Below are 144179 nucleotides of genomic sequence, written 5' to 3'. Positions count from 1 at the left end.
CAAGACTGATCAGTAGCAGAATCAACCAGCCTCACTTTTTGCTGTCTTTTTCTTCTCATCAGAGAGAGGGCCCTTTCCTGAATTTTGCCATTGATCAATTGTGTTGTGTTGTTAAGTAAGCCACATATGTTTAGATATTAATGTGCTCTCAATGGCCTTCTCATCTTTAACTTGTAAGTTTAAACCATGTCCCTTTGTTGTCCTACCTTATCTTTGGTTTTATTTTATTTTTGACATTATATATTATTATTGCATTAGCACCCTCTTCTCTCCTTTTTGCCCCCATGTCCTTATCTTCTGTTATGTGGAGCTGGATAATTTAGTTTACCTTTGTCTTTTATAGTGAAGTGGGAGGTAGATACCCTATTTCATTCTTCTACTGCTATGCAGTACCAACTAAAATGACTTAATCAGCAAAGTGGAGGGTAAGGATGATAGATGCTAGCTTGGGTGGGTTGGGGTAGGGAGGTAGGATACATGTCATGGCACATGGACTGCCTCAACAAGGGCTTCCGGAGGCAAAACACAACATTCCACCATGGGTATGTGTCACCTGCATCTGGAGTTTGGGAGGGCATAGTGAGAAATGAGCTGAGACCCACTCACCAGTCCTTGGGGGCCTTGTATGCCCATTTATGAGTGTAGACTTGATCTTGAAGACACTTGGAGCTCAACCGTCAGCATCTTTCTGAAATGGAGTTCGTTGAAGGTGGTTTTGTGGGCATTATATTTGCCTTGGGATTTGTCATGGATACAGCATTTAGACCCAGTGATGTATACAAGCAGTGAGGTGGACACGTGCCTATAATTTCTTTTCTTTTCTTTCTCTTTTTTTTGAGACAGGGTCTCGCTCTATTGCCCAGGCTGGAGTACAGTGGCATGATCATGGCTCACTAAGGCCTTGACCCCCCTAGGCACAAGTGATCCTCCCACCTCAGCCTCCCAAGTAGCTGGGACTACAGTCATGCCACCACCATGACTGGCTGATTTTTGTATTTTTTGTAGAGATGGGTTTTCCCCATGTTGCCTAGGCTGGTCTTGAACTTCTGAACTCAAGCGATCTCCCTGGTTTGGCCTTCCAAATTGCTGGAATTACAGGCATGAGCCACCACACCTGGCCCATGGCTATAAATTTGATTTAAATGTGATGTTTCTCAAAACACAACAGATGACTGCTCCCACAGGGAGACTGATCAAAGGGAGAAGGAGCCTCCCATTCACAGATAACTATAACCAAAAGTCTCAGCCAGACCTACTCAATGCAGACAAATACCCCCCAGAAACATTTACGGCATCGCCTTTTTATCATATTTATTTTAATTTAACAAATCCTTTTTTTTTTTTTAAGAGATGGGATGTCGCTCTGTTGCCCAGGCTGGTGTGCGGTGGTGTGATCATAGCTCTCTGCAGTCTTGACCTCCTGGGCTCAAGTGATCCTCCTGTCTCAGCCTCCAGGGTAACTGGGAATACAGGTGTGTGCCATCATGCCCAGCCAGTTTTTCATTTTTTTGGTAGAGATGAGATCTTGCTATGTTGCCCAGGCTGGTCTTCATCTCCTAGACTCAGGCTGTCTTCCAGTCTTGACCTCCCAAAGTGCTGGGACTACAGGCGAGAGCCACTACACCTGGCCATGCTTCCAAAATCATGTAATGTATTAATTAAAAAATTGATTTAATTTTTTTCTTGTAAGAAGTTTCTGTATTTTTACTATATGATATGGGCTTCTAGGAATGGAATCTCCACTTACAACATTACACTCAGAGGAAACAAATAATTGATTTATAATTACTTGATTTGCTACCTTTGTCCAATAATTGATTAGGTTAGAAGTTGGCAGACTTCTCCTGAAACGGGCTGGAGAGTAAGTATTTTCAGCTCTGTGGGCCATATAGTTTCTGTCACAACTACACAACTGTGCCACTGCAGCGTGAAAGCAGGCATAGACACCTCATAAACAAATGAGTGTGGCTGTGTTCCAATCAAACTTTATTTTTGGAGAGTAAAATTTGAATTTTATGTAATTTTCATGTGTCGCAAAATATCATTCTTCTTTGAATGTTTTTCAATTCTTTACAAATGCAAAACCATTCTTAACTTGAGGGCATTTCAAAAGCAAGGCAGTGGGCCAGATTTGGACCACAGTTTGCCAGTGTCTTCCCCAGGTCACAATTTAGGGTTGTAGAGCTGTAGACTTAGCAAATTCTATGTGCTGGGTACTGGGCTGCATGCTTTTCATATATAGGCTCATATAATCTTCACAAAAACTCTTAGTTATAGATTTATTTGTTTATCTATGGGTAGGAAAACTGTGACTCCTTGAAGTTAACTCACTTGCCCAAGGTTATATTTTAGTTGTGTAATAGTGGTGGAATGACACTTTATTTTTTATTTTATTTTTTTGAAACCGAGTTTCACTGTGTCACCAGACTGGACTGCAGTGTGAGCATGGCTCACTGTATTGGTGTGATCATGGCTCACTGAAGTCTCCAACTCCCAGGTTCAAGTGATTCTCCCACCTCAGCCTCCCAAGTAGCTGGGACTGCAGGTGCACATCACCATGCCTGGCTAATTTTTCTATTTTTTTTGTAGAGTCAGGCTTTTGCCATGTTGCCTGTATTAGTCCATTTTCATTTCTTGCTGCTGATAAAGACACACCCAAGACTGGGAAGAAAAAGAGGTTTAATTGGACTTACAGTTACACATAGCTGTAGAGGCCTCAGAGGCGAAAGGCACTTCTTTACATGGCGGTGGCAAGAGAAAATGAGGAAGAAGCTAAAGTGGAAACTCCTGATCAACCCATTAGATCTTGTGATATTTATTTATTTAGGGACAGAGTTTTGATCTGTCACCCAGGCTGGAGCACAATGGTGCAATCTCAGCTCACTGCAACCTCCACCTCCTGAGTTCAAGCAATTCTGCCTCAGCCGCCTGAGTAGCTGCCCCCCTTATTGATTACATTCTTCTGGTAACCAGCCCATTCCTACCATAGTATTACTGAACCAAATTGCTCAGCAAACTCTCATCTCTCTATACATCTGTTTAAACTTTTAACTGCTTATGTCAGTCCAGCAATTTGGATCCTCTCGGTGGAAGAACAGTTATTACTCTTTCCTTCTTAATAGTTCTTTCTTTGATACCAAATGTTACCTTGATCTGTGATGGTATTGCTTCTTATTTTTCACAGAAAAGTAGCCCTTCCCATGAGTGCCCTTGGTTTATCTCTTGGAATTGGCATTTAAACTCAGTTGCTGTTGGAAGTAATTCCAGAAGTGAAATTTGTCAGTGAAAGGTGTGCACTTTGAATAACTCCTTCAGGCGCTGGACGCACTGAGGTCCTTCTGTTGCAGGTGCTGCTAAATGACAGCTTTGCTGGACAAAGAGTACCTTGAAGTCGCTCTGCTTTTATTTCTGAGGGTTTGTGTATATCACTGAAGTCTCAGATGAGAGTTCTGAGAAAAGGCTTGTTTATTGTGTTTCTTTAAAGGTGATCTAGTATCTCTTTTTCCTTGCATTAAGAAGGCATTTCCCAAGAGAGGGATTGATATCTTACTCTTTGACAGTTCTGGAAGAATGTCATGAGCCCCTTTCATCTCCAAACTGGATTTTAAAACAATCTGGAAAAACTACTTCCTCCCAGGGCACATTTTTCTGTTACGTATTGATTTGGCTTATTTTTTATTTTATTTTATTTTTTTATTTTTTGAGATGGAGTCTTACTCTTGTTGCCCAGGCTGGAGTGCAATGGTACAATCTTGGCTCACTGCAACCTCCACTTCCCGGGTTCAAGTGATTCTCCTGCCTCAGCTTCCTGCGTAGTTGGGATTACAGGTGCCTGCCACCACGCCTGGCTAATATTTGTATTTTTAGTAGAGACGGGGTTTCACAATGTTGGCCAGGCTGGCCTCGAACTCCAGACCTCAGGTGATCCACCCGCCTCAGCCTCCCAAAGTGCTGGGATTACAGGCATGAGCCACTGCACCAAGCCTCTTGATTCAGCTTTTGCAGACACCCTTCAACATGAAGATTAGGTTCCTCGTTGCATACACCATTTGCTCCCTTGCATTCATTGAGTTCTACTTGATTCTCTGTAATATGTTTCATTGATGTGATGTTTTACAGAACCAGTTCTTTTTTGGACTGCATTTCTGGGATATTCTTAATTGTCTTATTTTATCCTAAGCTTCTTTTAAACCCCAGTGTAACCTAGATTGATTTTGAAATGCCACCTTTCATCTTTTCGGGAGTGAGTGCCAAGTGTTCTCTGCATAATGTTGTTTGAATCTTGTAGTTGTTCCATGTTGGTTACCAGAGTCCAGTTCTGGATTCATTTCCCTTGCTGGCTCCTAGGGCTTAAGAGCTCCTGCTACATGATGAATTTTCATTGATCCTTTTTTTTCCCACCTTGTTGTTTTTTTTCTGTTTATTGATATTCTTAGTGAAGGAGCCTGTTTTATCATCTTTAATTTTTAGACAACATTATTATTATGTTTTGAAATGGTCTTATATTTCATATTTTTTCCTGATGTAACTGTTACTCTAAAAAAATGAAGACAATTTACTGAATTTATTTTTATCTTTATTGTATTGTGACAATAAAATTAAAAATTCTATCTTAAAGTAGAGAGGATTGTAAATGTACCCCCACAAACCCCATCTATCACCTGGTTTTACTAATGATCAGTTTTTCAATCTTGTTTCGCTCCCACTCCACAGACACCCTTGTTCATCCTGGAGTATTTTAAAGCAAATCCCAGATACTGTGTCATGTCACCTATAAATGTCAGATATTATGTTCTGGGGCTTTGCTGATGCTTCCTCATGGAATTTAACTTGCTTCTGTAGACCTCTGTATTTGCTGTAAACTGCTGGTTAGAACAAGGGCAGGATTCTCAAACATTTTGGCCTCAGGAACCCTTCACAATCTTACAATTTATTGAAGACCCCCAAAATGCTTTTACTGACATAGATCATACCTATTGATACTTTGCATATTGGAAATTTAAATAGAAAAATTTAACACACAAGGAGACATAAGCACATCCTCCCTTGGCCATTAGACAGGTGATGTCAGGCTGAGGTGGGAGGATTGCTTGAGCCTAGGAGTTTAAGACTAGTCTAGGCAATATCATGAGACCTCGTCTCCACAAAAAATTAAAAAAAAAAAAAAATGCCGAGATGGTGGTGCACACCTGTAGTCCTAGCTACTTAGGAGGCTGAGGTGGCAGGATTACTTGAGCCTGGGAATTGGAGATTGCAGTGAGCCAAGATTGCACCACTGCACTCCAGCATGGGCAACAGAGCAAGACCCTGTCACAAACAAACACCAAAACAAAAAGAGAGAGAGAGAGAGATGTTGTCATCATATATCATGCAGCTTCTGGAAAACTCTGCTGTACACTTTGTAGAGAATGAGAGTGAAAAGGGCAAATAAGTCCTTGTATTATTAAGAAAGTAGTTTTGATTTTGTGGACTTTGTGAAGTAGCTCTGGGAGAATGCCAGAATCCTCAGACCACACTTTGAGAACCACTGATCTGGTGACTCAGATACATTCAACTTCATCTTTGCTTTTGGAGGGGAGAGGGCAAGAATACCTCCTAGGTGGTAATGTGTGCTTCTTACTGCCTCACATCAGGAGGCGTAGGATATGTGGCTGTCCCCCTGTTAGTGATGCTGAGACCACTGATCCATGGGTACAGGGAATGCCATAGAATTGGGGCCAACTTTTGGGATCTCATGTACTTTTGAAAAACATCTCTATTGTTTCTCGTGTTATATGCTTATAGTCATCCTACTTAGGTGCTTTATTTAAATTAAATATTTTGATTTTTCACTTGATTATCATATTATGATAGAGTGTTATAATATGACACTTTCTGCAAACTTTTTTTCTGGAATTTATGACATTTTTACTATATGTATGTATATAAATACACAGACACATGCACGCATATATATGCATAATGTACATATATGTATGTATATGTATGTATATATGTATGTATATATATGTACATATATGTACATTATGCATATAACACATATACACATACATACACACATACAAGTACACACAGTTATACATATCTACACACGTATACACAGACACACAAATACACACATATACATACATATATACGGACACACAAATACACACACATATATATGCAGACACACAAACATATATACACACAGACACACAAATACACACACATATCCACACACGTATACACACAGACACACAAATGCACTTATATACACACAGACACACAAATACACATATATACACACACATATATGCACACACACGTGTTTTTATTACTATAATAGTTATATAACTACTTTATGTCTGGGAGTACAACTTTAATACCTTAGTCATTTATTTTCTCCTTTATTGTTATGTAATTTGTGTGTGTGTGTGTGTGTGTTGATTTTCCATTTAAAAAAATTTTTTAATTTGTTTTTAGTTTTATTTTGTTTGAGACAGGGTCTTGCCCTGTCGCCCAGCCTGCAGTGCAGTGGTGTGATCTTGGCTCACTGCAGCTTCAACCTTCTTGGCTCCAGTGATCCTCCCACTTCAGACTCCTGAGTAGCTGGGACTACGGGCGTATGCCACCACGCACAGCTAATTTTTTTGTAATTTTTTTTTCTTTGTAGACATAGATTTTGCCATGTGGCCCAGGCTTAACTCCTAAACGATCCACCCACCTTGGCCTCCCAAAGTGCTAGGATTACAGGCATGAGTCATTGTGCCTGGTGCTGCTTTTTTTTTTTTTTAACTTTGTATTTTTGGCTTCAATTTTCATTTGTGGGTATATTGTTGCACTTGCATCTGATTAACCCAATTTTGTGTCATTCTTGAAAAAAATTCAATAATAGGGAAATAGAGTAAAGCAACAGCCCATCTCCAGGCTTTCCAGCTCCATGCTAATTTTCACTGTGGATAATGTATCATGCACCTTTCAAAATATTTTTCTGCACATTTATCTACATATATTGGCACACACAGAAATAAAATAAATGTTTGAGTTTTATGGCTTTTCAAAATGGCAGGCCAGATGGGAGACAGTGACATCCAGTTGCAGGAAAACAAGCTCAGGGGTCCCACTGATTCTGCATAATGTTGAGTAAGTAACAATATAAGTAACAATAATAGAAATAAAGTGCACAATAAATGTAATGCTCTTGAATAATCTTGAAACCACCCCTCCCCTCTAGTCCATGGACAAATTGTCTTCTTTGAAACTGGTCCCTGGTGCCAGAAAGGTTGGGCACTGCTGTGGTGACAATAACTCATGTTTATTGACCAGGTACTATGTGACAGTCACCTCACATGTCCCATCTCACATAATATTTGCAGCAACTCTATTAGGTAAACACTATCTTTGCTTCCATTTTACAAATGAGGGAACTGAGGCATAGAGAGGTTAAATAACTTGAGGGTCATTTTTCTGAGGGAGTGGAGTCGGATTCAAACCCAAACAATCTCTGCTGTCTACTGCACTGTTATTAAGAGTGATGAAGCGCCCAAGAGCCAACCTCATTCTAGGTTTTACTAATATGTGTATCTCTTTCTCTTTTTTGATTTACTTTCTTAGAATCTTTGGTTCTAGTAGATTTTTAAAATTAAATCTTTTTTCCTCTGCCATCTCTATTATCTCTTTCCGGAATGCTTCTGTGTCAGGTGCTAGATCTCAGTTGACCCCTTGTTTTTTCTTATTTCTCTCACTTTTTTTGGGGGGGCTTTTCATTTAATTTTCTGAAAAATTTATTCAACTTGATCTTCCAACTCTTTTGGAGTTTTAAATTTTTTGTTATATTTAATTTCCAAGAGCCTTTCTTATTCCCTAACTTTTCCTTTTTCTAAGTATCCTGTTCTTGTTTCATGAGTATGGTATCTTTCCGTTGACTCTCTGAGGATGATAAGTGGGTTTCCCTTGTGTTCTGCAAGGGGTCTACCTGCTTCTTGCTCCCAGTGTATTTTACCTATTTGTTGGCTTTTATGTCTGTCCTCATGATTTTTATTTTCCTCAAATGCCTGAAGATGCTTTGTTCTTTTGTATTTAGGAGGAAGGAACTAAGATGTTTGGTAGCTTTCTGTGCATTGTGGTGGTAAGGGGAAGCCAAAGGTTCTCACTGGTAGGTGCTCTGGCAGGTGGATGACTGTTTTGCTGGGTGTATGAAATGAATTATGTCCCTCCGAAATTCATTTCTTGAGTCCTGTTATCCTAAGTTCTCTGAAAAGCAATTTGGAGGAAAGAGACTTCATTCAGTGAATAGTTTGCAAACAAGGGAGCCACGTCTTTGGTGTAAAACAAAGGTGAGTTCCAGAGAACAAATACGTTCAGGGTTTATAGCAAAACTCCCTGCTGAGGTTCCCAATCAAGCCAATTTATGCAAATGAAGGCTTCAGACTTGCTTAGTTCGGGTTGGTTATGCAGCTGAATCATGACTGGTTGATGTGGTTGAACCCTGACTGGATGGAGCAGGTGAGTTCTGATTGGTTGGTTTCCAAGCCCCAAACCAGAAGTCTCTATTAGACCTTTCAAAAGGCCAGTTGGGAGGTGGGGGACTTCTTGCTTCACTTTATCTGGGCACCAACAAGAGAAACTGGTTTGACTTGATTGTAGAAACGGATGTCCTGTGATACTTTAATAACATCTTTCTGAGAACACAATGTATGTAACTTTTATAACATCTTTCTGAGAACACAGTGTATGTGACTGAACCTTCACCCAGCCATGACCACCTGGTTCTGCTCTAACTCACCCTAATAAGCCATGGGGGCTAGACCATTTTATCTGTCAGCAGAGGCATACTTTTATGGTCCTAACCCCAAGTATCTCAGAATGTGTCTGTACTTGGAGATAGGGCTTTAAAAGAGAAAACGGGAGTTAAACGATGTCACTGGGGTGGCCTTTAATCCAATATGCCTGGTATCCTTATAAGAAAAGGAGATTAGGACACAGACACACAGGGGGAAGACCATGTGAAGACACTTGGAAAATACAGCCATCTACAAGCCCAGGACAGACGTCTCAGAATGAAACCAACCTTGCTGACAGCTTGGACTTTCAGCCTCCAGAACTGTGAAAAAATAAATTTCTGGTGTTCAAGACACCCCGCTCTGTATTAGTTTGTAATGGCAAACTAATATATGGAGTGAAGCCCAAATACCCATATCTATAGATCTTTCTTCTAGGGCTATTCAGTTTTCCTAGAGAAGAAACTTCTAGTCTTCTGCTGGGAGTCTAGACCTGCTGTGTGCATGCTGGGGGCTGAGCCTCATGAAGGAGCTCAGGGCTCTCCATCCGGGATCTAGACTTTCATGGAACTTTCCTTTGCTCCTGTTACCCCTTGCCCTTTTGTGTGCCTAGGACCCCAGCCCCGGAGTCCCTAGTGGGAGGTACTCAGCTATCTGAGTGGAATTGGCACAGGGGTGGACTATGGAGGACTAAGGGGAGAGCAGCACCTCTATTCATGTTCCCACAAAAGACAGGATCTCCTTTTTTTATGGCTGCATAGTATTTCATGGTGTATATGTACCACATTTTCTTTATCCAATCTGCCATTGATGGGCATTTAGGCTGATTCCATGTAACCTTATACAGAATTACAGCCATGCTTTATTTTATTTTTCCAATCCTGCAACTTACTCCTCACCTTCTGGAGCCTCCCCTCTAAGGTCCTGGGCATGAATTAACATCTCCCTCTGTACCCAATTGGTATTCCACTCGGCTGACTTCTCCTTCGTTTCTTCTTTCAAACTTTCGTTCATGTTGCCTGTCCTCGTAAATCCATAGATTATCCCTGCTACGGACCATAAGGGACTAATTGATAGTCCAGTGGTCAGGCTGATGTCAGCATCTCCTGCAATGGAGGAATCTGACCCAGAAACTCATCTCTTTGCATGTCTCCACGCTGCTGCCTTTGACATAAGATTCATTTTTAACTTTGTATTTTGAAATAATTTTAGACTTGCAGGATAGTTGCAAAGATAGTACAGAGAGTTCCCTAATGGTAACATCTTACATAACCGTGGTATGATGGTCAAAGCTTGTAAATTAGCACTAGTACAATACTGTCAAGTAAACTACAGACACTTTTTTTTTTTTTAAGATGGAGTCTCGCTTTGTCGCCCAGGCTGGATGGAGTGCAGTGGCATGATCTCAGGTCACTGCAAGCTCCGCCTCCCGGGTTCACGCCATTCTCCTGCCTCAGCCTCCTGAGTAGCTGGGACTACAGGCACCTGCCACCATGCCTGGCTAATATTTTGTATTTTTTTTTATTAGAGACGGGGTTTCACCGTGTTAGCCAGGATGGTCTCGATCTCCTGACCTCGTGATTGACCTGTCTTGGCCTCCCAAAGTGCTGGGATTACAGGTGTGAACCACCGCGCCCAGCTAGATTTTTTTTTTTTTTTTTTTTTAAGACAAAGTCTCACTTTGTTTCCTTGGCTGGAATGTGGTGGTATGATCTCAGCTCACTGCAACCTCCACTTCCTGGGTTCAAGCGACTCTACTGCCTCAGCCTCTAGAATAGCTGGGCTTATGAGTGCTCAGCACCACGCCTGGCTAATTTTGATTTTTTAGTAAAGGTGAGGTTTCACCATGTTGGCCAGGCTGGTCTTGAACTCCTGACTTCATGTAATCCACCCGCCTCAGACTCCCAAGGTGCTGGGATTACAGGTGTGAACCACCATGCCTGGCCCTTATTTAGATTTTGCCAGATTTCCCAGTAACATCCCTTATTTTCTGTCCCCAAATCCAATCCAGGATCCCATATTGTAGTTCATTGTCAGAGTTCCTTAGTTTGTGCTAATCTGAGCCTCACAGTCTTTCCTTGTCTTTCCTGACCTTGATACTTTTTTTTTTCAAGATGGAGTTTCGCTCTGTCGCACAGGCTGAAAGTGGCTCGATCTTGGCTCACTGCAACCTCTTCCTCCAAGGCTCAAATGATTGTCCTGCCTCGGCTTCCCGAGTAGCTGGGATTACAGCTGCCCACACCATGCCAGACTAATTTTTGTATGTTTAGTAGAGACAGGGTTTCTCCATGTTGGCCAGGCTGGTCTTAAACTCCTGACCTCAAGTGATTTGCCTGCCTCAGCCTCCGAAAGTGCTAGGATTGCAGGAATGTAACACCATGCCCAGCACCTGACCTTGATACTTTTGAAGAGGACTAGTCAGGTGTTTTGTGGAATGTTTCTTCATTTGGGTTTGTCTGGCTTTTATTCATGATTTGATTTAGATTTGGGGGAAGGACATCAGAGAGGTGATGCATCCTTCTGAGTGCATAACATGTCTTATTACTGGTGACATTGTTACTGATTCCTAGCTTAAGATGGTTTTTGGCTGGGTGCAGTGGCTCACGCCTATAATCCTAACACTTTGGGAGACCAAGGTGGGAGGATCACTTGAGGTCAGGAATTCAAGGCCAGCCTGGACAACATAGCCAGACTCTGCCTCTACAAAAAAACCCTCCAAAATTAGCTGGTCACGGTGGTATGCACTTGTAGTTCCAGCTACTCTGGAGGCTGATGGGGACCATCACTTGAGCCCAGGAGTTTAAGGCTGCAGTGAGCTATGATCACACCACTGCACTCCAGCCTGGGCAAGAGAGACCCGGTCTTAAAAAAAAAAAAAAATTGTTTTCTTTCAGATTTGTCCCCTGTCAAGTTACAGTGGAGTGTAGAGGTTTCCTTTTTTATAGTTAGTACATACTCAGAGGCTATGCAAATGTCTTAGTTTTTCTTAAACTTTTGCCCACTATTGTTAGCATTCACTGATGGACGTTGCCAGCAGTCTAAGTGGTGCATTTCTAGCTCTCTCATTCCTCCCACATTTATTAATTGAAATTCTTCTGTAAGGGAGAATTGTCCCTTCTATCCCAGTTATTTGTTTTTTCAGTCATGTATTTATATCAGTATGGACTTATGAATATTTATTTTAACCTTTAAGCTATGTCTAATACTATGTTTATTTCTCTTCTTGCTCAAATTGTTCTAGCTTTGACCATTGGGACCTCTTTCAGGTTGCTTTCTGTGCCCTTTTGACATGACCCCATAATCCTGACTTGGTTTTTTTTTTTTGAGCACTTACTTTCTTTTTATTAAAAAAAAAAAAACTTTTAGGATCAGGGATACATGTGAAAGTTTGTTACACAGGTGAAGTCATGTCACGGGGGCTTGTTGTACAGATTATTTCGTCACCCAGGTATTAAGCCCAGTACCCAATAGTTGTCTTTTCTGCTCCTGTCCTTCCTCCCACCCTCCACCCTCCATGCTCAAGCAGGCCCTAGTGTCTGTTCTTCCCCCTTTGTGTTCATGTGTTCTCATCATTTAACCTCCCACTTATTAGTGAGAACATGTGGTATTTGGGTTTCTGTTCCTGCGTTAGTTTGCTAATAATAATGGCCTTCAGTTCCATCCATGTTTCTGCAAAGGACATGATCTCATTCTTTTTATGGCTACATAGTATTCTGTGTTATATATGCACCCCATTTTCTTAATCCAGTTTGTCATTGATGGGCATTTAGGTTTATTCATGTCTCGATTATTTTACTTCTATTTTGATGAGGTTTCAGAAGGAAGCAGAGAAGTAGGTGTTCAATACATTTTTATTTGTATTGTTTTTTTGAGTCAGAGTCTTACTTTGTTGCCCAGGCTGGAGTGCAGTGGTGCGATCTCAGCTCACTGCAACCTCTGCCTCCTGGGAGTGATTCACCTGCCTTAGCCTCCTGAGTAGGGTGGTCTTATGCCACCATGCCTGGCTAATTTTTGTATTTTTAGTAAATGGAGTTTTTCCATGTTAGCCAGGCTGCTGGTCTTGAACCCCTGACCTCAAGTGATCCTCCGCCTGGGCCTCCCAAAGTGTTGGGATTACAGGCATGAGCCACCGCGCCCAACCTCAATACGTTTTTCCTAAACCTTTTTGATCGTGAAGATTTTCTTTGTTTCTTATGATGTTTTCCATTATTTTAATTTAAATTAGCTGTCATCTAAACAAATAATCTCTACAGTGGACATCTGTTTGAGGGAGTGCTTCCAGTTCTCATCCTTCTAAGAACAGTAACCTGAATTTACTTCCCATCCTTACTCATGTGTGCTTGGGGGCCATGATTAATGTTTTTTTGGCAAGAGACCCCTGTTATCCCTCCCACCCCCCCTTGCTTGATGGCTTAATTTCGTTTGCTCTCACCATTTGATTTGATTTGATGGCATATAGCATGAGGTTCCCAAATCATTTCTGCTTGTTAAGCAAGCATATATTTCTGGGATTGATGTTTTAATTTAATGAAACACATTCTAATGAGGGTCAGCTGCAGCCATGAATTTTTTATGAGTGATTTGCTGAAAAGCACATCGCCTGGTAACATTCTGTGTTTGGCTGAGCGAGTCTGAGAGAGAGTCCTGGTTCCAGCTCATGGGTTGAGGAAGAAACACAGGGCAAGATTCTGCCGGCCGTGGCATGCCTGGCTTTCCATGCTAGGTGCTATGTCAGCTTCTCTGCTTCTGTGCTGGTGGCTTATCAGATGCCTTCTTCCCTGGGTATGCATAGGAGTTATCCAGCCCAACAGAGGAGGAGACAGTGGCCTAAGAGGACCCCAGTTTGGTGTTTGCTCCAGGGCTCATCTTCAGGATATAGCAAGGCAGATAATGAGGAGGGACTTGCTTGGTGTGTGTGTGTGTGTGTCTGTGTGTGTATGTGATGTACACGTGTGTGTTGAAGGCCAGGGTGGGTAGGGGGCCACACACAGTCCAGCAGTCTTCAAACAGGCCCTGATGTCCCAGCCAAGCAGGGGCACAGGATGGCTTGACTCTGCTTAAGGCTTCTAACTCAACCCAGTAAACGTTACACCTATGCTAGTGGCTAGCCCTAGTTCCATCTGGGACCTGTGAGAAGTTACAGAATCAACCATCCACCTCCACTCAGCTTAGTTGACCTGGGGTCAACACAGCTGGTATCCTGTCTAGAAGCCATTGTCCTTGAATGTGTTTCCTGTAGCCCCTGTAACAAATTGCCACAAACTTAAGGCCTTCAAACAACAGAAATGTATCCTCCAAGTTAAGAAGATCAGATGTCCAAAATCAGTACCACAGGGCTGAAATCAAGGTGTCAGCAGGGCCACACTCCCTCCAGAGGCTCTAGAAGAGAATCTCTTCCTTGCCTCTTCCTGGTTCCAGTGGCTCCCAACATTCCTTGGCTTGTGGTGGCATTGCCCTATTCCTGGGCCAGCACCTTCCAATCTCCCTCTGCTCTGTCTTCACCTCAACTCTTTACTCCTGCATGTGTCTATTGAACTCCCTCTGCCTCCTTATAAAGACTCGTGGTTGCATTTTGGGCCCACTTGGATAATCCAGGCTAATGTTGCCATCTCAGAAGCCCTAACTTGATCACATTTGCAGAGACCCTGTTTCCAAATAAATTACCATTCACAGGTTCTAGGGATTAGGACTTGCTATCTTTGGGTGGCAGTCCTTAGCTTACAATAACCACTACCACCCTCCCCCCGCTTTTTTTTTCCTCCTCGGTAAAGTGCTGATTTGATCCTACTTGGCCAATACCTATATTTCAGTGTGTTCAATTCCCCTATGCCTGGATCATCCAGGGCTGTGGCTTGGTTCTGACACATGACATGAACGGCATTTTCAACAAGTGGCCACCTGGGATATGCTTCCTTCCCCAACAAAGAGAGTAGTATGCACAAAGAGTCCTCCTGCCTTTTCCTCTTTGCCCTGGGTGCTGCACTGCGAGGGCGTGATTCTTGGAGGTGATATAGCCATTTTATGGTCATGGGTGGATGGCCAAGAGAATCGCGAAGGGTATGGCCCAGCACCAGATGGTGCTGCTGCTGCCTCTGCGTCTTTCCAGCTCAGGCCACTGAGACTTGGGAGTTGCAGCCAGAAGGCTGTCAATGGACCCAGGATTCCCCTGGGAGGCTCCTTTTGCCTTAGCGGACCAGCTGGCATTGGCCTGAGTGGCTTTAGCGGGGAAGGCAGGACCAAGATGGCCCCATCTGGACCCAGACTCATCTTTTGGAGAATTTCTTGGATCTTTCGTCAGCCTCAGTGCATTTGGGCAGCTGCCAGCTGCATGGTTTCATGGTGTTTGTGAGCTTGGCTCTCTGGTAGCTGATGAGTCTGAAGAGTAAGGCCAAAGCAAGGAAATCTACATATAGGAGGCACATTTAGGGACACTCATGATCCATTTCTGTTCTCACAGTGGAGAGGAGTCTCCCAGCTGTCTCCAAACAGCCCCTGATGTCCCAGTCGAGCAGGAGTACAGGATGGCTTGACTCTGCTAAAGGTGCCTAACTCAGACCAGCAAACTTTATGCTAGTGGCCATCCCTAGTCCCATCTGAGACCTGTGAGAAGTCATGGAATCGACCGTCCACCTCCACTCAGCTCTATGTCTGTGACAAGCTGTGCTCCAGGTAGGGTACATTCTCACTTGGGTTACTCCCATGGCTGGAAGGGTAATAATGGAAAAAAGCCCAGAGCAGTAGCCTGTGTCTCTGGACCAAGCCAGAGGCCAGCTGGGCCTGTTTGCTTGGCTCTAGCTGCAGAGCAGATCTCGGGTATTGCCCAGCACAGGCTATGGAGAAAACATGGTGATGAGCATGTGTCAGACAGAGGCTGCAAGGAAGAGTCAAGGGGAATAGGCCCAGTGAGTACAGGAGTGAGAGGACGGAGGGATTTGGCCTGGAGAAGAGAAAGCAGAGAGTGTCTCTGGTATAATTATTGCTGCTTTTGCTCTGTGTGTCTCCCATCCCCCCAGGAGACAGAACGTCCAAATATCAGATAACTGGTTAAAATTAAAGTGGAGTAGTAGTATATCAATTCAGAATACTTTCAGCCTCAAGAAACAGAAAGCCAACTAATAGCACATTGAATAAGGGTTTGTTTTATATACAACCAAGAATATGGGAAGGGGCTGCCATTGCATGGAGTGAGAAGCTGAAGGTCAAGGCCCCCCTCATGGCTGCAAAGAGGCTGCCATAGCTCCAGGCATGCAGTCTACGTTCAAGAAAGAGGGAGGGAAGTTGGTAGCAGCATCAGGAGAACAACAGCTTTCTCTTCTTCTCCATGCACACCCCCTTCCCTGCCACCAGCACACTTTCCCTGTGTCCCTTTGGTCAGAGCTCTGTCACTTGGCCACCCTTAGCTGCAGAGGAGGCCAGCATGGTGAGTGGTTGGGGGCTGGGGATGAGGCCTGGTTAGATAACCGATAGTGTTGGCACAGTGCTGCTTAAGGAGCCTTGGTGTCTGGGCACCTATAGGAAGAGAGCAGACAACCATCTTCACTGGAGCCATGGACCCTGACAGGGAGGTTAGGAGGGCATCCAGTCCCATCCCTGGGTGTGTTTTTGGTTTTTCAGATCCCCTACGTGAGCATGCTGGAGAGTCCACCTTGGTTGTCCAAAGATAAAGCACATGAGACAATGGCTTTCAAAGTGTGTGCCCCAAACCAGCATCATCAGCATCACCTGGGAATGTGTTAGAGTTGTAAACTCTTGAGCCCCACTGGAGACTTATTGAATCAGAAACCCTAGAGTGAGGACCAGCTTTCTGGGTCTGAACAAGCCCTCTAGGTATGAGGCATGAACATGTTTGAGAACCTTAGACTTAGGATTTCTGAAATATGACTATCTCTGGGGAGGGAAGGGAAAGAAAAGGGATAGTAAGAAATTCATGGCCGGACACAGTGGCTCATACCTGTAATCCTAGCACTTTGGGAGACCAAGGCTGGTGGATCACGAGGTCAGGAGATCAAGGGCATCATGGCTAACATGGCGAAACTCTGTCTTTACTAACAATACAAAAAAATTAGCCAGGTGCGGTGGCGGGCGCCTATAGTCCCGGCTACTCAGGAGGCTGAGGCAGCAGAATGGCGTGAACCCAGGAGGCAGATATTGCAGTGAGCCGAGATTGCGCCACTGCACTCCAGCCTGGGTGACAGAGCGAGACTTCATCTCACAAAAAAAAAAAAAAAAAAAAAAAAAAAGAAAGAAATTCATTCACATTTGTAAATTATTCCTCTTTTTCTTAAGGTGATCTAAGCTTCTAATTCACGTTCCCCATTAGTGATAATCAGTGAAATTCATGAGGGAATTTCATCTGTCCATGGTTCACATTGGACTAAAGGACGTCTTTGCTGTTTTTTTCCAGCAGACCCTGGGATGGTGGACTTTAGACTTGAATCTTTTGGGAGTTTGTTTACAATGCAGATTTCTGAGCTGGTCTCTGGGGTTTCCTCCAGAGATTTGGATTTAGGATTTAGATCTAGGATGGGCTCAGGAATCTGCAATATGGCAGGTGATTTGGATTCAGGTAATCTGCAAACTGAACCTAGAGAAGTACAAGTACAGAGCTTGCTGTGGAAGAGAGGGTGGATGGAAAGATGGGTGTTTTAGTCGGCTTGGGTTGCTGTAATGAAATACCATAGACTGGGTGGCTTACACGACAGACATCTTTTTCCCCCATGATTCTGAAGGCTGAAAAGAAAGATCAGGGTGCCAGCATGGTCAGATACTGGTGAGGGCTCTCTTTCTTGCTTTCAGGTGGTCACCTTCTCATTGTGTCCTCACATGACAGATAGAGCAAGGAGAGAAGAAAGGAGAAAGAAAAGAGAAGAGAGAGAGAGAGTACTTTCTAGTCTCTCTTTATAAGGGCACTAATCCCATTATGAGGGCCCACCCTCATGACACCATATAAACCTAATTACCTCCCAAAGGCCCCACCTTCAAATACAGTGACATTGTAGAGATATAGCTTCAGCATGAAATTTAGGGGAGGCACAGGTATTAAGTCCATAACATTGGGGAAGTAGGTTCTGGGTGGCTCATCTCCCTTGGGGTATATGAGGGTAGATAGTACTCCCAGAATTCCCTGAGTTATACTCAGAGTCACCATTTGCTTTAGAGAATTCTAGGATTGCTACATAGGCCAGCGAACATTGGGAGATTCTGGGAGTGTGAGCAAGTATTAAGAAAGAGAGTTTGGGATGTGAGATCATGAGTCATAAAGTTAAAGTGGGTGGATGTCCAGTCTTTCTCTCTGAGATCATCTGCTAAATCCCTGAGGCCTCCATGTTTCTGTCCTTAGACTTCTTGTTCTTTCTTTCTGTAATTACTGCTCACTGCTGCCCCTGCCCCACCATCTCATTTGTGCAAGGGTGAAAGATTGAACACCTCTTGGGAGCCTTGGTGGTCAGGGTCAGTGGGGGTAGTGCAGCCTTGCAGAACATGCTGTACTGCCATTGACCATTCCAGGGTTGCTTGTATTTTAGCCAAGACAGTGGGGAGTAGGGGAATCATAGATACAGGGTACAGGAAAGCAGGAGTCAGGGACTGGGGTGATTTTATAAGTGATTGGAAGTGATGCAGGGCAGGTGAGCCCTAAAGTTGGGGCTTAGCCTGGGAAGGATTTTGGCTTTGCTCAGGAACGAATTCAAGAGTAAGCCAGTGGTAGAAGAAACCAGCTTCATGGAGGCGTTAGTGTTACAGGTCTGTGACTGCTCCTGCAAAGCAGGGCTGCCTCGTAGGCAGTGTGTGGAGAACAGCAGCTCAGGGGCAGTGCTGCAGTCCTATTTATACCCACTTTTAATTACATGCAAATTAAGGGGTGGGTTATTCAGAAATTTCTAGACAAGGGGTGGTAACTTCTGGGTATGGCCATGGCAGTGGTGGGCTGTCATGGTGTTGATGGGCGTATGTTATAGAGAGGTGCTTTTGGTGCCTCTTCCCTAATTTAGGCAGTCTTCAATCTAGTCCAAAGTCCAGTCTCATCTCCTACCTCAGAAGTAGCATGCATTTCCACAGTGAGTTCCAAGTTCACACATATTGTCTCCTTTAAGCCTCTCAACAACCCTGCGAAGAAGGTTTTACTCCCAGCATTACAGAGGAGGAGACTAAGGTCCAGAGAGCTGAAGAAGGGCTTCTTCACCAACCAGGAGGAAAGCCGTTTGAAATATTCCCATGTTCGGCTGCTAACCCTGGCAGCTGTCTGCCCCACACTCCTGTTCCTCCATCTTTCTGACACCTTCCTTTCCAAGTGTGGAGTCTATGAGCCATTGAGCTGACAAGCCTGGGGCAGTGTCAGGGGTAAGAGCCAGTCCCTACCTTGTGGGTTTTATCCCATGTTCACAGGGCTGGGGTGGGTGTTGGAGGGAGAGAGGACTGTGAGGGAGCTGGGCAGCCCCTGGATGAATTCATACTCCATCAGCATCATGTCTTCTGTTTGAAGGCTCCCTAGATAATGCGCCTGTGAGGGACTCATATCAGCTGAAAGTTACCTTTAACAACGTAGGCCTTAGAAGGCCAATGAATTAAATTGAAAAGAGAGAGAGAACTGTCCCAGAGCCTAGCATGTTCTTATTGGCATGATCAGTGCAAAAGTGCTCTGCTGGCCATATGGGAAGCCAGGATGATCAGAAGGTCACTCTGGGAGCCTGGAATCAGGACAAGGGGAGCCGGATGAATCCAGCCTGTGATGGCAGGAGTCTGGGACAGTGGGTGCATCTCTACTGCCTTGTGGTAGGGGTGGCCTTGCCTTTGGGGCTGTCATTCTCTGGTTCTGTGCTGATCCACAGCCCTTGGGAGCACACATGTATTAGTGCATTCTCACACTGCTGTAAAGAACTACCTGAGACTGGGTAATTCATAAAGAAAAGAGGTTTCATTGACTCAGTTCCACAGGCTGTACAGAAAGCATGGCTTCCACCTCAGGAGAATCATGGCAGAAGGCAAAGGGGAAGCAGGCACATCTCACATGGCTGGAGAAGGATGAAGAAGGTGAGGGGGAGGTGCCACACACTTTTAAACAACCAGCCCTCGTGAGAACTCACTATCATGAGAACTCATTATCATGAGAACAGCAAGGTGGAAATCTGCCCCCATGATCCAGTCACCTCCCACCAGGCCCCTCTTCCATACTGGAAATTACAACTTGACATGAGATTTGGGTGGGACACAAATCCAAATCCAAACCATATCAACACACTTCTTGTTTTGGGTGGCTTAGCCCAGCCAACCAGGCTACAATCAGAGAGCTATCTTGTCACTTTTAGGTAGTTTGCATGATCAGTTTCTAAGGTATCTGTAAGGACATTGCATTTAATCTTTTTTATTTAATCTATTTATTTGAGACAGAGTCTCACTCTGTCTCCCAGGCTGGAGTGCAGTGGCACAATCCCAGCTCTGCAACCTCCGCCTCCTGGGTTCAAGCTATTCTCGTGCCTCAGCCTCCCAAGTGGCTGGGATTACAGGTGTCTGCCACCACACCCAGCTAATTTTTTGTATTTTTAGTAGAGACAGGGTTTTGCTATGTTGCCAAGGGTGGTCTCGAACTCCTGAGCTCAGGTGATCTGCCCACCTCGGCCTCCGAAAGTGCTAGGTTTAGAGGTGTGTGCCACTGCTCCCGGCCCATTGCATTTAATCTTGAAGTACAAGCCAAGGAGGAGGGAAGGGGTAGGGTGAATGGAGAAACTAAACTGTACCCCCTACAAACTGAGCTGCCTGTCCTGGAACAGAGCTTGCTTTCATCCATGGTCATAATGAACCATGTTGACATGGAACTTTCTACCAAGATAAACCACAGTGTTGAACCAGGTTGCATTATTTCCACTGTTAAAGCAGGTTTCAGTATTAGGGATGCTGATTTCTGAATTTGGGGACTGGGAAATTTGTTCTGTGTTGCCAGGTGGCCTGGGTGTCTAAGTGCCTTTTTGTACCTCATCTTCTTCTGCATAGTGACTGTTGGGTCTCCTGCCTGTGCAGAGGACACTGGAGGTTTGATTTTGATCTTAAGGAATGTTCAGCTGGGCACAGTGGCTCATACCTGTAATCCTAGCACTTCGAGAGGCTGAGGTGGATGGATTGCCTGATCTCAGAAGTTGGAGACCAGCCTGGGCAACACGGTGAAACCCTGTCCCCACTAAAATAAAAAAAAAATCAACTGGGCATGGTGTCACACACCTGTAGTCCCAGCTCCGCAGGAAGCTGAGGCAGGAGAATCGCTTGAAACTGGGAGGTGGAGGTTGCAGTGAGCTGAGATTGCACCATTGCATTCCAGCCTGGGTGACAGAGCAAGACTCTGTCTCAAAAACAAAACAAAACAAAACAAAACATTGGTCTGTTCATTTTAGGTGTTGCCCGTGGTTGAGAATCAGACCCTCTGCCCAGGCTTTGTGACTTTACTGCACAGAAGGCTGCATCAGCCGCATCCGTCATCTTAATACTGCCACCGAATTTCATTTTGCTGTTTTTGTTTGTGAAGGACCTGAAGTGACTTGGATGGAATTACTGCTGGAATAAATGGTATATGAAATGAGAAATCTTTGTCCAGTGTTGCAAGGGGGAGGGAGAGAAGAAAAGAAAGGCTTTGACGGAACCGCTGTTATACCGAATTAATTTCTATAAGACCAGAAAATACAGAAGAATAAGACAAAGCGTCATCCGGTATTTTTCTCCAGATTTACTGAAAAATCAGGCTTTTATCAATCTCCCAGCACCGCATTCAGGCTCCCAGTGATAGAAAGTAGTGGGTCTTGCACCAAACGAAAACAAACTTCTATTTAGTCTAGTCTGTGGCCTGGGTTCCCAGAGGCCCACTACTGGGAAGCATGAGGAAGGGGGCACCTTTCTCCTCAAGCCCCCTTCCCCTTCAGAGGGACCCTTCCTTCCATCTGGTTCCCAGTGTCCTTGTCTTTGCATCTCTTGTGCCATTTAAAGGTCTGCTCTTGGCTGGGCGCAGTGGCTTATGCCTGTAATCCCAGCACTTTGGGATGCTGAGGCGGGTGGATCACCTGAGGTCAGTAGTTCAAGACCAGGCTGGCCAACATGGTGGAAACCCTGTCTCTATTAAAAATGTAAAAATTAGCAGGGCACGGTGACAGGCAGCTGTAATCCCAGTTACTTGGGAGGGTGAGGCAGGAGAATTGCTTGAAACCAGGAGGTGGAGGTTGCAGTGAGCCGAGATCATGCCACTGCACTTCAGCCTGGGTGACGAAGTAAGACTCTGTCTCAAAAAAATAAAATAAAATAAAATAAAAAATAAAAATCTACTCTCTTAGGAAAAGAGCTGACAAACTCACACTGAGGTGTAAGGAGTGGCTGAGGGCTTCATTGCTACCCTGTCTCAGTTTATGTTAATTTTCAATGGTGTAAAACTGAGCTCCAAAGACCAAACTGAAACTGGCTGCACCAGAAAGCAAATTGTGCTTTGTCAGGGCCACTGGCTGTAGGTTTCAGCAATACCATTGTCCTCATAGCCTCACTGTTGGACGGGCCCAGTCTCCTGCTTAGAGCGTTTTTCTCCAGGGCTCTGCAAACTACACATCCTGGGTGATTGCATAATTGGCTGCCTATAGGGGTGCCTTTTTATCTTTTTATATGAGATGGGGAATGTATCACTCTGCCTTAGACTTTCTGTCATCCATCCCACCTGGGAGGGATGGGCTAGTGTTCCCTCTGCTGCCAAACACTCCTGGATCTCAGGATGCAACCTCCAGGGTGTGTGCTGATGCAACAGAACAATAGCAACAGGAACCAGAAACATGGAATCCAGGCCAGCCCTCGGCAGGAGCACCTGCCCTTGACCTCCCTCGCAGCACTTCTGCCGGCTGTTTACAAAAACTGCACCTGCTCTAATGGCTGATGGTCATGCTGGGAGAAAATAATAATCTAAGCCATTAGAGAGAGAGAAGAAAAGAAAGCCAGGACAGGGAAGGGAATGATCCATCCTCTGCTCTATTTTCGTCTTTGCTCCACACTCACTGAGTGTCCTTGAGGGAATTGCCTGAGTTCTTTGTCTTGGTTTGTTACTGCCCTGGCAAAATCTCATGCGTCACCTGCCAGAATGCCCAGGGAATCTCTTGGCTCCCTGATAATGCACAAACACACTGCCACATTCTTTTTGGGCTTCCGGAGAGTTGGAGGTAGGGTCAAAAACCACAGGAGTGGAACTGAAATGCGCCCATTCTTCCAATCGTAGGTAGATTGTCTCCTTCTTAAAATTGCCTTTGAAAAATATCTCTATTGTCTCTGTATGTAATGTAAGTAGGCGTTCCCCCCGCAAGTTCAGGGGAGTAGCTGACATTTGTTGACTGTTTACTGTATGTGCGAACTTTGTGTGCACCACTTCACTTGATCCCTGTTTTTGAGATGAGATAATTGGGGCTCAGAGGGGTGTAGTCATTTGCCTGGGATGGAGCAGGAAGATGTCTGGAATAAGGGCCATCCCTGGGTAGATGTGATGGCTCATGTTTGTAATCCCAGTGCTTTGGGAGGTCAAGGCAGAAGGATTGCTTGAGACCAGGAGTTTGAGACCAACTTGGGCAACATAGTAAGATCCTGTCTGAAAAAAAAAAAAAAAAAAAAAAAGCAGGGCAATAGTCGTGCACGCCTGTAATCCCAGCTACTCAGGAGCCTGACATGGGAGGATGGGGGGCCTGCTTGAGCCCAGGAGTTTGAGGCTGCTGTGAGCTATAATCAGACCATGGAACTCCAGCATAGGTGACAGAGTGTGACCCTGTCTCAAAAAACAAACAAACAAGTAAACGGAAAACGGCCAGCCCCAGCACAGAGCTTAGGACACAGCCAGGGGCTCAATAAGTAATTAGTGGCTAAATAAGAGTTTGGGAACTTTTTGGGGGTGTTTTTCCATGCACCTGCCTCTTAATGCCTCAGTTTACTCACTTATCGAATAAGAGTGTGGACTAGATCTTTGTGTGTAATGGAGATGAGTTAGGGGTCACCCGTTTCTATCCCTGCTGAGTTTGAAATCACTTGAGAAATAAGCACAATGGAGTGAAATGGAGTGAAAAATATCCACTTTATTTATTGAGAGAAGCTGGACTTAAAGGCGTGGCTTAGATCCATGGTCACAGTGAGTCTCCTACTAATCCACTCCACTATTAAATGTATTCCGCACAGAGCACATTCCATAAGGCAGAGGGCAGAACAGCCACACCCTCTCTCTGAGCAGGCAGAACTGTCAAGAGAGAGCCCAGAGGGACTGAGCCAAGAACAGTTACTTTCTTCTGCAATATTTCAGGCATGGAGGGGACTCTGGTTCCAGCGTGGGAGGCAGGGAAAGTGAGGGGTTGGGAAAGAGGTCTCTCCCAGAAGCCTTTCACATTTCCATCTGGTTGCATTCAGAATTTATTTATTTATTTATTTATTTATTTATTTAGAGAGACATGGTCTCACTCTGTCTCCCAGGCTGGAGTGCAGCGGTGTGACCATAACTCACTGCAGCCTTCAACTTCTGGGCTCAAGTGATCCTCCTGCCTCAGCCTCCTGAGTAGCTGGGAATACAGACATGCTCCACTATGCCCAGCTAATTTTATTTATTTTCTTTTGTAGAGGTGGGGTCTTGCTATGTTGCCCAGGCTGGTCTCAACCTCCTGGGCTCAAATGATCCTCCCACCTCAGCCTCCCAAAGTGTTGGGATTACAGGCATGAGCCATCCCCCAACTGCACCTGGCCTACATTCAATATTTATTATTAAATGCTGGGCTAAATATTGAAAGGTGGGGAAATGCAGGTCTCCCCAGCTCTATGAATGACTGGGATTCTGTGTTTGCTCTGGCTTCCAAATGGGATAATAAAATGATGCCTGTCTGTACAGTTAAAGGCCCATTTATATCACAAGGAGGTTGTGGTCGGCAGCCTGTCTGGTGACTCCTGGGGTCCCTGCCTCCAGCATTCCTACCTTGTTAATCCCCTCCCCTTGAGTGTGGGTGGGACCTATTGACTCATTCTAATAACTGTAATGCAGCAGAGGCTATGTGTGCCACTTCTGAAATTAGGTTATAAGAAGGCTGTGGCTTCTATCTGAGGTGTGCTGTCTCTCCATCTCTCACATTACTCACCTGGGAGAACTCAGCTGCCATGCCACAAGGTCCCCTTGTGGATCAGCCACAGGGCAAGGGCTTGAGATCTGTCAGCAACTGTGTGAGTGAGACTGGAGGAGAATTCTCCCTCATCCCCAGTCAAGCCTACAGATGAGGCTGCAGCCCCAGCTGACAGTTCCATTGCAATCTAATGAGACACCCTTGAGTCAGAGGCACCAAGCAACCCCATGTCCAAATTGCCAACCCATAGAAACTGTGGGATAGTAATATTGTTTGGGCTGTGCACGGTGGCTCATGCCTATAATCCCAATGCTTTGGGAGGCTGAAGTGGCAGAATTACTTAGGGCCAGGAGTTCAAGACCAGCCTTGGGAACATGGTGAGACCCTGTCTCTACAAAAAAAAAAAAATAATAATAAGCTGGGCATGGTGGTACATACCTGTAATCCCAGCTACCTGGGGACTGAGGAAGAAGGATCACTTAAGCCCAGGAATTCAAGGCAGCAGAGAGCTATGATTGTGCTGCTGCACTCCAACCTGGACAACAGAGAGAGACGCTGTCTTGAAAAATAAATAAATAAATGAAATTTTAAAACAATACTATGTTTACGACTCAGTTGGAGTAACTTGTTATGCAGTGAGAGAGATCTAATGCCAGATCCCTTTCCCTTTTCTTCTTAAAGGTTCACGCATGTCAGCAGCACCTAGAAGGGCCAGTGATGCTTTAACTCCAAGGCTTCTGATTTCACGAAGCAGGGCTGCCTCTCTGAAACTGCACAGCCAAGCAGAGCTCAGGATTGTTTTTCATTCCAGGCCCCAAAGTAGGGACATAGACAAGCTGGGACATGGATGAGGCTCTGGAAAACAGGTTTAAAAATAACTTTACTACCTCACACTCTGAAATTGAAGCCATCCATTTAGGAAATGCTGAATGTGGCTAGAAAAATGACGTTTACATTGTTATTCTTCAAGAACAAAGTGATAAGTGTCTTCAGAGTAAGGGGAAGTGGTTGTTTGTCGAGTTTATTAAAAATAAGCTGTCATTTCTGTCCTATATTACATTTGAGTCACTGGAAGTTAAAACTCAGTTTTCTTTCATTTGGGTGTTTTAAGAGACTTTGGACATATTGAAATAAAAGAATGCCTCACAGTTACACAGAAGTGACATTTCCCACATTTTCCTTTTAGAGGATGAAAAATTAAAAGCTTACCTAACTCTTTTGGATCCTTACCTAGTAGCTACTTCACAGCCTGGGGAGAAGACAGAAGTAGACAGAGATGCATGCCTGCCTCAGCCAAGACCAGAGAATTGTCAGTTGTGTTTAGATGAGATACGGTCTCAGATATCAAGTGCATTTTTCTTTGTTTTTAATTTCAGTGTTTATTTTGGATTCAAGGGGTGCATGTGCAGGTTTATTACAAGGGTTTACTATGTGATGCTGAGGTTTGGGCTTCAACTGAACTCATCACCTAGGTAGCAAGCACAGTATCTGGTAGATAGTTTTTCAATCCTTACTTCCCCCCTTATCTTCCTCTGTTTGGAGTCCCTAATGTCTGTTGTTCTCATCTTTAAGTTCATGGGTACCCACTGTTTAGATCCCACTTATAAGTGAGAACACGCAGTATTTGGTTTTCTGTGTCTGCATCAGTTCTCTTAGGATATTGACCTTCAGCTGGATCCAGGGTATTGCAAAGGCCACGGTTTTGTTCTTTTTTATGCCTGCATAGTATTCCATGGTGTATATGTACCACATTTTCTTTATCCAATCCACTGTTGATGGGCACCTAGGTTGATTCCATGTCTTTGATATTGGGAATGGAAGTGCACTTTTTTCTAGCAGCATTTTGGGGATCAGGCAGTTCTGTTGCTCTGGCTCTGAGCTTGCTGTGTTTATGATGATGTTCTCTGTAAGTTCTTTGCAAGTGGCTTGGTTTGCCATCATACTTGGAATATTCTAAAGTTAAAAATTTTCAGGAGACAAATGCCCTTGGATGACTCTATACTTTTCTCACTCTCTCCTTCTTGGTTTGGCCAATCTGGTAAGGGCTCTGATGGTAGAGTTGTTTGGGTAAGTAAGAAATAAACATCAGCTTTTATTGTATCCTTCCCCCTTTGTGATAAAGATTGCTGTTTGTCCACCTCACCTTCCCTAGAGATAGGCTTTTAAGCTCGGCCTGTGGTCACCCAGAGAAGGATGACACTTCCCAGCTTCTCTTGCAGTGTGGTTGCATGGAGGTGAGTAGATCCTTTTCTCTAAGGACATATAAACCAAAGAACAGGGATGTGGACCAAAGTGCCATGTTTCATTTCCAATTTTGTCCTTAAAGGCAAGGAGCATGCTTTACTCTTCCCTTTTCCTCTCAGTCTGTTTGTGTTGCCATAAAGGAATACCTGAGGCTGGGTGCAGGGACTCACGCCTGTAATCCCAGCATTTTGAGAGGCCAAGGCAGGAGGATTGCTTGAAGCCAGGAGTTCCCAACCAGCTTGGACAACACAGGGAGACCCGGTCTTTACAAAAAATTTGAAAAATTAACTAGATGTGGTGATGTGCACCTGTCGTCCTAGCAGCTTGGGAGGCTGAGGCAGGAGGATTGCTTGAGCCCAGGAGTTCCAGGCTGCAGTGAGCCATGATGATGCCCCTCAACCCCTGCCTGGGTGACAGGATGAGACCTTATCTAAAAAAAAAAAAAAAATGAGGCCGGGCACAGTGGCTCACGCTTGTAATCCCAGCACTTTGGGAGGCCAAGGTGGGTGGATCACGAGGTCAGGAGATTGAGACCATCTTGGCTAACACGGTGAAACCCCGTCTCTACTAAAAATACAAAAAAAATTAGCTGGGCGTGGTGGCGGGTGCCTGTAGTCCCAGCTGCTGGGGAGGCTGAGGCAGGAGAATGGCGTGAACCCAGGAGCTGGAGCTTGCAGTGAGCCAAGATCATGCCACTGCACTCCAGCCTGGGTGACGGAGCGAGACTCCATCTCAAAAACAAACAAACAAACAAACAAACAAAAAAAACCCCTGAGGCTTGGTTATTTATAAAGCAAAGAGGTTTATTTGGCCCATGGTTCTGCAGACTGTACAAGAAGCATGGTGCCAGCATCTGCTTGTGGTGAGGACCTCAGGAAACTTCCACTCACGGTGAAGAGGGAGGACAGCCTGCATGTCACATGTTGAGAGGGAGCAAGAGAGAGAGGGTGGTTCCAGGCTCTTTTAAACAACCAGCTTTCATGTGAACTAGTAGAGCAAGAATTTGCTCAATTCAATGAGGAGGGCACCAAGTCATTCATGAGGCATCTGTCTCCAAAACCCAAACACCTCCCACTAGGCCCACCTCTTAGGGACCACATTTCAATATGGAGATTTGCAGGGGATGAACGTCCAAACTGAATCACCTCTTATCTACCACTGGCATTCAGGAAGAGGGCAACATTTAGGGATAGTGGGCAGGAACTTACAGCTTGGGCCCCTGAGGACTTTGCCGTGCAAGACTACCATCTTCCCTGGTAAAGCTGGTGTCATTTTAGGTCTCTGTCACAAACAGCAGAAAGTGTATGCTAACTCACATCCTTTTATGTCTCCCAGGGTGCCCATTACTGGGCCTACTATAGAAGACACTCAATGTTCATTGATCCGTACAGTTTAACAAGTCACCACCTGAGGTAAAAACACAACTACTGCAGGTGAACTTTACCTTTCTGTGGCCTACAACTAGTTAGGCCATTGGAATCTGAGTTGGGAAGAATATTCTAGATAATCTATCTAGTCCACTGATATGGTTTGGCTCTGTGTCCCCACCCAAATCTCACCTTGAATTGTAATCTCCCTAATCCTTACATGTTGAGGGAGGGGCCGGGTGGGAGGTGATTGGATTCTGGGGGTGGTTTCCTCAAGGCTGTTCTTGTGATAGTGATTTCTCACGAGATCTGATGGTTTTACAAGGCAGTTTTCTCTGATCTTTCTTGCCCTCTCTAGCCTGCCACCATGTGAGATGTGCTTCTTCCCCTTCTGTCATGACTAAGTTTCCTGAGGCCTCCCCAGCCCTGTGGAGCTGTGAGTCAATTAAATCTCTCTTCTCTATAAATTACCTCTTTATAATTAAACTTCTTTTCTTTATAAATTACCCAGTCTCAGGTATGTCTTTATAGCAGTGTGAAAATAGACTAACACATCCACCCTTCAATGATTTCAGTGTCTGCTCATCATTCTTGCCCAATATAATTCTTGCCTGCTTTATGATGTATCACATGTTGGGCAACCTTAATTCTACTAAAGGTGTCTTTTCCACAAGCAGAAATATGCAATCCTTTAACTTCCTTTGCTATTGTTTCTCCTTTCTTTTCTTATTGAGATGGGGTCTTGCTAAGTTGCCCAGGCTGGACTCAAACTCCTGAGTTCAAGTGACCCTCCCACCTTGGCCTCCAGAGTAGCTGGGACTACAGATGGGTGCCGCTGCATCCAGCCCTTTAACTTCCTTTGATCTTGTCCTTATTTTCCTCTTTGAGACCTCACAAAACAACACATTTGGGGGCAGATTGTATGGGGAATGAGAAAAAACAACACCCAAACTTGTGCAAGAATGAAAAATGTCTGTTCGTATAAGGACTGAAATGAGTCTATTGAATTTGGCCAAGCCGAGGTCATGATGTCGTTGGCAGGATCAAGGGTTCTTGGAAGCCAGATTGAAGCGGGGTAGGGTGCAAAATGAAAAAATGGGAAAATGGAACTGATGTGGATGACTATGCCAAGAAATTAGATTGAGAACTAGGGAAAGAGAGATGGAGGTGCGGGGTTAGAGGTGGCATTTGCTGTGCCTGTGTTTAGGAAGGGAGTGACTAGAGCAGTTTAGCGGTTAAGAAGAGAGTGTGAATACAGAACTGCTCCAGCATCCACCTGCTGCTACTACATGCCCAGCTGTGCTCCATCCAGATCCTGCCTGGCTGCACAGGCACCCCCCGAACTCTTCTAGTTCAATGCATCCATCTTGGCTCCCACTTGCTCACTCTCTCTGGGTCAGCTGTCATCATGGAGAATGCTTGCCAAGGTCATTCAGGGTTGATTGACACTAAGAAATTTCAGTAATTCCTGGCATTTGGAGTTCTAACACCTAACACTGTAGCGTTTGGTTTCATGGCTCTTTTATTTTCTGGGAGCATTAGTCTACGAGAGAAGAGAGCTTGGTGGTCAGGATCTGAGTCTTTGGAGCCACACAGATCTGAGTTTGAACCTTAACTTGCCCTTTATTAGTTCCGTGATCTTGAGCAAGTCATCTAGCTCCTATATCCCCATCTGTAAATAAAACGATATAATAAAAATGCCAACCTCTTAGGCTTATGGTGAGGAATGAAGAGATACTACATGAGAATTTTGTGGAATGAAGATTTTAGAATGAAGGCAGAGACTGGGATCCCTCCCATTCCCAAGACTTGGATTAAAAGTTGCCCAGGTGCGGTGGCTCATGCTTGCAACCCCACAACTTTGGGAGACTGAGGTGGAAGGATCATTTAAGGCCAGGAGCTGGAGACCAGCCTGGGCAACATAGTGAGACCCTATCTCTACAAAAATAAAAATAAAAATTAACTGGGCATGGTGGTGCACACCTGTAGTTCCAGTTGCTTGGGAGGCCAATGCGGGAGGATCACTTGAACCCAGGGGTTCAAGGCTGCATTGAGCTATCATGGCACCACTGCACTCCAGCCTGGGTTACAGAGTGAGACCCTATGTCCAGAAAAAAAAAAAAATCTGTCTTTTGGGAAGGACCCCTAGGAAGAAATGGATATTTCTCAGGAAAAGCAATTAATCAATGTCACCCAACCCCACTCTAGGACCTTCCAAATGCCTCTTGGTATCGGTGTTCTTTTCTTGGCTCCTGGATAATAAGTGGTTGAAATAATTACATTCTAAGTCTTCGGCACCCACCTGCCCTTGTCCTCCATTCACTCACTTGATGGAACCTTTGTCATTGCCAACAATATGACTGAAGTCTGTGGGCTTTTCTAACCCCACACATGATCTATACCAAGTGGGAAGATTCTTTGTGGGCCATGCTAAGAGAGTGAGCTAAAAAGAGAGACTATTTTAAAAAACCATCCCAATTTTGTGTGTCAGAATGTTGCCATTTTTACTTTGCGCTGCCTGTCGTCCACGGGTATAAAGAAGGGCACAGGTATGGAGTAGTCCATGCTAATGGTGACATTCCAGGTACATTTGTTGTCCTTGGGATGTTTGGAAAGGGGGGAGGCAAGTGGAAGATTGGGCAATGTCTGGCCAAGTCTAGGTGGAAATATAATGCTTTGCTGTGAAAGAGTGGAGACTTGGGAGCAACCCCTGGGTGTATGTGCAACCTCTAGTTCTGCGTCTCTGAAGGTTAACACCCTGTGGACACTGGAGACTGAACTGGTTTAGATTTTTCTGTCTCTTTAATGGGCAAAGGCTAGAGATAATGCAGGTGAGTTCTATGTGTAAATTAGTATTTCAAATTAGCTTCTGGAGGTGGAAAATTCTTTAAAGAGGAGCACAGAGATCACTTAGTAAAAACAGGAGAAATCAATGGGGGAGGAGCAAAGGTGTCTTTGCACTCCTACCCTGTATAGGTGAAAATTTGCCTGGACCCATAGCTGGTGGCCTTGTAAAATCAGAATCACACCTTTGGAAAGCCATTTGGAAGTACATACTCTGAGCTATAAAAATATTTCATACCTCTGAACTAGTAATCTTCCTTCTGGGAATTTAAGCTAGGGAAATCAATCATAAAGGGGAAAAAGTGCCACATGCATGAAAATGCTGATGGCCTCATTGCTTTTTGTTTTTGTTTTGAGACAGAGCCTTCCTCTGTCATCTAGGCTGGAGTGCAATGGCACGATCTCTGCTCACTGCCACCTCCACCTCCTGGACTCAAGCAATTCTCCTGCATCAGCCTCCCAAATAGCTGAGATTACAGGCACCCACCCACCACTCTTGGCTAATTTTTGTATTCTTAGTAGAGATGGAATTTCACCATGTTGGCCAGGCTGGTTTCAAACTCCTGACCTCAAATGATCTGCCTACCTTGGCCTTCCAAAGTGCTGGGATTACAGGTGTGAGCCACTCTGCGTGGCCCCTCACTGCTTTTAATGCTAAGAATTTGGAAGCCACCTAAAACATTAATAGGAATGGAATGGTCATTTAAATTATGATAGATTGGATCAACAGACTACTATATGTTCATTAAGATTATAATTATGAATATATAATTATGAATTATGATATAAATATGAATTCATATAATTATAAATATGAATATGTAGAAGCTTGCATCTACCTGAAATAAGTACTTTTTATGATATAAGCATAATGTAAAAACTTGTCTGTACAACTGACTTTTTTGTGGGGGGGATAGGGGGCAAGGTTTTGCCATGTTGCCCAGGCTGATCTCAAACTCCTGGGCTCAAGTGACCTACTTGCCTCAGTCTCCCAAAGTGCTAAGATTACAGGTGTGAGCCACCATGCCCAGCCTGTTACTTCTTTTCCTCTGCTGGGTTTGGGTTTGGTTTGTTGTTTCTCTAGTTCCTTGAAGTGTGAGCTTAGATTGTCTATGCTCTTTCAGACTTTTTTTTAATGTTTATGTTTTTATTTGTGTTAGTATTTATCTTGAAGAAAAGTGAAAACATAATTAAAGAAGTACTAGATAATGTTTTTAAATAGTACCATCATAGACAAAAATACCAGCCTCGTTGTAGCTTTGGAGATAGATGAGGAAAATACGAGAAAAATTTTTTTGATGGCTACAATTGTCTCTTGAACTATGCAGGGGTTAGAGGTGCTGACCTCCCTAGCAGTTGAAAATCCACATATAACTTTAGTCTCCCAGAAACTTCACTACTAATAGTCTACTTTTTTCTTTTTTTTTCTTTTTTGAGATGGAGTCTTGCTCTGTCTCTCCCGCTGATAGTGCAGTGGTGTGATCTCGGCTCACTGCAACCTCTGCCTCCTGGGTTCAAGCTATTTTCCTGCCTCAGCCTCCCGAGTAGCTGGGATTACAGGCATGTGCCACCATGTCTGGGTAATTTTTGCTTTTTTTTTTTTTTTTTTTTTTTTTTGAGACGGAGTCTTGCTCTGTCGCCCAGGCTGGAGTGTAGTGGCGCAATCTCGGCTCACTGCAAGCTCCGCCTCCAGGGTTCACGCCATTCTCCTGCCTCAGCCTCCCCAGTAGCTGGACTACAGGCGCCCGCCACCAGGCCCGGCTAATTTTTTGTATTTTTAGTAGAGACCGGTTTTCACCGTGTTAGCCAGGATGGTCTCAATCTCCTGACCTCGTGATCCGCCCACCTCGGCCTCCCAAAGTGCTGGGATTACAGGCGTGAGCCACCGTGCCTGGCCAATTTTTGTATTTTTAGTAGAGATGGGGTTTCGCCATGTTGGCCAGGTTGGTCTCAAACTCCTGACCTCAGGTGATCTGCCCATTTTGGCCCTCCAATGTGCTGGGATTACAGGCATGAGCCACTGCACCTGGCCAAATAGTCTACTGTTGACCAGAAGCCTAACTGGTAACATAAAGTCAATTAACACATACTATGTATGTCATATGTATTATATATCATATTCTTTTTTTTTTTTTTTTTTTTTTTTTTGAGACGGAGTCTCGCTCTGTCACCCAGGCTGGAGTGCAGTGGCCGGATCTCAGCTCACTGCAAGCTCCGCCTCCTAGGTTTAGCCATTCTCCTGCCTCAGCCTCCCGAGTAGCTGGCACTACAGGCGCCCGCCACTTTGCCCGGCTAGTTTTTTGTATTTTTTAGTAGAGACGGGGTTTCACCGTGTTAGCCAGGATGGTCTCGATCTCCTGACCTCGTGATCCGCCCATCTCGGCCTCCCAAAGTGCTGGGATTACAGGCTTGAGCCATCGCGCCCGGCCTATATATCATATTCTTACAATAAAGGTGAGCCAGGGAAAAGAAAATGTTTTTAAAGAAAATCATAAGGAAGAGGAAAATCTGTTTACTGTTCATTGAATGGAAGTGGATTGTCATAAAGGTTTTCATCTTCATCACCTTCATGTTGAATAGGCTGAGAAGGAGAAGGAAGAGAGGTTGGTGTATTAGTTCGTTCTCACACTGCTATAAAGAAAGACCCGAGACTGGGTAATTTATAAAGGAAAGAGGTTTAATTGACACAGTTCCACATGTCTGGGGAGGCCTCAGGAAACTTAGGATCATGGTGGAAGGTGAAGGAGAAGCAAGTATCTTCTTCAAAAGGTGGCAGAAAAGACAGAGAGAGAGCACGGGAAACCGCACTTATGAAACCATGAGATCTTGTGAGAACTCACTGTCATGAGAACAGCATGGAGGAAACCCCCATGATCCAGTTGCCTTCCACTAGGTCCCTCCCTGGACACATGGGGATTACAATTTGAGATGAGATTTGGGTGGGGACACAGAGACAAACCATATCAGTTGTTCTTGCCATCTCAGGGGTGGTCAAGGCAGAAGAAAATCCATGTATAAGTGGACCCATGCAATTCAAACCTGTGTTATTTAAGGGTCAACTGTACTGTTGACCCTTAAATAACATAAAATAGAGACAGAAATGTGCAGATAGTACCTGAAAGGAACATAGAGAAAATGAGAACAGTTGATGTGTTCATGTGGTGAAAACAGGAGTGATCCTTTTTCTTGCTTTTTTCAGATCACTTCATTACAATTACAGTGTTCCTATAAGTCACATTCTAGCTTTGTCAGTGAATGGCTTCAGCTGAGTTCAATTCCTGGATATCCTTGTTAACTTTCTGTTTCATTGATCTGTCTAATGTTAACAGTGGGGTGTTAAAGTCTCCCATTATTACTGTGTGGGAGTCTAAGTCTCTTTGTAGGTCTCTAAGGACTTGCTTTATGAACCCGGGTGCTCCTGTACTGGGTGCATATATATTTAGGATAGTTAGCTCTTCTTGTTGAATTGATCTCTTCACCATTATGTAATGGCCTTCTTTGTCTTTTTTGATCTTTGTTGGCTCACAGTCTGTTTTATTAGAGACTAGGATTGCAACCCCTGCCTTTTTTTGTTTTCCATGTGCTTGGTAGATCTTCCTCCATCCCTTTATTTTGAGCCTATGTGTGTCTCTGCATGTGAGATGGGTCTCCTGAATACAGGAAACTGATGGGTCTTGACTCTTTATTCAATTTGACAGTCTGTGTCTTTTAATTGGAACATTTAACCCATTTACATTTAAGGTTAATATTGTTATGTGTGAATTTGATCCTGTCATTGTGATGTTAGCTAGTTATTTTGCTCGTTAGTTGATGCAGTTTCTTCCTAGCATCGATGGTCTTTACAATTTGGCATGTTTTTGCAGTGGCTGGTACCGGTTTTTCCTTTCCATGTTTAGTGCTTCCCTCAGGAGCTCTTGTAGGGCAGGCCTGGTGGTGACAAAATCTCTCAGCATTTGCTTGTCTGTAAAGGATTTTATTTCTCCTTCACTTATGAAGTTTAGTTTGGCTGGATATGAAATTCTGGGTTGAAAATTCTTTTCTTTAAGAATGTTGAATATTGGCCTCCACTCTCTTCTGGCTTGCAGAGTTTCTGCTGAGAGATCTGCTGTTAGTCTGATGGGCTTCCCTTTGTGGGTAACCCGACCTTTCTGTCTGGCTGCCCTTAACATTTTTTCCTTCATTTCAACTTTGGTGAATCTGACAATTACGTGTCTTGGGGTTCCTCTTCTCAAGGAGTATCTTTGTAGTGTTCTCTGTATTTCCTGACTTTCAATGTTGGCCTGCCTTGCTAGGTTGGGGAAGTTCTCCTGGATAATATCCTGCAGAATGCTTTCCAACTTGGTTCCATTCTCCCCATCACTTTCAGGTACACCAATCAGACGTAGATTTGTTTTTTTTCACATAGTCCCATATTTCTTGGAGGCTTTGTTTGTTTCTTTTTACTCTTTTTTCTCTAAACTTCTCTTCTCGCTTCATTTCATTCATTTGATCTTCAGTCACTGATACCCTTTCTTCCACTTGATCGAATTAGCTACTGAAGCTTGTGCATTCATCACGTAGTTCTCATGCCATGGTTTTCAGCTCCATCAGGTCATTTAAGGACTTCTCTACACTGGTTATTCTAGTTAGCCATTTGTCTAATCTTGTTTCAAGGTTTTTTAGCTTCTTTGCGATGGGTTCAAACTTCCTCCTTTAGCTCAAAGAAGTGTGATCATCTGAAGCCGCCTTCTCTCAACTCATCAAAGTCGTTCTCCAGCTTTGTTCCATTGCTGGCGAGGAGCTGTGTTCCTTTGGAGGGGGAGAGGTGCTCTGATTTTTAGAATTTTCAGCTTTTCTGCTCTGTTTTTTCCCCATCTTTGTGGTTTTATCTACCTTTGGTCTTTGATGATGGTGATGTACAGATGGGGTTTTGGTGTGGATGTCCTTTCTGTTTGTTCAGCAATATTTGCTATTCTGCAGCCTCCGCTGCTCATACCCAGGCCAACAGGGTCTGGAGTGGACCTCCAGCAAATTCCAACAGACCTGCAGCTGAGGGTCCTGACTGTTAGAAAGCAAACTAACACCCAGGGACATTTTCATGGGCTCACAGGCTGTGTCTCCATTGCTTCTTACAGGAAGCCTGGAGCTAGGCGTGGGGTGGATTATTTCGACAGTTTTATTCCCGAACCAAACTGAGGGTCAGGGCTGCTTATTCCCTCGGCTGAATAACAAAACACGGATGAAATGGGAAAGAAGAGAGTTTATTTCTGTAACTGGGTACAGGGAGAAGGCCTGGAAAATATCACTAGACCAACTCAAAATCACAAAGTTTTTTAGAACTTGTATACCTTCTAAGCTATATGTCTACATGTAAGCATGCATTCATCTGAAGACGTAAGTGATTAGCTGCTTCTTTTGTTTCTTTTTCTTTCTTTTTTTTTTTTTTTTTTGAGATGGAGTCTCGCTCTGTCACCCAGGCTGGAGTGCGGTGGCACGATCTTGGCTCACTGCAGCCTCTACCTTCAGGGTTCAAGCGATTCTCCTGCCTCAGCCTCCAGGTAGCTGGGACTACAGGAACCTGCCACCGTGCCCAGCTAATTTTTTTTTTTTTTTTTTTGCATTTTTAGTAGAGACAGGGTTTCATTATATTGGCCAGGCTGGTCTTGAACTCCTGACCTTGTGATCCACCTGCCTCGGCTTCCCAAAGTGCTGGGATTACAGGCATGAGCCACTGCACCCAGCTTAGCTTCTTCTAATCTATAACTGAGGTGTGAGCCCTGAAGACCTCCCTCTGGAGCCTCAGCAAATTTACTTAATCTACATGGGTCCCTGTGCTAGGGGTGATTACCCTTATCTTGTCTCCTGCTAAATCATGGAGGGAGTTCCTTTAGACCCCTCAAGAAAACTTGTTTGTGGAGGTCTGGGGAATTTCTTCAGACCTCCACTGAAAACTTGTTTCATCCTAAATGAGTCCTGTTGAGAATTCCTTTGTTATCTTGTCCTGCTTCAAGGCCCAGGAAAGGCCTGGGCAAAACTCTCAGTGGGCTTTTGTTACCTTCCAGCCTTTGTATAAGGACACCGGCTCTTTCAGCTTTTAATATTTAACTTAACCACTCAGTGCTGAAACAGTTGTTACAGAGGTCTGCCTGTTCAGCTGTCAGTAAGACCTGGCCTGCCACAGTTTCATAGATGAAGAAGCTGAGCTGTGGAGAGAGGTGGTGTGAGCAGCGTGACCAGGGTTACAGGTCCCAGGTGGAATGCAGCACTTTTCACTTCCGAAATCCCCTGTGATTTATTAAATGGCCACCTGGACCCATGAAAGGGCAGGACTGAGGACGCCATACCCTGAAGGCTGCTACGTTTCCCATTTCACCAGGGGGAGTTGTCTGCTTCAGCCAAGAGGCTTGACTTAGAACCGGATCCTTGATTGCAGCGTAACCCCATTGCTTGTGGGTGGAGAAGATGGTGCTAGGACTGTACAATCTGGCCTCGTTTCTTTTTAATTTCAAAATCCAGAAGCTGTTAAAAGCAAAGGATCAGAGAAACCAGCCCCAGGAAGACATGCACAGAGTCAGTGGGTGTGTTCTGTGAGCCTCTGACATCGTGTGTCCGAGATGTTTGAACCAGAGAGATTTCCATCTTGAATAGGGGCTGGGTAAAATAAGCCTGAGATCTACTGGGCTGCATTCCCAGGAGTTTAAGGCATTCTTAGTCACAGGATGAGATGGGAGGTCAGTACAAGGTACAGGTCACAAAGACCTTGCTGATAAAAACATGTGGTAAAGAAACTGGCCAAAACCCACCAAAACCAAGATAGCGATGAAAGTGATCTCTGGCCGTCCTCACAGCTCATTATATGCTCATTATAATGCATTAACATGCTAAAAGACAGTCTCACCAGCGCCATGACAGTTTACAAGTGCCATGGCAATGTCAGGAAGTTGCCCTGCATGGTCTAAAAAGGGGAGGAAGTCTCAATTCCGAAAATTGCCCACTCCTTTCCCAGAAAATTTATGAAAAATCCATCCCTGTTTAGTATATGATCAAGAAATAACCATATAATTGGGCAACCAGCAGTCCTGGGTGCTGTTCTGCCTATGGAATCGTCATTCTTTATTCCTTTACTTTCTTAATAAGTTTGCTTTCACTTTACGGACTCGCCCCAAGTTCGTCCTTGCTCAAGGTCCAGGAACCCTCTCTTGGGGTCTGAATCAGGACCACTTTCTGGTAACACACACACGTGTACAGCTGGGGAGAGTGAGCTGAGATGGGACAGCTGCCACGCTACCAGGCACAGGACGGCTGCTGGCCTCTGGTCGAGGGGCCTCCGAGGGACCCTCTGGAGTGCCTTTGACTTGTGGACCACCACACAGTCAATGAGATGATTCCTGCCAACTGCCCACGAGCCTGTCAATAATCACTGTAATCCCCCTGGCAGCCCTCAGAAGTAGATTTACAGCAGCATGGTAAAAATGAGGCTGCTCGATCAATGCATCACTGGACAATCTCCTCCAGGAGACACAAACACATACTGTAACAAAACTTAATTTTCTTCTGAAAACTGCCTACATGATTAATATGGCCTGACGTAGCTCAAGCTGCTCAGCATGAGAAACAGCCTATTTCTTGCTCCCTTTTCAGCTCTGCTCCCCTCTCACTCCATGGCTTCATCTGTTTTCTTTGTTCTGCTCCCTATCCTGTTGTGCTGTATGTTGTGCAATCTCCTACAAGGAGAAGACGCACGCATTAAAGTGCACATACCTCGGCACTCCATTCTACTGTGTTTCTCTTTGCTCTTTCCAATGTGGCTCAGGTGTAAGCATAAAATAAAATTCCTCAGTGCTGCCTGGACAGACTCTTGGTGCACCTGTGACTGAGAAAGGCAGAGCACGTTCCCCGGGTACTAAATCATCTCTTACATCACCTGGAGCCGTAGAGAAGGCCAAAGCTGTGTGCTCTGGAGTCCAGCCTGAATGAGAGGAATTCTTCCCTATAATCTCTGCGCTCAGGCATGTGAGGGCTGCTGGGTATTCTGAGGGAGGGATGTCGGCAGGTTGTCATGTCTCTGGTCTCCGGGGAGATTCTAGGACTGCCCGCAGAATAGCTGGTGTGCCTTACATTGCACACTCCTCCAGGTGTAGGGTACTTTTCCTTTACTATGACTGGCATGGGTGTTTTATTTCCTCTCCTAGAACGTTAGCTCTGTGATAGCAGGAACCTCTAGTATAATATAATATGGAGCACTTAGTGGGTTCAGTAGATGTCTTCATTTGGGTTCCCCCAGAAACAGAACCTGAAACAAAGGTTTGAGTGCAAGTAGTTTATTTTGGAGGTGAAGAGAGCATCACTAGGGGAGTGGGGAGTAAGACTGGGAGGGAAAGGCACCCCCCACTCCAAAGGGTGTGTTATGAAGATTGCTCCTGTGGGTGATGGGGGCATAATCCTGCTACAGGAATTGACATTTCACCTGCTCTAGGGCTGAGGGAGCTGGGGTATTTGTATTAGCTTGGTGCAAAACCCGCAATTAGTTTTGCACCAACCTAACACATCAATTCCTGGTGTTCTTTTTGGTGGAGGGGGAACAGGGTCTCATTATGTTACCCAGGCTGGAGTATAGTGGCATGATCACAGCTCATGGCAAGTGATCCTCCCACCTCAGCCTCCCTAGTAGCTGAGAATACAGCCATGCACCACCGCACCTGGCTAATTTTAAAATTTTTTTGTAGGTACAGGATCTTTCTATGTTGCCCAGGCTGGTCTTAAACTCCTAGCCTCAAGCGATGCTCCCCCATCGGCCTCCCAAATTGCTGAAATCACAGGCGTGAGCCACTGTGCCCACTCCCCAGTGGTCTCTAGTTGAGAGATTTAGGAGGTGGAGTAATTGCTTAGGCATCAGCAAAGAAGGTTTCAGGCAAGGAAATGGTGGGGCTGGAGTCAGAAGTTGTGTGGGTGTGCCCTGAAGCGCAGGGTACAGGTAGGCAGCACAGGTAGATGCAGGTAGACATACGCCTGGTACTGATGCTGAGCCTTTCCTGTAGGGTGGTGAATTTGGGGAAGTGGGGCTGCATCTGTCAATGCTCTCCTTCTTAGGGTTTATTCTCAGTTCTTAGCCAAGGAGAAGCCCAAGGGAACCAGTGATTCACGCCTTGGGGGACTGGATGAGGATTCGGCTGAAATCTTTAGTGTCCAGCTGCAGCGCCTGAGCTTTTATCCTTCCTCTGACTCTGCGTCTCAGCTCTCTCCTTCCCCAGGTGTAAGGAGCTCAAGTACTCCAAGGACCTGCCCCAGATATCCATCATATTCATCTTTGTGAACGAGGCCCTGTCGGTGATCCTGCGGTCAGTGCACAGTTCTGTCAATCACACACCCACACACCTGCTGAAGGAAATCATTCTGGTGGATGACAAGAGCGACAAAGGTACAGGGGTGGCTGAACTGTGCACAGGACATGATGACAGCAAGGGGAAATGCGACTTTCATTCCAACGTGAGCCCAAGCATCTGTGTCTCCTGGTCCCTGGAGCATATCTGGGGAATGGGAGTGGCATGATCTCAGCTCACTGCAACCTCTGCATCCCAGGTTCAAGCGATTCTCCTGCCTCAGCCTCCCAAGTAGCTGGGATTACAGGCACTGGCACCACACCCGGCTAATTTTTGTATTTTTAGTAGAGATGGGGTTTCACTATGTTGGTCAGGCTGGTCTTGAACTCCTGACCTCAGGTGATTTCCCACCTCAGCCTCCCAAAGTGCTGGGATTACAGATGTGAGCCACTGCACCCAGCCCAAGATTTTTTTTAGAGGAAGACATCTAGGCATACCCGGGTCTGTTATTCCTTGAGTCCTCTAAAGCAGGGGTCCCCAACCCCAGGGCCATGGACAGTAGCAGTCTGTGGCCTGTTAGGAACTGGGCTTCACAGCAGGAGGTGAATGGCAGGAGAGCAAGTGAAGCTTCACCTGTATTTACAGTCACTCCCCATTGCTCCAATTACTGCCTGAGCGCCACCTCCTGTCAGATCAGCAGCAGCATTAGCTTCTCATAGGAGCATGAACCCTATCGTGAACTGCACAAGCAAGTGATCTAGGTTGTACCCCTTTTTTTTCAGATCAAGTCTCACTCCGTCACCCAGGCTGAAGTGCAGTGGTGCAATCTCGGCTCACTGCAACCTTCACCTCTCAGGCTCAAGCGATTTTCATGCCTTATCCTCCGGAGTAGCTGGGACTACAGGCAAACACCAACATGCCTGGCTAATTTTTGTATTTTTAGTAGAGACAGGGTTTTGCTGTGTTGGTCAGGCTGGTCTTGAACTCCTGACCTCAGGTGATCTGCCCTCCTCAGCCTCCCAAAGTGCTGGGATTACAGGCATGAGCCACCGTGCCTGGCTACTTGCAAACTTTTGATGAAAATCTAATGTCTGATGATCTGAGGTGGAACAGTTTCATCCTGAAACCATCTCCCCCGACACCCACGTTCCATGCACTCCCTGGTGCCAAAAAGCCTGCGGACCACTGCTCTAGGGCTCGTAAGAATCATTGACTGGCCATGGATCTAGATGGACTTCCCTCTTCGCATTACCTAAAGCAGATGACAGTGAAGGGCTGAATTCCTCCTCCATTCCCCACCCCACACCCCATCTTTGTTGTCCTTCTCCAAAAAGCAAAATAAAGAATTCCATCCTGTGTTAGGAACTGTTTACCTACATTGGAATTCTCCTCTGGGCCACTTAGCCCAAAATGATCTTAAGTAGAAATGAGTGGTGTTTGCTCATCTTCTGGAATTCAGCGCTACTAAGAATGATGGCTCAATAAAAAATGTACAACAAGCAAATATTGCATGTCAAAAACAAAACTCCTGGGAGGACCTTGGAGACATTTAATAGTTGGACAAAGGCGTGGTGTTCAGGGCAATGGGGGTGGGTGCTGTTAATGGTGCCTTTCTGTTGGCTCCCAGCCTGCAAAATTCACTGTGCTCACTGCTGGCAGCAACCCCCAAAAGAAAGCCAGCTAGAGTGAGTGCCTGAAGGCCAAGAAAGCTTGTCTTCTGAGCAACTACAGGATTAGGAGTAGACTAAACCCCTTCCTTTTATCTTGCTGGGTAGGAGAGGGATTACCCTGCAAGCTGCTCCGGTGTCCGCAAGATGGTGAGGAGAAGGCAATGCCATGGGTCCTGTTTAAAACTGGATTATCTTCAGGAGCACAGGAATGAGCCTCTCCTATTTAATCAGTCTGGGAGCTGATGTCCCTGGCCCCTTCTGAACTGGCCGACTCTTCTGAAGGGCTTGGGTGCACCTGGGCCCAGTGGTATTCCTTCTCTGAGACCTCTGGCTTATAGACATGGGTCATTTGGTGGATTTTTCACATCCCCAGTTTTATTTCCTTACATTTGGCCATTAGTTATCTACAGGTTCTTCTAAACCTGAGAATGATTGTCTCCTTGTGAGAAGGAGGCTCTTTCAGTTCCTGGAAGCCTCTAAGTCATGCAGCAAAGTCTCTTTCCTTGACATACCCATGGCTCTCTTCTCTGTGGCCTTTCTCTGCACCTACCACAGACCTCTTGCTCCAGCAGAGCTTCCATGTGCCCCTGCAGGGACTACCTCTATATTTTCCCCAGGCCAGAAATCTCTTCTCTTGAACTCCCTGTTCCTGCGGCCCCCTTCATCATCCTTCTAAGTCCCACCTGTTTCCCAGCTGTCTCCAGCAAAGCACTTCCTCAGAGAAGGCTCCTCTGACCTCTGAGTGGGGAAGTAAGATTGTGAAGGGAAGGCATCCTAAAAAGATGGTACTGTGGGTGACACAGCTTAATCCCACTGTGGAAAATCCAGGAGCCAGTGTAAACCCAGACCTCAGAGTTAACTTGCTCCAAGTGCAAGGGAAGTGGAGTATTTATACACCTTTAGGATAATGAAGCCCTGGTGCTGTGCTATCTCAGCACTTTGCTACCAGCTGTCACACTTATTAGCATGCAATGTGCCTGTGTTCTGCACAATGGACTCTCTGAACTGGGTGGGATGTTGTTTCCCAGGGCATGGCTGGTGGTTGAAACTCAGTAAGTCTCGCTCAACAAGGGAGTGCATGATGAAGCCAGGTAGGGCTAACAAAAGGGCAGGTGTGAGCTAGTGGCTGCACTCCACACACAAGGAGAGAACAAGCCCTTCCAACTGGCCTTGGGCCCATCCCTGTTTCTCCCACACTGCCTCTTTTATCTCATTTTGCTCCCAATAGCCAGCCTTGACTTTTCTGGGCTTATCTGGGCATCAGGGACCCATGTTGTACATTCATTTGCCCCAATTATGTCTCCCTTAGAGCGTCTCCTAGGGCAGCCAGTCTGGAACAGTCACCTAGGAGCCTGGAGCTCCTGCAGTCTGCCACTCACTCCTTCTGCCTGATAACAAATACTATTCCTTTTATCCTTGCAACTTGACCCAGAAGTGGAAATGTGAAACCACTGGGCACAGAGGAACGGGTGGGTCTGAGAGTCTGAAAGTGCTAGAGCATGCTCCTTCCAGATCATTCTCATTGAAAAATTCAGAATGACCTTCCCCCCACAAGTCAAGAAAGAATCAACACTCCCACCTCCCTACCTGCTCACATTCTCATTTCTAAGGAAAAATATAATGTGTTAAGAATCTATACATTATCTCATTTAACTGGCACTCTGCTTTATGAGATACGCCTATCATCACCCACTCTACAGATGAGGAGACTGAGGCTGGGGACTATGAAATAATTTATTTCAATTCACATGGTTTGTGAGCAGTAGAGTCAGGGTCCTAATGTAGATACTAACCAGTGTTATTTGGCATACAAATTTAAATCAGTTACCTATGCTAACTTTAAAACAACATCAGCTTTATAAAGGCAAATTTACATATCATAAAATTCACCCATTGTAAGTGTACAATTCGATGACTTTAGTAAGTTTGCAGAGTTGTGCAACCATTACCACAAGTCAGTTTTAGAACATTTCTACTACCCCAAAATGTTTCCTCATGTCCATTTTTGGTTCATACCCACTCCTACCCCCAGCTCTAGGCAATCGCTGATCTACTTTCTGTTTCTATAAATTTGCTGTTTATAGGTAAATGAAATCATCCTGTATGATCTTTTACTACAAGTTGCATTTGTTTTGGGAAGACTATTCAGCTCAGTTCTCAACATTCAGTTCAGAGGTGTGCACTGGATTAGCACAAGAAGGAAGGTATTGTAACTCCACTCCTGCAAGACGTCTGGAAGGAAAGTATTTTTGTTTTTGAAGGATAATTTGTATTATTTTAATTATTTTTATGTACAGAAAACAGCAGAGAACATTTAACCCAGTTTGGTGGCAAGTTCTTTAGCCTTTGGCTTTTCCAGCTTGGCAATGAGAGCCACAGACTTAGGACCCAGGACACTGTCTACCAAGTGATGATGGAGCTCATTGTATCTGCCGTTCTAACTGGCTCTGATAGCTTCCACCAGCTAAGCCAAAGCTTCTTTGTCATCCGAGTTAGCCCGTGTGAAGGTGACAGTGGCGCAGGTCTTCCTGTGGACTAGACGTCCCAGTCTTACCTTCCCCTCAATAATGCAGTCAGGGACCTTTATTTTACAACACAGAGGTATGCACTATCACCACCCACTTTCCAGATGAGAAGGCTGAGGCTGCGGGCAGGCAGCATACAGCTAGCTCGATGGGATCCACATGATGTCCAGTCACCACTAGCTGAGCCTTCTTGTTCTCCACCAAGGTGGCGATGGTGATAACTCCTGCTCGAAGGACAGGCGGTCTCTTAGTGAGGATGTCCCCTTCGCTGGCAGCTTTCTCCTCAGCCCAGGCCAACAGCCTCTGCTTCTTCTCTTGCTTTGTCTTTGGTCTGTACTGGTGGGCCAGCTTATGTATTATAGCTGAGTGGCTCTTTGGGGGTCCAAGGTCTGGGGAAACTGGTTCATCGCAGGAGGCACTTTCAGCCATGTGTAGAGGATGCTCTTTGCCACTGCAACCTGATAAAGCGCGGCCGTTTGACAAAGCAAGTGAGGTACCTTTTGGGCTGGATGTGCTGTCCAATGCCAAGATTGTTAGGCCTTTTCTACAACACGGGATTCACCACTTTCCTGGCCTCCTGCTTCTTCACAACAGCAGCAGCTGGAGCCACCTTCTTCCCCTTGGCCTTCTTTCCTTTTGGCATCTTGGGTGGTGGGAGGAAGGAGAGAAAACAAAATGTTTTTGTTTGGTAACCATTCCAGACTTCTGAGGATAGAGACTGGGCACCATCAGGCTGAAAGCAGGAAATCAGGGTGGAGGTAATTATGGGGTTGGAGAATCATACATGGTTTTTTTGTTGTTGTTGTTTTTGTTTTACTTCTTAAAAGATTTGAAATAATTGGTTTTAACTCATGGACTTTTAAACTCCAAATCATTTCAAGGATGGTTCCATTTAAAATAAACAAAACAGTGGCTCACACCTGTAATCCCAGCACTTTGGGAGGCTGAGACAGGCGGAGGTCAAGAGTTCACCTGAGGTCAAGAGTTCAAGACCAGCCTGGCCAACAAGGTGAAACCCCATCTCTATTAAAAATACAAAAATTAGCAGAGTACAGTGGTTCACACCTGTAATCCCAGCACTTTGGGAGGCCAAGGCAGGCAGATCACGAGGTCAGGAGATCGAGACCATCCTGGCTAACACGGTGAAACTCCGTCTCAACTAAAAATACAAAAAATTACCTGGGCGTGGTGGCGCATGCCTGTAATCCCAGCTACTCAGGAGGCTGAGGCAGGGGAATCACTTGAATCTGGGAGGTGGAGGTTGTAGTGAGCCGAGATTGAGCCAGTGCACTCCAGCCTGGGCGACAAGAGCAAAACTCCATCTCAAAAAAGCAAAAAACAAAATAACATAACATAACATAACATAAACAAATAAAATAAAATAAAATAAAATACAAGAATAAAATGAAGGCCTAAAAATCTGATTTAAAAATATAATCCAGCTAGTCTGAAGGCAGTGAGTGATCTCAGTTTGTTCAGTTACAGATAGAACACCTTGTTCTACTCTTTCCCTCCTTCTTGCTACTGTACTTATCTTTGAAAATAAAATTAAATATAATTTTAAAAACGAAAACGTCATCAAAAGGGCCTCCCTGAAGTGATTCAGCTCATCTCTATCCAGTCGGGTGGCTCCTCCCTGAAAGGGGAAGTGAGGAAGATGATACTCCTATTCCCTCCTCCAGACGCCCACTCATTCCACTTACAGCCATGCAAGGTTTGGAATATTTGTTTCTACTCCAGCCCTGGGTCCAATGCAGTGACACTGGGGCTCTCACTCTCCTGCCTCTGGACTCTCCATTATGCCTGAAGATGCCTTTCTCTGGGACAGTCAGAAGTTACAACCCCAAACCAGAGAGTTGGTCCCCTTTTTCCCCTCTTTGATCACCATCCCTGTCCTTCTGAGAAAAATCCCTATTCTATCCAGAGAGAAAACAAAAGCCCCTGCTTCATAAGCATGTGTTTTCCATCCCAACCCCTTCATCCCCATTTCTCTTCTTGGCAGGAACAAATTCTTTTCAAAGCTGGAGAGGTAGTGCACAGACTCCTTGAAGAGGCCCCAGGGAAAGGGGATGTTCTCCTTTCCCCACAGATCACTCACAGGGACTGTCTTTTCTGTACTAAGACAGACCTGAAAACAAGCCAGTTTTGATCTTCTTCACAAGTTTCTGTAGGTGCAAAGGCTCAGGCAGAATGACTAGAAGACATATGTCCTCATTAATAATAATAGCAGCTAACATTTACTAACCACATACTATATGCTATACTCTGAATGCTTTATCTGCTTTTTTTCTCATCTAATATTCAGAATAACTCTATATTAGCCTCACTTTACAAAAAAATTAGCATTCTGGTATAGAACAGAAATTGTGCAGAATTATTATTAAATTATTGGTGCCACAGACATTTTACTATATCTGTATTAGTACAGACATTATTAAGGCACAGAAATTATTAATACAAAGGTGATATCAGTATTATTATTGTAATACAGAAATTACTAGTACAGGCTGGGCATGGTGGCTCACAGCTGTAATCCCAAAATTATGGGAGGCCAAGGCAGTGGATCACAAGGTCAAGAGATTGAGACCAGCCTGGCCAACATGGCGAAACCCCGTCTCTACTAAAAATACAAAATTAGTTGGACATGGTGGCACATGCCTATAGTCCCAGCTATCTGAGAGGCAGAGGCAGAATAGCTGGAAGCTGGGAGGTGGAGGTTGCAGCGAGCACCATTGTACTTCAGCCTGGGCGACAGAGTAAGACTCTGTCTCCAAAAAAAGAAACCCCATCTCTACTAACAAAAAATAAAAAAAAAATAGGTGTGGTGACGGGCAACTGTAATCCCAGCTACTCCAGAGGCTGAGGCAGGAGAATAACTTGAACCCGGCAGGTGGAGGTTGCAGTAAGCCAAGGTCATGCCACTGCACTCCAGCCTGGGTAACAAGAGCAAAACTCCATTCAAAAAAAAAAAGAAGAAATTACCAGTACAGAAGAAAGTGTCAGTAATACTACTGGCCCCAATTTGAAGAAAACTGAGGCTTACAGAGGTTAAACTAATTTACCCAAGGTTACACTGTTAGTGAGTACAGCCCGCTGAATTCAGTCCACACAAATAACTTACCTCTTAATCTTAAGTAAAGCTTATCCTCCTCTGTGCCTCCCACACTCACCCCTGGTTTCCTGCATGGGCAGGGATGAGTGAGGAACAGAGGAGGATATGAGCTGTGGACTACAAGAGAAAAAAACAAACAAAAAACCAAAAAAACACAGTGACCGAAGGAGAAGGAACTCCTCTTCCTTCCTGGTGACCCAGAGCCAATAGGGAAATGGGTAACTCAGTAACCAGAGAAAAGTCCCATACCCTGTGTTTGAAAGAAAGAAACATTTTAAAAGTTAGAAAATAAGTATGAACAATGTTGTATTTAAATTGAGCTCAAGCAACAGATGTTTCCTTTCTTTTTCTTCTTTGAGATAGAGTCTTGCTCTGTCATCTAGGCTGGAATGCAGTAGGGTGCTTGGCTCACCATAAACTCTGCCTGCTGGGTTCAAGCGATTCTCCTGCCTAAGCCTCCCTAAGCCTCCCGAGTAGCTGAGATTACAGGTGTGTGCCACCACACCCGGCTAATTTTTGTATTTTTAGTAGAGACGGGGTTTCACCACGTTGGCCGGGCTGGTCTCGAACTCCTAGCCTCAAGTGATCCTTTTGCCTAGGCTTCCCAAAGCGCTGGGATTACAGGGGTGAGCCACCACACCAGGCCCAGATGTTTCTTTAGCATATATTTTACACTAGGCTTTTCATTTGGCTTTTGAACATTATGTTGAAGTATATTAGCTTTTATCATTACTTTATTCTAAGATCTTGCCCTATGAATGAGCCCAAATCTCATACCCACAGATCAGGGAGGGTTAGGGACAATGCACAGAGCACAGGCTGGGATTTGCTTTGGGAACAGTCCTTGGGGCAGACGATGCCTGCTGGAGGGAAGGGCTCTCTCTATGTATAGTTGCTGGGAGCCCAGGGCTGGACTCAGAGAAGCAAGATGAGTATTAATCCATAGCAGAGACATACAGATATATGCATCTTCCAATAGAGACCACTGGGGTTCCCACAAGAAAAGTTGACAAATAGTTCAGCCAGAAACATGAAGAGGGGAAGGAAATTACTCAGAGTATTGATCGGAATGTATACAGTAGCCCTCAAATGCAGCAAACTCAGCACAGCTGTACCCACTTCTCCTTCAGAGCAGGGAAAAGACGAAAGTGTCAGAAACTTTCCATCCTCTCACCCTCATAGGTGTGAAATCATCTCCCTCCACCAGGAGAAAGAAAATACTTTAACCGGCCAGGTGCAGTGGTTCACGCCTGTAATCCCAGCACTTTGGGAGGCCGAGGCAAAAGGATCGCTTGAGGCCAGGAGTTTGAGACTAGCCTGGCCAACATGGTGAAACCCCATCTCTACTAAAAATACAAAAATTAGCCGGGCATGGTGGCAGGCGCCTGTAGTCCTAGCTACTCTGGGGACTGAGGCAGGAGACTCCCTTGAACCCAGGAGGTGGAGGTTGCAGTGAGCCGAGATCATGCCACTGCACTCCAGCCTGGGTGACAGAGTGAGATTCCATTTCAACAACAAAAATACTTTAATCTTTATTTGTCCTAGGTGAATGCCCCAGGGTGGAACCTTCTGCAGCCTTTACCTGAGTGGGCATAAAAAACAAAACAAAACAAAAATAAATAAAAATGGGAAATGAGAGGCTACTGCGGTGAAGAGAAGGGGGGAGAATGGGATAGAGTGAGGTGGGAGGGGCAGAGGGGAGAGGCCACAAGGAGGATTTCGATTCTGGGGGCTGTTGGCCCAGATGTGCACGTGGGTCCAGCTTCTCTGTTCCTCCGAGTGTGGAGACTGTGCTGTAGAGACAGTCCAGCATAGTGGACTGGGGGCTGGGACTCCTAAGATGGGGCAGTCAGGCTGCAAGTTTGGGGTAGTTCAGTGTTTAGGAGTGCACAGAAGGTTCAGGAGTTTTGTCAGGGAGAGAAAAGACTTGCTGTAAAGCAGTTATTCATGAAGGAGAAGTTTTCTTCAGTCAGAATTTATGTTGCTACCCTGCAGGCTGCTTTTTGTATTAATCAAAAGACAGTTCCAAAGAAACAGTGTTACAAGCAGGGTGTGGTGGCTCATGTCTGTAATCCTAACACTTCCGGAGGCTGAGGCTGGCAGATCTCTTGAGCCCAGGAGTTTAAGACTAGCCTAGGCAACATGGTGAAACCCCATCTCTACAAAAAAATACAAAAATTATCCGGGCACAGTGGTATGCATCTGGAGTCCCAGCTATTCGGGAGGGTGAGGTGGGAGAATCGCTTGAGTTCAGGAGGTTGAGGCTGCAGTGAGCTGTGATCGCACCACTGCCCTCCAGCCTGGGCAACCCTGTCTTAAAAATAAATAAACAAATAAAAAATGGTGTTACACTGGGTCCCTCCCTGGACTGTCTCTGCTGCCATCTGTGGTGGGGCGGCCCGAGGGAAACTCTGGGCATCAGGGTAGGAAGGCAGAGTATTGCCTCAGGCCTTTCTGGACTTTCCTCTGTTGACATTAAAATTAGCCTCGAACTGGTTAAGAAAAGTCCTCCCTGAGCCCCTTTTTTCAGGGGGGGAAAAAAATCAAAAATTAAAATCAAACACACGTACCCTGTGTTGTAAACATGCTACCTTAAGTGAAGGTGCAGATCAAGAGAGAGAAACCAGAGTTTTACAGTTTTGTTATACCTGCAGCTCCCTTGGGAGCAACAGCACTCCATGCAAGGCCACTCAGGTGAAGCCTGGGTCAGTCACGTGGCAAAGGGGGCGAGGGGGTGACTGTGGGAATGCCCCTTTCTTGTGGTCTCTGTGGGAGGCAGAGGAACATGGCTTACTACTAGCTAATTTGAATAATTTCACTGAGTTCTGGGACATAGAGACTGTCCCTTGTTGTCCGGCACCTGGCCCAGGGCAGTTAGAGTGGGTGTGTAGGGGCCCAGAGCGTGAGGGCCCAGTCAGGGAGATGGTTGAGGTATGGAGGTAACTGGCTGCTTAACAAAAGGAACTGACCACCTCTAGCCAGGGCCTCAAAACTGGGTTGACAGCATTTCTCACACACACACACCCTATATTACACCCTGTGAACTGAAGAATAGCTAATTTTCTTATTTTAGGGGACATAATCTTGGGAAGATAGAAGTCTCTACACTTAAGCCTAAATTTGCAAACAGAGTTCTAAGCCATTATCTGCTATTCCTTATTGTTGCATGCAAGAGCTCTTGTTTTGGCCAGACACGGTGGTTTATGCCTGTAATTCCAGCACTTTGTGAAGCAGTGGCAGGAGGATGGCTTGAGGCTAGAGTTTGAGACCAGCCTAGGCAGCATAGTGAGAACTCTGTCTCTCAAAAAAAAAAAAAAAAAAAGGCCTCCTGTTTAAGCCATTGATTGGTAAATGGCTGTTTTCATTTCCTCAGCAAACCTATCTGCTTGGGAAGCCACAGCCCACAGCTTCCTCTCAGGTGTTCTTTACCATCCTTGAGAAGGGAGAGATGAAGGTCAGGCTGCTGTGAGCTAGAATGGCAGGTAGAATGGTGGCCCTCCCAAAGATGTCCACATTCTAATTCTTTTTTGTTTTTTGGAGACAGAGTCTCACTCTGTCACCCAGGCTTGTGTGCAGTGGTGTGATCTCAGCTCACTGCAACCTCCGCTTCCCGGGTTCAAGAGATTCTCATGCCTCAGCCTCCTGAGTAGCTGGTGTTACAGGTGTGCACCACCATGCCTGGCTAATGTTTATATTTTTAGTAGAGACAGAGTTTCACCATGTTGGCCAGGCTGGTCTCGAGCTCCTGGCCCCAAGTGATCTCCTCCTTGGCCTCCCAAAGTGCTGGGATTACAGGCGTGAGCCACCACACACGGCCCACATTCTAATTTTTGGAACTAGTGAATATGCTACTGTAGGACAGGAAGGCTTCCCCTCCACTCTCCGAGGGTTTCATAGCTGAGTCCCAACTGACAACAGGCAGACTAACAGGAGAAAAGTTATACAAATGTATTATGTGCACGTGGCATCACAGGAAAGAAAAAGGAATACCCCCAAAACCAGTGGGGTTTAGCAGCCTGTATGCCCTCTTCACAGGTGAGAGGGGAGGAGATATATAGGCAATTTAGGAGACAGTAAGTGATTTTGGAAAATGAATGGGCCTTTGGCTGGCTGTGGTGTTGGCTTCTTGTTTTCTCTCCTGTGATGAGTTAGTTAATCTTCCCTGGCTGATGAAACTCCTGGGGAGGGCACTGGTGACAACTGAGTTTTTTGAGGATCTGTATTTAGACAGATGGAGAGTTAAGAAAAAGCCTCCCCTTGCCTTTGCTGTTTTTCAAGTACCTCCAGCTCTAAGTAATCAATACAACACATTGGCGTATTTGGTGATGGCTGCACTCCTTCATTACCTGACATGGTAAAAGGAAAAAAAAAAATTTTTTTTTTTTCAAGATGGAATCTTGCTCTGTCACCCAGGCTGGAGTGCAGTGGCACGATCGTGGCTCACTGTACCCTCCACCTCCTGGGTTCAAGCAATTTTCCTGCCTCAGCCTCCCAAGTAGCTGGGATTACAGGCATGTGCCACCACACCTGGCTAACTTTTGTATTTTTAGAAGAGATAGGGGTTTCATCATGTTGGCCAGGCTGGTCTTGAACTCCTAACCTTATGACGTGCTTGCCTTGGACTCCTAAAGTGCTAGGATTACAGGCGTGAGCCACTGCACCTGGCAAAAGGAAATTAAGGTTGCTAATCAGCTGATCTTGAGATGGGGACAATCTAATCATGAGTGCTTAAAAATGGAACAGGGAGGCAGAAGAGAGGACTGGAGAGATCCTACGTTGAAAGGACTCAATTCACTGTTGCTGGCTTGAAGATGGCAAAAGGGGCCATGTGCCAAAGTAGGCAGGCAGCCTCTAGAAGCTGGCAGAGGCAAGCAAAGTAAGCTTTTTCTAGAGCCTCTAAAAAGAATGCAGCTCTGTATACATTTTGATTTTAGCCCAGTGAGGCCCATGTTAGACCTCTGACCGGCAGAACTGTAAGATAAGTTTGTGCTGTTTTAAGTCACCACGTTCATGATTTTTTTTAAATGGCAGCAAAAAGAATAGTAAAGAGGCTGAGAGGGGTTAGCTGCTCTTGAGTGATAGAATTCCCCATTCAGAATCATTCTCCTATACCTCTTGCTACTACAGCCATTCAATATCAGTGATTTGTTTTTAAGCAGAAATGAGCTGATTAAGGGATACTCAGTAGTTTACAGAACGTCTGGGAGGATCACAGACTAGGTTCTGGAGCACACGGCCAGGTACAATCCCCAAACATACTGTAGGGCTGCTCTTCTAAAACATTTAAACAAATGTTTATATGCTTACTTTGAAAAGTTTCAAACCACAGAAAAATGGAAAGAGCACTACAATGAACCCTCATATCTCCTGGACTGGGTTGGGTTTCCCTCAAAGGAGATCCTGAGAGAACTTGGGTACAGGACGTTTATTTGGGAGGTGATCCCAGAAAGCACAAGTGAAAAGGTGCAGGACATGGGACAGGAAAGGAAAACACAGTGATACGTGCATTCCTCAGGCAGTCACCACTGTGTGCCACCAGGGCTCCGTCCTGAGGACCTTCTGGGAAACCAAGCACGGTAAGCTCCCCAGTTGTCTCGCCAGAGGATGGGGAGACGGGAGCTTTTATCCACTGGCTCCTCTCCCCATTGGCTAAGAGTCAACCCTGAGAAAGTCAACTGCCTGTTTCCAGGTTGTGCCTAACCAACAGTATTGCACGCTTCCCTGTGCTGGAGAAAGCCCTCTGGCAGAGAAGCGGTGAGATGTGTCATTTGAGGTGTCAAGTCTTCCCGTGGCAGAAACTGTGAACCACAGCTGTCAGTGAACTCAAACAGGAGCTGAGGGGATGTGGGATGGGGCATCAACATCATCTGCTACAATTCCTCCTAAGATTTACTGCTAACAGCTGGCCGTCTCTTTCCCTCTCTATACTTATAGCCCACACATACGGCAAAGACATAGTATTTATCATGTGCCGGGCACTGTGCCTCTAACTCAGCCCTTGAGTCTGCATAATGACCCTACGAAGCAGGTATCCCATACCTGTAATGCTTAGCGGTCACTGGAATCATTCCAAAGGGTGTGGGAACCATTCTATTTTCAAATATCATTATGCTAGAAATTACATTTTGTGCAACTATTTGAACTTATGGTGACAAATTTTAGATGCCAACCTAAAACTATACAGGGAGGTGCATAGCTTTCAAAATTCTTTCTGCAAGTAAGCAGCCAAAGAATTCCCATCCTAGATGTGTGGTGTCATGTCTGCAACTGGTGCTATGCCCAGAATCACTAAAGAGGGTGATGGGGGCTGGGGTAGGGAGAGACATGGGGAAGGAACTAAAGCACTTCTGTGGTTGCCCTAAAATAATCCTGGGGAATACATTTTTTAAAAAAAGATAAGGCCGGGCGTGGTGGCTCATGTCTGTAATCCCAACACTGGGAGGCTAAGGCAGGCGGATCACAAGGTCAGGAGATCAAGACCATCCTGGCTAACACGGTGGAACCCCATCTCTACTAAAAAATACAAAAAATTAGCCGGGCGTGGTGGCAGGTGCCTGTAGTCCCAGCTAGTCAGGAGGCTGAGGCAAGAGAACGGCATGAACCCGGGAGGCAGAACTTGAGGTGAGCCGAGATTGCACCACTGCACTCCAGCCTGGGCAACAGAGCGAGACTCCCATCTCGAATGAATGAATGAATGAATGAATGAAAGAATGATGCTATAGATAGAAAGTGAGTTCAGCTTGCTGGAAGTCCAGATGGATGCGTGCTGAATACCCAGGCTGGGCTCTCCACATTCTGATTGTGTCCCTCTCAGAGCCTGAGGATGCTTAGTGGTCACATGCCATACAAACCTGTCACCTCCCCTATTATAATTACTTGGTTTTCTTAATGTTGCCTCTTCAGCCTCTAACTGTTCAACTTACTTTATGATCAATGTAACTACATATATATATATATTTATTTTTTTAAAAGGTTTTCTAGGCTGGGTGCGGTGGCTCACTCCTGTAATCCCAGCAGTTTGGGAGGCCGCGGTGGACAGATCACTTGAGGTCAGGAGTTCGAGACCAGCCTGGCCAACATGGTGAAACCCCAACTCTACTAAAAACACACAAAAAATCAGCCAGGCGTGATGGCGCATGCCTGTAATCCCAACTACTTGGGAGGCTGAGGCAAGAGAATTGCGTGAACCCGGGAGGTGGAGGTTTCAGTGAGCTGAGATCACGCCATTGCACTCCAGCCTGGGCAACAGAGTGAGATTCCAACTCCAAAATAAATACATAAAAGTTTTTAAATCTAACTTTATCAGGAAAACAGCTGACACTTTTTTCTCTTCTAGCGAACAAATACAGTAGCATTCACTTCACAGTGCAAGCACACTGAGGGCACAATGTGAGCTGTGAGGTAGTTGTGAGGCTGTGATGAGAAATGAGCTATGGGGGCGGAGGCAACAAACAGTGACAACAGAAAAGCTACCTTATGTGGAGAAGAGGTGCTCTGGATGTAATTTATCTAATTGAGTTTTACAACCAATCAAGCTCAGCAGCTATAACCCTGCCACTTCCCGTTTAGAAGACAACATTCTGTAATTTATAGGGGTAAGCTGGTTGGTTCTCTTAAATCCATTCTCCCCAATAGTAGAGTAAGAAAGGTTAGAAAGGGTGTTAGAATCTGGTCTAATCAATAGCTCGATCCAGGTTACAAGGGTGTTTTCCAAGCTTGGTGTAATGTTCAGTTTCGTTCACGTATTCAGTTATTTTTTCCTCCTAGTTTGTTGTTCATGTTACCCAGGCATGGTAGGAGAAACCCTAAAGAGTGACTTTTCTTGCTGTGATTTCCTGTTTCTATCTGGTAACACGGGGAAACAGCTTAGGCTTTGAAGCTAGACAAGCATGTGTTTAAATCCAGGCTCATCACTTACTAGTTGTGAAGATAGATAGGTTATTTAAATTCTCTGAACCCCAGCTTCCTTTCCTGCAGAATGGGGGTGATGTCTCCTCCTCACAGGGCTGCTGTGAGGAATTAGCAAGGGCATGTATGCAGAGAGCCCAGTCCACTGCTATAATAATTAATGATGGCCAGTGTTAATATTGTCACCATTATCCTTCTGATCTGTAATTTGATTTCTGAACAGACTGACTATAGAAAAAAAATGCAGAAGACTGATTCAAATATCTTGGCTGGTTTAATGGTAAGTTGTAGAAATCAGAAATTGCTATTCCGGTTTTAAGTCACTGCAGTTGGTTACTGAAATCAGTTCATTAGTTTGATTATCCATAGGTCTAAGGTAATGTCCTAAACACAGTAGGCATGCCTGTAACAATGATAATAGCAGCAGCAGTAAGGAATAATTTGAATAACCCTTTAATCTATAAAGCAATTACAAAAACCATCTCATTTAACTCTCTCACAAAAACCTATGATTTAACTAAAACGAATCCTGTTATTCTTCTTCTCATTTAGGGAAGTGGAAGGTAAAATACGAGATATTAAATAACTCTCACGTTTGTGCCTTTGCACTCCCTGTTTCCTCCCTAGAAACTTCCCCTAATGTCTCTTCTATGTATGAAATTGCAACACATTCATCAGGGACCATTTTAAGCTTTCCTCTCCTCTTTTCATAGGAAAGAACTCATGCTTTTCTGACCTTCTATAGTACTTGAAGTGTGAACCACATTATTTACTACTTCATTACCCTCTCTTTCATTTCTTCCCAATGGTTTCCTGTTTTTGAAGTCTACTAAAAGAAACAACGGGCCAGGCACAGTGGCCCATGCTTGTAATCCCAGCACTTTGGGAGGCTGAGTTGGGCAGATCACTTGAGGTCAGGAGTTCAAGACCAGCCTGGCCAACATGGTAAAACCCCATCTCTACTAAAAATACAAAAATTAGCCGGGCATGGTGGCAGGAACCTGTAATCCCAGCTACTTGGGAGGCTGAGGCAGAAGAATCGCTTGAGAATCGCTTCTGGGAGCTGGAGTTTGCAGTGAGCCGAGATCATGCCACTGCACTCCAGCCTAGGTGACAGAGCAAGACTCCATCTAAAAAACAAAAAACAAACAAGCAAAGAAACCAAAAAACAACAGCAGCTCTGCCCCTCTAGAGGGTAGGAATCGTGCAGCTGGAATGTATTTTGGGTCTTGCCACCCAGTCCCTTTCCCCTTCACACTCCCTAGCCCAGAGCTGGACTCAGAGCGGGTGCCTCATGAATACTGGATTGATTCACGGAGAATTCACCTGAAATGATGGCCTAGAAAATCCATTGCAGGATAAAAATAGAGAATAACTCTTTAGGGACTGCCATCTAAGAAGCAGGGCAAAAATGTTCCTGCTGGGAAATTAAAATGCAAGCAGCGAACACAAGCAGAAAACACATCTCTTACACGCAGCTTCTAGCACTGATTCTGGTGGTCCCCATTAAACCCTGGTTAAGTTTAAATGACTAGGACATGCCTTTAGTCACGGTGTCCCCAGCTTATGCCACTGTGACCATATGTAGGTGGGGACATCTTTTGTGGGTTCATGACATTGTTCTTCCTGTTGCAGTGATGAGAATTAACTTCACTGTCTAACAAAATTAAACAATTCTTAACTGAGGGAAGCTAAATAGCAACTGATATTTTTGGAGGCTCTTTCAAATTAGGATAGCTGAGTCTAATGGAAAAACAAACACATTTTATACCAAATACCAGTTGCATATTGTTGCATACCAAATATCAGCCTAGAGATAATTGTTCCTTTTGTTTCTTCATTTTTATCACATTTCTTCCCAGTGGTTTATATGATTTATTGTATAATCCCCAATGATTTTAATGACTGGGTTCCTACCCCCAGGATCACTCATCCAGTGAAGAAGCCAAGGAAGGCTCTTGAGAAACATGCTCTGCCAAGTTCTAGTGGGGTCACTTTCTCTAGGCCAGTACTTCTCAGACTTAAATGTGCATACATATCAGCAGGAGGTCTTGTTAACATGCAGATTCTGATTTTGTAGACCTGGGTTGGGACCCTTGAACTCTGCATTCCTAACACAGTAGAGGGGTTTGTGTTCTTGTACGAAAATCACACTTCAACGAGCAATGTTCTAGGTAGAACTGGAGCTCAGTGGAAAGGCAGATCCCTGAGAGCATGACCAAAGACTCTTGTGTGGGAGTAGATGTGGACCCCATCACTGGAGGTCAGAAAGATCCTTAAGTCCATGATGGCCCTGCTTCAAAGGCAGGACAACCTGGGGAAGACCTTAATTTCTGGAGGAAAATGCGCAGCTTCTTAGCATATAGCAGGAAGAGATATACTTCGGGCTGGGAGCTCTCCCTGGTGCTGCTTAAGACTTCCCCCAAGTCTGCTTTCCTCACAGGAGCCTCTCCTGAATTTCTGCTCTTTTGTCGAAAATGTCAGTCTCAATGCTTACTTGTAACTGTGCCCTACTTTGCCGCTGCTGCCTGGCTATACCTTGTATTTATTGCTGGCCTATACTTGGAGTCCTTGGTCCTGCTTGGGAAAGAGTATTGAGGTTTCAAAGCTGTCATCCTTGGGGACAGATTTAACCCTTAAACCTTTATCTGTCTATCTACCTATCTATCTATCATCTATCACTTATTAATATCCACTTTAATTTGAAATTTTTGACCAGGAAAGGAAAAGAAAGTTCAATGTGGCCATAACTTTTAAACAAAGTAAGGCACATAATAGGTATTCATTGTTTTTTTTTTTAAATTGAGGTGAAATCTCACATAACATAAAATTAACCATTTTAAAGTGTTTTTAAGTGGGCCAGGCACAGTGGCTCACATCTGTAATCCCAGCACTTTGGGAAGCCGAGGCAGGAGGATTGTTTGAGCCCAGGAGTTCAAGACTAGCCTGGTCAACATAGTGAGACTCTGTCTCTGCATAAAATAAAAAAAATTAACCAGGCATGGTGACACATGCTTGTAGTACCAGCTTGTAGTACACCTGAGGTTGGGGTATCACTTGAGCCCAGGAGTTCGAGGCTGTAGTGAGCTATAATCAGGCCACTACACCCCAGCCTGGATGACAGAGTGAGACCTTGTCTCTAAAAAACATTAAAAATAAAATAAAGTGTTAAATTCAGTGGTGTTTTTTATGTTCACACCTCTCTCTAGCTTCAAAGCATTTAAAGCATAGTTAAATGAAATCTGCATGAAAGCAAAGTTAAAGATTACTTAGTTGGTTCATAAGAAATTTCTGTCGTTTATTGAATTCACAATTTAACTCTTAAATTGTAAATTTCTTAACTATATGAATTTTTTTTCACTTTGCTTTTTTATTTGCCTATGGAATAATGATAATAATGACAGTAACAGCTGTTATTTATGGAAGGCTTACTACATGTCAGATACTTTGTATATGTATTTTTTTCAATCCTCACAACAACCTAATGAAATAGGTATTATTGTTAACTTTTGATAGAAAAGGACACTGCAGCTCAGAGATTTTAGTTAACTTTTCCCAAGGCCACAGAGTTATCACTCAACTGAGCTGAGATTTAATCCAAGTCAATCTGATTCCAAGACTTCATCTCAAAATCACAACACAATAATGTCTCCTGTGGACACAAACTTATTATATGTGACAGAAAGGAATTATGGAGAAAGTAAACTCTTAGGAAGCAACAAAATGGATACACATAAACTCAAGGTTAAATATTTGGATATAAGGAATAAGAAGCTAACAAATACCAGAAATTTTCATAGAACCATTCACAGTTAAGGAGACTTCATGCTGAAAGTTTTTCATATAATGTAAGAGACTCATATTTAATTACTCACCTGTCAGGATTTTTAAAACATGACTTATAACTATTACCGCCTCTCTCTTACATCACTGATCTCTCTTCCTTTACCGGATCATTCCTATCTAAAAGGAAACCTACACTAACATTTTCTTTTTTTTTTTTTTTTTTGAGACAGAGTCTCGCTCTGTAGCCCAGGATGGAGTGCAGTGGCAAGATCTCCGCTCACTGCAAGCTCCGCCTCCCAGGTTCACGCCATTCTCCTGCCTCAGCCTCCCAAGTAGCTGGGACTACCGGCGCCCACTACCATGCCTGGCTAATTTTTATTTTTGTATTTTTAATAGAGATGGGGTTTCACCTTGTTAGCCAGGATGGTCTCAATCTCCTGACCTCGTGATCTGCCTGCCTCGGCCTTCCAAAGTGCTGGGATTACAGGCGTGAGCCACCGTGCCCGGCCACATTTTTCATTTTTTAAAAACAAAACAACTTCTCTTGACCCCACATCATTTCTTTCTGGCTACCTTCCCATTTGTCTGCTCCTCTTCACTGCAGAACTTCTTGAAAGCATTACCTATGGTCACTACATTCTCATTCATCTCCCATCTTTTCTTTAGCTCACTCCAGTAGAGATTCTGTCGCCACCACTGCACCCAAACTGCCCTCATGGAGGTCACCAGTGACCTTCTTGTTGCCACATTCATCACTCACTTTTTGGGCCATACCTTCTGGAACTTTTCAGCAGCCTCTGACCCAGCTGACCAGTGGGTTCATACCCTCCTTGAAACTCTTCTTTTGGCTTCTGTGTTACCACACTCTCCTGGTTTTCTTTCAACTATGAAGGCTCTTTCTTCTCAGTCTCCTTCCTTGGTTCTTAGTTCTTAATTTCTAGCATCTGGTTCTTCCTTCTCTGGCCCAGGGCTTTGTTCTGAACCCCAGAGATTTCTCCATATGCACATCTTCCCTAGATGATCTCATCCAGTCCCATGGCTTTATGTATCTCCTATATACTAGCGCTAATCAAAGGATACCTTCTGCTCAAATTCTCCCCAAAACTTCAGACTGATAGCTCCAGCTGCCATCTTGATGTTTTTTTCCTAGAAGTTAGTAGGCATAACATATACTCAATAAGTCCAAAACTAAGCCCTTGATATCCACCACTGAACCTGCTCTTCCCCCAGACTTCTCCATTTCACAAATGGCAGCATCATTTACCTATTTGCTTATGTTATAAAAAGAAAAGCCAGACAAAATTCTTGATTTCTCAATGCATCACAAGTTTGCTTCACTCTATCTCTGCATTCTAGCCAAAGTCAGTCCACTGTGTCTATCTCTATTTCCTCTGCAGTCATTGTAATAATTCAAGCTACCGTCATACCTCACTACTACAATAGCCTTAAAACAGGTTTCTCTACTTTCTCTTTCTTTTTTTATGCCCTCGTAATTCATTCTCAAAACCACCACCAGAGTAAATCAGATCAGTTACTCCTCTGCTTAAATCATCCTGTGGCTTATCTCAAATACAACCAAAAACTCTTTACTGCAGCTTTCAAACTTCAACAAACACTGTCCTCTGGTACTCCTTTTTTATTTAATTTTATTTTTAATTTAATTTAATTTAATTTTACAGAGATGGGGTCTTACTATGTTGACCAGGCTGGTCTCAAACTCCTGGTCTCAAGAGATCCTTCTGCCTCGATCTCCCAAAATGTTGGGATAATTCTTCCTTTTAGAGTGTAAGCTCCATGAGGGCACAGACCACACAATGATTACTGTGCACCTGCGCCTAAAATAGTGCTTAATACAGTCTAGGTGCTTGATGGATGACAAAATGGAGGCTCAAACAAATAAAATGACTTACCCCAAATCATCCAGTTGATGATGAAGCCAGAATTTGAATGCAAGTCTTTGACTCTGAATCTTGGAGTCCTTCTTTTTCATTATAATTCATGTAATCTGTGTTCAGCAGGTAATTATTTTAATTATCTGAGTTATAGAAAAAGGTCCCTGACTTTTTGCTATTCATAAATCTTATTTAAAAATTGCTAAAATAGTTTTTTTCTTTTTTGTTGTTTTAAAGTATTACTACTGTTACACAGAAAAATAGTACTTTAAATAAATATTCTGTCTGGAAAATATTTTTGCATTAGTAAAATAGGCTTTGCATTGACTATTCTTTTATTTGCTTATGAGACAGGATATACTGGAGTAGAGTGGCATGATCCTAACTCCCTGCAGCTTCAACCTCCCAGGCTTAAGCCTCCTGCCTCAGCCTCCCAAGTAGCTGGGACTACAGGCCTGCATCACCATGCCTGGCTAATATTTTATTTTGTAGAGATGAGGGTCTTGCTATGCTGCGCAGGCTGGTCTTGAACTCCTGGCCTCAGCCCATCCTCCTGCCTTGGCCTCCTATTGGGATTACAGGCATGAGCCACTGCACCCAGCTGACTATTCTATTTTTAAGGGGTCAAACTGAACTTAAAAATCATCTTCTGATTTTGTTTGGTCAGAAGTTATTAAAATATATTTGGAACAATTTGCTATGCAGTCAATGAGATTATGTTCTTTTGAACAAAATTAGTTTTTAAATTAATGTCTTAAGTCCTCTAAAAAAGGTTTCACAATGCCATTCTAAAATGGAAGAACTGTGGTTTGCTAACCACACTTTTTGAATGTCCCAAAAACAGAAATTATGTCCTGGAAAGAAAGGCAGTAAGACTGTTAAATAAATAACCAGAGGAATTTCAAAATAATAGGTACACATACTTTAAAAATATTCTATAATTTATTTCTCTTAACTCTGGATTTTTCAAAAAATTATTTGCCTCTAAGAAATACATGCACTGGCCAGGCACAATGGCTCACGCCTGTAATCCCAGCACTTTGGGAGACCAAGGTGGGCAGATCACCTGAGGTTGGGAGTTGGAGACCAGCCTGATCAACATGGAGAAACTCCATCTCTACTAAAAATACAAAATTAGCCAGGCATGGTGCACATGCCTGTAATCCCAGCTACTCGGGAGGCTGAGGCAGGAGAATCGCTTGAACCTGGGAGACGAAGGTTGCCGTAAACCGAGATTATGCCACTGCACTCCAGCCTGGGCAACAAGAGCGAAACTCCATTTCAGGAAAAAAAAAAAAAAAAGAAAGAAATACATGTACTTAGTTTATAAAATCAAACATGCTTATACTGATGTTTCTTCATCTTTCACTGTTAAATATTATCTAGTCACTTCCTACTAAGGAAGGTAAGGATTTAGTTCACGCCTCAACATACCTATGTCCCATACACTTCTGCCCTGACCTTCTCAATAGAGTGACATAGCAATCTTGGATTAAACCAACAATCAGTAACAACCAGATATTAACATTATGACTATTGTTCACAGCTGAGCCCAGTATGATTGGACACATTTCTTTTAACTCTTAGCATTAAGCATTGCCTTTTTTGGGGTATTAGCTTTTTATGCACATATCACCAGTTCATCTATAAGCTTTCTGACAGAACTATAATTCCTCTTGCTATGATCACACATATCAGACAATCTGTTTCCATTTCTTTCTCCCATTTGCCCCGGAGTGACTTCCCAATAGTGCTCTACTTCTTGGTTTTATTTCATTTTTTATTTTTGGGGGGCTAAGTCTTGCTCTGATGCCCAGGTTGGAGTACAGTGGTGTGATCTCGGCTCACTGCAACCTCCGCCTCCCAGGTCCAAGCGATTCTCCTGTCTCAGCCTCCCGACTGGCTGGGATTACAGGCACATGCCACCATGCCCAACTAATTTTTTGTATTTTTAGTAGAGATGGGGTTTCACCATGTTAGCCAGGATGGTCTCGGTCTCCTGACATCATGATCCGCCCACCTTGGCTTCCCAAAGTGCTGGGATTACAGGCGTGAGCCACTGTGCCCGGCTTAACTTCTTGTTTTTCAAAATTTTTCTGAGTACAGAGTAGGTATATATATTTATGGGTTACATGAGATATTTTGATACAGGCATGCAATGCATAATAATCACATCAGGGTAAATGGGGTATCAATCATCTCAGGCATTTATTCCTTGTGTTACAAATAATCCAATTATACTTTTTTTTTTTTTTGGAAGAGTCTCGCTCTGTCACCCAGGCTGGAGTGCAGTGGCATGATCTCAGCTCACCGCAGCCTCCGCCTCCTAGGTTCAAGCAATTCTCCTCCCTCAGCCTCCTTAGTCAGGATTAAAGGTGAGTGCCACCAAGTCAGGCTAATTTTTGTATTTTTAGTAGAGACGGCGTTTCTCCATGTTGGCCAGGCTGGTCTCGAACTCCTGACCTCAAGTGATTTGCCTGTCTCAGTCTCCCAAAGTGCTGGGATTACAGGTGTGAGTCACCATGCCTGTCCTCTTTTAGCTATTTTAAAATGTGCAATTAAATTATTATTGTGTTATTGATAGAAGTTACCCTGTTGTGCTATCAAATACTAGATCTTATTTATTCTTTCTCTTTTTTTATACTCATTAACTATCCACTCTGGCCCCCAACCGCCACTCTCCTTCCCAGTGTCTGGTAACTGCCATTCTACCCTCTATCTCCATGAGTTCAATTGTTTTAATTTTTAGCACCCACAAATGAGTGAGAACATGCAAAGTTTGTCTTTCTATGCTGGTTTATTTCACTTAACATAATGACCTCCAGTTCCATCCATGTTGTTGCAAATGACAGGATCTCATTCTTTTTTATGGCTAAATAGTATTCCATTGTGTGTAAGTACCCTATTTTCTTTATCCATTTATCTGTTGACATACACTTAGGTTGCTTCTAAATGTTGGTTATTGCGCTGCGATAAACATAGGAGTGCAGATATCTCTTTGATATACTGATTTCCCTTCTTTTGGGTATATATCTGGTAGTGAAATTGCTGGGTCATATGATAGCTCTATTTTTAGTTTTTTGAAGAACTTCCAAACTGTTCTCCATAGTGGCTGTGCTAATTTACATTTCCACCAACAGTGTATGAGGATTCTCTCTTCTCCACATCTTTGCCAGCATTTGTTATTGCCTATCTTTTAGATAAAAGCCGTTTTAACTGGGGTGAGATGATATCTCATTATAGTTTTGATTTGCATTTCTTTGATGATCAGTGATGTTGAGTACCTTTTCATATACCTGTTTGCCATTTGTATGTCTTGAGAAATGTCTATTGAGATCTTTTGCCCATTTTAAATTGGATTATTAGATATTTTTCCTATAGAATTGGTTGTGTTCCTTATATATTGTGACTATTAATTCCTTGTCAGATGACTGCTCTACTTAATCCAGTCTGCAGTGATTGCTCTCCATCAGATATGCTGGACATCACTCTTGCAGCTTTCTTTTGTCACAGTCCTAAGAATTCTTTATGCTATTATCTTTTTTACTCTGTTTTCTTTTGTTTTGAGACAGAGTTACTATATTGCCCAGACTGGTCTTGAATTCCTGGGCTCAAGTGATCCTCTGGCTTCAGCCTCCCAAGTAGCAGGAATTAGAAGCGCACGCCACCACGCCCAGCTAATTTTTATATTTTTAGTAGAGACGGGGTTTCACCATGTTGGCCAGGCTGATCTTGAACTCCTGAAGTCAAATGATCTGCCTGCCTCTGCCTCCCAAAGTGCTGGGATTACAGGCATGAGCCACCTCTCCCACTCCTGTCTACTCCTTTTTGATCTACTTTTTCATACCTAGAGAATATTTCTCAGTGGATTCCTGAGAAAGGGTGCATATGAGGTACATTGTTGTGAACTAAAATACATGAAAATGTTTAATTCTGCTCTCAGTCTTTTTTTTTTTTTTTTGAGACAGAATCTCACTCTGTCACCCAGGTTGAAGTGCAGTAGCATGATCTTGGCTCACTGCAACGTCTACCTCCCGGGTTCAAGTGATTCCTCTGCCTCAGCCTCCTGAATAGCTGGGACTACAGCTGTGCACCACCATGCCTGGCTAATTTTTGTACTTTTAGTAGAGATGGGCTTTCACCATATTGGCCAGGCTGGTCTCGAACTCCTGACCTTGTGATCCACCCACCTTGGCCTCCCAAAGTGCTGGGATTAAACAGGCATGAGCCACCATACCCAGCCACTGCTCTCAGTATTGACAGATAGTTTAGCTAGGTATAGAATTCTGGAATGCAAAACAGTTTCTCTCAGGATTGTAAAGGTACTGTTCTTCCTTCAACTGCTGATACTGGGAAGACTGATGTTATCTGGACTTGTAATTCTTTGTATATGATGTTTACTGTCTATAAAATTTTGGATTTTGTTTTTATCTTTGTGTTCTGAAATTTCAAAATCAGTTGTCCTGGTATGGATCTTTTTTTCATTTGCCTTGTCAGGTTCCTGGTAGTTCTGTTCAATCTAGATACTCATGTCCTTCCATTATAAGAAATTTTCTTCTAAAATTTGTGCAATTTCAGGGGTTTTACTCTGAGCACCCTTAGTAGTCATCCTGTCCTTCAGTATTGCCTATAAAAAATACCTGTGTTGAAGATTTTTTAAAGTTTTACTTAGAATTGTCCCTCTATAAACTTAATAAAAGGAAAGCTAATATCTCCTGTGGAAATGTTACTACATATACCATTATTACCTCCCCTTAGAAAAAGGGTTGACTCTTTCTTGGAAAAGAGTCAAATTGATTAAAGTTAGTATTAGGTATACTTGGGCTTTAAACTTACAATGAATTAGCAATAACTTCACATATATCACTGAGACTGATTTTGAAAAGACTGTTTTGACTTTTAAGTACTGTAATTAGAAAATTTTGTCCACATGTGTACAATAAAATAGTTGAATCAGTATTAATTAGACTTTCACTTTCTCACTGGATTTAGGATAAAACAAGCCAGGGAAATTTAAGCCCTAATTTCTGATGTTAGTGATGTAGTCAGAAGTCCTAGTTAGGAATAGGTTCACTCCTGATGCTTAGAACAGGGCAGGTAGGTGGAGGAGAGCCTGAGTCCAGGCCAGGTAGTACAATTAGGGAGGTGCCGGTCTTCTTTGTTCTGGAGATGCTTTGAAATTTTACTTTATCACTCATGAATATAAACCAAAAGAAGAAAAAATAAAAATAAACCAAACAGCTGAAAGCAAGGGCCAGATAATCGTCTGGTGGTGGTGATCATGGACTTCTCAGCCATTGCCAGCCACATTTATCCTCAGAGATTTTCACTGGGAGAATGATTTCAACCAGCAGGGGGATGGGGAGAATGGGACAGTGATGCCACTTCCACCCTTCCTGTGGCATCAAATACATGGACCTATTTTCCTTTATTTTTTTTTGAAACAGAGTCTCACTCTGTCGCCCAGGCTGAAGTGCAGTGGTGTGATTTCAGCTCACTGTAACCTCTGCCTCCCAGGTTCAAGCAATTCTCCTGCCTCAACCTCCCAAGTAGCTGGAATTACAGGTGTGTGCCACCACGTCCAGCTATTTTTTTTGCATTTTTAGTAGAGTTGCAGTTTCACCACGTTGGCCAGGATGGTCTCAAACTTCTGACTTCAGGTGATCCACCCACCTCGGCCTCCGACAGTGCTGGGATTACAGGCATGAGCCCTATTCCCCTTTTTAAGGGCTTCATTTGGTACTTATTTGGTTAAGTCATGTCAGGCAGGAAGGATTCAGATAAATTAAGGCAGAAACCATACTGTGACAATGTCACTCATTGCTTTAGAAGAAGAGAGACCTTGGAATTTGTATTAGGCACACCCCAAATTGATGCAGGAGATTAGGAGCTACATGTACATTTGACTATGACATTGAAAACCACATGTAAAGAAAAGAGATGGTTTTGGAGTGTGGCTGGGACCAGAAGGACTCTTAGAATTGTTCCAAGCTAAGCAATAGCAATAATATTGTGTGAAATGAGTTAATCAGACTAATTAACAAATTCTGTCTCACTGTGTAAGACATAATAGTTGAACCAATATTAATTAAATCTTTTCTGACTGGGTCTTGGGAGACAACAGTTAAAAAAAGTGTATGTTAAACATAATACATAATATAAATAATAACTAATATGTTATTCTAAGCTCTTTATATGAATTGGTGCCGTTGATCTCCATTTGAACCCAATGAGGTAGACACTGTATTATCTTCATTTTACAGGTGAGGGCTCTACTTAATCCAGTCTGCAGTGACTGCTCTCCATCAGACCTGCTGGACGTCACTCTTAGGGCTTTCTTTTGTCATAGTCCTAACAGTTCCCTTTGCTATTATTATTATTATTTATTATCTTTTTCTTTAGACAGAGTTTTGCTCTGTCACCCAGGCTGGAGTGCAGTGGCATGATCGCGGCTCACTGCAACCTCCGCCTCCCAGGATCAAGCAATTCTCCTGCCTCAACCTCCCAAGTAGCTGAAACTACAGGGGCATGTCACTGTGCCCAGATAATTGTTTGTATTTTTAGTAGAGATGGGGTTTCACCGTGTTAGCCAGAATGGTCTCGATCTCCTGACCTTGTGATTAACCCACCTAGGCCTCCCAAAGTGCTGGGATTACAGGCGTGAGCCGCTGCACCCAGCCTTTTTTTTTTTTTTTTTTTGAGACGGAGTCTCACTGTCGCCCAGGCTGGAGTGCAGTGGCAGGATCTCAGCTCACTGCAAGCTCTGCCTCCTGGGTTCATGCCATTCTCCCGCCTCAGCCTCCCAAGTAGCTGGGACTACAGGCATCCATCACCATGCCCAACTAATTTCTTTTGTATTTTTAGTAGAGATGGGGTTTCACGGTGTTAGCCAGGATGGTCTTATCTCCTGATCCCGCGATTTGCCCACCTCGGCCTCCCAAAGTGCTGGGATTACAGGCATGAGCCATTGTGCCCGGTCTTTTTTTTTCTTTTCTGGGGGGACAGATTCTTACTATGTTGCTCCAGCTGGTCTCGAATTCCTGGGCTCAAGTCATCCTCTGGCCACAACCTCCCCAGTAGCTGGGATTACAGGCACCCGCCTTTGATACTACCTTGGGGTCCATCTTCCCCAAGGAAAGTCAAAGAGAGCTTAAATAACTTGCCCAAACACATACAGATAGTTTCCAGAACATTTAAAGCATGAATCCCCTTAAGGGAAGAAAGAAAATGTCAATTTTATTATTTGTTTCCCAGGGGGACAAAAAGCTATTTTCCGGAGTCTACAGTGATGGTAACCTACTACATGACTATGTGGGGCTCCAGTGTCTGGTAGAGAATCCTGCAACCCATTCACATTGTCTTGGGAAACCTGAGTGTGGGCATGAAAACAATTTAAGTGTATTCAAATGTGGTAGAGGAAACAAAGACAATTATACCTATTTATCTCTTTAAGGGCAATTGCATAATACTATTTATTATAATAATATTTATTATAATATTTATATTATATATAATATTTATATAGATATATAATATTTATTTTTTATTTTTAATTTTATTTTACTTTAAGTGGAGAATATATATTGTCTATTAATTACAATTTTTAAAAACTGCATCACTCTATTTGCCTTTTCCTGGCAGGCACGTACTCATAAAGCACTTGCTTCAGTTTCATTATTTAAGAAGATGCTCAAATCCCAAAATATGTTTGGCTCTGTATATTTTAAGCTAACAATTCTTTGATTGGATTTATCTGGGTAAGTAAACAAACCTTCACTCCTTTGCTAGTGCACACTTGAAGGTATAAGAAATCAGAGGTAATGTTAAACTTATTTTGCTCCCTCAAAATAATTTTTTATTAGTTACTATTCACAATCTTTAATATGTGCCGTCCTTGGGAAAGACAGGGGAATGAAAACAACATTTATTTACTTCTCACTGTGCCATACACTTTACCTATTGAAGGCATTTTTTCTCTTTAGTGTCATTTGGTTTTTATGCGGTAATTTAGCACCTGGTACAAGGCACAACTCTGACATCAGAGGGGCCCAAGTTCAAATTCTAGCTCTAGAACTCAATAGCTCTGGGACCTTGGACAAGTTATGTAATACCTCTAAGCCTTAGTTTATTCATAAGCTATTGCAAGGAAGAAATAAAATACTGTAAATAAGCATTTAGCACAGGCCCTGACATAAACATTGGCTATGATTGCTCCAGGGCCAGGGCCAAGGGGAGGTGAGTGAGGCAAAATTTAAGGTGCAACATTTAAGGCAAACTCAATGATCAAAATAAATAGTATTTTAATGCAATATTTTAAGAATCAAAATTGGGCCAGGCATGGTGACTCATGCCTGTAATCCCAGCACTTTGGGAGGCCAAGGTGGGCAGACGATGAGGTCAGGAGTTCAAGACCAGCCTGGTGAACAAGGTGAAACCCCGTCTCTACTAAAGATACAAAAATTAGCTGGACGTGGTGGCAGGCACCTGTAATCCCAGCTACTCAGGAGGCTGAGGCAGGAGAATCGCAGGAACCTGGGAGGCGGAGGTTGCAGTGAGCCAAGATCGCACCATTGCACTCCAGCCTGGACAACAAGAGCAAAAGTCTGTCTCAAAAAAAAAAAAAAAAAAAAAATCAAAATTGATGCAAAACATCCATGATTAGCAAAAGATGAAAATTTTCAGTAAGGACAGGCTCAATATTCTTAATTTTCTTTGCCTGGCTTCAATATGACTTGCTATGGCACTATATACCACAACCTCATGTGATGGGTATTGTCATTTCTTTTTTGTTGTTGAACAGAAGTTCAAGTTGTCTTTTAATTCTACCTATGAGAGAGAATAACTGTGTCCAATAATGTACTACTTGGCAAAGAAGCCAAAACAAGAGTGTCAACTTATGTGAGGTTTCATTGTCTAAACTGCGGTATCATGACTGGCTAATATAAGGTAGCCCGTGAATGTTTGCTGAGCTAGATTGAACTGAACCAAAGAGGTATCAAACTTTAGAATACTCTAAAGACTATACATATATATTTTGGCCTATTTCCTCAGAATTGTTGGAAAGAAAAATTTTTTCAAAATCAATATGCAACAGAATTTTCCATAATGCTTTTCTTGCCTCTGAACTGGGTTTTGGATAAATCAGTTTTATTATGAGGCTATTTTAGGATTTCTGGCCACAAACTCTTTGAACAAATACTTTTTTTTTTTTTTTTTTTTTTGAGACAGAGTTTCACTCTTGTTGCCCAGGGTGGAGTACAATGGTTCAATCTTGGCTCACCCCAACCTCTGCCTCCCAAGTTCAAGAGATTTTCCTGCCCCAGCCTGACAAGAAGCTGGGATTACAGGCATGTGCCACCATGCCCAGCTAATTTTTTTAGATTTAGTAGAGACGGGGTTTCTCCATGTTGGTCAGGCTGGTCTCAAACTCCTGACCTCAGGTGATCTGCCCTCCTCAGCCTCCCAAAGTGCTGGGATTATAGGTGTGAGCCACCGCACCCGGCCTACAAAGGCTTCTTTATTTCAGATTTCAGTGTTGTTGAGGGCTCAGTTGTATGCTATATAAATACACCCTGAGGCTGAACTTGCCCTGTTATGTACAACTGCAATTATCTAAGTTAAGACGTAAACATTATTAAAAGGATCTTCCCAATATTTTGTGCTTTCTCTGCTGGTTGTGCCTTAGTTGTAACTACTTTAAAAAAATTATTGGGAGATGGATTAGCCACCAATGAATTCATAAGCAAAACATAGTATTTGAGAGAATGAGCCTATACATGAAGAAAAAGTACTAGCAAAAACAACAAAGCCAATTGTAGTTTATTCAAAACATACAAAAAATCTATAATTTCTAAAAATAAAAGAGGAAAAAAGGAATTTTCTTAATTCTATATTAAATGTATTATCAACAAAGAAAACCAACAAAGAAAAGCCATAAAGAATAACATATTGTGTTAATTGGTTATTAACCCAAGTTTTCAATTGGTTATTCACTGTTAGGGTCACCCCCATCAGGCTGTTCCCCCTTCCCTCTTCCCATGGGTTTTACAATGCAGTCCTTTGTGACCTCCGCACAGCTCTCCCAGGGTTAAATACAAATCCCCCAAACAGGAACTGTTTGTCCAGGCAATTACAGGACGTGGTTAACATGTTTGCTCACCTCACATAACAAAGCTGGCAAAAACATCTCCAGGATGCGGTCAAGATGCCTGCACCCCCAACTCAGCCCTCCTGCACACCCAGCTCGCTTCCCCACCCCGACTGAGCCTCCTGCACACCCAACTCAGCTCCCCTACCCTGACCCAGTTCCTCGCCCTATAAAGCCCTGCTGTAGTCTGTAAGTGGGGCTGCCTCCTTTGCTTTTGTCAGGAGGCAGCCCAGCAGGAATGACAATAAATCAACTTGCCTGAACTTGGGTCTACTGGCCTTATTCCTTTCTCGGCTGTCCTTCCAATTCCCCCTTACACCTAGATAAGGGTTTAGGAATGCAGCTGTAAAACATCTGGGGGAAGGGTCAGCTGCACCAAGCAGCTTCCTGGGGCAGCTTGTCCCTAACAGTAGGGTTTCTCTCCAGTATGAGTTCTCTCATGTACAGTAAGGTAAGAGCACCAAGTAAAGGCTTTGCTACAGTTTTTACATTTGTAGGGTTTCTCCCCAGTATGAATTCTCTCATGTACAGTAAGGTTTGAGCCCCGGGTAATGGCTTTGCCACATACTTTATACTTGTAGGGTTTCTCTCCAGTGTGAATTTTCTTATGCTCAGTAAAATTTGAGCACTGGTTAAACACTTTGCCACATTTTTCACCTTTGTAGGGTTTCTCACTGGTATGAATTCTCTTATGTTTATAAAGGTTAGCGCACTGGATAAAGGCTGTGTCACATTCTCCACATTTGTTGGGTTTCTCTCCAGTATGAATTCTGCTATGTTTAGGAAGATTTGAGCAAGGTTTAAAGATTTTGCCACATTCTTTACATTTATAGGGTTTCTCTCCAGTATGTTTTGTCTTATGTCCATTCAGGTTTGATGATTTACTAAAGACTGTTACATGCTTATTTCATCTCAAGTCTTTCTTGTTGGTAGCCGATGAACATTGGCTAAGTTCATTGTTATATTTTTTCTGTCCTTCACATGCACTCAGACTTTCACCATCTTTCCTTAACTGTGAATTCTCAAGGCCGGAGCTTTCATTTCTTCCCTGTAACACTTCTTGAGATGAATCTTTCATGCCCTGCTCTGGCGAAAGGTCTTGAGTGTCATGAGAAGACACAGCTTAAGGAAATGAAAAACAAAACAAAATAAAGTATATCACTTGCTAGACTCAGGTAAATATATTTACAAATCTAATATGCAAAATGATACCAAGCACGCCAGCAAGTGAGCAGAATAAGATACAATGGGCCCTAATTCCTTCACAGACAAACTGAACAAAACTATACTGACAAAATTGCTTATGTGAGAACTCTAAAAACCAGTAAACAGTTTGTAGCACTGCAGGTGTAGACAATGCTAAAAAAGAACTACACAGAAGAGGAAGTAATGTTTGTTACATTTACCCACCACAGACCTTCCTCTTCCCTAAAACAACATGGTGCCTTTAAGAGCAAACTCCCAACTCCTGGCTTCTCCCTGGGAAGAAAACGAGAATAGTGGAATGGGTTTACACTTTTGGCTTTTGGAGGGTTGTCCATAGACTGGTTTCTATCTCCCAGGACAAAGTGCTGAAGAGAATGATGGTACACTTTTTAATTTAATTTTATAATTTTTTGAGACAGAGTCTTGCTCTGTTGCCCAGGCTGGAGTGCAGTAGTGTGATCTTGGCTCACTGCAACCTCTGCCTCCTGGCCCAGGTTCAAATGATTCTCCTGCCTCAGCCTCCTGAGTAGCTGGGATTATATGCACCTGCCACCAAGCCCAGCCAATTTTGCATTTTTAGTAGATATGAGGTTTCACCATGTTGGCAAGGCTGGTCTTGAACTCCTGACCTCAGGTGATCCACCTGCCTCGGCCTCCCAAATTACTGGGATTACAGGCATGAGCCACCCTGCCAGGCCTGATGGTACACTTTGAATGACAGGTTGGGTCAACTGTGACCAAAGATAAATGATTGTTACAGCACCAGAGAGACTGCAATACCACAGACAGACGACAGGTGTAGCAAGTGACTACAGACTCTAAAGAATAAACTTTGGCTAAAGTCTTTAATTGGAAAGACACGTACACACACATATACACACACACACAGAATTCCAGACAACATGCATCCTGAGAACAGGTTTGAGATGACCCGAAAATATCTAGCCCAGAAAACTGGTGTCAGGGAAGCAGGCAGAGGAAGATGGCTGACTCGATGCCTCCACTGACTGACCTCCCTACAGTTACACCAAATTCAATAATTTGGCAGACTCATAGAGGCATGGTAGTTTTGGATAAGATCTGGAAGGATGCTCTGGATCATCAGGCAGAGACTCTTGTTGTCTTCCATTATTTTTCCCAAACAAATAGATTTCTAACGTTTCCAACTTTAGGCCTTGGTTCCAGAGCATCTTCATAAGAACCAAAAATCAAGCCAGGTGCGGTGACTCACACCTGTAATCCCAGCACTTTGGGATGCTGAGGCAGGTAGATCACAAGGTCAGGAGTTCGAGACTAGCCTGGCCAATATGGTGAACTGTTATCTCTACTAAACATACAAAAAAATTAGCCGGATGTGGTGGTGTGCACCTGTAGTCCCAGCTACTCAGGAGGCTGAGGCAGGAGAATTGCTTGAACCTGAGAGGCAGAGGTTTCAGTGAACTGAGATTATGCTGCTGCACTCTGGCCTGGGCAACAGAACGAGACTCCATCTCAAAAAAAAAACAAAAACAAAAACCAAAAATCAGTTGAGCAATCATAGCACCTGGTTTTAATTTCATATGACAGAAACATTGAAGAGGGTAGGAATGACAGATTGAATTGCTGACATTATCCTACCCCCACCAACTGGCAGTGGCCATATGGCACGAATCTGTGCACCTAGGATAAGAAGAGTGCAGTCATTGTGGAACTCTGCATTGGAAATCAGTGCTGCCAATACCAGGAAGAACTGAGCCGACGTCCACAGAGGAAGCATTTAGAGGAGCCCTAGCCAGAGTTAAGAGTACCCATCCCACTGGTTGAAACTGGAGTTTCAAGGCTGGGCATGGTGGCTCACGCCTGTAATCCCGGAACTTTGGGAGGCCGAGGTGGGCGGATCACAAGGTCAGGAGTTCAAGACCAGCCTGGTGAACGAGGTGAAACCCCGTCTCTACTAAAAATACAAAAAAATTAGCCGGGTGTGGTGGCCTGTGCCTGTAATCCTAGCTACTCAGGAGGCTGAGGCAGGACAATCACTGGAACCCGGAAGGCGGAGGTTGTAGTGAGCTGAGACCGTGCTACTGCACTCCAAGAGCAAAAGTACGTCTCAAAAAAAAAAAAAAAAAAAAAAAGAAACTGGTTTCAGCAAGTCTTGCTACCAAGGGATAATGTGTTCTGGGGTCCTAAATAAACCTGTGAGTAAGTCCAGGCCATAAGGACGGCAACTACTAGGCAAGTCCTGGCGCTGTGCTGGGCTCAGAGCCAGTAAACATGGGATCATGTGACCTATGAGACACCAGCTAAGGGAGTACTTGTGCTACCCCTCCCCTAACCCCAGACAGTGCAGCTCACCACTCAGAAAGAGACCACTTCCTTCCACTTGAGAATAGAGAGAAAAAGAACTTTGTCTTGCAACATGGATACGAGCTCAGCCACCGTAGGATAGGGCACCAGGCAGAGTCGTGAGGTCCCCATTCCAGGTCCTGGATCCTGGATGACATTTCTAGACACAACCAGGGCCAGAAGAAATCCCACTCCCTTGAATGGAAAGACCCAGTCCTGGCAGGATTCTCCACCTGGTGACTAAAGAGCTCTTGGGCCCTGAATAATCAGTAGCAGTAACCATTAGTACATGCCATGGGGATTGGGTGAAATGCTGAGATGAGCTGGCTCAGGTGTGACCCAGCACATTCCCAGCTAGGGTGGCTACTAGCAGAGATTCCTGCTTCAGAGAGGCAGAAGGGTTAAAAGGACTTGGTCTTGCAGCTTAGGTACCAGTTTAACCACAGTGGGGTAGAGCACCTAGCAGGCTTTTGGGGTCCCATCACTGGCATTTCTGGACCTGCCCTAGGTAAACAGGAGCCCACCACTCTGAAGGTAAGTTCCAGGCCCAGCAGCATTCACCACAAGCTGACTGAGGAGCCCTTGGGCTTTACGTGAACATTGGAGGTAGTCTGGCAGTATTCCCCTGGGCCTGTGAGAGTGCTGAACATGAGAGACTCTTCTGCCTGTGGAAAGGGGAGGGAAGAGTGGGAAGGACATTGTCTTGGGGTTTGGATGCCAGTTCAGCCACAGCAGAATACAGCACCAAGTAGATTTCTAAAGTTTCCAACTCTAGGCCTTGGTTCCCAGAAGGCATGTCTGGACTAAATCGGGACCTAGGGGAACTTGCTGCCCTGAAGTGAAGGATACAAGCTTGGCTGGCTTCACCACCTGTGGACTGTATGACCCTAGGGCCTTGAATGAACACAGGCAGTAGCCAGGTAGTGGTTACAGCAGTCCTTGGGTGAGACCCAGTGCTGTTCTGGCTTTAGATCTGACCCAGCATAGTCCCAGTGGTGGGGGTCCCAGGGGTCCTTGTGTTACCCATCCAATAGCTCCAGGAAGCTCAGCACAGAGAGAGAGAAGGACTCCCATTTGTTTGTGAAAAATAATGGAAGACAACGAAAGTCTCTGCCTGATGATCCAGAGCATCCTTCCAGATCTTATCCAAGACTACCATGCCTCTATGAGTCTGCCAAAAATACAGTGTTACTAGGCTTGGAGTGCCCAACCACGCAGATATACCTGCAGTGACCAAAAGCAGATCACAACACCCAAGTCCTTTCAAATACCTGGAAAATCTTCCTAAGGAAGATGGGTACCAGCAAGCATAAACTGAGAAGACTACAATAAATGCCCATTCTTTTCAATGTCCAGATACAAATGAACATCCATAAGACTGTCCAGAAAAACATGACTTCACCAAATGAACTTAAAAAAGCATCAGAGATCAATCCCAGAGAAACAGAGCTATGTGACCTTTCAGATAGTTTAAAATAGCTGTTTTGAGGAAACTTAAAGAAATTCAAGATAACACACACAGAAAGAATTCAGAATTCTATCAGATAAATTTCAGAAAGAAATTGAAATAATAAGAATCAGGGAGAAATTCTGGACTTGAAAAATGCAACCGACATACAGAAGAATGCCTCAGTCTCTTAATAGGAGAATTGATAAAGCAGAAGAAATAATTAGTGAGCTTGAAGACAGTCCATTTGAAAATACAGTCAGAGAAGACAAGAAAACAAAAAAGGAAATTAAGCATACCTACAAGATCTAGAAAGCAGCCTCAAAAGGGCAAATCTAAGAGTTATTAACCTTAAAGAGGAGGCAGAGACAGGGATGGGGTATCAAAGGGATAATACCAGGTAATGCCCCAAACCTAGAAAAATATATCAGTATCCAACCTCAAGGCATTTAATAATCACACACGCAAAGGTCAAAGATAAAGAAAAGATCCTAAAAGCAGCAAGAGAAAAGAAACAACATACAATGGAGCTCTAATATGTCTGCCAGCAGACTTTTCAGTGGAAACCCTACAGGCCACGAGAGAGTGGCACAGCATATTTAAAGTGCTGAAGGGGGCTGGGCGCGGTGACTCATGCCTATAATCCCAGCACTTTAGGAGGCCGAGGTGGGCAGATCACGAGGTCAAGAGATGGAGACCATCCTAGCCAACATGGTGAAACTCAGTCTCCACTAAAAATACAAAAATTAGCTGGGCGTGGTGGTGTGTGCCTGTAGTCCCAGCTACTCAGGAGGCTAAGGCAGGAGAATTGCTTTAACCTGGGAGGCAGAGGTTGCAGTGAGGAAAGGGCAAGGGCAAGGGCAGGGCAGGAAAGCAAAGCAAAATGAAAGAGAAAACAAAAGATGATAGGATGAACTGATCAAAAATAATAACGATAACTTTTCAAGACATAGTACAATTAGATATAATAGAAACAAAAAGTTAAAAAGCAGAGGAATAAAGTTAAAATGTAGTGACTTTATTACTTTTCTTTTTGCTTGTTTATGCAATCAGTGTTTTCAACAGTTTAAAATAATGAGTTAAAAGATACTGTTTGCAAGCCTCATGGTAACCTTTTATGTGAAAACATACAACAGATACGCAAAAAATAAAAAGCAAGAAATTAAAACATACCACTAGAGAAAATCACCTTCACTAAAAGGAAGACAGGAAGGAGGGAATTAAGGAAGAAAGACCGCAAACTAGAAAACAAATAAAATGCAGGAACAAGTCCTTACCTATCAATAACTTTGACTGTAAAGGGACTAAACTCTCCAATCAAAGGACATAGTGACTGAACTGAAAAAGAAAAACAAGGCCCAATTGTCGCCTACAAGAAACACACTTCACCTGTAAAGACACACATGATTTGAAAATTAAGGGATGGAAAAAGGCATTCTGTGCAAATGGAAACCAAAATAGACTGATATTTATATCAGACAAAATAGATTGCAAGACAGAATTCACTGGGTGCAGTTGCTCACACGTGTAATCCCAGCACTTGGAGAGGCTGAGGCGGGCAAATCACTCGAGGTCAGGAGTTCAAGACCAGCCTGGCCAACATGGTGAAATTTCCTCTGTACCAAAAATACAAAAATTGGCTGGGTGTGGTGGCAGATGCCTGCAGTCCCAACTACTCGGGAGGCTGCAAAAGGAGAATCGCTTTAACCCAGGAGACAGATGTTGCAGTGAGCTGAGATTGTGCCACTGCACTCCAGCCTGGGGAACAGATTGAGACTCTGCCTGGGAAAAAAAAAAAAAAAGAAAGAAAGAAACTAACTTCAACAGTGGGCCAATGAAGAAATTAAGAAGGAAGTTTAAAACGTTCTTGAAACAAATGATAATGGAAACACAACATATCAAACAAACGAGATACAGTGAGAGCAGTACTAAGAGGGAAGTTTATACCTATGAGCTCCTACATCAAAAAAACAGAAAAACTTCAAATAAATAACATGATGCCATACCTTAAAAACTAAAAAGCGGCTGGGTGCGGTGGCTCATGCCTGTAATCCCCGCACTTCGGGAAGCCGAGGTGGGTGGATCACCTGAGGTCAGGAGTTCAAGACCAGCCTGGGCAACATGGTGAAACCCTGTCTCTACAAAAAATGCAAGAATTAGCTGGGTGTAGTGGTGTGTGCCTCTAATCCCAGCTGTTCGGGAGGCTGAAGCAGGAGAATTGCTTGAGGTGGAGGTTGCAGTGAGCCAAGATTGCGTCATTGCCTGGGTGATAGAGCAAAACTCCATCTTAAAAACAAACAAACAAACAACAAACTGAAAAGCAAGAGCAAACCAGACACAGAGTTAGTAGAAGAAAAGAAATAACAACAGCCAGAGCAGCAATAAATGAAATTGAAATAAAGCAAACACAAAAAGTCAATAAAACAGAAGTTGGTTTCTCGAAAATATAAAGAAAATTGAAAAATGTTCAGCCAGAGTAAATAAGAAGAAGAGAAAATCTAAATGAATAAAAAGAAAGATGAAAAAGGAGGCATTATCACTGATACCACAGACATTCAAAGAATCATTAGAGGTTACTATGAGCAACTACAGTCCAATAAAGCTAGGAAATCTAGAAGAAATGAACAAATTCCTTGATATATATAACCTACCAAGATTGAACCATGAAGAAATCCAAAACTGGAATAGACCAATAACAAATGATGAGATGGAAGCTGTAATAAAAAGTCTCCCAGCAGGGGAAAATCTTGGACCCCATAGCTTTACTGCTGAATTTTACCAGCCATTTAAAGAAGAATTTATACCAATCCTACTCAAACTATTCTGAAAAATAGAGGAGGAGGGAATACTTCCAAACTCATTCTATAAGGGCCATCTTACCCTGATACCAAAAGTAGACAAAAACACAACAAAAAAAGACAACTACAGGCCAATATCCCTGATGAACATTGATGCTAAACTCCACAAAATACTAGCAAACCAAATACAAAATTAGATTTAAAAGATCACTCATCGTGACCAAGTGAGACTTATCCCTGGGACTCAAGGATGGTTCAAAACATACAAATCAATCAATGTGTAATCAATATCAGCTGAATGAAGGACAAGAACCATATGATCATTTAAATTGATGCTGAAAAAAACATTCGATGGAATTTAACATCACTTCATGATACAAACCCTCAAAAAACTGGGGATACAAAGAATATACCTCAGCTCAATAACAGCTGTATGTGACAAACCCACAGCTAGTATCATACTGAATGAAGAAACACTGAAAGCCTTTCCTCTAAGATCTGGAACACAACAAGGATGCCCACTCCCACTACTGTTATTCAGCATAGTACTGGAAGTTTTCGCTAGAGCATTCAGACAAGAGAAAGAAATAAAGGGCATCCAAATTGGAAAGGAAGTCAAATTATCCTTGTTTGCCGATGATATAATCTTATATTTGGAAAAATCCTAACAACTCCACCAAAAATCTATTAGGACTGATGAACAAATTCAGTAAAATTGCAGGATACTAAATCAACCTACAAATATTTGTAGCATTTCTATATGCCAACAGCACACAATCTGAAAAATCAAGAAAGTAATCCCAGTTACAACAGTTTCAAATAAAATAAAATACCCAGAAATTAACCAAGTGAAAGACTTCTGCAATGAAAATATAAAATATTGATATAAGCAGACTGGGCGTGGTGGCTCATGCCAACACCTTGGGAGGCCGAGGTGTGCAGATCACAAGGTCAGAAGATTGAGACCATCCTGGCCAACATGGTGAAACCCCGTCTCTACTAAAAATACAAAAAAATTAGCTGGGTGTGGTGGTGTGTTCCTATAATCCCAGCTACCTGGGAGGCTGAGGTAGGAGAATCCCTTGAACCCGGGAGGCAGAGATTGCAGTGAGCTGAGATCACGCCACTGCACTCCAGCCTGGCAATAGAGACTCCGTCTCAAGAAAAACAAACAAACAACAACAACAAAAAAAACTGATACGAGCAATTTGAAGAAGACACACAAAAAAAATGGAGATTTCATGTTTACATATTGGAAGAATCAGTATTGTTAAAATGTACATATTACACCCAAAACTATGGATTCAATGCAGTCTCTATCAAGATATCAATGCTATTCTTCACAGAAATAGAAAATATAAGCCAGGCATGGTGGCTAATGCCTGTAATCTCAGCACTTCAGGAGGCTGAGGTGGGTGGATCACCTGAGATTGGGAGTTTGAGACTAGCCTGACCAACACGGAGAAACCCAGTCTCTACTAAAAATACAAAATTAGCCCGGTGTGGTGGCGCATGCCTGTAATCCCACCTTCTCGGGAGGCTGAGGCGGAAGAATCACTTAAACCCGGGAGGCAGAGGTTGCACTGAGCTGAGATGGTGCCATTGCTCTCCAGCCTAGGCAACAAGAGCGAAACTCCATCTCAAAGAAAAAAAAAGAAAGAAAGAAAATATAATCCTAAACTATATATGGAACCACAAAAAAACTCAGAATAGATGAAGATTTCCTAAGCAAAATAACTGGAAGAATCACATTACCCGACCTCAAATTATACTACAGAGCTATGGTAACCAAAACAGCATGGTACTGGCATAAAAACAGACACACAGAAGAGTGGAGTAGAATAGAGAACCCAGAAACAAATCCATGCACCTACAGAAAACTCATTTTCAATAAAGGTGTCAACAATATACACTGGAGAAAGGACAGCCTCTTCAATAAGTGGTGCTATGAAAACTGGACATCCACATGCAGAAGAATGAAACTAGACCCCCGTCTCTTGCCGTATTCAATCATAAAGACTTAAATCTAAGTCTTCAAACTATAAACCTACTACATGAAAAGCTTGCAGAAACTCTCTAGGACACTGGACTGGGCAAAGATTTCTTGAACAATACCCAATAAGCAGAGGCAACCAAAGTAAAAATGGACAAATGAGATCACATCAAGTTAAAAAGCTTCTGCACAGCAAAAGAAACAATCAAAGTGAAAAGACAATCCACGGAATGGGAAGTCTTTGCAAACTATCCATCTGATAAGGAATTAATAACCAGAATATATAAGGAGCTCAAACAACTCTATAGGGAAATCTAATAATCCAATTAAAAAATGGGCCAAACATCTGAATGGCTATTTCTCCAAAGAAGACATACAAATAGCAAACACGTATATAAAAAGGTACTCAGTATCATCGACCACAAGAGAAATGCAAATCAAAACTACAAAGAGATACCATCTCACCCCAGTTACAATAGCTTTCATCCAAAAGACAGGCAATAACAAATGCTGACAAGCAAGTGAAGAAGAGGGAACTCCTGTACACTGTTAGTGGGAATGTAAATTAATACAACCCCTATGGAGAACAGTTTGCAAGTTCTTCAAAAAACTAAAAATCCCACTGCTAGATATATACCACCCCCCCAAAAAGGAAATTATTATATCAAAGAGATATCTGCACTCTCATGTTTATTACAGCACTACACAAAATAGCAAAGATTTGGAAGCAACCTATGTGTCCATCAAGAAACAGATGGATAAACAGAATGTGGCACACATATACAATGGGGTACTATTTAGTCATAAGAAAGAATGAGATCCTGTAATTTCCAGCAGCACAGATGGAACTGGAGGTCATCATGTTCGGTGAAATAAGGCAGGTACAGAAAGACAAACATCATATGTTCTCACTTATTTGTGGGAGCTAAAAATTAAAAAAATTGAACTTACGAACATAGAGAGTAAAATGATAGTTACTAGAGACTGGGAAGGGTACTGGGAGTGTGTGTCAGGGGAGTGGGGATGGGTAATGGATACAACAAGTAGAAAAAAATAAGATACAGTATTTGATAATATAACAGGGTGAGCATAATCAATAATTATTTAATTGTACATTTTAAAATAAAGAGTATAACTGGATTGTGTGTAACACAAAGAATCTTTGTGGTCACAGATACCACATTTACCCTGATGTGATTATTACACAAACTATGCCTGTATCAAAATGTGTCAAATACTCCATAAATATATATACACCTACTATATAACTACAAAAATTTAAAAAAAGAAAACTGGTGTCAATTTACAAGACTGGACACTAATAACACTGCAAAAAGTGTTGGGTTTATTTTTTTTGGACATGCCTACATCTCAACCAAAGATTACAATGTATACAAAGCATCAGGGTAACACGACCCAATCAATAAAAGAAAACAAACATTCAGAAATCAAACCTGACCTGATGTGGCTGGGTGCTGTGGGTGGTTCATACCTGAAGTCCAACACTGGGAGGCCAAGTCAGGCACATCCCTTGAATCCTGGGAATTTGAGACCAGCCTGGGCAAAATGGCAAAATCCTGTCTCTACTAAAAATACAAAAACTTAGCTAGGCATTTGGGGCATGCCTGTAGTCCCAGCTACTCAGGAGTCTGTGGTAGGAGAAACAGTTGAGACTGGGAGATTGAGGCTACAGTGAGCCGTGATCATGCCACTGAACTCCAGCCTGGGTGATAGCAGTGAGACTCTGTCTCAAAAATATATATATAATATATATATACACACACATACATACATATATTTATATAAATTGCCTGAAAAAATTTAAAATAACCATCTTAATGGCACTTGATGAGTAAATGACAACATAGACAACAAAATAAAATCAGGACAATGAAATGATTAACAAAGATAGAAACTATAAGGCAAACAAACTGTAGAGCTGCAGAATACAAAAATAATGATTGAGAAATTATCAAACTTAAGAAAGGAAAAAGACCTTAAAGCTTAACAAACTCAAAAAACTCCAACTAGAATTAAACACAAAGAAACCCACTATGAGAAACATAAGCCAAATTTCAAAAGCCATAAACAAGGAGAGAATATTGAAAGAAGCAAGAGAAAAGGGATAAATTATCTGTAAGAGTGCTTCAGTAAGATTACCTGTAGATTTCTGAATAGAATCCTCACAGGCTAGAAAAGAGTTGGATAATATAAATCAAAGAGCTGAAAGAAGAAAAACTTCCAAGCAAGAATACTATAACCATCAATACTGTCCTCCAAATGAGGGAAAAATACAGATTTTCTAAGGCTAACAAAGGTTGAAAAGTATATCACCAATAGACCTGCCCTACAAGAAATGCTAAAGGGAGTCTCTTCCATTGAAAATGAAATGATGCTAGAAAACAACACAAAATCAGATAAAAATAGGTAAGACTCAGGAAAGAAAGGCACATACACAACAATAAAATTTTATAGAATAACAACAAAACTGCAGAAAACACTTTTAATTATGCTCGAAAAGTAAGTCAAAAGCACAAAAATCAAAATAAACATGTTAATGTAAACATAAAATAGGAAGTTATAATTAGTGATAATAACAAAGTTGAGGGTAGAAAATAATGAGAAAAAGTATTTGTATATAACTGAAGTTAAGGTGTTATCAGCTTAAGATGCACTGCTATAATATTAAGAAGTTTAACATAGCCGGGCACGGTGGCTCACGCCTGTAATTCCACCACTCTGGGAGGCCGAAGTGGGCAGATGGCCTGAGCTCGGGAGTTCAAGACCAGCCTGACCAACATGGAGAAAGCCATCTATACTAAAAATACAAAATTAGCCAGGCATGGTTGTGCATGCCTGTAACCCCAGTTACTGGGGAGGCTGAGGCAGGAGAATCGCCTGAACCTGGGAGGCAGAGGTTGCAGTGAGCCAAGATCACGCCATTGCACTTCAGCCTGGGCAACAAGAGCAAAACTCTGACTCAAAAAAAAAAAAAAAAAAAAGGGTTAAGATAATCCCCATGGCAACCATGAATAAAGTACTCAGATATAAAACAAGAAAGGAGTCAAAGCATGTCACTACAAAGATGAACAAGATGCAAAGACATAAAGAGAAGAGGGACAAACTGGGTACAAAAATTAAATAAAAGAATTAAGAAAATGGCAATGGTAAGGACTTCCCTTTCAGGAAATTATTTAAATATTCATGGACTAAACTTTCCTATCAAAGGACATACATTAAATAGAGATTAAAAAATAAAAACTCGAGGAAACTATATCCTGTCTATAAGACAAACACAGTAGATCCAATACCAAAAATAGACAAAGTGGCAGGATGGAAGACGTTACATGCAAATATGAATCAAACCAGAGTAGGAGAGGTCACAATTATATTAGGCAAAATACCTTTTAAGTAAAAAAATACTATTTTTTTCACTTTAACATGCTCTACTGGATATTTAATATACTTTTTTTGTATTCATTATAAAGTACTCTAACTTCAATAGTGAAACAGAGGTTAGTTTGTTTTTAATCAGGCAATACAAGTACTAGTCTCTAATTTATATTATATTCAGATGATCTGATTCCCTCAAATCCTGAAGTGTCAGGCTGCCAGATGCCTGGCAGCTCTTAACAGTAAAAGTGACATCAGAAATATATAGTAATGTTCTTACCAAAATTAATACATGCTTAGATATAAGAACGACTACTTAAAACTTCTAAGTCACAAAACACCATGCTAAAGGTTTTTAGCAACCTCTTATTTACAGAACATAATTACTTCTCTTATGTGGGGGTATATTTGTGAATAGGCCAAAATTTCATAGGAAGGTGGGACATGAACCTTCCCCCTTCTCATTAGAAGTCATTTTGTCAGGACTTATGGTGGCCATATGGTGCTTCAAATGCTAACAGGAAACAAATGAGTCAACCTATGCACATGAAAAGCAAACTATGAATAAAGAAGGGGGGAAACAGTTCAATAAGTTCAGATACAACTTGATGACACTGTCACAGGCTGTCACAGGCCTCAGTATCTTCTTTTTTATGGCCTAAGGAAACTGAGCCACCAACAGGAAAAAAGGTCACCTCATGGAGAATGCTGTGAGATCTTTAAGTTGCTAGACTCCTTTCTATCTTCTCCTCCTCACCTCGATACTGCTGTCAAATTCTCCACAATTCAACATCCATCTTCACGTAGCAATTAGTGTGACCCAGATTCATCCAAGATGTTAAAAGAAGGGAGGACAAACTTCTAGGATTAGCCGTAACTGTCCATAGTTGCAGGATGGAAAAGATATTACAGGCAAATATGAACCAAACGAGAGCAGGAGAGGTCACAATTATATTAGGCAAAATACCTTTTAAGTAAAAAATTACTGTTTGTAATAAAATATACCTTACGTCAAAACTGTCAGAAGAGACAAAGAACATTAAATAATAATAAAAGGTTTCATTCACTGGGAACCTATGAAACATACAGACGTACATAGGTAAACAAATAAAAATCAGGGTTCCCTCATATATAAAGCAAACACTGACAGAATTGAAGAAATAGACAGCAATATAATAATAGCAGGATACTTCAATACTCTACTTTCAGTAATGAATAACAAAGCAAAAACAAATATAAACAAGGGAACAGAAGACTTGAAAGCACTATAAAACAATTACACCTAATACACCTCATAGTGTGTAATGCTATCTATGTGTATAGATAGCATTACACACAACAAAAATAGAATTCACTTTTTTTTTTTTTTTTTGAGACAGAGTTTCGCTCTGGTTGCCCAGGCTGGAGTGCAATGGCGTGATCTCGGCTCACAGCAACCTCTGCGTCCCAGGTTCAAGAGATTCTTCTGCCTCAGCCTCCCGAGCAGCTGGGATTACAGACGCGCGCCACCACGCCCGGCTAATTTTGCATTTTTAGTAGAGACGGGGGTTTCTCCTTGTTGGTCAGGCTGGTCTCGAACTCCCGACCTAAGGTGATCGGCCCGCCTCGGCCTCCCAAAATGCTAAGTTTACAGGCGTGAGCCACCGCGCCCGTCCCTGTTTATTTTTTCCACAGGAACAAGGAGGGACTGAGAACCCTACGGACCACAGCTCCTCCCACCCAGGAACACGGCACCCCGAGGCGGGATTCTCCCCTGAAGATCCCCCCGAGGTCCCCGCACAACCTGGGGAAATGCGGGAATGCGGGCGTGGAGCTGTCCCGGGAGGGCCTGAGCCGAGACGAACCGAAGTCACCGACCAGGGACGGGTAGAGACCGGATGCCCAGGCTCCTGGCTGCCGCCCAACCCCACCCTGCGCTGGAGGAGACTGAGAGCCGAGCTGCGCCAGCGGAGAAATCAAATCCGGGTCCCTGCAGCGGCCAGCGAGAAGGCCCGGGTTCCCCCAGACCTGGTTCCGACCAAAGGCCTGCCCCTCAGCACAGTCTTCCTGCACACTCACCGGTTCTTGTCTTCTGTGGTGTCCCGACATCTTCCCAATGGACCTTCCAGTTACCTGCAGGTCCCAGGGCCACGGAGGCAACGGCGGAGGCACTTGGAGCGTCGCAGAGAAAACCGAACAGAGAAACGGACACCTAACGCAGCAACTGACACCTAACGCAGAGCTCCGCGGGTCCGGAAACAAAGACCCAGCCGATCTTGGAAGGCCGCCCCTTCCTCCGAGGCTGGTACCTGATTGGACAGTTCCACACAAGCGCCTCTGATTGGATAGGGCTCCGGACCCCGCCCTGCAGGGCCCTGATAGACAGAAGCTGTGTTCCCGCCTGGGACGCGAGGCCTGAAGGACCAGTGTTTGACTGGCTCAGCCATTTGCTGCCGGGCTTCCTTGCGGTGCTGGCACGTGGCCCCTCCAGGGGAACGTCTGCATTTAAGCAGAACTTGGTTGTGCCTTTCTAGTGTTCCGCTGTTGGCCTCCTGCACTTCCTGAGTTCTTTCTGATCTTTGGTTTTTTGAGGCGGCAGCCTGAGCTTTGACAAGAGAGGCAGTCCTTTAAGGCAGCCATTTCCAATAGAAAGAAAAAAAAATGTGAGCCGTGTGTGTCATTTAAATTTTTCTAGTGGCTGCTTAAAGAAAAAGGAAACAGGCTGGGCACGGTCGCTCACGACTGTAATTTCAGCACTTTGGGAGGCTAAGGCAGGTAGATGACCTGAGGTCAGGAGTTCGCGACCAGCCTGACCAACGTGGTGAAACCCCGTCTCTACTAGAAATACAAAAATTAGCCCGGTGTGGTAGCAGGCTCCTGTAATCCCAGCTACTCGGGAGGCTGAGGCAGTAGAATCACTTGAACCCCGGAGGTGGAGGTTGCAGTGAGCCAACATCCCACCATTGCACTCCCGCCTGGGCAACAAAGCGAGAATCCATCTCAAAAAACAAAACAAAAAGGTGAAATTGACTGCAATCATTGATTTTACTCAATATATCCAAAATATCTTTTTGATTTGTGATCTATATAAAATTTTTATTATTATTCATTTTAAAAATAGAGACAGAGTCTCTCTCTTGTTGCCCAGGTTGTAGTGCAGTGAGGTGAGCATAGCTTACTGCAACCTGGGACTCCTGAGTTCAAGTGTTCCTCCCTCTCCAGCCTCTTGAGTAGCTGGGACTACAGGTGTGCACCACCATGACCAGCTAATATTTTTATTTTTATAGAGACGAAGTGTCACCGTCTTGCCCAGGCTGGTCTCCAACTCCTGCTTCAAGGGAAGCTCCTGCCTTGACATCCCAAAGTGCTGGGATTACAGGCATGAGCCACCGAAGGGGGCCTTTGGTAGGAAATCTTAGAAATTCACTCTGTATTTTAAGCTTCCAGCACATCTCACTTAAGACCAGCCACATTCCAGGTGCCCTACATGGTCAGCGGCTGCCACATTGAAGTGGAGTTCTGAGAGCGTTGGCTCCCCTGACTTCAGGGAAAGTGAAGGCCTGAACTCTCTCCTTTTCTGCCAGAGGCAAAGGAACACCCCCTTCCTACCAGCATCTCCCATCAGACTGATAGGTGAGAGAGGTGGTGCCCTGAGAGAGAGCAGGGGGCTCGCAAGCAGAAAGTGTCCACAGGTAGACAACTGCTACCCACCTGCTGCTTGAGAGTGGAGTGGGGCATCCTCCTTCTAGAAACCAGACAGTAAAAAAATAATAGTGAAGCTTCAGGAAGATGAAACCCCATGTCTTCAGATGTGTCCACAGCCCTGATCTTCAGAGTTTAGATGTGGAGGGAATAAAGACAAATTTCTTTCCTTTCTTTCCTTCCTCTCTTCCTCCCTCCCCCCCTCCCTCCCTCCTTCCCCTCCCTCCTCCCTCCCTCCTCTCCCTCCCTCCCTCCCCTCCCTTCCCTTCCTTCTGCCTTCCCTTCCTTCCTTCCTTCCTTCCTTCCTTCCTTCCTTTTTCCTTTGCTTCCTTCCTTCTTTCCTTCCTTCCTTTTCTTTCTTTCTTTTTTGAGGCAGGGCTCACTCTGTCACTCAGGCTGGAGTGCCCTGGCACAATCATGGCTCACTGCAGCCTCAACCTTCCAAGTTCAAACGATCCTCCCACCTCAGCCTCTTAAGTAGCTGGGACCACAGGCACACACCACCGCATAAATAAGTGATATAGAAAATCAGTACATGTAATGTGCTGTTTGTCAGGGAACTTGTAATCAACCTATTCTTGAATCCTGGCATCCTATCTCTAATGAGGGTATGTTTTAGTTAACTATCCCTACATTTAAAAGAAAAACAAAAAACAAAAAACACCCCAAGGCTGGGTGTGGTGGCTCACCCCTGTAATCCCAGCACTTTGAGGGGGCTGAGGCTGGCGGATCACCTGAGATCAGGAGTTCGAGACCAGCCTGGCCAACATAGTGAAACCCTGTCTCTACTAAAAATACAAAAAACAAAATTAGCTGGGCGTGGTGGCGGGTGCCTGTAATCCCAGCTACTTGGGAGGCTGAGGCAGGAGAATCTCTTGAACCCAGGAGGTGGAGGTTTCAGTGAGCCGAGACCACGCCATTGTACTCAAACCTGGGCAACAAGAACGAAACTGCATCTCAAAAAAAAAAAAAAAAACTAATTAAAAAAAACAAAAAACCCAAGGCCCATGATGGTTCACACCTCCAATAACAGCACCACGGGAGGCCAAGGTGGATCACAAGATCAGGAGATCGAGACAATCCTGGCTAATATGGTGAAAACCCATCTGTACTAAAAATACAAAAAATTAGCCAGATGTGGTGGCATGCACCTGTAGCCCCAGATACTCAGGAGGCTAAGGCAGGAGAATTGCTTGAACCTGGGAGGTTGAGATTGCAGTGAGCCGAGATTATGTCACTGCATTCCAGCCTGGGTGACATAGCAAGACTCCATCTCAAAAAAAAAAAAAAAAGAAAAAAACAAAAACAAACAAAAAAACCCAAAATTTGTTTTAGCTTGCATTTGAGCTGCTAAGCCATTTAGGCTGACCTCAGCTGGGCCATTCTTCTGGTCTCATCTGGGATCCTTCAGGCATATGAGGTCAGCTGTTGGTTGAGGAGGCAGCTCTGTTTCTGTGAGTAAGCTGGCTGTCAACAGGGTCACCTTGATTCTCCTCCTCCCCGTGGTATCTCATCCTCCACTGTGGGCCTCTTCTCATGGTAATGGCAGGATTCCAAAAGAAAAGGCATAAGCATTTAAGATCTTTTCAGCCTAGGCCCAAAGGTGATACATTGTCATATTCACAGCTTTCTATTGGCCAGAACAAATAAAGATGGACAGATTTAAGTTTTGAGAAACACACTTTACCTGTTGATGGGAGTAGCTGAAAAAGCACATTCCAAAAGGCATAGCTATAGGGAAGGATGAAGAATAGCTGTCATTTGTGCAATCAGTATCACTTTACCTTTTCTTGTGGACAAGGTTTATATACATGTTCCAAGTCAAGAGACTTGTCCCAAACTGCACAACTACTAAACTGCTGGGCTGGGACTTAGAATCACCCTCACCTAATTTCAAAGTTCATGCACCTCCATAGGCCATGGTACTTTTATGCAGCATCCCTGGGCTTTCAAGGTTCTAGATAGTGAGTCTTATGCAGAAGAAGAGGAATTCCATTGAGATTCTCATCCATCTAGTACCTTTCACTGCTGGGAATAATTCCTTCCAGAAAATGCTTCTGAACATGATTGAAAGGACTTGAAATAATTTGGGGAAATGGCTGAGTTTAGGAAATCAAGGCTGAATATTATATTTTTCATCTCACACCATAAAAGAAATTTATTTATTTATTTGTTTATTATTATACTTTAAGTTCTAGGGTACATGTTCACAACGTGCAGCTTTGTTACCTAGGTATACATGTGCCATGTTGGTTTGCTGTACCCATCAACTTGTCATTTACATTAGATATTTCTCCTAATGCCATCCCTCCCCCATCCCCCTCCCCGCTGGCAGATCCTGGTGTGTGATGTTCCCTGCCCTGTGTCCAAGTGTTCCATTGTTCCCACCTGTGAGTGAGAACATGTGGTGTTTGGTTTTCTGTCCTTGTGATAGTTTACTGAGACTGATGGTTTCCAGCTTCATCCATGTCCCTGCAGAGGGATCCTTTTTTATGGCTGCATAGTATTCCATGGGGTATATGTGCCACATTTTCTTAATCTAGTCTATCATCGATGGACATTTGGGTTGGATCCAAGTCTTTGCTACTGTGAAGAGTACCATAATAAACATATCTGTTCATGTGTCTTTATAGTAGCATGATTTATAATCCTTTGGGTATATACCCAGTAATGGGATCACTGGGTCAAATGGTATTTCTAGTTGTAGATCTTGAGGAATCGCCACACTGTCTTCCACAATGGTTGAACTAGTTTACAGTCCCACCAACAGTGTAAAAGTGTTCCTATTTCTCCACATCTTCTCCAGCACCTGTTGTTTCCTGACTTTTTAATGATCACCATTCTAAGTGGTGTGAGATGGTATCTGATTGTGGTTTTGATTTGCATTTCTCTGATGGCCAGTGATGATGAGCATTTTTAATGTGTCTGTTGGCTGCATAAATGTCTTTTTTGTTTTTTTGAGAAGTGTCTGTTCATATCCTTTGCCCACTTTTTGATGGGGTTGTTTGATTTTTTTCTTGTAAATTTGTTTAAGTTCTTTGTAGATTCTGGATATTAGCCCTTTGTCAGATGGGTAGATTGTAAAAATATTCTCCCATTTTGTAGGTTGCCTGTTCACTCTGATGGTAATTTCTGTTGCTGTGCAGAAGCTCTTTAGTTTAATTGGATCCCATTTGTCAATTTTGTTTTTTTTTTGCCATTGCTTTTGGTGTTTGAGTCATGAAGTCCTCGCCCATGTCTATGTCCTGAATGGTATTGCCTAGGTTTTCTTCTAGGGTTTTTATGGTTTTAGGTCTAGCATTTAAGTCTTTAATCTGTCTTGAATTAATTTTTATATAAGGTGTAAGGAAAGGATCCAGTTTCAGCTTTCTACATATGGCTAGCCAGTTTTCCCAGCACCAGTTATTAAATAGGGAATCCTTTCTCCATTTCTTGTTTTTGTCCAGTTTGTCAAAGGTCAGTTGGTCATAGATGTGTGGTGTTATTTCTGAGGGCTCTGTTCTGTTCCATTGGTCTATATCTCTGTTTTGGCACCAGTACCATGCTATTTTGGTTACTGTAGCCTTTTAGTATGATTTGAAGTCAGGTAGCGTGATGACTCTAGCTTTGTTCTTTTGGCTTAGGATTGTCCTGGCAATGTGAGCTCTTTTTTGATTCCATATGAACTTTAAAGTGGTTTTTTCCAATTCTGTGAAGAAAGTCATTGGTAACTTGATGGGGATGGCATTGAATCTATAAATTACCTTGGGCAGTATGGCCATTTTCACAATATTGATTCTTCCTATCCATGAGCATGGTATGTTCTTCCATTTGTTTGTGTCCTATTTTATTTTGTTGAGCAGTGGTTTGTAGCTCTCCTTGAAGAGGTCCTTCACATCCCTTGTAAGTTGGATTCCTGGGTATTTTATTCTCTTTGAAGTAATTGTGAATGGGAGTTCACTCATAATTTTGCTCTCTGTTACTGGTGTGTAAGAATGCTTGTGATTTCGCTTTCTGTTTGTCTGTTATTGGTGTATAGGAATGCTTGTGATTTTTGCACATTGATTTTGTATCCTGAGACTGTGCTGAAGTTGCTTATCAGCCTAAGGAAATTTTGGGCTGAGATGGTGGGGTTTTCTAAATATACAATCATGTCATCTGCAAACAGGGACAATTTGACTCCTCTTTCACTGTAGGAAAAATTTAAAAGCATGTATAATGCTTTCTATGTGTCTGCAAATTCTTGTCATCCCTTTGTAGTATTTGTAGGCTATTTACGACTTTCAACACAGACTAAATCAAAATACTGTGCCTGAAACAAACTGTTACTCTGAAAACAAGTGACATAAAAATAGAGCTGCCAAGAGAACATTTTCCCTTGCTGCAATTTAGCCCAGACAACTGTTGAGTACATCTTCAAGTCATCTTTTTTTTGTTTTTTTTTTTTGAGATGGAGTCTTACTGTGTTACCCAAGTTGGAGCACAATGGTACAGTTTTGGCTCACTGCAACCTGCACCTCCCAGGTTCAAGTGATTCTCCTGCCTCAGCCTCCAGAGTAGCTGGGATTACAGGTGCACACCACCACACTCAACTAATTTTGGTAGTTTTAGTAGAGACAGGGTTTCTCCATGTTGGTCAGGCTGGTCTCGAACTCCTGACCACAGGTGATAAACCTGCCTTGGCCTCCCGAAGTGCAGGGATTACAGGTGTGAGCCACGGTGCCTGACCCATCTTTTGATTTTAACAGGGCAGAACTACTGTTTTCCAGAAGCCAAAACTCAGGAGCATCCATGGGGGCAAATACCAGCAGTCCACATGGAAAACACGTACATTTAATGCATTCTTCACACTGAACCAAGGAACATTACCCTTGGTTTAACATCAGAATCACCGGCGGGTGTTAGGTGGGCCAAAAATCTCCCAAGGCCATGTTGCAAAAGACCAGTAAATCAGAATCCCTGAGTGAGTCCCAGGCAACAGTGTTTTTTCTTTTTTCTTTCTTTTTTTTGGGGGGGTGGGTAGCATTCTGTGTCCCCCAGGCTGGAGTGCAATGGCATGATCAAGGCTCATTGCAACCTCTGCATCCAGGGTTCAAGCCATTCTCCTGCCTCAGCCTCCAGAGTAGGTGGGATTACAGGTGCCTGCTACCACCAGGCAACAGTGTTTTTAAAGTTCTCCAGATGATTATGGTGTGCAGCCAAGTCCCTGAAACACTGTCTTACAGTAACATCTTCTGGTGAACTAGTTGTAAATGTTTTCTCAAATTAATGCAAAAATGTTGACTGTTGGATTTTGGTCTTCCAGCTGTACCTACATTACCTACTTAGTATTCTTGGTAGGCATTGACTTCTACTACTCATTTTGTTTCTGATTCAACCCAGTTCCACAAGTGCCCTACTGTATGCACAGGGCACTGTCCTAGATTCCATAACCTTAGTGAGCATCATTATTGGGAGAGGACTTTGCTGGGGAGAAATGCATCCCCTAAAATCAACGCCATACCACTTACCAAATGCAGGCAAAAATGGAAAGACCCAAGTCACTTGAATGTTAGAACATTAATAGATATTTCAAAATATTAAAATCCATCTCATGGTGACCTGAGCAAATATGTTCCACTTTAAAACAAAGCAAACGAATAAACAAAATGCTGCCATTATTCTGGGGTACTGAGTTAGGGTTTTTGTGTGAATATATAATATTTTAAAATTTTATTGGTGGGGCAGATATGGTGGCTGATGCCTGTAATCTCAGCCATTGGGAGGCTGAAGTGGGTGGATTTCTTGAGCCCAGGAGTTCAAAACAAGCCTGAGCAATGTGGCAAAACCCTGTCTCTACAAAAAATACAAAAAAGCGGGATGTGGTGGCACGTGCCTGTAGTCCCAGCCACTCAGGAAGCTGAGGTGGGAGGATCCAGTGAGCCCAGGAGGTGGAGGCTGCGGACAGCTGAAATCTTGCCACTGCACTCCAGCCTGGGCAACAGAGTGAGATTCTGTCTCAAAAAGATATTTATTGATGTATAACATGCATACAGAAATGCACGTGCAAGGCACTCATGTAAAGCTCAATGAATTATTACAAAGTGAATATATTCTTATAACCAAAAAATAGAATCACCCTCATGTATGCTCCCAACAATCATTTTCTTTCTCCTTCCCTTCCACAACAAAGGTCACCAAGATCTTAAATATTAGTATTGTAGATGGATTTTGTCTTTTTATACAATTGTTTTACTACAGAACTATTTATTTATTTATTTATTTATTTATTTATTTTTGAGAATGAGTCTCATTCTGCCACCCAGGCTGGAGTGCAGTGGGGCAATCTCAGCTAACTGCAACCTCTGCCCCCTGGGTTCCAGCGATTCCCCTGCCTCAGCCTCCTGAGTAGTTGGGACTATAGGTACCCGCCACCGTGCTCGGCTAATGTTTGTATTTTTAGTAGAGATGGAGTTTCACCATGTTGGCCAGACTGGTCTCGAACTCCTGACTTCAAGCAATCTGCCCGCCTCAGCCTCCCAGTGTGCTGGGATTACAGGCATGAGCCACCATGCCCAGCCCAACTTTACAGTTTTGAGAAATAAATACACCCCCCATGTAATCTTCACCTATTTTAAGAATAGAATGTTTTTGGCCCAGTGCAGTGGCTCATGCCTGTAATTCCTGCACTTTGGGAGGCTGAGGTGGGTAGATCACCTGAAGTCAGGAGTTCCAGACCAGCCTGGTCAACATGGCGAAATGCCATCTCTGCTAAAAATACAAAAATTAGCCAGGTGTGGTGGCAAGTGCCTGAAATCCCAGCTGCTTGGGAGGCTGAGCCAGGAGAATTGCTTGAACCCGGGAGGCAGAGGTTGCAGTGAACCGAGATCACACCATTGCACTTCCATCTGGGTAACAGAGCGAGACTCTGTCTCCAAAATAAATAAATAAATAAATACAATAAAAAGAATAGAATGTTAATGTTTTCATCATCCTCAGAAGTTCCCTTTTGTTTTGTCCTTGGCAATTTTTTTTCTCCCAAGAGGCTATCTCTGCTATGATTTTTTTTTCCAACATAGGTTACTTTTGCCTGGAATCATACAGTCTGCATTATTTTATGTCCAGCCTGTCTCATTTAGCAAGTTTAGGAGAGTCATCCCAGGTCCATGCTTCAGTAGTTTGTTCCTTTGTACTGCTGAATAGTATCCTGTGGTATAAATGCCCTGCAATTTGTTCATCCACGTGGTTTTCTACTTTGGGCTATTATGACTAAAAGGTCTATGAACAACCTTACATAATTTCTAATATTTAATTTCTTTATTAGCATTTAAGTGACACCTCTTTGCATTTTTTAGCGTTGCTCCAGGGATTGCAATATGCACTTTTTTTTTTTTTTTTTTTTAAGGTTGGAATTGCTTTTATTGGGGGCGGATGCCGCAAGGCCCCGCCCACGGTCAGGTTAGTGTTCTGCCCTTGCAGAGGCGCCAGCAGCCTGACACCTCCACCTGCCACCCGCCCAGGGTTAGTGAAACATGCAAAGCTCAGAAGGTGGAGGCAGGGGCGGTCGCTGCTGAGGCCAGGGCTGGGTGGAACAGGACGGTCAGCACAGAGCCTGGCCGGCGTCCCTGGGCCCAAAGAGGGCTGGGGCTCCCTGGGAGAGAGACGGGCAGGCAGCACCCCAGGGTGGGGTCCACAAGCTGAAGGGGCCCCTGGACCCACCAGGGCAGGTCTGCAGCTCCCAGCCATGCCAGCTGGAACGTCCGTCTCCCCACCGGGTCTGGGTCCTCAGGGCCTGGGGTTAGAGGCCGACATGGAAGGCACTTACTAGGGGAACAGAGGCTGGAGGCTGATGCCGGAGGCCAGAGGTCTCAGGAGTGAGTGTGGGGGGGTGAGCTGGAAAGCACAGGTCAGACAGCACTGTGGGGGCTGGGCCCGAGGGCCTCGTCTTCCCATGGGGAAGGGGCTTCTCTGGGTAGACCGGGAGAGAGGCCGACTGGGGCTCCCCATCCCCAGCAAGGCCTACCGTGCAGGCCAGTGCTAGAAACACCAGGGCAGAAACGCCAGCCCAGGGCTCCAGCCCTGAGAGGCTGAGGGCCCTCTACTGACGGGGCTGAGCCCAGCTGCCCTGTGCAGCTAGGACAGGCAGACGGGCAACCCTGGGGACAGGAGGGTGGGCTGGGGCCCAGCGTGGGACCCTCCAAGGCACCTGGCTGTGTGAGTGGCAGGTAGAGGGGAGTGGGGAGACCCGAGGGGGTGAGACGGCCAGCAGGGCTGGGCCAGCCCTGTCCCCCAAGATACAGGCTGTCTGGACAGCAGATATATATTAATATATTAGTCTGGTCTTTTTGGTTAAACTTTAGGCACCACTTGGGAGGAAGACACCTTTAAGCGTTGAAAACGACCCCAGCGCCTCAGTGGGAGCCGGGCTGGGCCGCATGCAGAGCGGGGTGGGCGCAGGCAGGCTCAGGCCACGGCGGACTCAGGGCCTCCCACGGAGGCCGAGGACCCTGAGGCGTAGCGGCGGCCGTAGCCCGAGGAGGAGTAGGAGGACGAAGAGAAGGTCATGGAGAAGCCAGAGCCAGTGGCGTCAAAGCTGCCGCGGCGGGAGCCAGCCCGGGAGCCGGTGCGGGAGCCCGTGCGGGAGCCGGCGGTGGAGCCGGAGCCGCTGACGCTGTAGGGGCTGTAGTAGCCCATGCTGGACTGCGCGGCAGCCTCCAGCAGCCGCAGCCCTGTGCCCTCCTCCACCATGCTGTGGTCCAGCGCGTCCTTGTAGGAGATCTTGAGCTTGGTCTTAGGGCAGGTGAGGTACTTGGAGTAGGCGCCCACGTCACGCAGCTTCTGTGCAGTGCGGGCATCCACCGTGCCGCGCTGCAGGGCCTGGTCCAAGGGCACGCGGCCCGGCGTGTCGGGCTCAATCAGGCCACCGGTCAGGTACCGCACCTCCAGGAAGCGCTGGCCAGCCTTGTAGTAGAGCCAGCCCTTCTTCAGGGCCTGGGCCGCCGACATCTTGGTCTTGGTGCGTGGGTCCTCAAAGCCGCAGAAGGCCTTCTGGGCCAGATTGATGCGGTCCACCATGATCTTGTCCACCAGGCCCTTGTTGACAGCGTCGGTGACAGGGAAGCGCTCACCGGTGCTGGGGTCGATGATGCCCCCGGTGCAGGCCTGTGCCTCCAGCAGTCGCTGCCCTGTGATGTTATCCACCAGGTTGCGGTGCATGGCCTCGGTGATGGACACCTTCTCCAGCGTCTCCGTGTCCAGGATGCCAGCCACGGGGACCGTCTCCTCAGTGGGGTCTGACCAGGAGGCCAGCTGGGTCCTGGAGACGGCGGGGCTGATGGGGTAGGAGGAGGAGGATCCCACGGAGGAGGAACGGGACCGGAAGCCGCTGGCATTGCCCAAGAGCATGTCGGCGAACTCGGTGATGGAGAGCGTGCCGGCGCGGTACTGGTCCAGTGCTGAGCGGTCGATGAGGTTCTTGGCGATGGCGTCGTCAATGTCATATTGGCGGCCGGAGCGGCGGTCGACGATCATGGACTTAACTACGCCGTCCGAGGAGGAGATGGTGATCTCCTCCCACTCGCACTCCTGCTGGGACAGCTCTAGGTACGTCTGGTGGTCAATGAGGCCCTTGCGGTAGGCCTCGTACACTGACATCTCCTTGCCGGTCTCGGGGTCCACAATGACCACTCGGCGCTTGCGCACGGAGGACTTGGAGGACGTCTTCCGCTCCCGTTTCTCTTCAGCGGCAGGAGGCACAGGCCCGTCTGGGGGTCGGTGATACAACGCTCCATCAGCTGCAGGTAGGTGAGGTTCTCCTCCGTGTTGGGGTCAAAGAAGCCCTTGGTGTCGTCCGAGGGGTCGGTCAGGATCTCGTTCATCTCCTCGTCAAAGAGGCCACGCTTGTAGGCCACCTCCACGGGCAGCCGGTGGCTCTCCTCAGGGTCAATGATGCCACCCGTGGCGATCTGGGCCTCCAGCAGGCGGATGCCGTGGTCCTTCAGGATCAGGCCCTTCTTCATGGCCTGGAAGAGGGAGATGAGCTTCCCAGAGTAGGGGTCCTTGTACCCGGTGACGGCTCGCTCGGCCGACAGCAGCTTGTCCTTGAACCCGGGGCCCACAATGCCCATACGCACAGCCTCCTCCACCGTCAGCTTCAGTCCCTTGATGGGGTCGATGACGTACCCGGTGGCCGCCTGCGCCTCTAGAAGCTCAAAGGCCGTGCCGGGGCGGATGATGCCCTTCTTCATGGCCTGGTACACCGAGAGCCGTTCCTTGGTGGCGTCCACGAAGACGCCAGCGATGCAGCTGGTGCCTTCCAGGAACTTCTGTAAGTTCTTGGTGACCTCCTCGATGGAGGTCAGGCCCTCCCGCAGCTGCAGTGCCGTGGCCTCGTCCATGACCTGCGAGCGCACCAGCTCCTCCACGGTGATCTGCTTCCGTAGGCCACGGAAGGTCAGCTTGCGAGCGTCCGACAGCGGCAGGAGCAGCTGGCCAGTGCCATCGTCACGGCGACACCGTCTGAGCAGCTGCGTGTAGCTGAGGCGCTCGTCGGTGGACGGGTCCACGTAGCTGCGCACCTCGCTGGGCTCAGACAGCTGGTCGTGCGTGTCCTTGTTGAGGTAGCCGCGCTGGTAAGCCACCTCCAGTGGAAGGTGGAAGCCCAGGCGGGGGTCCACGATGCCGCCGGTGGCCAGCTGGGCATCCAGGAGCCGCAGGGCCTCCTCAGTAGGGATCAGCTCCTTCTTCATGGCCTGGAAGAGCGAGATGGTCTGCTCAGTGTAGGGGTCGCGGTAGCCGGTGACCGCCCGCTCAGCCGAGAGCAGACGGTCGTGCAGCTCTGGCCCCACCAGGCCCTTCCGCACAGCCTCATCCACAGTCAGCCGCTGCCCCTTCACCGGATCCAGCAGGAAGCCCGTGGCTGCCTGTGCCTCCAGCAGCAGGCGGGCCACCTCGGCACTCAGCAGCCCTTTCTTGAGGGCCTGGTAGATGCTCAGTGTCTGCCTGGAGCCGGGCAAGTAGACGCCGGCCACGCAGCCCGTGCCATAGAGGTAGTGCCAGGCGGACTCCGCCTCGAGGGCCTCATGGAGGCTCCTGGTGCCCTCCCGGAGCAGGTTGTAGGTCTCGAGGGAGATGATCTGAGCCTCGTGGAGGTCCTCAGCCGTGAGGCGGAGGCGCACGTAGTCGTAGGAGGCCAGACCCTGCTGGCGGATGATCTCCGTCTTCTCAATGATCTCAATGATGATGATGATCATGCGTTCCTTGGTCACCCGGCCGGCCTGAAAGTCAGCCATCAGCTGGGCCCGCTGCTCCTCGGGGATCAGGTCCGACTGCATCACCTCCCACAGGGACATGGTGGAGCCGCAGTGGCTGCCGCCGCCAGGAATGTCAATCTGCGTCTCTTCAAATGCCCTTCGTGTCTCCTCCTCAGTGTACACCTGTGTGGTCTCCACCACCTCAGCTTTCTCCGCCCCTTTCAATGGCAGGAGGCGCAGGCCCGTCTCAGGGTCCTCCACGCAGCGCTCCAGCAGCTGCCTATATGTGAGGTTCTTGTGAGTGTTGGGGTCGAAGAAGCCCTTGGTGTCGTTGCTGGGGTCCGCCAAGACGCGGTTCATCTCCTCGTTGAAGTAGCCACGCTGGTAGGCCACGTCCACGGGCACGCGGTGGCTGTGCACGGGGTCAATGATGCCGCCCGTGGCGATCTGGGCCTCCAGCAGGCGGATGCCATGCTGCCGGAGGACCAGGCCCTTCTGCATGGCCTGGAAGAGGGAGATGGTACTGCCTGAGTAGGGGTCTCTGTAGCCGGTGACGGCCTTCTCGGCTGACAGCAGCTGCTCATGAAGCCTGGGGCCCACCACGCCTGCCTTCACGGCCTCGTGGACATACAGGCGCTGGTTCCGCACGGGGTCCACCAGGAAGCCAGTGGCCGCCTGCGCCTCCAGCAGGAGCGCAGCGGTGCTGGGTCTCAGCAGGCCCCGGCGCATGGCCTCATAGATGGACACCTTCTCCTTGGTGTCCTCCAGGTAGATGCCGGCGAGGCAGCCACTGCCCTGCAGCAGCGTCCGCACGGAGTCCAGCTCCGAAAGGTCCTTGACCGTCGTCTTGCCGTCCTTGAGCTGCTCAAACTGGGCTCTGCTGAGGACCCTGGAAGCCAGGAGCTCGCTGGCTGGCACAGGGGCACGGAGGCCGCTGAAGGACAGCCTCTCCTGCCGCAGGGTCTCCACCTCCTCCACGATGGTGATGAGGATCTTGATGACCTTCTCCACGGTGACCTTGCCGGTGCGGAACTGACGCAGCAGCTCCTGCCGCTGCTCTGCGGTGAAGTACTCAGAGCTGATGAGCTCCCACACTGTCACCGTCCTGCCCTTGAAGCCGCCCACGGGGACGTCAACCGGGGTCTTCTCGAAGGTCTCACGGGCCTGCAGCTCTGAGTAGAGTTCCTCCTGCCGCGCCCGAGCAGCCTTCTCTGAGAGCGGCAGCAGGCTCAGCCCAGTCAGCTGGTCGGGCCGGCACCGCTGCTGAAGCTCGCTGTAGGTGACCGGCTCCCCTGTGCTGGGGTCACAGTAGGCCTTTGCGTCGGCCCTTGGTGCTGACAGGGCCCTGCTGGTCTCCTCGTCCAGGAAGCCTCGGGCGCAGGCAACATCCAGGGGCACGCGGTGGCTCTTGCTGGGGTCCACGACACCGCCCCTGGACAACTGGGCGTCCAACAGGCGCAGGCCCTGCTCCCGGGGAATGAGGCCCTTCTTCAGGGCCTGGAACAGCGAGACACTCTGCCCCGTGTAGGGGTCCCTGTATCCCATCACAGCCTTCTCGGCTGACAGCAGCTTCTCATGAAACTCGGGGCCCACCAGGCCGGCGCGCACTGCCTCGTCCAGGGTCAGCCGGAGTCGAGGAGTTGAGATGGAGTCTCGCTTGGTCACCCAGGCTGGAGTGTAGTGGCACAATCTTGGCTCACTGCAAGTTCACGCCATTTTCCCGCCTCACTCTCCTAAGTAGGTGGGACTACGGGCGCCCGCCACCGTACCTGACTAATCTTTTGTGTTTTTAGTAGAGACAGGGTTTCGCTGTGTTAGCCAGGATGGCCTCCACCTCCTGACCTCGTGATCCGCCCACTTTGGCCTCCCAAAGTGCTGGGATTACAGGTGTGAGCCACTGCGCCCAGCTGGAATATGCACTTTTAACATACCACAATCTATGTAGAGTTAATACCGTGCAATTTTAATCAATGTACATTATAAAAACCTTGATATGAAACAATTTTATTGAACTCTTTCTACTTATCGTGTTACCATTATAAATTTAACATTTTCATGATTTAAATTCCACATTACAATGTTACAGTTTTTGCTTTAAATAGTCACAAGTTGGCTGGGCAAGGTGGCTCATGCCTGTAATCCCAGCACTTTGGGAGGCCAAGGCAGGTGGATCACCTGAGGTTGGGAGTTTGAGACCAGCCTGGCCAACATGGTGAAACCCTGTCTCTACTAAAAATATAAAAAATAGCCGAGCATCATGGCACATGTCTGTAATCCCAGGTACTCGGGAAGTTGAGGTGGGAGAATCGCTTGAACCTGGGAGACAGAGGTTGCAGTGAGCTGAGATCATGCCACTGCACTTTAGCCTGGGTGACTGAGTGAGACTCTGTGTCCAGAAAAACAGCAACAAAAAAGGTCATAAGTCTTTTTGTGAAATTTAAAGAAAAATTAAATATCTGCCAGATATTTGGAGGCAGATGCTTTGGAACTATACAAATGTGCACCTTTCCTATAAATTTTAGTCACCATTTTCAAATTGTTCAGTGAATCTTGCTTACAATAATTATTACTGTGGTGTTCTAGCAGTAATTTTATTTCAGAATTATCTGCCTATACTGATTAATATTTTGGAATTCTGCAAGGAAAATTTTAAACTTTCTTCCTTCCTTCCATCCTTCATTCTTTCCTTCTTTATTTACCTAATTTTTTTATATCAATATGGACTCATGGATATTTATTTTTTTCTGTGAGTTGGAGTTCCATGTTATCATGATTTCATTGTTCATATTATTCCAGCTTGGGCCATTGGGAGGTCTGCCAGGTTATCTCGTTTTGACATCTCTCTTTTTTGAAAAGCACTTTTCAGCTTTCTGGCTCTACAAGAAACTCTGCTCAACTTTTATTTTCCACTTTCAGTCTTTGTGACTGGATCTACAGTGGAGGCAGTTGGTGGGACCGAACCCTGAACTTGTGAGATCTGTGCTAAATCTGGGTGGTGACAGAATTGAATTGGTGGAGAACTTGTTTGTGTTGGATAATTGGTTTGTATTCAGCAAACTACACACATTTGCTGTCAGAAGTGTTGTCAGAAAAAAGACATCACAGGCTGGGTGTGGTGCCTCACACTTGTAATGCCAGCACTTTGTGAGGCAAAGACAAGTGGATGGCTTGAGCTCAGGAGTCTTAGACCAGCCTGGATAACACGGGAAACCCCATTTCTATTAAAAATAGAGTAGCTGTGGTCCCAGCTACTCTGGAGGCTGAGGTGGGAGAATTGCTTAAGTCAGGGAAGCAGAGGTTGCAGTGAGTCCAGATTGCACCACTGCACTCCAGCCTGGGTGACAGAGGGAGACCCCGTCTCAAAAAAAAAAAAAAAGAAAAAAAAAAAAGGAAAGAAAGAAAAGAAAAGAATAGAAAAGAAAAGAAAAGAAAAAAGGCATCATAGGTGAGAACCTTAAACTGATTTCAGGTGAGTTTGACCACTGGTGAGAATCAGGTTTCTCTCACTCACCACCTAGAAATGAGCCACCCTGGGCTCCATCTTCATGGTCAAAGTGGTTACTAAGCTCGGGCTTAGTAATGTGTTTAATCTACATTATGGGGTTCCTTATGAACTGTGGATGAAACAGGCTGTTTCCCTTTTTGTTTTGTCTTCTTTTTCTTTCTTTCTTTTTTTTTTTTTTTTGAGACAGAGTCTCGAATTCTTGCCCAGGCTGGAGTGCAGTGGAGCGATCTCAGCTCACTGCTACCTCGGCCTCCCAGGTTCAGGCAATTCTCGTGCCTCAGCTTCCCGAGTAGCTGGGATTACAGGCACCTGCCACCACACCCGGCTGATTTTTGTATTTTTAGTAGAGATAGGGTTTCACCATGTTGGCCAGGCTAGTTTCAAACTCCTGACTGCAGGTGATCCACCTGCCTTGGCCTGCCACAAGTGTTGGAATTACAGACATGAGTAACATGCCTGGCTTTGTTTTCTTTATAAAAATCTTGCTGCAATATAATTCCAGTTTGCCCAAGTATTTAAGAGTTGTATTTATTAATTTAAGTGTAAGATTTTTATTTTCTTGGTTGAAAATCTAGCCAGGTTGAAGCAAGTGGATTGCTTGAGCCCAGGAATTCGAGGCAAACCTGGACAATTTATTGAAACCCTGTCTGTTCTAAAAATACAAAAATTCACTGTATGTGGTAGTGCATGCCTGTAGTCCTGGCGACTCAGGAGGCTGAGGCAGGAGGATTACTTGAACCTGGGAGGTCAAGGCTGCAGTAAGCTGTGATGGTGCCACATAAAGGTGGGAAGAGCAGACACTAGAGGCCACTGGGTTGGGGGAGGGAGTGGGCCAAGGACTGAAAACCTATCTGTTGGGTATTATGCTCACTGCTTGGCTGATGGGATCAATCCTACCCTAAACCTCAACATCATGCAATCACCCATGTAACAAACCTGCACATGTAGCCCTTGAACCTACGAGTTGAAGTTTTAATAAAATCAAATATTTCCTCTTTATGGATGCCTAGTCATAGTTGAAAACTGTAGGTATCTAGAAGGATTCCGTAGTGAACTACGTTTATCCAAGACTTTTTAGGTTAATGTGTTTTTAAATTTTTGTTTTGCAATTTTATATGTCGATATCTCATGGTTTAGGATAGGCTCCCTCATTTTAGTTAATTGTATTTTTGTTTGAATTTATATATTATAATTCCATATGACCATATTCAACTTCATACATTTTAAACCAGTGTATAGCAAAAGTCAAATATGAATCAGCCATACGTCTATTGCCACTATAGTTATCTTTTTTTATCTTCATGTTTGTTTGCCTGTATAAATATTACCCACATTTAAAAAATAATTTGTATATAATTGTTATTTTGGTTGGTGATAGATGGTTATTTTCTCTTGCATCAATGAGTAGTTGTGGAAATTGTCTTAATTTCCACACCTGTTTATTGTTGAATATGTATTATCTTGGTGTGAGAGAAACATTTTGTGATTTGGAGGTATGTTTTGAAAAGCTTCCTAACTCTATCTATTGTACATTTATTTATTTTTATTTGTGAAAAATACACACCAAAATGTACAATCTTAAATACTTCAAATTATGTAGTTCAGTTTATATTACATGTAATGACACTGTTAGCAACATATATGTAGAATGTTTTCTATTTTTATGTTATTTCATTGAGACAGAGTCTCACTCTGTCACCCAGGCTAGAGTGCAGTGGTGGAATCGTGGCTCACTGCAATCTCCCAGGTTCAAGCTATTCTCCTGGCTAGCCTCCTGAGTAGCTGGGATTAAGGTGTGTGCCACCATGCCTGGCTAATTTTTGTAGTTTTCTAGAGATGAGATTTTACCATGTTGGTTAGGCTGGTCTTGAACTCCCAACCTCATGTGATCTGCCTGCCTTGGCCTCCAAAGTGCGGGGATTACAGGCGTGAGCCACCGTGCCCAGCTTAGAATGTTAGTATCTTGTGAAACTAATACACAGTCCACATGAATCCTGTTTCCCATTGACTGGCCCTTTCCAAACATTATTCTATTTTCTCTTTTTAATAGTGTTACTACTTTAGATACCCCATATAAGTGGATTCATATAGTATTTGTCTTTGTCTGGCTGGCTTATTAAATTTAACATAATGTCATCAAGATTTATGTTTATGATAGATATTAGAAGATTTCTTGTTTGCTTTTAAAGCTGAATTGTATTCCATTATTTTTACATACCAAATTATATTTATCCATTCATTTGGTGAGGGAAGTTTGGGTTGCTTTTACCTATTGGCTTATGTGAATAATGCCACAATAAATGGTGTTAATAACTCATTTGGCCATACATATGAGAGTTTTTATCTGTGCTGTATTCTGTTTTGTTTGTGTGGGGTTTTCTTTTATGCCAGTACCAAAGTGTTTTGATTACCCTACCTTTGTTTTGTATTTTGAAATCATTAAGCACGATGCCTCCAATATTGTTTTCCTTTTTTAAATAGTCAGACTTTTTGTGGGTTCTTGATATTCCATATGATTTTGGAGTTGTTTTCCTATGTTTGGGAAAGTGAAGTTTGGAATTTGAAAGGGATTGTATTGAATGTGCAGGCAGATCACTTTGGTCAGTATGGCCATCTTCACAGTATTCAGTCTTCCAACCTTTGAACAAGAGCATTCTTAAGAGTGTATTGTTTAATTTTCATATTTTGTGATTTTTTTTTTGCCTTTCCTTCTGTTAATTATTTTTAGTTTCATTCAATTTGGCCAAAAATAATAGCATGTAATATTCAAGTTTAAAAATGAATTAAGACTTGTTTTGTGAGATAACAGGTGTTGTATCCAGGAGAATTTTCTTATAAGCTATTGAAAAGATTGTGGATTCTGCTATTGTGTGGTGTGTTCTGTATGTGTCTTTTAGGTGTAATTGTTTTACTTTGCTTTCAAGTCCTTTGTTCCCTTATTAATGTTCTGTCATGCTTTATTATTCATTACTGAAAGTATTGAAGTACTCTCCCACTGTTATATTACTTCATTTCTGTTAATGCTTACTTTATATATTTGGGAACCCTGATAGGAGATATAAATAGGTTCCCAGTGAACGAACCATTTTATTTTAATATAATGTCCTTGTTTGTCTCTTGTGAGTTTTGACTTAAACTATATTTTATAAAATATGACAGCTTTTGACTTAATATAATTAGTTCTCCACCTCTCATTTGGTTAATATTTGCATGGAATGTCTTTTCCATCCTGCCACTTTCAGTCTATTTTCATCATTAGATCTGAGGTGAGCCTCTTGGAGACATGACATAGGTGGATTTTGTTTTCTAAATTAAAAACAATCCCTTTCTTAAATGTATTTCTTTTGGTTGGGAAATTTAGTACATGAATATTTTAATACTTTTCTGAAAGAAAATGACTTGCAATTACCATTTTATTGTTTTATTTGACTCTTGTAGCTATTTTGTCCCTATTTACTTTGTATTCCTTTGTATCTTATTGATATTTGTAGTGACATGCTTTGCTTTTTTATTTTCTATTGTGTATCTGCATTTTCTTTATGGTTACCATTTAAATTACATAAAATCTCTTAAAGTTACAACTGTATATTTTAAACTGGTAACAACTTGCACTCAGTTGCATACAAAAATCTTTGCTTATTACATCTGTGCTCAAATTACAGTATCACTGGGTATATCATATATTAATGGATGTTTTAATTTTCATGATGTCTTTCAAATTTTAAAGCACAATTGTTTTCTGCCTAATTATTATAATACTACAAAGTTTTATTTTTGTGTATGTGCATATTTTCCCAGAGAGTTGTGTATTTTTTTTTTTTTTTTTGAGATGGAGTCTCACTGTCTCACCCAGGCAGGAGTGCAGTGGTGTGATCTCGACTCTCTGCAAGCTCTGCCTCCCAGATCCACGCCATTCTCCTGCCTCAGCCCCCGAGTAGCTGGGACCACAGGGGCCCGCCACCATGCAAAGGTAATTTTTTGTATTTTTAGTAGAGACAGGGTTTCACTGTGTTAGCCAGGATGGTCTCAATCTCCTGACCTCGTGATCCAGCCGCCTCAGCCTCCAAAAGTGCTGGGATTACAGGCGTGAGCCACCATGCCTGGCCAAGTTGCGTATTTTTGTATGATTTGGTTTATTTTCTATCATTTTAAATTTTCAATGGGAAAGGCTTCTTTTTGCATTTCTTGTAGGACAGTTATACTGGTGATGTACTTTCTCAGCATTTAGTTATCTTGGAAAATGTTTATTGTTTCCAATTTTTTAGGACAGTTTTGTTAGAAGTTTTTTTTCCTTCAGCACTTGGACTGTATAACCAAAGCCCCCTCTTGTCAGTGGGGTTTTTGTTCAAAAATTCACTGGCAGAATTGCAGGAGCATGCATATAGATGATACATCTCTTTTGTCTTTCTACATTCAAGATCATCTTCTTTTCTGTGACTTTCAAAACTTTGCTTATATTGTGTCTTGTTATGGGTCTTTTTAGCTGAGTTGAAGTTTGTCGAGCTTCAGATTTTAGTATTTTTTTTCTTGCACTGGATAATTTCTCAGTCATTTTACGTATGCTTTTGCTCTACAATTTATTTCTTTTTGCCATTGTGTTGATATTCTTATTTCCCTGATTATACTTAATTTTCCGTGTTCCCATGTTACACATTGAGAATAATTGAGATGATTATTTTTATTTTTAAAGGCAATTTATACGTCATCATTTCTTTAGGGTTGATTTCTGCATACTTGTTTCTTTGACTGGGCCATGTTAGTCTGATATTTGTATATTTTGTAACATTTGGTTGAGATATGGGCATTAAAAAGAAATAACCTGTCACAGTCTGTATGAAGTGTCTTTCTTCCCTGCAGTGTCCCACACCAATTTATCAGGCTAGATATTGAGAATTTCTGAAACCTGTTAAGATGTCTCTTCCCTAGATTTGTGTTCTCTTTATTTAGTTATGTGGTTTTGCCCATGTTTCTGCTTAACAACTTGTAATAAGTTGGTACACCTGCTGTTTCTCTGTGGTCCTGCAATCTCTCTGCTGCTATAACAATCATTTACCTTTTGTCTCACAGACACTAACCTGTCATTCAAAGTGTAGCACCATTTCTTTCAGCACTCTGTGTCACAGTAGACAGAAACCAGTCTTTGGAAAGATCCCTCAAAGCCAGAATTATGAACACATGTGCCACTATTTTTTTTCTCTTGTGAGAGAAAAGCCAGAGTTGACAGTTTACACTGAAAGGAATTATTTTGTATTGGGGAGGAGGTATGGCTATGGTGGGTAAATGTAACTGTGGGTAAATGATCCTTTTTCTTCTGTGTGGCTGTTGACATTGTTTTCATTGTGGCACTGAAATCTCTTAACTGCTTTTTAGAGCTCCTACAAAAGCATTGTGGTCAGCATATTTTTGTTAAGTTTACATGTCTATTAAGGAATTTGGGCTCGTGGTATTATATCATCTTATTGTGCTTGGTAAAATTTTATATTTTGTATTCATAAAAGTATACTCACCTGAGTCTAATAAGGGGTATAATGTATTTATTTTTTTAGCTGTGTCCTCTCATTTTACTCCAGATCTTTAGCCTGAGCAAAGCATAAACCATTTATTCCAAAAAGTGATACTGAGAAGATATGAAGGCTATGGCACTGAAAATTTAAACTTAAGACTGGAAAAGTGTGGGTGAGTGTAAGGGACACACACAAAAAAGTTATAATGGACTTAGCCAATGTTTATCAACTATGCTTACCAAAATATTTCAATGTGATGAATGTGGCAAAGCTTTTAACTGGTGCTTAATCCTTACTCAACATAGATGTACCATATGACCCAGCCATCCCATTACTGGGGATATACCCAAAGGATTATAAATTATGCTGCTATAAAGACACATGCACACGTATGTTTATTGCAGCACTATTCACAATAGCAAAGACTTGGAATCAACCCAAATGTCCATCAGTGACAGATTGGATTAAGAAAATGTGGCACATATACACCATGGAATACTATGCAGCCATAAAAAAGGATGAGTTTGCGTCCTTTGTAGGGACATGGATGCAGCTGGAAACCATCATTCTTAGCAAACTATCACAAGAACAGAAAACCAAACACCGCATGTTCTCACTCATAGGTGGGAACTGAACAACGAGATCACTTGGACTCAGGAAGGGGAACATCACACACCGGGGCCTCTCATGGGGAGGGGGGAGGGGGGAGGGATTGCATTGGGAGTTATACCTGATGTAAATGACGAGTTGATGGGTGCAGCAGACTAACATGGCACAAGTATACATATGTAACAAACCTGCATGTTATGCACATGTACCCTACAACTTAAAGTATAATAATAATAAATAAATTAAAAAAAAAAATTTTTAAAAGAAATGAAAGCTGCCATTTCTAACTATGAACCCCTATCCTTGGTCTTCTTGATATTTTTTTATCAGAAAATTTGATAATTTCTATAGACTGGAAGACTTTGGGGAAGGCTTTTCTTGATCGTTCTCAGTGGTTACAATTGCACAGCTGGTAAATGAACAAGGCGCATGTACAGGCTAGAAAAAATGTTATGTGTGATCCCCCAGGAGCCACTGAGGAACAACTCACAGGCACGGGCCAATATGCTACTCTTAGTGCTCAGGTTGGTCTAGATGATGTTGCCCTTACTCAAATCAAGACTTTGTTTTTAAGGGCCTAAAATAAGGTAGAGATAACAGGAAAATCTTCCCTTTCCTCTGTGAAGATTTTACAGACCACAAATGAACAATATTCAGATTTCGTAGCCCGTCTTCAGGATGCTGTCTTGAAAATTGTGGGTGCTGACCTTGCTTCAAAAATTTTGTTACAAACGTTGTCTTTTAAAAATGCTTATGCTGACTGTCAAAAATTGTTAAAATTATTAAAGGCCAATGGGGCCAACTTAGATAAATATATTAAAACTTGTGTTAGTGTTGGAGGGGTATTTATAATGCTCAATTATTTGCTGGAGCTTTGTCTAAAGCCTTAAAAGGAAATGACAAACAAGGTGTTTGCTTTCAGTGTGGTAAACCTAGACATTTCAAAAAAGAATGTCATAAAAATTGAACACTTTTATCCCACAAGGCAGAAAGCTGCCTTTAGAGGTGTACAAATGTTGTGGTAAAGGTCGACATTGGACAAATAAATGTTTCAAAACTGAAAAAAAAAAAAAAAAAAAAAAAAGAATACATACAGGAAAGAAACCATACAAAAGGATTGTGGCAAAGCCGGTAATGGGTTCTCAAACCTTACTCAAAATAAGAGAATTCAAATTGTAGAGAAACCCTACAAATGTCAAGAATTTGGCAAAGCCTTGAACCAGTGCTCACACCTTATTGGACATAAGAGAATTCATACTGCAGAGAAATCTTACAAATGTGAAGAATGTGGCAAAGCCTTCAACCAGGGCTCACATCTCACTGGACATAAGATAACTCATACTGGAAGGAAACCCTACACATATGAAGAACGTGGCAAAACTGGTAACTGGTTCTCACACTTTTCTCAACATAAGAGAACTCATACTGGAGAGAAATGCTACAATTGTAAAAAATGTGGAAAAGCTTTTATGCATGGCTCAATCCTGACTAAAAATAAGAGAATTCATACTGGAGAGAAATGCTACAAATGTGAAAAATATGGCAAAACCTTTAACCAGAGCTCACATCTTATTGAACACAAGATAATTCATACTGGAAGGAAACCCTACAATTGTGAAAAATGTGGAAAAGCTTTTACGCATAGCTGAATCCTTACTAAAAATAAGAGAATTCATAGTGGAGAGAAATGCTACAAATGTGAAGAATGTGGAAAAACCTTTAACCAGAGCTCACATCTTATTGGACATAAGAGAATTCATACTGAAATGAAACCCTACACATGTGAAGAATGTGGCAAAACTTTTAACTGGTTCTTATACTTTTCTCAACATAAGAGAATTCATACTGGAGAAAAACCCTACAATGGTGAAGAATATAGAAAAGCTTTTATGCATGGCTCAATCCTGACTAAAAATAAGATAATTCATACTGCAGAGAAATGCTACAAATGTGAAGAATGTGGCAAAACCTTTAACCAGAGCTCACATCTTATTGGACGCAAGAGAATTCATACTAGAGAGCAACATTACAAATGTGAAAAATGTGGCAAAGCCTTTAACTGGTTCTCAAACCTTACTAAACAGAAGAGAATTCATACTGGAGAGAAACTCAAGAAATGTGAAGAATGTGTTAAGTCTTTGATCATTGCTCAGTCCTTTCTGAATATGAGATAATTCACATGATAGAGAACCCCTATAATTGTAAGGGAATGTAGCAAAGGTTTTATCTTGTGCTCAACTTTTACTATAAGTGAATTCATTCTGGAGAGAAATTTTACCAAAGTAAAGAATGTGGTAAAACCATTAACAAATGTTGATATCACAATTTACATCAGTGATTTCATACTAAATAAAATTGGTATAAATGTAATAATGACTGTTGAAGGGTCTTTCACAAAATACAACCCTTAAAATTCACAAAAATTATTTTACTGAACAAAAACATTACAAATATAAAGAAAGGTGCAATACCTTACTTATACCACAGATTGTATTGTACACTGGAAAATTTATACTGAAGGGAAACTCCCCAGGAGTTCCTCAAACATTATACTGGGGAGAAACCCTATGGATGTAATTAATGTGGAAAAACATTTTTCCATACATATACCTTAGAAAATACTGGAGAGTTTCTACCAGAATATATTATACAGATTTAGATAATGTGAAATTGTACATTAGAAATCAAGCCAAAGAAACGTCATAAATTGACAGTAAAAAGCACTAAGGCAGTAACAGTTTGAGACATTACTCTAAATCCATGTTGACTATACAGAATAATTTAAAATAGGTTGCTTACTTGTACATAAGTTTAAATGGAGAAGGAGATTGATTTTCTCTTTTTTGGATAGTTATAATTACATTACAATTACACTTTTTGGAATTGAAATAATTTTAGTTATTTTGAAAAGCAAATATTTATGTAAATTAAACACAAATTTCTTGCTATTATATCTTCATTTCTAGTGCTTACATCTTCATTTCTAGTGCTTACATGAAAGCATGTGGTTTCTGTATCTGAGCTCTGAGACATATTTCTCCATTAGGTGGGTACCACTAATACACTTTTCCATGGAACACTAAGGACATTTAAATGTAAGACACATGAAGAAAATCTAAGTGGAGAGGCTCTTTATAACAGTGTTATAAGTGATTCATGAGGCAGGTGTTCAGGGTAATATTATTTTGCACTGTAGTAGAAAAGAAGCATTTTGAATCTTAGAAGTAATTTGTTTTACCAGTTCCACATTAAAACAATGAAATGCAGTGGAGTTTAAAATACTTTTTGAGATAATGTTTCAACTTTATTTTAATGGAATAAAATTGTTTTTCATGTGTTAAAACTGTTTTCAGAGGCATAGACAGGCTCAGAAAGCTGCAGTGATATCCTTAGTACCCACCTAGTAGCTTGTAGAGTCACCACTGTGTCTTGGAGGAGACAGACACCTACTAAATAGCTGGCCCAGGAGCAGTGGATTGGTGGTGAAGTCCTGGTAGGAGTCCAGGAAGGTGGTAAGGAGAAGATGGCTCAACTTAGAAGTCTGGTACAAGAGCCTCATTCAGCTTCTCCCTTGTACATAGCTGGGAGTATCTGCATAATTCCCATCTCAAGGTTTCATGTAGACTATTTATTTATTTATTTATTTATTTATTTATTTATTTATTTGGAGACGGAGTCTAGCTCTGTCGCCTAGACTGGATTGCAGTAGCATACTCTCAGCTCACTGCAAGCTCTGCCTCCCGGGTTCACACCATTCTCCTGCCTCAGCCTCCTGAATAGCTGGGACTACAGGTGCCCACCACTACACGTGGCTAATTTTTTTTTTAGTAGAGATGGTGTTTCACTGTGTTAGTCAGGATGGTCTCAAGCTCCTGACCTCATGATCTGCCCACCTCGGCCTCCCAAAGTACTGGGATTACAGGTGTGAGCCACCCACGCCCAGCCAGAGTAGACTTATTTTTTATGGAGGGGAACAAGAAGAGACATATGGTCAATGACAGCACTGTGAACCACTAGCAGGTTGGGGGGCTGGGCCTTATACCAGGAAGTTCCTATTCCTCTTTTTTTTTTTTTTTTTTTTTTAGACGGAGTCTCGCTCTGTGGCCCAGGCTGGAGTGCAGTGGCCGGATCTCAGCTCACTGCAAGCTCCGCCTCCCAGGTTTACGCCATTCTCCTGCCTCAGCCTCCCGAGTAGCTGGGAGTACAGGTGCCCGCCACCTCACTCGGCTAGTTTTTTTTTTTTTTTTTTTATTTTTTAGTAGAGACGAGGTTTCACCGTGTTAGCCAGAATGGTCTCGATCTCCTGACCTCGTGATCCGCCCATCTCGGCCTCCCAAAGTGCTGGGATTACAGACTTGAGCCACCGCGCCTGGCCGAAGTTCCTATTCTTCAGAGACTTGTGCATGTGGAGGATACAGGTGTCCATGGTGAAGGTTCAAGGCTTCCAAAGCTTTATGTGGGCCAGCTTCAGTGGCTCATGCCTGTAATCCCAGCACTTTGGGAGACCGAGGTGGGTGGATCACCTGAGGTCAGGAGATCAAGATCAGCCTGGCCAACATGGTGAAACCTTGTCTCTACTATTAATACAAAAAATTAGCCAGGTGTGGTGGAGGGTACCTGTAATCCCAGCTACTCAGGAGGCTGAGGCAGGATAATTGCTTGAACCCAGGAGGTGGAGGTTGCAGTGAACCAAGATTGCACCATTGCACTCCAGCCTGGGTGACAAGAGGGAAATTCCATCTGAAAATCAAAGAAACAACGACAAGAAAGTTTTATGTGGAGGTGGAGAATAATTAAGCCATTAACACCTTCAAGGCATCTTCATGATACTTTGTCATCTGTGGAGCAACAGCACCCACCTATATTAGTAGCCTGTATGAAGACAATTATCCCAATGAGTCCTCAAAAAACGTCCTTCTTGCAAAGTTGGGAAAACACAGGTTTTGTAATGTCAAATGTCTGCTCAACAGCACATGGGTCAGAAGTGAGAACCGTAAACAGCAAGGGCTGCAAGAAATTTCCTTCAAACTGCTGGAGGCTCTATCTGCTCCTCACATATATAGAAAGGGCCTCAAGAAGCCTCATTTTCTGTTTTAGAGACAGTGCACAGGGCAAGACAGCCTAGGAACACTTTTTTGACTTTGAGCAACACAATTTTTTAACATTAAAAAGAATCTTGCCAAAGAGCTACAGTTACAGACATGACAAGGGGGCAAATGCTAGCAGAGTCCAGAATGGGAGAAAGCCCACTTAAAGGGCCAAGAATCTGAGCAGATGACTCAGGGAAAACATATTTGTATTAAGCAATTGAAAGATGACTCAAAAATTTCAGTCAGAAAACTGGAAATCAACACGAATCAACATGATTTTATTTGCCACATAGATACCAGATTGCCAGAACATTAGAAGAAAGTTAACATCCAGGACAAGGTGGATTCAGGGAAGCAGCTACATTCAGACATTGCTGGTGGCAGTGTACCTTCCAAAGCCCTTTTGGAAAGTGATCGGTCTATATCTATTACAATTTTACACATGCATATCCTTCCGCTGAGTAATCTCCCAGGAGTTTGTCATCTACAAGGGAATAATATATCCAATGGGTTGAGTGGTGTCCCCTCCTCAAAGTTCACGTTCTAACACTCAGTGCCTCAGAATGTGACTGTATTTGGACATATGGTCTCCAAGAGGTTATAGGTTTTGAGTTTATTGGAGTGGACCCAAATCCAATATGACTGGAGTCCTTATTAGAAGAGGCAGTAAGGACGCAGAGATAGAAGTCAGCCATCTACAAGCCGAGGAGAGAGTTCTCAGAGAAACCATCCAACAGCTTGTTGTTGGATTTCTAGCCTCTCAAATTGCAGGAAACTAAATTTCTGCTGTTAAAGTCCTTCAGTGTGCAGTGTATATGGACGCTCTAGCAATGGTTACAGACTATTAGGGCACACATAGGATGTTTCCTGAGAAGTGGCCGAAATGGAAAATAGAAGATGATCATGTTCAGGCTCCACCTGCATTGCAAGGCTGAACTGCTGAGGGAAATGGCCTCCTTTATGGAATATTATTACAGAATTATTATGGAATATATTCTTCAACACTCAAGTTCTTATCCTGCCAGCCACGACTTGGGATATGATCCTGGCAGACTCATCAGTCTCCAAACACCTTACCACCTGCTCCTGTCCAGGAAGGGAACCCTCAACTCTTGTTCCCCCAACACATGATGATGGGCAGGGATGTGGCATTGCTCGGATGGGATCACAGGTGAGGTCTGGCCTGGATGGGTCTGCCCTGAGCTGCTCTGTGTTACCTATGGGTGTCTCCTGCCATATGACCTGATGATTTGTGGATGAGAGCTGGACCAATGTCTGCATCATTGGAAGATGCCCTCACTTCAAGCCTTCCACAGATGAGAGCCTCAGGAAGTCAAGATATAGTAGGAGAACATCTAGCTCTTGAGCATCTCCATGAAATTAGCTTGATACAGGGCTGTGTCTAGAATAAGGGTTTCTGGTTACCAGAGTTTTAAGTTCTGGAGGGTCTGTCACCAAGGAAGTGAGGTTACTTGAAGGTTCCATCACCTGGGCCCCTTCCTTCAGTGCGACCTGCCCACAGGCCCTGCTGGGGTCCTGACTGCTCACCCTCCTTCCCTGTGTCAACTTCTGGAACTGTCTTAATTGCACATGACATAATTCTTATATAAAAATGTTTAAGAGTTTCACTAAAATACCACTAGAATTAATAACTTGATCAGTGTCACAAGATACACATACAAAATTATACTTAAAGCAACCAACAATAAAAATACAATGTAAATATTTGATTTATAATGCTTCAAAAATATTTAGAAAAAGTAATAGAAGTGCAAAAATTTTACACTTCTTTTTTTTTTTTTTTTTTTTTTTTTTTGAGACAAGGTCTTGCTCTGTCACCCAGGCTGGAGTGCAGTGGTGTGATCACAGCTCACTGCAGCCTCGACCTCCTGGGCTCAATTGATCCACCAGCCTCAGCCTCCTCAGTAGCTGGGACTACAGGTGTGTGTCACCATGGCTGACTAATTTTTGTATTTCTTGTAGAGACAGGTTTCTCCATGTTGCCCAGGCTGGTCTCCAACTGGGCTCAAGCAATCTGCCTGCTTCTGCCTACTAAAGTGTTGGGATTACAGGTGGGAGCCACCATGCCTGGCCTACACTTAATTATTTTTTAATGCTGAAAGAAATCAAGATCTGAAATAATTTAAAGATGTCTAATTTTCAAGAATAAAATACTTAATATTTCCAAGATAACAATATCCCACAAATGGACTGAGAAATTCAAAACAATCCCTTCAAATTCATAGCTGTTTTTTTGTAGAAATTGACAACTCTCCCCACACCAAAACAGATATAAATATGCACAGGAAACCAAACACATGAAACAATCTTGAAAAACAACTGACTTCCACTTCCCAGTACAAATTCTTACTGCAGGCTAGGTGCAGTGGCTCACACCTGTAATTCCAGCACTTTGGGAGGCCGAGGGGGTGGATCACTTGAAGTCAGGTTCGAGACCAGCCTAGCCAACATGGTGAAACCCTGTCTCTACTGAAAAAAAAAATAAAAAAAGCAAAATTAGCCAGGCATGGTGGCAGGCGCCTGTAATCCCTGCTACTTGGGAGGTTGAGGCAGGATAATTGCTTGAACCTGGGAAGTGGAGGTTGCAGTGAGCTGAGATTGCATCAATGCATTCTAGCCTGGGTGACAGAGTGGGACTCCATCTAAAAAAAAAATTCTTACAGCAAAGAATAATGTCTATTACCCCACTTCCTCCTCATTATTTTCTCTGTCCAGACTTAGAACTACAGGGTAACTTGACCACTCTGTGAAACAGCCAGCCGCAGGTTTTTCCCTGCAGGCTTAAACCCAAGCCAGGGTCTCAAACATTCACAAAAAAATGTTGAGGATGTTGCCCACAGCATTGATAGAAACTAGCCCTGGCCCTAAGCCAAATTTCTCAACCTTTATATAAGCTCCATAACCAGACCCACTCATTGCAGACATACCAGGGTAGAACATCTGTGTTTTGTCCCTTGCAAGGATACACTGCAGCCCCCTCTGTGTGTCTGCTCCTTTGATGCATGCTTTGGACAGACCACTCTGGGCTTTGGGGCTTCTTTCTTTGGAATTCCAACTGCCCCATTTCAGGATGGTTTGGGGCAATCTCTTGTGGGAACTCTCCTGCTGTCACATTTGGGGCAACTCCAGCCACTGATTCAGCCTGAGGAAAGAACTGGTATCGTCGGCATTACTCTAAAGAATGGGCTGGGAGGCCAGGCGCAGGGGCTCACACCTGTAATCCCAGCCCTTTGGGAGGCCGAGGTGGGTGGATCATGAGGTCAGGAGTTCAAGACCAGCCTGGCCAATATGGTGAAACCCTGTCTTTACTAAAAATAAAAAAATTAGCTGGGCATGGTGGCAGGCACCTGTAATCTTAGCTACTTGGGAGGCTATGGCAGGAGAATCACTTGAACCTTGGAGGTGGAGGTTGCAGTGAGCCCAGATCATGCCACTGTACTCCAGCCTGGGCGACAGAGCAAGACTCTGTCTCAAAAAACAACCACAACAAAACAAAACAAAAAAGAGAATGGCCTAGGGAAAACAGTATCCTACTGGGGAGATCCTGGGATGACTGCAAGCACCTATGTGAGGCTCTGTCACCCACCGTCTGATGCCTGCAGGCTGCCCTGTGAGTGCCAAGATGCTGTGAAAGCTCCAGAAGGCTAGAGGAGGCTGATGGGGGGTTTGAAATTTCCAAAGAGCCCGGAGCTCGTCAGGCAGAGAGGTGTTAGGCTGGCCTCTGCCACTGCAGTCCACCAGGGAACAAAGGCTCTGCTGGGGGCCAAGAGCAAGATCCCCGAGTTAGAGGAGGAGGAATGCACCTAGAGGAAGGCCTGCTGCTGCTGCTCACTCTGTTAGTTGCCTCTGTGGAGGTTAAATGGAAGAAAGGCTCTGTGGAGAGGTGCCGGGGAGCCTGCAGCCTCAGGCCTGCTTCTGAGGGTGGCTTTGGATGGTAGTGGCAGCAGATGCTCTGGGTCCCAATTTTCTTTGGCAGGCAGAGAAAAAAAGAGGAAAGAGAAGCTGCCCCACCTGCCCCACACTCACCTCAAGCTCACCGGAGCTCTAGGTGGTCGGTGGCGGTAGCTGGGCCAGGCCAGGCCTTGAGGGGCAGGGCTGAGGGCCAGAGCAGTGGCTGTTTTGGTGTAGACAGCAGACATGGCTGATGCTGGGACCTGTACAGGCTAGGAGTGGGATTTTTGTGGCTGGGGATGGAGTGTGGGTGCCAGTGTGAGGAGCAGGCTGGTCCCGCCGCCTCTTCCCTCTCCCAGGAGTGGAGCTAGCTCCACAGCCCCTACCATGACAGGAGGCCGATATTTCTTTCAATGTTCGGCTATTGAAGGGCACCAGAGGCCCATGTGGCTAGAATGAGTCACTGGCCCCTTCAGAACAAGCAATGAGTTTTGGCTCTGAGGGGTCTACATCTTATCAATACCCGAGCACATGCTGGGACAAACACTCTCCTGGAACAGTCCTTGAGGCAACCTTAGACAAGTTCTGTCTTTAGGTGAGGGTTGCAAAAGCCATGCTCTGAGGGGAAGCCAAATGGAAGCCGGTGACATTATCCCACACAAGAGGAGTGGTGTGCATCAAACAATGTTGCCTCCCAGAAGGGCACAGGACATCCAGGACATCAAAGCTTTTTTTTTTTTTTTTTTTTTTTTAAACAGAGTCTCGCTCTGTCACCCAGACTGTGGTGTGGTGGCATGATCTTGGCTCACTGCAACCTTCACTTCTCAGGTTCAAGAGATTCTCTTGCCTCAGACTCCTGAGTGGCTGGGATTACAGTCATGTGCCATGACCTGGGCTAATTTTTGTATTTTTAGTAGAGATTGGGTTTTACCATACTGATCAGGCTGATCTTGACCTCCTTACCTCCAGTGATCCACCCACCTGAGCTTCCAAAAGCGCTGGGATTACAGGCGTGAGCCACCGTGCCTGACCTGAGATCATGTCTTCTTTTCAGGACTTGGAGAGGACGGGGATTGCATGTCTGCACAAAGCCCATAAAACAGCTTTGTGTGATTGGTGCCAAAGCCTGATGGCACCTGGAGTATGACAGTTGATTCTTGGGATATTATGACAGTTGATCATTGATTATTTGGAACTGAATAAGGTGACTCTGGCCATGCGTGCTGCTGTCCCCCAAAGGCATCAAATCCTGGAAAACCTAAACACTTGCTCAGGTCCATGGCATATTGTCCTGAATTTGGCAAATGCTTTCTGCAGCATACCCTTAGACCCAAAGTCCCAGGACCATTTTGCCTTCAGCTGAGAGGACCAACAGTGTACCTTTTGGTTGCTCCCAGAGAAACACAGCACAACTCTCTGACATGGTTTAGAGTGACGTGAGACATTTTGGAGTGATGTGCCCGACATTCTCTGGGAAAACCATATGGATACTATTTTTCTAATCTCTACAGATTGAAGTCTTTTGCAGAAACCTACCCAGAAACTCCTAGAGCATTTACAATCCAGAGGATGGGCCAGTCGTGCCCAGAAAGTCCAGGGACCATGGGACACCATAACATTCCTGGGCATGGTCGGGTTAAGTAAGACCCAAGTTTTGCCAACAGTTGTGATCATCAAAATCCAGCCATACCCACAGGCCTGTATATAGTTTGGATCTGTGTCCACCTGAATCTCAAATCTAATTGTAATCTGCAATGTTGGAGGTGAGGCCTGGTAGGAGGTGATTGGATCATGGAGGTGATCCCTCATGAATTGTTTAGCACCATACCTTCCATGCTGTTCTTGTGATAGTGAGAGCTCTCACAAGATCTAGTTGTTTAAAGTGTGTATGCTGGGTGCGGTGGCTCACGTATGTAATCTCAGCACTTTGGGAGGCCGAGGCGGGCAGATAATAAGGTCAGGAGATTGAGACCATCCTGGCTAACATGGTGAAACCCATCTCTACTAAAAATACAAAAATTAGCCGGGCATCGTGGCATGCGCCTGTATTCCCAACTACTTGGGAGACTAAGTCAGGAGAATCTCTTGAACCCAGGAGGTGAAGGCTGCAGTGAGCCGAGATCGCACCATTGCCTGGGCGACAGAGTGAGACTCCGTCTCAAAAAAAAAAAAAAAAAAAAAAAGTGTGTAGCACCTCTCCCCTCTCTCTCTTGTTCCTGTTCTAGTCAAGTAAGATGTGCCTGCCTGCTTCCTCTTCCCCTTCCACCATGATTTTAAGCTTGCTAAGGCCAGCAATGTGAGCACAGACCAATGTACCTTGTTTTAAGAAAGGGCTGTTTCTGCAAAGGGATCCCCAACACAGAAGGAGTCAGGAAACCAAAGAATGAGACAGACAAATACAGTTTGTCAGTAAAAGGTAATTTATTGGGGGGAATTTGTGGACAGAAACATGGTCTTGAGTGGTGGCAAGACAGGTAGTTCTCCAGGCTGTTACCCCCAAGATTTCGGGCTTACTTAGTACAGGAAAAGGGTAAATATGCACTATAGGAATGTGCAGGACATTTAAGGTCAGCCTTCCAGAAAGAGAATGAGGTGCACATCGTAGCCTATAGTTTGTGTGATGACATATAGGTTGCCTTGACTTAAGGAGAAGATTTACAGTAAGTATGTGCTCTTACACAAGAAATAGTAGATCAAGTAGAAATCTTACAGGCATTCCCAGAACTGGGGTTAATTCAAAGTCAACATGGTGGATTCACATCCAAGATGGAGCTGCTTTAGCTTCCACTGAGCTCCCTCCCCAGACCCATGGAGCCCTTAGGGTTTACAGGACCAGCGTAGAAATTCTCATCCAGGCAGTTTGATCCTTTTGGTTCTCAAAAGGCAATTGAATGTACACATCTGCTTATTACTCTCAAATAATTTCTTCTTTCACCTTATTATTTCTCAAATCTTTCCTTCTTTTCCCTCTCCATAGAAGAAGTTCCAGAAAATTTAAAAATCTTTTCAGAAAAGACAGTACACTGAGCAGGATTTGCACATCAAGAAAAAGTAGAGACAGGAGATGGGAGTCAAGTGTTTGGAGCGGGGGTAGAGAAAAGATTAGGCTGGAAGGGGTATTGGGCCAGGTGTGGGAGTGTACAGATCTGTGTGTGTGTGTTTGTGTGTGTGTGTGTTTGGTGTGTAACATTCTCACTGAAGATTTACTTGAAAAACTCCAGCTCTGTCTAGCCTGGATTAACAGAATGATGTTTGGGGCAGGTTGGGGGCTTGGGGGCAGGAGACCCCGGAATGGGATGTGGTGTTGGCAGCTGGGCTGTTGGGCAGGTGAGATGAGCTGCAGAAGGAGCAGGGCTCTGGTTCCCATGCTCGTCCGTCCTGCTGGCATGGAGCTTCCTCCAGGCTGTGGGGTGGGTGTGGTAGGTGGGGCTTCCTTCCTTCCCCAGACTAGCCCAGCAATTCCCCAGGAAGCCAGGCCTCTGCTAGTGCTTCTTTCTGCACCTCTACAGGGAGAGTCACCCTGTCTGCACCAAGGATGGGGACAGCAGAGGAATCTCACAGGCCAGGTGGGTCTCAATTGGTAAACGGGGGGGTGAACATATGTGTGTTTGCCGTAGTTCCCCACTCTGTCCTTTGCAGACATTGCTAATCAGTCACAGTCACAGGATCCTCACCCCAGTGCCCAATGAGCACTACCAAAAGCTGCACATGGTTTATAAGTATCTGGAGACTCTTGCATTCCCTGTGGATCCTTCCTGACCAGATCTCAGAACCTTCCCTGGAAATGAGGAAGTGGCATGTCACCGCCCAGTACCTTAGGAAGACTCTGCCCTGTCAGAGATGGCATCTTGGGTGGCCACTCCCTGAGTGGAGGAAGAGAGGGTTCTGTGCAGGGAGCTTCCTTGGTGGATCATGGGGTAAGTGATGCCTTTGGTCTGACACAAAGCCTGGCGTGTGGAGCAGAAATTCCAGTGGGGCTGGGACAAGCAGGTGCTGCTCAACCAGGCCTCCAAATACACCTTGTCCCCTCCCACCATAGCTGAGCCTGGATGGGAATGTGGATACCCATAGACTCCAGGGGATGGGACCCTGCTCAGTGGTGGTGTTGGGGTGTGGGGTGAAGGCAGATGGGACAGGGCCTCCGGGTGTGGGAGGAGCCAGCCTCTCCTGTGAGGCCCTGGGCAAGTCGCTGCCCTCTTTAGGCCTCTGTTTTCTCATCTGGCAAATGTGCAGATGATGAGCCAGTTGTGCAGGCCCCACAGTGTCATGATGGGGTTCGGGGAGGATGGGAATTTGAGGGCACTTGTGCCTGGTTCTTCCCACAAAGGATGATGGTGACAGCCATGCTGAGACCCACATGAAACCGAGTCCTCAGGAGGCCCTGTGAGGATGGTGTGGTTCCCATCACACTTCTCTGACAAGAGGGAATTATCTTCAGACTCAGGAGAAATATGGGGTTTGTTTCAAGTCCATGGAGCATCACAGTCCTTTTGAGAGGTGAGAGCCTAGTAGATTGACCTAGCGGATTGACAGAGAGTGGGCAGAGGCTCTGTCTTGTGGTCAGTTTCAGACAGCCTGTGGCCACGGCTCCCTGGTCAGCAGCAGACCCTGTTGAATGGGAGCCCTGGGCAGGCACTGGGAGGGAGGCCTGAGGTGTGGCTCTTAGAACCTCACAGCTGCTGCTCTATCCTATAGCTACAACCTGTCCTGCTTCTGAGCCCCATCCCTGTAGGCCAGCCATGACCTCAAGGACAAGAAGACCAGGCCATGAAGAATCTCAGGCCCACTGAGTGCCCAGGTGGCAGGGGCAGAGTGCCTCAGGGCTCAGTGAAGTTTGGGCTGAGCGTGTGCTCTGGGAGTCAGACAGCTGCACAGGGCTCCCAGCTCCACCGTGATGTGACCAGCCCTGTGACTGGGGTAGGGGACTTACTGCTGTGGTACTTGAGCATCATTGTCATAAACTTAATGTGTCTGTCCAATCCTTTTGTCTTTTTATCTCTCTTCCTCTATAATCACCATATACGACTGATCTCTGTTAGTGATGGTGTTCAAATGAATAAACATATGTTACATAGGGTGTATTATACTTCCTCATTATGTCTTCACTATACTGTATGACTCCACTCATACGAGGTACTTGGAGTAGTTCAGTTTACAGAAACACAAAGTAGAAGAGTGGTTCCTGGGGCTACAGGAAGGTAGGTGAGGTGTTTAATGGGTACAGAGTTTTAGTTTTGCAAGATGAAAAACACCCCCTATAAATGTGGAGGATGCTCATAAAACCATGTGAATGTGCTTAATTCCTTTGACCTGCACTCTTAAAAATTGTTAAAATGAAAACAAAAAAAAATTCTTGGCCAGGCACAGTAGCTCAAGCCTGTAATCCCAACACTTAGGGTGGCGGAGGTGGACGGATTACCTGAGGTCAGGAGTTCAAGACCAGCCTGGCCAACATGGTGAAGCCCCGTCTCTAGTAAAGATACAAAAATTAGCCAGATGTGGCGGTGCATGCCTCTAATCCCAGCTACTTGGGAGGCTGAGGCAGAAGAATTGCTTGAACCCAGGAGGTGGAGGTTGCAGTGAATCAACATTGTACCACTGCACTCCAGCCTGAGAAACAGAGCAAGACTCTGTCTCAAAAAAAGAAACAAAAATCCCAGCAACAACAAATATACCAGACTATAGCTATCTGCAACAGCATGAATGAATATCACAAATATAATGTATAAAAGTAAGTAGATGTAAAAGTATACATACTATATAATTTTATTTATACAAAATTCAATAAGCAGACAAAACTGAGGTCCTGGTTTTCAGTAATACTGGAGTAGCTTGTTCAATTAACACAGATTATAATGATGACACCTGAATAATATATTTTATATATATATTTTTTAATGGAGTCTCACTCTGTCACACAGGCAGGAGCGCAGTGGTGCAATCTCAGCTCACTGCAATCTCCACCTCCTGGGTTCAAGCAAGTCTCCTGCCTCAGCCTCCCAAGTAGCTGGGACTACAGGCACATGCCATCATGCCCAGCTAATTTTTGTAATTTTAGTAGAGATGGGATTTCACCATGTAGGCCAGTCTGGTCTTGAACTCCTGACCTCATGATCTGCCCACCTCGGCCCCCCAAAGTACTGGGATTACAGGCATGAGCCACTGCACCCAGCCTATATTATACATTATCATAGAAACACATCTGTATAATACAAATATGACCTATGTGTGAATAAAAACTCAATGAGGATTTCAGCTGTGCCCACTGTAGGGGAGACAGGTATTGAAGTTTGAATCCAGCCCAATTAAAACCATTTGTAAACAGTAACATCGCTCTTCAAAGCTAATACAACAGAATTGAGAGTCTCTATAATGATTCTTTACAGTATACAACTTTAAAATTCACTGAGACGTGTGAGGAAGCACGAAAATGTAATCCATATACAATTTAAAAAGCAGGCAGTAGATGTGATCCTAAGATATTCAAGGTGTTATAATTCAGCACATTTAAAGGCAGTTATTATAAATCTGTTAATGGGAGTAAAGGAAAATATTTTAAGAGATGTGGAACCTAAGCAAAGAAATGGAAATTATGAAACAATAAGGAGATAAGGAAATTTAAAAAATACTTTTGAGCTTATTCAAAGTTTAGAAACAGAAGACAGAGCAATAGAAATTGCCCGTTCTGAATAAAAAAGTGAAAAAACTTAAAGAAAATGAAGAGTCTTAGAGACCTGTGGAGTGATTGAGTCCAAGTTGGAGGGGACAGAAAAATGAGGTACAAAAATAAATCACCAACTAATAGCTAAAAACTTCCAAAGATTGGCCAAATCCCCCAGTTTTTATACCCAACATGTCAACAAATCCCTCCAAAAAAATATAAATAAAACCATACCAAGGGCATATTGTGATTTAGGAGACTGGCAGGGCAGAGGTTTCTATTGACTTGCTGTGATTTCTAATTTTAACTACTTAGAAGAACGAAAAATAGGTTCTCCTTAGAGTTTCTTTTCTTTCTTGGGGGGGGAAAAAAAGCACAGATGACTGACAGGTATTAAAGGCAGATGATGGCCCAGAGCGGTGGCCCATGCCTGTAATCCCAGCACTTCGGGAGGCCGAGGCGGGTGGATCACGAGGTCAGGAGATCAAGACCATCCTGGCTAACACGGTGAAACCCATGTCTACTGAAAATACAAAAAATTAGCTGGGTGTGGTGGTGGGCACCTGTAGTCCCAGCTACTTGGGAGGCTGAGGCAGGAGAATGGTGTGAACTCGGGAGGTGGAGCTTGCAGTGAGCCAAGAGCACGCCACTGCATTCCAGCCTGAGGGACAGAGCGAGACTCCGTCTCAAAAAAAAAAAAAAAAAAAAAAAAAAAAAGCAGATGGCTTTCCAGCCTTCTCTTAAATTTCCAGTGTCTTATGTTGGAAATTATTTGGATTTGTTTCTTCCAAATCCTGCAGTAATATTGATGCTCCAGAAAGGCGTCCCACGGAGATTTTTGCTCTTGTGCATCCGTCCTGCATGGAGCTGAGGTTGTGCCTCCTCTAGTTTCATTAGCGTGTAGTTGTGGGGAACTTTGAGTTAATCTGGAAAACGAAATGTTAAAATTGATTCAGGGCGTGGTGGCTCATGCCTGTAATCCTAGCACCTCGGGAGGCCGAGGTGGACGGATCACTTGAGATCAGGAGTTCCAGAACAGACTGTCAAACATGGCAAAACCACATCTGTACTAAAAACACAAAAATTAGACAGGTGTGGTGGCAGGTGCCTGTAATTTCAGCTACTGGGAAGGCTGAGGCAGGAGAATCACTCGAACACGGAAGGCAGAGGTTGCAGTGAACCCGTATCCAGTCACTGCACTACAAGCTGGGCTACAGAGCAAGACTCCATCTCAAAGAAAGAAAAAGAAAAATGGATTCAAAGAATTATCACTGTTAAGTTTTACCATCAAATTACTAAACGTGGTTCCAAAGGAATATTTAAAAAGGGAAATTGTTTCCAAGAAAGCCCTATTTACAGCAGAAACACGACACTGTTCATGACCTCACCACACAAACTTCCCTCATGTGTTGGGAAGGACCAAGGGGCTCTCTGGTCCTGCCCCTGCGTTAATTACCTCCAGGAGGTCCACACTAGGACCCCAAGGCCTGGGAACCAGCCTGGATCAGGGACAGAGAAGTGGTGAATGTGGCTTCAAGGGGCACTCCTGGGGTGCATAGGAAGATTTGTGACACCCCAGAGGATAGAGGAAGTAGTGACTTTGAAAAGGCAAGTGTCAGGTTATCAGGGACCATGTATCTCCATTTCTGGCAGTGAACTGACGGTTTCAGACACTCATGAGAAAGCGTCCCACGTGGAAGGCCAAGAAGTCGGAGAACTGTCAGACGTCTGGACATTAGCCACATTCCTATGCAAGGACTACACTGCGCGTGTTCGAAGGGGCGTGTCAAGGGCGAGGCCAGGAGGAGGGGCAGTGCCGAAGGAGAGACGGTGCCGAGGGAAGGGGCGGGGCGAGGAGAAGGGGCGGAGCCGAGGGAAGAGGCAGGCGAGTTCGGCTCCAGTAGTAGGAGCGTTACTATGGGAACCCTGACGGGTTGTGAGCAGCTCTCGGTCCCCTGCTGCTCTGTGAGAAATCAAACTTCTGGCACTGACGAAGCATGAAGCCAGCATCTTAGGGGCAGGTAGTGACATAATTACAAGATACCATCAGCCGCGCTGGTCCCGCTGTCGCCTGGCAGGCAGGAGAGGTTTGGGAACAACCAGGCTCCCCTTGGCATGGCAGAACTGCTCCGGACACAGGGAGGTGTGGATTGGTAGGGGGGAGCTACGCCTGGCATACTTTGATTAAGCTTCCAGTTTTTTCATCCCAGGGCGACCGGATTACAATCCCAGTCAGCATGAGCAGGAGGCGGTGCACAGTCCTGAAGGCGAAGTCCGGCTGTGCAGGCCTTGCCGTGCATGCTGAGAGCTGTATGTAGTCTCTTCACCGCTCCTGCCCTTTGTTTCAAGAGCTTCGGGACTACAATCCTAGCATGCCCCAGGCTCGGGAGCGGGGCGAAGTTCTCGGGGGGAGGAGCGAAGCGGCGCGCGCCTGGCCAGGCAGGAAACTGTAGCTCTTAACGGTTCCCTGCCCGTTGGTGGAAAGGCGGCTGGACTAGAATCCCAGCAGGGGACATGGCGAGGAGGCGGGCGGCCCAGGAGGGTTGGGCAGGGCAGTGTGGACCTCGCCTCTTCCACAGCGATGCTGGGATCGCGGGCACCTCCTTGCCATGGGAAGAAGGTCCAGTAGGGGACAGGAGGGGCAGGTCCAGGCTGGGCAGTGAGGAGGGCGTGACGCCGCGAAGTGCGCCTCGCCTTTGTCAAACTCGGACGGATGTGGTCCTCATCCCACTTCCTGTTGCTCGGCTGAGTTCCTTCTCCCACCTGCACCCAGGGTCTTTCCTGGGCATCGCGCCTCCTCCAGCCCAGGGAGCCTCCTGCTTTCCTAAGCTGCTGTGGGAACTGGCCTGAGGTTCAGGCGCTGTCCATTGTGCCGCTGCCCTCTTTTCTCTCCAGCCAGAGCGCAGTGCAGCCACTATGGGGAGAAATCCGCCGCCTGACCCGCAGTGCAAAGGTTAAAAGCTTTGCAGGGGGTGATACGGACTGTGGCTTCGTGAAAATGTCACCCTCACTAGCGCCTTTTTTGCGAATGTTGAGGCGGCAGAAAGAGTCATTGGTTTACCCAGGAGGTGCTAAAATCCGAGGAGAAAATTTCACTTCCCAGGCGTGTGTCTCTGGTGCGCCATTTGTCACCAACCGATTTGGTGCAAAGTCCCCCAAATGGCTACCTAAAGATGGAGATGGTTTAGGTGTTTTCATTGGCACATCATCGGCCTCATCTCAACTGAGGCCTGACTGGGGCAGTGTCTCAAAGACACAGATGGCAACCTGATCTTCAAGAACAGGTAGTGTTCCAGCTTTGTGAGAGTGACTTTCAAGGTGTGGACCACTTGGGGAGTCTTTGAAACTCCTCAGGCTTCACATCTTTGCTTTGAATGGAAAGCTGATCACCCCCAGAACTCACAGAGGTAACTTTACTCTCTCGGGCTGATCTGTTGAATTTTTCTGTCTAACGGAAACTTCTGGAAGCACTTCTAGTTTCGTGTAGCTTCCTAATAATTGATGTCCCTAAATTCCATATGTCCTCAGGGACAGTTGCTTTGATTCTGGAAGGGCGACAGCTTTTATGCCTTTATGTCTAATCCGTAAAACCTAAGGTGTTAGTCTACATGAAAATAAGGCATTGTTCATATCACACGTTCCAACAGGCTTCATTTGTGATTCCTGAATGAGGGTTACTATAAATAAAAACCCCTAAAAACCCTGGTCATGGATATTAGACACTGTTATTGTACTTTGTGAAGAATTTACTCCTTCAGGATCAGTTACACATGGGCTCATCAGTGCCTTTGTAAATGAAGGAACAAGAACAATGTGGCATCTATGGTCAGGGCAAGATGAAGTACAGGGAGATGACAGCACAGCAGCTCTTCCCTTGTTTTCAGTAGAGTCTGTGGGGTCAAGGACCTGCGTTCCTCCCCCATCCCCCAATATTCTCATTCTACTCCTTACTGTTCCCTCTTTAGGTGGGAGTTTCTAAATACACTTGCCTGCAAGTGTTGGTGGGGATGTTGTAACGTGAGGACATCCATCATCCATCACCTTAAAGGTGAAGGGAGAGGATTTTGTGGTCTGTGTGCAAGAGGCACTGCTGTTGTTTGTGTGACTGCAAAAACACGTGATCTCAGCTGTCCCCAGTAGCTGCCTCACAAGATTGGTCCTGATGCAGCCACAGTTCCTGTTCACAGAGCCAGGAGCTCCTTGCAGTTTGGTGTATTCTGCTGAGATTTGTGGCTCTGACCCTCCTCTACTCACCCCATTCCTGGTAGTATCTGCTCAACTGCCTGATTTGTTCCAGTGTTTCCTGGGAGCCTGTTGTGTAATTGCATTTCAGGGGGTCTTTGGGATTCCATCCTCACTTCACCAGTCACTCTACACTGGCCATGCACTTAGCTTCTTGGGGCCCTGTGTGTGTCCTCTTCAGTGGAGCTGTGAAGAGTTCTAGTTAGGGATAGACCTCATTCTTACGTGCTCAGGCTGCTTAGAAAACTGATCATCTCCTCTTGGCCACATGAACATTATTTCTTTTGTGTATTTTGAAGTCCGATGCTGTTTTTTTGTTTGTTTTTTGTTTGTTTTTAAATAAAGAGGATTCTTGCATTAACAGTCACCTTTAAATATCTTTGTGAATTTAACTCTGGCAACAACTTGATGTTGGCATGCGATCCCCATTTTATAAGTGAGGAAACTGACACTCGGAGAGGTAGAGTAGCTTTATTTACTTCACACAAGCTTTTCATGTATTTCAAGTCTCAACCTAGAAGTCTTCCTCTAAGGTATGATTATGGCATATTCTAGTTTGTGTTTCTCTGCCAGCATCCCGAAGGGGTCCACATCTCATTAGGACTCCATTTTCTTCTTAATAACAGGAAACTTGCAGAAACACGCCTTTGGTTGGGGAGAGCACTTACTGGCACTTGACCTTCCTATCCTCCGCCTTCCCCTTGTCAGGGCGTAGATTTGATTTGAGGTGATTTCAGGGAGCTGGAGCAGCGGTAGATCCCGACCAACACTCACCTGGAACGCTTGTTGATATGTAAAGATAACACCCTCTCACTTTTTGAAGTGTGATTTTTTTTTGTTCTAATTATTCCTCTGGGCCTTCTCTTCCAGGTTTGTGCTGTGTACTAACATGCAATACAAATACTGATGAAAACAAAACTCTTGCCCTCTTACCAAATGGTAACAATGATTATATTTTTCCTCTTTTTCTAATTATAAAAGAAATGCATGCTGTTTTAAGAATGTCAGATCATAGAAATATTTATGTAGTGAAAGTCTCCCATGTCTTCCTCTTCGTTCCAAACTCACTCGCTTCTTAGAGGTAATTATTATAGCTTGATGTTTATTCTTCTGGATGCTTTCTATAAATTTATAAATACACATAAAGTTGGCCAGGTGCGGTGGCTCACGCCTGTAATCCCAACACTTTGGGAGGCTGAGGGGTGAGGATCCCTTGAGCTCAAGAGTTTGAGGCTGCAGTGAGCTGTGATCACATTACTGCACTCTCATCTGGGTGAGAGAGTGAGACCCTGACTCCAAAAAAAAAAAAAAAAAAAAAAAAGACAGATAAATACATGTACAGTTTTTGAACACAAATTATATCATACTATATTGTTTTTATTTTGCTATTTCATAAGCAATATATCACATTATTCCAAATCAGTGCATGAGATTCTAATGCTCTATTTTTAATGTCTTAAATGTATTCCAAAGAATGGGTATACAAGATTGGTTTCACTGTTTATTTTTTGATAGAAATTTAGATTGGTTCTAGTTTCATTGTTGCTAAAAAATGCAGCAATAAGATTCTTGTACATAATTTATTACACTGATAATTAACTGCTCAGTTTATCTTGCCTTCTATTAGGCAGAGAATATGTCATGAGTATAATATTTATGATTTATTTCTTAGGGAAATTAATGTTATGACTGGATAAATTCAAGGTTGTCTATCTCTGTATTCTGATGGAAAAGCATGGCATTTAGAAGCATTGCTTGCTCCTTCAGTTTCTAACAGGTCAGTATTCTCATAGCAATTTAAATGTTTGAATTACTTCTCCTTCTCTGGTTCAGAATAAGTATGTTGTTTTTTTGTATGTGAAACTTCTGACTCCGGGTTTTTTCAGTTGGGCTTTAGAGAGGGTAACTCCCATATTGCTGTTGTATCTATTTCTCTTCAGCATCTGGCTGCGTGTGATAAAGATCACATAGAATTAGACCTGGTCCTGTATGTATTTTGGGACCAAAAATTCAAGTAATCAACTCAAGATAGGAGTCTCTAACTTTGATTGTTAATAAAAGATTTCCTTTGATATCCCCAAATCTTTATGATTCCTAGAAGAAATTCATCCATTGGTGAAGCATATGGCTGAAGAAATTCACCCATGGGTGAAGCATGTGGTTCTGTTGAATAGTGTTTTGTTGGGGATTTCCACATCGAGTTTCATGAGGCATACTATTTTACAGGGTTTCTTTTTTGGTATTGCCTTTCTCTGATTCTATTGGACAGTAATACTAGCTTCCTAAAATATATTGGGAAATATTCCCTCCTCTGCTACTTTTGGATAATATTATACTCATAATGACAAGTTTTCTTGTGAAAATGCTCTGAAAAAAATGTTGGGTGGGCCAGACACGGCGGCTCACACCTGTAATTCCAGCACTTTGGGAGGCTGAGGCAGGTGGATCACGAGGTCAGGAGTTCGTGACCAGCCTGATTGACATAGTGAAACCCTGTCTGTACTAAAAATACAAAAATTAGCTGGGGTTGGTGGTGCGTGCCTGTAATCCTGCTACTAAGGAGGCTGAGGCAGGAGAATCACTTGAACCCAGGAGGCAGAGGTTGTAGTGAGCTGAAATTGCACCATTGCACAGCCTGGGTGACTGTCTCAAAAAAAAAAGTGTAGGGTGCCCTTTTCCCTTTTGTACCGGGTAATATTATTTATTTTGATTGGTATTTACTCATATACATGCCATTGGTTCAATGAGCCCCCATCTTCTACTCGCCAATCTTACCCCTACTTCAGCCACTCCTCCCTACTTTCTGGTACTCAGTCATATGTCTTTCTCTCCTCACATTCTCAACCCTGTCTCCTTAACATGTGGACTTCCATGCTCTTCCTATGTCCTCCCACCCTGCACTGCCAGGAGGCTCTGCAGACTCTAAGCTGGGGCAGCAACGCAGCCCCCTCTCTTGATTTCAGCCTCCAGACCTCAGTCCTGTGCTCCTTGCAGAGGCTGCTAGTGTCTGGAAACGTCTGGTTCATGTGGTTGGTCTGGCTTCCTGTGTGTTTGGTGCCAGAGGGAGTCTGTTTCTTGCTCTTCCACCATACAGAGAAGGCAAAGCTCTGAATTGATTTTGAAATCAATTCTTGGTTATCTCTTTTGGACTGAAATAAATAGACTATTACTTTGTGATGACATAAATATTGTAGCTTAGTTTGTGGTAGTTATAATTTCATGTTTATTTATTGTTTTACAGGCCATGCCACCATGCCCAGCTAATGTTTTATTGTTTGGCAGAGGCATGGTCTCACTCTGTGGCCCAGGCTAGTTCCAATTCCTAGGTTCATGCAATTCTCCCACCTTGGCCTCCCAAAGCACTGGGATTACAGGCATGAGCCACTGCGCTTGGCCAATAGTTAAAATTTTAGGTTATTATGTACAGTACTGTGATTAACCATATTTAACTTATTCACAGACAAGGCTTTAATAAAAATTACTTCATGCTAGTATATTTTGGTTTAATTTTTTTCAAATTAGTTTTCATTTTTTCTCTAATCCTTTTGTTCTAGCCTCAGTCACCTTTACCCTGAGTTTCCATCCTGGGCGGCAGAGGCAGCTCCATGGTTGATGGACCTGTGGCTCTGTGTACTTGGAGCTCTTACCAATTAAGACTTTGTGACCAGGAAGGGGCCACAGGCCTCTTTTCAGGACAGATCACCTGCCTGCATGTAAAATAAAGGAAGAGCCCTTCCAGGCCAGGAGAACTTAGCCAAAAGCTTTTTGCTTTTGAGGTTTCTTTTTGTTGGTTGTTTTTTTCTTTTCTTTTTTTTTTAAGATGGAGTCTCACTCTGTTGCCCAGGCTGGAGTGCAGTGGCGCGATCTTGGCTCACTGCAAGCTCCACCTCTCAGGTTGAAGCCATTCTCCTGCCTTAGCCTCTGGAGTAGCTGGGATTACAGGCAACCACCACCACGCCCAGCTAATTTTTTGTATTTTTAGTAGAGACAGGGTTTTACCGTGTTAGCCACGATGGTCTCGATCTCCTGACCTCATGATCTGCCCTCCTTAGCCTCCCAAAATGCTGGGATTACAGGCATGAGCCACCATGCCCAGCTGTTTTTTTTTTTTTTGAGACAGCCCAGGCTGTTGACCAGGCTAGAGTGCGGTGGGGTTATCTTGGCTCACTGCAACCTCTGACTCCTGGGTTCAAATGACTCTCTTGCCTCAGCCTCTCAAGTAGCTAGGTTTGCAGTTCACACCACCATGCCCCGATAATTTTTATATTTTTAATAGAGATGAAGTTTTGCCATGATGGCCAGGCTGGTCTTGAACTCCTGACCTCAGGTGATCCGCCTGCCTTGGCCTCCCACAGTGCTGGGATTAAGGGCATTAGCCACCATGCCCCACGAGTTTTTGAGTCTTTATCCACGATTGGACACAATAAATATCCAGACACACAGATGTTTCCCAACATAACTATGCGTTTAGAGATTGAACATTTCTTTTTCTAGTGATTCTGGTTCTTGACCTTCTCACTTAAGATTTTGTCATCTCCCAGCAGCAGACGCAAGGTCTCCTTAAGCCCTGTAGGTGTAGAGGGAGGGTCTTTGAAAAGCACCAAGTATACACTGTATTTCAAAGTGCATTCACATTTCTCTGTCTCTTCCAGGCCAGTTCTTGGAGAGACCAGGAAGCCAAGAGTTTCCTCCAAGAATGGAGATTCCTTGGGAGCGATGTTTGCCTTGAGTAAAGAAAGATGAATCACATGTAGTCAAAGGCAGTTGTCTCAAGAACACAGCCATAAAGAACTGGGGCTGCCAGCATTGTGGGGGTCCTCTCTCCCACCTGAAAAGCTACTGCTGCCTGCCGACCCTCTCAAGAGGAGACCTCTCTGGGCTCCAGCACCTAAAACAGACAAAACTGGGAGGACGCTTCTGTCTTCTGTGTCACACGTGTCCTGGAGAAAATCCGTGTATCTGAATGACCAAAGGAAAACTGCAAAATCTGTGCCTGGCCATTCAGTGTCTGGCTGGGGCTGTGTGGTGCACATGCATTCCAAGAAGACTGAAGGGTGCTGAGCCTGCAGAAAATGTCCATCAGCCCCGCCTCTCACACCTGGAGTATGACTGCCCATCCAGGTTCATGATGCAGAATTGTCTTTAAAAGGCCACTGCAGAGATGGAGAGAGGATTTTCTAACCCTGATAGAACATGACCAGCTCTCCCACTGGGGAAAGCCGCATGCACCAGTGACGTGCTGCCCAAACTGGCCCAGACCACACTCTGCTACCTAAGGAATAAGCCCCACATTTGCCCTTTATGGGTAAAGGGAGAGGGTGAGAGAGGAGAGGAGTGTCCGCACAGACATGAGAAGCCTGCAGATCCAGATGACCCCCTTGCTGAACAGAATATTAAAGAAAGACATGTGGAAACAATGACCCCGTAGCAGATAAGCTTCTAGAGCAGGCTTCACCCACGCTTCATCTGGACCCACCAGCAGAGAAGTCTGCCCGCCCTCTGTGTTGATGGTCTGGGGGATACCATTACTGAGACAGATTTAAGAAATGATCTCTACCTGTTGGTGAGATCCGCATGGTCACTGTTGTGCAGAGACAGCAGTGTGCTCTCATCAGCTTTCCACAGGGCAGGCTGCGGAAATGGCCACTGAGAAGTCCTTCTGCAAATTGATTGTCCATGGCTGCAGAATCACCATCAAATGGGGGGAGATTCCAAGTCCTCAAGGAAAAGGAGAAAGAGAAGGACAGAACAGCAGACTCTGGGATCCTGTCAGAGCCTATTTCAGGGCCACCAGGAGCCCCTCCTCCTGCTACAATACTCTGGTCTCCACTTTGGAGCCTCCTTCCAAGGAGTGAGACTACCTTTCTGACTTTTTCTGACCATAGACAACTTTTCTGACTATTTCTGTCCTTGACACCTGGCCAGGACAGTAGACCCAGGGACCTGGGCTCCTGGGCCCATTCTTGCACAGCTTCGTCTTGATCGTGCGATTTGAAGTCGTTCTTGTGCGGTGGAAGCAGGGCCCTAGGACCACCCGATAGATCAATGGTCTCTGGCCTGTGCACCACTGATGGTCAGATGGTGGCCACTCAGGGTGCAGGAGTCCAGCCATCGCTGCTTCCTTGAGTTGAAGAGGTTGGATGCTGGTCCACTTGCTCCTATCCCACCCTTGGCGATGTGGATGGTTGCTCTTTGAGCCTGGTAACATCACTGACTTGGCCCTGCCAGGCATGCCCTGCCTTGTGGGGGCCCTGTGTACTCACACACTGCTTTAAAGGGCTTGCCCTTCCCTGGGCCAAATTCTAGTTTTGGCCAGTGCCCCAGGAAGCTCAGTCCCCTGTTTTGTTATCTTGGCTATTTCTGTGACACCCGTGGCTCCCCTGGGCCCCTTTTCTCCCAGGGCTTGGGCTGGGCTGGGCATCTGTAGGTCTGGGATGTTTGCCCTGTAAGGGAGGCTCTGTCACACCAGTGGGCAGGCATGGGGACACATGACAGGTTGCTGGCTGGCTAGGGCTCTGCAGATGCCACAATCCCCCTCCCCTCCAGCAGCCTCTGAGTCCAGCTTCCCCAGTGACACTGATTTCTCCGGGCTGAGGAGCTGTCTGGGGTTGTCTGGGTGCAGTCTTGGCTCCTTTAAGGCTGTACTGGTCAGTGGCCCCTGAGAACGGTCAGATCCAGGTGCCACATGCAAGGGGAGTGTCTATGGCCCTACCGCTGGGTTTTCAGTGGGCTGGGCAAGGCCTGGTTGTTGGGGTCCTGATGGGGTTCAGTGCCAGGGCCTGTCCTATGGGGTGTCCAGGGAAGATGTAGAAAGAACAGGGGTTTGGAATCCCTTCTCAAAGTTACACTGTGGATACCATGAGTCCCGGATGTCCAGGTCCATGGGGAGTTTGGGAGAGAATTCCAACACAGAAATCGCCAAAAAAATCCCATGGTCTATCCTGAGATAGGAACAGGCTTGCCACATCTTGAGCCGCTGGGCCCCCAGAGAGTGGCCTGCTGCCCTGGGCTCTGTGAAATTCTTCTTGTGCTACTGGGCCTTGGCCTAAGGTCAGCTTCTGGGCTTCTGGAGCTGGGCTGGTGGGCCAGGGAGGGCCAGCCTGTCCCCCTTGGGGAGGGTCTCCATGCTAAGGGATGCCCTCAGAGGACTGGGTGCCAGAGACACTCACTCCAGGACCAGGGCCTTCCTAGCTGAATGGAAAGCAAACTTGGTCCACTTCTCCCCGAAGCCCATCTGACTCTTGTACGGCTAGGCCCCAGAGATCTGGGTCCTTGGAGTTTTGGGGTCTCTAGTAACCCACCTGGTCTGACACTGAAGAAACCCCTACAGGCTGCTGATCCCACAGTGAGGGGTGTGTACCGCCTGCGGTATGTATGGGCGCTCGTGAGTGAGTGTCCCTGCTGATCCCACAGTGAGGGGTGTGTACTGCGTATAGTATAGGAACTCGTGAGTGGGGACCCCTACTGCACTCTGGCCCTGTTGGTGCTGGCAGCTATGGGTGTGAGCTAGCACAGACGGGACCGAGCCCTCCAGGGGCCTCCAGGGTTCTTCTAGGGCAGGAGGGGAAGTGTGTGGTGGGGGCTTGGAGGGGTCTTGCCCTCATTCCCTGCCCTGTTACTGAGGTGAGTCCAGCGCCTGCCCTGGGGCCCAGCTGGCCTGTTTTTAGAAGCTTCTTAGAGAAGGAAGAGGAGAAGGAGAAGGAAGGCCTGGGGAGCAGGGATGGAGGGTCCTGGGCACTCCCCACTATTTACTGTCTTAGATGGTGACTCAGGAGGGGACCTGGTGCTAGAGACCATGTTGGGGGCAGTGGTCACAGTGCATCTTTCTGAGCTCAGCCATGGAGGCCTGAAAGTGCGTCACAACCACATCATCATCCAGAGCCCAGGCCTGGGACAGTGCATCTTAGGAAAGCTCCCACAGGACAAACAGGGAGAGCTTCAGGAGAGGGGTCTAGGTTTGGGGCTGGGCATCAGGCCAGGAGGGGTCTCCTGGGAGGGGTCTGTGCCTTCACCCTGTTTCTGCCATGGGCACCTCACACTAGGCAGTGCTGGGTCCTTTCTGGACAACCCTGGGGTCCAGCTCTGCCCAGGAGGCCACAAATGGGGGGAGGCCCCGGCACGGAAGTGGTCTCCACACTCATGGCTTTCATCCGAGTTGCGTCAGGGGTGGGTTCAGTTTCCAGGAGGACTCATGGTGCCCTGTCCAGGCCACCAGGCCTGACTTGATTTGGCCCTCCCTCTGGGTTAAAGCAGAGGGTCCTGTGGACAGTGTGAGCACTGCCCTCGGGCCAGGTTTTGTGTGCTTGTGTGCTCCCTCGGCACTCTCGGGCACATGGGGACAGGGTTCTGTGCACTTTCAATGCTGTATGTGCCCTGGCTATGAGCATGCACTTGCCCTACAGAAGGCAGATGTACCAGAGCCTCAGGATGAGCTTGTGATGAGCTTGAAGTAGGGGTTTGTGGGAGCAGCAGGCATGGGAGGACCTGGCCCTTCATGGTGGAGGGTTGGTGACCTGAGCAGGGCCTACTGGGGCCTCAGTCTGTGGTGCCAGGGGCCCCCTCTGCATGGGATGAGACCTCCCCCAGGAGGCTGGATCAGATAAGGTCCTGCAGCTCCTCATGGGGGTGTTCTCATCTCCATCAAATGTGACCCCTGAAAGAGGGGGCTCCCTAAGTGCTCTCCCAAGATGAGTCCTGGCCCAGTCTGCCCAGGATGCTGGCCCTGAGTCCCAGCCCCAGCCGTGTGATGCCCTCTCTCAGGCAGGGCATGGTTTGTGTGCCCTGCAGGGATCTTCCTCTGCCTCCTGTGCAGAGGAGGGGAGCTGGGTCCTTCTGGAGGAGCCAGACCCCTGGGCAGGGTCCCTGGACTGGGTTTCCTGTGCACACTTGTCCCATGAATCAAGCACTGTAGGGGCCACTTTAAGGTGGCAGTCTGGGTGCACAACATTTTTTTGTCTTCAAGGAAGGAGCAGAGGTGTTCAGAGCCCCCTGGACTGCCCTGAAAACCTCACTCTTCCAGGCCCCTCTGCAGACCCTTCTGAAGGCCAGATCTCCAGGCAGTAGGCTGGGCTGTCACTCTCTTCCCTACCCTGTCCTGAGACCTCCCCACTGTCCCTCAGATGCCCCATCCCTCTGGATTCCCCACCTCCCCTGGGACCCTCCAGGCCCCACCTGCCTTACTTGACGCTGCAGTGCTCTCTGAACATGGCGTGGCTGTGAAGGTTTGGCTCACATCTAGGTCATTCTGGTGCATGTTCACTGAGGACATCTTGGCCTGCTCCATTTTCTATAGAGCAGGGCCAAGCCTCAGAACGGACACAAGAGTCACTGTCAAAACCGCTGTCATAAAACAGCCGTTCTGCAAGGAAAGGGGGCTTTTTCTGCAGATACTTCATTTCCATAGCCAGGGAAAGTCAGCAGCGTGCAGCTCACCTGTGTTCCCCACGCCACTGTCTGCCCAGGATGTGTGACTGATCCCTTCCGCCCCCTTGGAGTTGACTTTCCCTCCATCTGGGTAACTGGGCTTCTGACACAGTCTGGCCTATGCATCCTACTCTGGTTGGGTGTGGAAGGGCCAGACCTGGTGTTTCCTTGGGTTCTTGGCCTTTGTCTTCTCGACATTCAGTAGGAGTGACTATGCTGGGCCCCAGACCTCTGTAAGTATTCATTTGTAGACCCAATGAGACATCTATGGACAGAAGATGCTCTGGTGAGACAGACTTCAGGGTGACCCCAAGGGGGATCCAAGTCTAAGGATTCTGGAAGTTTCCAGTCTTTGGCTGCACGGTTCCTCAGGAGAGGTTCAGTCTGCCTAGGACTGGGCCTCTTCATGAAGAGTGGGCAAGAGCTCAGGTTGTGAACTCTGATCTGGATTTATTCCTTCCTATGGGGTGTCCAGAAGGTGTTCCTGTTCCTGGCTTAGAAGCGGCCCATGCCCAGGCATCAGATTCCTCCCAGCAAGGTGATCCTTGCAGGGATGGGCAGGAGGGCTAGGGACAAGGCCTGTTGTCCTTTTGGTGAGGAAAGTGTGCCCTGCCCTGTCTGAGAGGCAGGCAGCACCAGGAAGCAACAATGGGCGCCTGTCCTAAACCCTGAAGAGCAGTCATGGGGGACCCTCACTCACAGCTGCGCCTTCTTGTTGTACCTAGATTTATTCCAGTTAAACATTCATAGGCATTTATCTGTATGTCTGATGCCCTGATGTTTTTGCTGTTGGTAAGGAGTGATGGAGTGAGCTGAGCTGCCAGGTTTCCTGGAGTGATTCTTGGATGCTGGGTCATGTGGTTAGGGGGCCCTGATGGGACTGAACTGGAAGGAGCCAGAATAGGACAGAACCAAGCCCCTGATGAGTGGCCACTGGTGGCTTGGCCTTATGACCATAGGACACACTGTTCCCAGGGCACAGACACGCTGGGCTTTGGTTGGGTCTTGGCCTCCAGGTAGGGCCTGGTGGGCAGCGGGCAGCGACTCCTGAGACACTACTGTGATTCTCGGTGGTGGCTGTGGTACAAAGCCTGCAGGGCTAGAGTTTGGGGTGAGATTCAGCAGGAACTGTGGCCTCTCCCAGTGACGGTGTGTCACTCCCATTCCCAGCACGCATGCCCACAGGCCACGGCCTCCGCATCACACACCCCCTGCCAAGTCGCCCATCTATGGAGCAGCCCCCATACAGCAGGGTCAGGCTCTTACCTCCACCTCCAGGGCACAGACAGGGGCAGTTCTGTCTCACTGTAAGGCAATGGAAGGAGAGCTGAGGACCTGGACCAGGCTGGGGGCCAGGTCTTAGCCCAGGAGGCTGCATAGGGAAGAAAGGACACACAAGGCCTCCGTGCTGGCTGACACTCAGGAGGGGCTGGGGCGAAGGAGCAGAAGGAGTACAAGACCAGGCAGGGACTGCTCAGGATCCATGGGGGCTCGGGCTGCACAGTGGGGCTGCCCCTCCTGGGCTGCAGGCAGCATCCCCTGTGGGAGCTGAGCACGTCCAGTCCTGAGATGGGACAGGGCTGCCCAGGGGTGTGTGGCTGGGCCCTGACAACAGTCTCCCCAAAAGTGACCACCGGCTCAATTCCAGGAAGGCTGAGAAGTGCCCAGTACACCGAGGATGCACCTGGAGCCCATCCTGTCTAATAGACTCTGACCATCGCGCGTCCACCAGCCTCTCCTGCATATCGGCCACCACCCCTTCCCTTTTCCTCATTTCTTCATCGTGTCTGACCCAGAGACTGTGACCCTCTCTCCAGCCACAGTGGCCCTTCTTTTACCTTCATCCTGTAAAAGCCCTTGAGCAAGACTCCTCTGATCCATGAACATGCCTGCCTTGTCCACTTACTAATTGGGCTGCTGTGCACTGCTGCTGTGGCACCAGAGGTAATGAGGGTGACTGAGGGCCCCACAGGTGGCCAGCTTGGCCCTCTACCCAATTCCTAGCCTCAGGAGGTTCTCAGGGGCCCTGGCTTGGGGCACCTGGCTGTCCTCCTCCCACCATTCTTTTCTGACAACCCCACCCACCTGTCCTCTGTCCAAAGTGCTACTGAGCTTTGGGGACTGACCGAGGCTCCTCTGCTGAGGGGGTCCCAGGTGAGTCGCTGCCCCTGGTTCTACGTCATCCGCTGTCCTCTTCAGCACCATCCACTCCACCCCAGGCCGGCTCCATGCAGATGCATCCCCGAGTCACCAGTCTCAGGGTCCTCTGTTGTAGGATGCAGATTACTGTACCTGCTGTACACATATTTATTATGTGAAATAAATTATATATATAATATATAAAGTAAATGAGGACTTTGATCTGCATTTTCCTGATGAATACTGATGTTGAGCACTTGTTAGCCATATTTATATCTTTTTTTTAAAGATAAATGTCTATTCAAGTTCTTTGCTTGTTTTTAAATCAGTTTATTAGATTTTGGTGAATATTCTATTTTCTATTCAGTTGTGTGGGTTTCTTATGTATTTTGATATTAACCCCTTAGGAGATATATTGTTACAAATATTTTCTCCGAGTGCATAAGCTGCTTTTTAATTTCATTGATTGGTTTCTCCTGTGCAGAAGCTTTAGGGTTAGATGTACTCCTACTTGTATTTTTGTTTTTTGTTTCTTGTGCTTTTAGTGTCATATTTAATAAGTTATTATCTGAACCAATGTCAAGGAGCTTTTGCCCTATGTTTTCTTGTAGGATTTTTACAGTTTCTGGTTAAATAACAATGAGATATCACCTCCCATCTGTTAGGATGGCTGTTCTAAAGAGGACAATAAATAACAAGCATTGGTGATGGTGTGGAGAGAAGGGAACATTTATACACTGCTGGTTAGAATTTAAGTACAGCCATTAAGGAAAACAGTATGACGGTTCTGGAAATCTAAAAATAGAACTACTCTATGGGTCAGCAATCCCTCTCATAAATTATATATCAATAGGAAATGAAATCAGCATCTTGTAGAGATATCTGCATTCTCTTCCCCCTGCCCAACCGCAGCGTTGTTCCCAACAGCCAAGCCATGGGATCAAGTTACTGTTCATTGATGGATGAGTGGAGAAAGAAATTGTGGGGGAGGTGTTTGTGTGTGTGTGTATAATATATAATAATGTAAATATTTCAGCTTTTATATATATATATATATATATTTTTTTTTTGAGACGGAGTCTCACTCAGGCTGGAGTGCAGTGGCCAGATCTCAGCTCACTGCAAGCTCCACCTCCCGGGTTCATGCCATTCTCCTGCCTCAGCCTCCCGAGTAGCTGGGACTACAGGCGCCTGCCACCTCGCCGGGCTAGTTTTTTATATTTTTAGTAGAGGTGGGGTTTCACCATGTCAGCCAGGATGGTCTTGATCTCCTGACCTCGTGATCACCTGCCTCGGCCTTCCAAAGTGCTGGGATTACAGGCGTGAGCCACCGCGCCCGGCTATTTCAGCTTTTAAAAATGAGAAGATACCGCCATTTGTGATAATATAAATGAACATGGAGGATATTAAGCTAAGTGAAATAGCTTAGGGAGAGAGAAAAATACTGCATAATTTCTGTTATATATGAAACTTTTAAAAAGTTTAAATACATAGAGACACGATAGAATGATGACTGGGGAGAGAAGAGACACAAGGTTTCAGTTATATAAAATAAATGAAACTGGAGGAATAAAGTACAGTTTAAAGGTTATAGTTACTATTTTTATACTATATGCTGGTAATTTTTGAATAGGGTAAACTTTAGGTGCTTTGACACCGAAAGAAAACTACATGAGTTCATGCATATGTTAAATTGCTTTACTGTAATAATCATTTATATGTGTATGTATATATGAATATAATTATGGGCTCATTAAATTTAAATATTATAAATAGGTAACAAAGAATAAAGTTAATTGGAAAACTGTGTCATTAGACTTGATTTTGCCTAAATGACAAACTGAAAGTACCTCCTAAATATTAATATTTGTACATCACATAAATTTCATATATTGGAAATATGTTTAGAGAAAGGAATTATAAATTTTAATACACACAAAATGATGCAGTAAATGCAAAATGGTAGAAAGAGATGAAAATCTGATTAATCAGAGTGGTTAATTCTTAGATATTAATGATGTGTTAGCTGTAATTTCAAGCCATATGCATGTACATTTAATACCAAAGAGTTCACTGTGTACACAGAGATTAATTAAATGAAAAACTGATACATTTACAATGTTATTAATTGACTTTAAAATGATCACAGAAATCAACTGTCTGGTATAAAAAAAATAAAGAGTGTTAAGTAATTATCATAAAGTTTGAAACTAAAAAAAAAAAAAAGCCGGGGACAATGACTCCTGCCTGTAATCCCAGCAATTTGGGAGGCCGAGGCAGGCAGATCATGAGGTCGGAAGTTCGAGACCATCCTGGCCAACATGGGGAAACCCAGTCTCTACTAAAAATACAAAAATTAGCTGGGCATGGTGGCGCATGCCTGTAGTCCCAGATACTCAGGAGGCTGAGGCAGGAGAATTGCTTGAACCTGGGAGGCAGAGGTTGCAGTGAGCCAAGATTGTGCCACTGCACTCCAGCCTGGGGACAGAGCTAGACTTTGTCTCAAAAATAATAATAATAATAATAATAAAACCCAAAGTTTGAAACTTTATTAGAAAGTTAATAAGTGGAAAATTGATCAGCATTTTGGAGCACTAAACAGAGGATGGACAGAATTTTCTAATACCAAGAATATCATTTAATATTGCAAGGGTTTAAATCTAAATTAGTGTCTTTAACTTCACAAAGGCAGAACTCCTATAAGCAATGTTTCTTGAACACTGTAAAATGACAATAAAAATTAAAGTAACAAGTAACATGTAGCCACATGCAAATTTCCTTTCAGATTGTTTTATTATTTTTTTAATTTTAGGCAAATTTTTATTTCAATAGGTGTTTGGGGAACAGGTGGTGTTTGGTTACAGGGATAAGTTTTTTGTGGTTATTTCTGAGATGTTGGTGCATCCATCACCTGAGCAGTGTACACTGTACCCAATGCGTAGTCTTTTATCCCTAAGATTGTTTTAAATGACATCTAGATTAAATAGAACATTCAAACTGAGATTACTTTTATAGCACCAGAGAAATGCTAAGGAGGAAGCTTCATGACTGAAACTAAAAGACCTGAATTTGTATATTTAATTCTACTAATTAAGATTCTTAATTTTAGAGAAGAATAGCAATTCTGCCCACATGCAGGAGTTATGCATTACAGTGGAGCATGATCACTTCAGGTATTTGTCCAAAACATAAAAATTCTTCCAAGTATTAAGAAAATATTTACACTTCATAGATAATGTTAGTGTATAATACATGGGCATTGAATAAGAAAAATTAAAATTTCTCATGTGGCACTGTTCTACACAAAACATTTATGTAAAAATTTTTACTCACAACATGTGTGTACATTTGATGTTTTAGTACAGAATAACATATTCTCAAAGGTCATTTAATGTAG

General features: G+C 44.6%; 1 protein-coding gene, 3 long non-coding RNA genes and 2 pseudogenes across 6 annotated transcripts in view; 3 read left to right on the top strand and 3 right to left on the bottom strand.

Moving 5' to 3' along the window:
- LOC116274415 overlaps nt 1-21817 on the top strand; it is a 63838-nt gene extending 42021 nt beyond the window's left edge. Inside the window, exons 1-3 of one of the 2 annotated variants that reach the window (XR_004183022.1) lie at nt 12828-15431; nt 18854-19100; nt 21143-21817. This is a non-coding gene — a long non-coding RNA (uncharacterized LOC116274415). Of the gene's footprint in view, nt 1-12827; nt 15432-18853; nt 19101-21142 lie in introns of those variants that run through there. The other variant, XR_004183023.1, reaches the window with a different exon arrangement.
- A 22180-nt stretch (nt 21818-43997) lies between these two features.
- Nucleotides 43998-87059, bottom strand: LOC116274413 (annotated as a pseudogene).
- Nucleotides 56078-61604, bottom strand: LOC108584088. Its single transcript, XR_001898986.3, has 2 exons — nt 61519-61604; nt 56078-56225 (listed from the first exon to the last, which is right to left on the bottom strand). It is a non-coding gene; the product is annotated as an uncharacterized LOC108584088 (long non-coding RNA).
- An 8768-nt stretch (nt 87060-95827) lies between the features above and the next one.
- LOC101005626 (plectin-like) lies at nt 95828-103244 on the bottom strand. The gene is given in 3 exon segments (XM_031665867.1): nt 95828-98182; nt 98185-101353; nt 103227-103244. Coding segments are annotated over 3 exon segments (4461 nt in total). The 3' UTR covers nt 95828-96908.
- Nucleotides 103245-126848: 23604 nt separating this feature from the next.
- LOC116274414 lies at nt 126849-134064 on the top strand. 2 transcript variants are annotated; one of them, XR_004183021.1, is made up of 4 exons: nt 126849-126999; nt 130091-130159; nt 130893-130997; nt 133873-134064. It is a non-coding gene; the product is annotated as an uncharacterized LOC116274414 (long non-coding RNA). The 2 variants fall into 2 exon arrangements; XR_004183020.1 differs by lacking the exon at nt 126849-126999 and having other exon boundaries at nt 127407-130159.
- A 353-nt stretch (nt 134065-134417) lies between these two features.
- LOC116274637 lies at nt 134418-140992 on the top strand (annotated as a pseudogene).
- Nucleotides 140993-144179: the final 3187 nt, after the last annotated feature.

Source organism: Papio anubis, chromosome 4 (genome assembly GCF_008728515.1).
Source record: "Papio anubis isolate 15944 chromosome 4, Panubis1.0, whole genome shotgun sequence".
Classification (NCBI taxonomy): Eukaryota; Metazoa; Chordata; class Mammalia; order Primates; family Cercopithecidae; genus Papio; species Papio anubis.
This window is presented reverse-complemented; position numbering and strand designations above follow the sequence as displayed.